At 39.1% G+C, this 104,379-nt stretch overlaps 2 protein-coding genes and 1 non-coding gene across 6 annotated transcripts; 2 read left to right on the top strand and 1 right to left on the bottom strand.

Moving 5' to 3' along the window:
* Positions 1 to 1,252: 1,252 nt before the first annotated feature.
* PARG (poly(ADP-ribose) glycohydrolase) lies at positions 1,253 to 82,978 on the bottom strand. Of its 3 annotated transcripts, none has more exons than XR_010610760.1 (18): positions 82,516 to 82,978; positions 79,362 to 79,428; positions 75,333 to 76,313; positions 72,921 to 73,104; positions 71,696 to 71,818; positions 70,280 to 70,363; positions 69,198 to 69,272; positions 51,926 to 52,018; positions 49,577 to 49,734; positions 40,731 to 40,810; positions 38,666 to 38,726; positions 37,922 to 37,997; positions 35,915 to 36,062; positions 29,895 to 29,973; positions 28,978 to 29,086; positions 25,560 to 25,665; positions 7,057 to 7,187; positions 1,268 to 1,338 (listed from the first exon to the last, which is right to left on the bottom strand). XR_010610760.1 is itself a non-coding variant. In XM_065670789.1 (18 exons), exons 1-18 carry the CDS (start codon positions 82,691 to 82,693, stop codon positions 18,429 to 18,431), a joined length of 2,898 nt encoding a protein of 965 aa, XP_065526861.1. In that variant the 5' UTR covers positions 82,694 to 82,977; the 3' UTR covers positions 15,158 to 18,428. The 3 variants fall into 3 exon arrangements, 2 of the variants coding, with proteins under 2 accessions (XP_065526863.1, XP_065526861.1); XM_065670789.1 differs by lacking the exons at positions 1,268 to 1,338; positions 7,057 to 7,187 and adding exons at positions 15,158 to 18,595; positions 19,331 to 19,459 and having other exon boundaries at positions 82,516 to 82,977; XM_065670791.1 differs by lacking the exon at positions 7,057 to 7,187 and having other exon boundaries at positions 1,253 to 1,338.
* A 59-nt stretch (positions 82,979 to 83,037) lies between these two features.
* Positions 83,038 to 101,141, top strand: TIMM23B (translocase of inner mitochondrial membrane 23 homolog B). 2 transcript variants are annotated; one of them, XM_065670793.1, is made up of 9 exons: positions 83,038 to 83,203; positions 83,691 to 83,749; positions 86,331 to 86,424; positions 86,640 to 86,724; positions 89,046 to 89,104; positions 91,675 to 91,785; positions 93,338 to 93,378; positions 94,575 to 94,579; positions 100,483 to 101,141. In XM_065670793.1, exons 1-9 carry the CDS (start codon positions 83,107 to 83,109, stop codon positions 100,697 to 100,699), a joined length of 768 nt encoding a protein of 255 aa, XP_065526865.1. In that variant the 5' UTR covers positions 83,038 to 83,106; the 3' UTR covers positions 100,700 to 101,141. The 2 variants fall into 2 exon arrangements, with proteins under 2 accessions (XP_065526865.1, XP_065526864.1); XM_065670792.1 differs by lacking the exons at positions 93,338 to 93,378; positions 94,575 to 94,579 and having other exon boundaries at positions 83,039 to 83,203; positions 100,483 to 100,689.
* LOC136012483 (small nucleolar RNA SNORA74) lies at positions 88,233 to 88,432 on the top strand. The gene has a single exon (XR_010611784.1). It is a non-coding gene; the product is annotated as a small nucleolar RNA SNORA74 (small nucleolar RNA).
* Positions 101,142 to 104,379: the final 3,238 nt, after the last annotated feature.

A 104,379-nucleotide genomic window follows, 5' to 3' on the forward strand; every position in this document is an offset into this window, starting at 1 on the left:
CCACAAGTGAAACAAGAGATTGATAGTCCTCCTTAGCCCGCCATCCTTCAATCCCTAGCATGATCCTCTTGGGCTTGTCCCCAACAGGCCCAGTTAAATCCCCTCCCCCCTTCATAACTAGTTTAAAGCCCTGTCAATAAGCCCTGCTAACTCCTGCCCCAAAACCCTTTTTCTTCTCTGGGACTGGTGCATCCCGCCTGTCACCAGCAAACCAGGTGTCCCATACAGCAGCCCGTGACTGAAAAACCCAAACCCCTGCCTTTGGCACCAGTCACGTAGCCATACATTAACCTGCAGAGTCTTCTTATACATCCCTTCACCCTCGCTTGCAACAGGTATGGAGGCAAACACCACTTGCGCTCCAGACCCTTTAACCAGCCGTCCCAGGGCCCTGAAGTCTCTCTTTATTGCCCTTACGTTCCTCGTAATAATTTTGTCACTGCCAACCTGAAAAACCAGCAGCGGATAGTAGTCAGACGGCTGCACCAGTTCAGAGAGTTTCTTTTTAACATCTCTAATCCGAGCCATTTCCAGCGGATTGTGAAGAAAACTGGTGATAGAAGCCAACACTTTTGCAACTGCAGAGTGAGGCATCGCAGGGACATGAGAGATTATCCCAGCCTTGAAGACAAGTGTGCTGCACCTTCCTCGTGTTAATGTTAAGGCATATAAAGATATGCTCCATCCCTGGCAGTGTTCAAGGCCAGGCTGGATGAAGCCTTGTATTGGATGGTTTAGTGGGAGGTGCTGCTGCCCATGGCAGGGGGGTTGGAACTAGATGATCATGAGGTCCTTTCCAACCCTAACTATTCTATGATTCTATGATTCTATCAGCGCAAAGAAAGTAATTGCACTTGATGTTAATGGCAAAGGGTAGCATTAAACCATACGTGTACATATAAAGTCCTTTGGTGATCCCTGCCCTGCAGTTTTCGTTAAAAATAGAATGTAAGTATAAACAAAAGCACCGGTCAAATGAATAGCTGTGAAGGGAACATGTAAGGAAAATGCGTCTGAAGGACAAATTGTTCACACAACTCCTTTACAGGGATGACTGGCAGTTTCAGAAAGGAGATGTAAAGCATTCCAAGGACACTCCCACTTTCTCTCCAAAATTCGTAAATAAAGTAGAATGTAAGTAGTAGACCTTGACAACATGATTGGAACTATGTTTGAGGCATTTTTGTCTGAGTGAGTTATCGCCTGAGGTGATGTGGCCAAATATAAAACACAAGACAATATAATTTCAAGTGTTCTTTGCTGGCAGAATTTTTATTTATGTCTTTAAAGTCTTCTTTTCTCCCGGATGTCTTCAAATTACAAATGTCTGTCCATTTTCTGTAATAATTCAGAGCACAACATATTTGTTATTTACCTGCTCTTAATCAAGTTACACAGTACATACAACCAAGGTCAATCGTCTAACAGACACGTATATTTCAGATAAATATTGACACCATCACATGAATACCAATGTTTGATAATTTCCTGGGTAAACAAAAAGGTATGAATAATGGGAAAATGGGCACACCTTGACAGGAAGGAGAAGTTATAATTTGGTTTGCACTGAGCATGTACTACAAAAATGAGTTTGGCAGGGCCAGGTGGGCAGAAGTGGGAAGCAAAAACCTTAGGAAGGAACACAGCGGGCCCCATCTGGGACTTCAGCTCCTAGTGGTCACACAGATTTTCATGAGGTTTATTGGTTATTGTAGCTATTGATGTAAGTAAAATTCATCTCTTCTAGACAGAAAAAAAAATAAATAAATAAACCACACCATAAAACCTCAACAGTAATACATAAATAAATCAAAAGCCCTATTATCATCTCAGCAGTTTCCCTAGCAGCTGTGCATCTTTGAGGAACTGCTAAATACTGCAAAGTGAAGGCGTGAATGGTTGTGTGTTAACATTTTTGGATACAGTATTTAGTGCAGGGAACAGACTACACAGACGGATGGCACTGGAAGCGCTGTGGGACAAGGAGGAGATGGCCAGGCAGGCTGGGGGAGCCCATTATCCCCCCCGCCCCCCAAATGAAGTGCGTGCTGAACCGGTTACTAGCAGCTAGCCAGATGCTGGTTGAGCCTTCTGGCAAGTGGTGAAATATTGTGAAATGATGCAGCTACTGAGTTTTAACCTTATTAGGAGCAGACAGAAGCCATCTTTAGAGCAATCATGTTATGCTGACTGAACATAAATTCAATTAAAAACTACAGTGAGGACAAGCAGACCTCCCCTCTTCTTCAGAGGGAAACCTACATGTCAAGTCTCACTTTGAATACCATTGCAGTGAACAGGGTAAATATGCTTCAATAGACACCAAGATGTTACAGTATGTTTTAAATCCTTATGCTGTTCCCTGAAGCCTTTGCCCAAATTCACAGAATTTATGTTTAGCTTTTTCACTTTGCTTTGCTTCCCTTCTCTTCTCACACAATGTGAATTTGTGTGCTTGAAACAGCAAAATTCTGGTTTATTGTGCTCTGGAGCAACTCCCAGTTCCCCAGCACTTATTTCAACTGGAATCCATCCTGTTCCTCTTACTGCTGCTGGCTTTTCTTCATTCAGTGTCTCATTGCCACCAGTCTGCACCTCCTGAGCCATACCTTCTGTGCACTCATCTGCTTGCTCTCCAGTGAGCCCCTGTGATGGACAGTCAGATATTTTCTCATTATTCTAATTTTAATTCTTACAATTTCCAATTTACCTACCCATTTGTCTGTCCATTTGTATGCTTACCTCTCCATCCCACCAACTAAAGGGAGATACATACACTGGCTTTGGTTCCTGTTGAACTATCACACTTTGAAACTGGCTGGAATGAAAATCCCTCAGTGGACTGAAAACTTAGAAAACTTGCAATTCATAGCAGACACAGAGCCAAGTTTTCCAGCTCCCTTAGCATCATTCTCATGCCAGCTTTGCACTGGAAAAGTGTTACAATGTTAGAGAAGTTTTGCACTGGATAAAATGTATAATGCTGGATAGTCACAACAGCACCCCTGAAATGGAAGTCAGATGTGAAATTGTCTACTGTACTGACAGACACACTGTCTCACCATGATTTAAATTTATCGTTATTGTCTCCAGCATGTTAGTGTGAATCTGACATACTTTGTTACTTATTTCTGCTTCTTATATATCTTATCTCAGGTGTCACTTAACAAAACTAGAACCAACCGGCTTGGACAAACCAAAGCATGTTTTAACAGAACTAGAACCAAACTATTTTTGGCAACACACCGTGGACCCACCAGTTGTTCCACAGTATGGCATTGCATGACTCTCTAATGCCTTACCCCTGTCTTCACTTGGGTTTGGGACATCGGTTTTCCTTGCCGGCTCAGCAGCTACTTGCAATCAGCATTGAGGTTCCTGTGGTTAATTGCTTCACACAACTGTCTCTCCAACACAGCATGACTGCTCAGTAGGCTTGTTTCTTCAAAGGGTAATGTCATAGGAGGTGGTCTGGGTACAGGATTACTCATTTAAGGACAATCTCATTAATAGCTTCCCCTCCTGAGACAGATACATTTATGTATTTTTGGCAACTCTTCATTGTTACTGGTAATGTAATTCCACTACAGACAAAGTTTACCAGAAGTTCTCTTAAGCCAAGCATAGAAAATCCATTTGGCTTTACTTTTCAATGTGTTTATTATACAAGAAAACTAGAAAGCAACATAGCTTCAAATCTAAAGTATCGCCTCTTCTTATGATACCTGGGAATAAAGGGTTAACATTGTGACTGCTTGCTTAAGCAGTCATTGTGCTTAGTGAAGCAGAACCGTAGGAGTCAAAGTTGCTAGAATGGTGAAGCAGAATTGTAGGAGTTACAGCTGCTAGGCAGAATTATAGTAGATAAGATTCATAACTTAACATTTAAGACATTCTTGTTTAAATTGTATCCATAGAAAGAAAAGGAACAAAAGATAACCAGAGTAACAAAATTTACAAGCTTGACAAGTTTCTGCTTTAAGATACCTAAAACTGGCTTGTACCGAACCTGAGGTTTGGATAGGAGCTGAAACCCTACTGAGTCTGTGTGAAAGCAAGAGGTTACTTGCGGTGATGAAGAGGAACTATAGGCCTTCATCCTCACGACCTCCTAACCACCACCACCAGGAGGCACTGCACAAGCGCATCAATGGGACGAATGCCAGAAAACTAATTATAATACTAGATGTGAATAGGTTTTGCATATGTATTAGGCGTGAAGCAATCTCATGTTTATATAATCATTATATGTAATATAAACAAACAGAGTGGCAAAGGAAAGGTGCACATGCTTTTGGAGGAGCAATCCCCCATGTCCCTCAGTGCTGAATAAAAGCATGCCTGCTTTACAACTTTAACGAGTTGTGGGGTCTATCCATGTATCACTTAAAGCAATTGCAAAATGGTAAAGCATCCTCAGACTTCGAGCCTACCAGTAAACACAGTGAATGTCCTGGGCTCTGATTTTGAGGATGAGACAATTTTAGCATTAAACAATTAAGATTGTTTAATTTTTTAAATTTGAGGCTTAAAACTTTAGAGCAGCCTAGACCAAACAGCTCCAACAAATGTTTAATTTAGTTTTCAGTGGAGAGGTTTTGAGGTTTTTGCTGCTTATCCTATGTAGACCTTTCAAGTAAGCGTTAAAAACTTTTTAAATCCCTCTAAAGAGTAGCAGAGTAACAGCACACTCTTCCAGTTGGAATTTGCACCAATTCCTTGTACAACATTTATCCCCCTTTTCTGCAACACTCTGTTGTGGTTTAAACCTATCCACACAGGTCGTCCACTCACCACCCCACCCCCCCGGCCCCCCCAGCTCCTAGAGGGATGGGGAGGAGAATCAAGAGAACGCAACTCCCACGGGTTGAGACAAGAACAGCCCAGCAACCAAGGTACACCATAAATCACCACTGCCACCACCAATGACAATACTGAAAAGAGAAAATAACAAGAGAATACGATACCACCGCCGAACGAGTTCGACCCCCCCGAAGACAGACCGTGCCCCTCCAGGTAACTCCCAGTTACCTCCCTGGGCATGACGTGCTGTGGTATGGAATACCTCCTTGGCCAGTTTGGGCCAGGTGTCCTATCTCTGCTTCCTCCCAGCCTCCCCTCGTCCCCAGCGGAGCATGAGACTCACAAAGTCCTTGGCCAGAATAAACATTACTTTACAACAACTAAAACCAATCGGTGTTATCAGCTCTCTGCCCAGGCTGGAAGTCAAAACACAGAGCTTGCACCAGCTACTGAGAAGGAGCAAAACGGCTCCTGGTAAACCCAGGACACCCTCTCAGTTGAAATACCCTGAAATTAACTTGGCAGGTACTCAGATTAACCCCTTCTGCTAAGCACAGGAGCTTTCCTGGGCAGGATATGTCACTTAAGTTGACCACAGCTGCTTTGACCCTTCCCCCCAGGAGCACTCTACCACTCCAGCAGCTCACATGGGAACACTAACCACAAATTCTGGCTTACCCCCCCCAGCCAGGGTGTTACAGCTCCAACCCAGCATCCTCTGCTGTCATCACATGCTATAGTCTCCCTGTACAGTATCCAGCATTCTGCCTGCTGTTAAACACCCTGCGCTGTCAATGCTCCACTTACATCCATTACTGTGAAAAGATATTAATTGTAAGCACACTTTTCAGCCTAGAGATCTTATCATGTTTTCAGGAGGAACCAAATTACTTTTAGCAGCAACTGACGACTGCTGACTGCTGCCAGGCAGCTCCTCTGAGAGATTCCTAATTCAAACTTCCCTGGGCTTGCTCCATGGCTTGGATTTTTATTCTAGTAGACATAGCTGCATTGAATGAGAATATGGGGATTTTTTGTAGCAGGATTTTTTGGGGATATCTGCTTTGAGCTGCTGTGTAGCCAGGGTAACAGTACTGCATTTTGTGGGGAACTTACTACACTTGCTAAAATGGCACATGCTCAGGCGTTGGCAGAAGGCTTGTTTGAAATAGCACAACACAGTTCATGCTGGTGTTCTCAGCAGTTGGCTCAAGTGGGTTCCAGCATCTGGGCATACTTCCATGGAGTAGCTACACAGCCATGTTCAGCACATTTTACTACTACTCCAGTCAACAGGTGAAATCATGACCCTGATGAATTAGCAGCAAATTCAGTGCTTTCAGTGCTTTCCACCAGTCTCTTTTATCTCCCTGGGGTTTTTTTGTCAATGGGTATCAGGCTTTTCCCCTTCCTCAGTTCTACATGGGAGAAGCATATTAATTACGTCTGACACCTCCTGCAGTAAAGTTTGTGTGGGGAGTCTTACTTGGGTTATTTCTACTCCCTTTCCTTGCTAAAGCCTTGGCTTTGTATGCCACAAGTTTCAGTGATATCCCTGACTTCCCAGGGCAAACTTCCCATGGTGAAGGAGACATAAAAACTGGTCCCAGTTTCACAGTTTCTTGTATTGGGCAGGTTAAACAAGGGGCAGCGAGGAAAGCCAACAGCATGCTGGGCTGTGCAAACAGAAGCACAGCCAGTAGCTGGGGAGAAGCAATGACTGCCCTTGCCTCAGTAGCAGGGGTAACAAGGGAGGAGGGGGGCAGAGGGGGTGTCAGACAAAAGACAGAAGCAGCAGAGTTGGGCTCTTCACAGTGCTGCATGGCAGGAGGATGAGAGACAGTGAAATAGTAGTTCCATCTAGATACAAGGAAAACACTTTTCTCTCAGGGGATAAACAAGTGCTGCAACAGGGACTCAGAAACAATGGTGGGTCATCCACCCTTCAAGACCCAACAAACAGAGCCCTGAACAGTTTGGTCTGATTCTAGTGTTGACCCTCCTTTGAACAGCAGCTGCCATGGGTGACCTCCAAGGTTCCTTCAAACCTGATTGAAGCATCTATGATTGCACCAACTTCACAACAGAAGTCATATCACATCGAGGGTTAAGCATGCAATCATTATTTGGTCAACAGGCAAACTCATATTGATAGTTTTACACAGACAGCATCTATCTTGGTTTTAATTATTCCCTGTTCTAAAATTTCAGGCTGTATTGCTTTGGAAAAGACAGTAGCTTAGATGTACATACTGTTTTATTGGATCACCAAAGATGTCTCCTCAACTGATTCTGGACAGCAGATGATTTTCAAGTGACTTTATTCTCCAAACTTGTTCCTGCATAGAATCAAAATGCACAAGCCCATTTGCCTGGCCACAGATCTGTTGGAGACAAACGGAGCTGAATGCAAATCAGGAAAACACAACTTCAACATCACTGTTCCACAGGTCTTTGCTAGCAAATTAGCCCACTACAACAATAAAAGCAACTCCAGGTGTAATTATTTCTCTGATATCTCACTGCATTGTTGTTAAAATCTCAGAGTAAACAAAGAACTACCACATACAAAAAGCAGCAAGTGAATCAATAAGAGAGGTAGGTTAGGGAGGAGCTCTGGCATACAACATTTCTTGTAGCTGCCAAATAATGAATTCATGTTGAAATTAGCCAGAGCACTGAACTTAATTCGTCCTAGCATTGTAATGGGAAGTTAGTATGCTGGCAGGAGAAACAGCAAAAGTTTTCCCACTATCACTGCAAAAAAGCCTGCCAGCATTTGGCACTGTTGACTGCCAACTGCCCTTCCCTTAACCAAGAGAGAATTTCAAAGGCTGTTTTTTCTATTTTACCAGTGGATTAGGAGAAAACTGCTAGAAAATTACTTTCAGTGTTTGCAGGAGATTCAAAAGAGAATCCTAACAGAAATAGAGAAACAGTCTTTTACTTTTGATAGCTTTCTTTTAGCTACACATAAAACACTGGTTGGTTTGTTGTTTTTTTTTCCTTTAGATTGCCCCTTTTGGTGAAAATAAAACATGAAAGTATCCTGACTTCATCACACTCAACTGGAAAATTATCCTCATCTCTTATTCTATACCACTGCCTGTGTTTTCTTCAGGAGGATCTATTTTGATTTTTAATGCTATTTGTCCTGATGAAGGCATGTGTAATTATCTTCCCACTTCTTTAAATTGGAAGAAAATAAATAAGGCAAGACAGTTCTCCCATCAGTTAAAGCTTCTAAGGTATCCAAGATCTGTGGCCCTCACTGGGAGCAGGGTTTGCTAATGAAGCTTTTGAAGCCACAGTAGAGGTGTCTGATTGTAATTGCTGAAAGGTGACTCTTGAAGAGGTTTATTTGCACTAATCAACACCATGTTGTGCCTCAAAGCTAGAGTTCCCTTAGATGCACTGTCCCTACTGAGTTATTCTGCAATAACTAAACAGGCTTTTCTGTTTACTTCTCTTCTGGCACCATATCTGTTTCTTAATGGCATCCTTTGAAGCTGCTCTCCAAACCTGTTGTACAGTTAAAACTTCGTAATTTCTTTCCAACACTTTCCTCTTGCAGCACCCAACCCCTTCTCCTCAGGTGCCTGAGCCAAAGGGACCTTCAGCAGAAGTGTTAATGTAAATTATGCGAGGGCTCAGGGGTGGGCTGTAAATATTGAATCTATCACATGCAGAGCAACAAACATTCCTTATGTTCCTGATGGTGACCATTCGAAAACTTTATATTCACAGTGCTGGATGCAGCTGGAAGTGTTAGGGAGTGATTCTTGTTCACAGCTGAAACAGCTCCACACTTCCCTTCATTTTTGTTACCTGTGTTTTACTGTACAATTTTTCTCCAGTAAAGTAGAAACATCGGAGCTGATGTAACTGATGTCTCGGTTACCAGGATTAGCGTACTGTTCATGCTTCATGTGGACTCCGGATCCTTTGGCAGCCACCATATCTCTGACTAGGTTCTCAGAAAAATAAAGGTGGTGGTGTAGGAAAAATGCCACATTCACCCCAAACATGGCCCTGGCCTGTTGTTCTGTGCTTGCATTATCAATGCAGAATACATTGTTCTGACTTTGCTCTCAATTCCTTCCAGACCAGGTCGATGTGCAGTTCAGGCTGTTACATTACACAGGTCCTCTCATTTTATGGAGTCTGCACCCATCAGTGCTGAGCTCAGAGTTGTGTTACTAACACAAGGCAGTTGTGGTGCTCAGCACACAGCACCATAATGGTGCCTGGCTCTCTGGTCTTCTCTGCAGTTACCAGTGGGTGCCTGGATGGTGCTTGTTTTACTAACATGAAAAGAGGATTGTTACAGCTTCATTTTAAGACATTTTGAGCTGTGTGCAGCCCTAGTCTGATTAACTGTAGTATCTCCTTCAATGTGCAGTAGACTACATGAAGAACAACATCATTAAGTGAAAGGCAGAAGCCATGGTGAAACAAGCTTGGATTGTAATGATGCTAGGTTTAGATTCTTAGTGCTATTGCTGTAGCAGCCCAAGGCAATTACAGACCTTTCCCACATAGACCCCTTCCCTGGATGCGCACACTTGCCTGTGGAAGGCTGGCACTGAAGCCAATTAAAGGAGGAAAAAAAAATAATCAAAACCTCCATAAAGGTTTGTGGAAAGTGAGAAGTAAATCCTACCTGTCATTTCTTATTCAGTCCAGCTAGCAAATCACGATCCACGCTCATTACCACCCTTGCACATTGTAGCAAGGGAAGGATCTAGCTCTGAAGAGCAAGGGTTGCATGTCACTTTGGGGACTGTGATTAGACCAAGTCTCAAGTAAATGAGTTTGAAGGTGACAGTTCAGTCAATACTCTAAAGCCACTAAGCGTAGATGGCACACACTGTCACCACGGGCACTCTGCGTACGATAGAGGCTTAGCAGGAGTAAGCCGGGAGGCTGAATTATGATTCCTCCTGCAGACAGGGTGAACATTTTGTGCCGAGGCTGAGATCATTGGCTAGACACCACAGAGGAGCCAAGAGGCAGCGAGGCCATCAGACCAGAACAGAGAGATAAAGCAAGCGTTTCAGTAAACAAAGAGGCTTTTGCAAAGAATTAACACCTTCTCAAGCACGGGACAAAGCACACAAGGGTTTCAGGAGCCGGGTCTGGGTTTGTGGCACTTGTGTGCTTTACCTTATTCTGTAAGGTAAAGGTGCTGCCTGTGTCTGCTGGACACCACTGAATGGGGACCTTCACGAACCCCTCACTGCATTCTCCCCCTCAGCACACTTCAGAGAATTTTCCCCACCTGAGGGTGTTCCAAATACTCATTTTTGGAAATGCTTTAAGACACAATCTACTAAATACAACATTAGGATACTTTGGCCATTGCTGCTTGTGTTATGTCTCAGCCCTAGAGAAATATTAAGGCCGCAGAAAATAGCTGGTGCCATTTGTTGTTTTCAAGACGCTGGTCATCACATTCCATACATTCCTGTGCATGCCATTCATTAAAACATTGGCCAAACCTTCCCCTGCTCCTTTAAGGATGCATTATTTTGGTCACAGATTAAACATTCTTCAGGGGTACGTACAGTTTTACACAGATCTGCCAGCAGTTTCTACTGGACTGTAGCAGAAACCAATCTCAAAGTAATTTATTAACATTTTGAGGCTATCTGAAGGTCACATGTAATCATAAGGCAGACAGAGGGGGTGCTTGCTTAAAGCAAACAGTAATTTGATTAGCCTTGAAACCCTTCAAGCTACTGGGGCCAAAAGCTTTCCAAGCAGACAAAAGCAGCTCCTGCTGCCTGTCAGGGTAACAAAACCCTTCCAAAACTCAGGTGCAGAAGGTGCAGAGTTGCAGCTGTCACACGAGTGACTGACAAATGACTTTAACACTTCAAAAACTTCAGTCAGTCAAAAGACGCTGAAGTCAGGTGAGTTTAGGAGGTACTTAGTCGGCATCAGAAATACCTAGTCCTCATGATTGCCTGCAATCAGTCAAGTTTCAGATCTGGAGCTTTCCCCTCACATCAGTTGCATTGTAAATTTAATCTGCTGTGTTCAGCTGTGAGTTTTTGTGTACGGGGAAGTGGTGGAATGGAGGGGGGGACCACAATCAATCAGTAGGTCTCTTTTTCATCATGAATGCCCAAGGAATTGTCATCACCAACAGTAAAGTCTAAATGCCACTTAGCTGAGCTTCACAATGTGTTACATACAGAGTTACATACCGCGTGTTCAGTCCTTGCCCACAAGTCACTGATTGATTTCACCCTTCTCCTCAAAACAAGAAGATTCTGATTTTGCACAGAATGTAAAATCAACGATCCCTTCGTTCCTGACCCACATTTGCCGCAGGGCAAGTAATTATGAATGAAAATACCACTTTGTTTATGAGTTCCAATTATGACAGAGATTAAGCTATGAAATTTGTACTCCTGGCACCTTATTAATGCTGCTCTGCTGTAAAATTCCTCAGGCAACGGGCAAAATAATGACTTACAACTGCAACAAGATAATTACCTTACAATGCAGGCATTTTGAAGATAGAGTTAGCTCTGGATTTGCAAATACAATGTTTTAGGACCTTATCCTTCTACATGAAAAGGTGTAAAACACAATTATCTTAATTTATTTCTATGACATTTTGGTTTACATCCGATCAATCCCTGGCACATTAAGGAAAATCTTGTCATTATTCAATAACGGGATTTAGCTATTCAAAGCTATTTTCTTAACCTTTAATTTTGAAAAGGTAAGTCTTCAAATATTAGCAAAATTAACTCGGTGCCGTGGTGAAACACTTTAATCTATAGAATATCTTTATTGCACCTGGTGTGCCAAGATGCTTTGATGAAAGACAGAAATAAGCAAATTCAGCACATCCCTTCAACTTGCAGCTGAAAGCCCAGTGCAGAGAAGCAATGTCCTCACTAACGTGAGGCCATGGCAGAAGGTCCTTCTGAAGCATTTCAAAGGCGTCATGATGACATAAACTACGTCTAAATCTGAAGTAGACACTCTCCAGCATTAATTAATTTGATTTAGTTTCTTCTGCTTTCAAATGGAAGTAAACAAAGCTTCTTCCTGCTCAGTGATAATCCACACTAATGCCATAGTTCAAGGTCAGGACCATTCCCAAATGTCCCTTTGTACGTAACACCTAATGTGGAAATAGCACAACAGATTAATCCAACAAATGATTTCCCTAATGAGTGGAGCAGGTCAAACTCCTGTAATGGGGAAAGATCTTTCTAGTCTATTTCATCCTTGTCAGTCCTGAAAAGCCAGTCCATGCCCAGTAGCCATTACAGAGCACATCCAGCTATGGTTTACAGAGGTTTAATTTCTCACATACTCCAGCTGTTGTTCCTAATGTAAATTACAGCTTACACAAAATCTAGGAAATGCTGTGCTTCCAGGCAAAAATAATGCCTGGAACCTTTAGCCAACGTCAGGTGTATTAGAAAAGTGATGACATAAGGATACATCTAAAGAAGCATTGTAATTTGTCGTAACTGGCTTCCTACAAAAACAGCCTTTGGAACTTCAGCATTTGCTGGGTCATCCCATGTAGGGATGGTAACTAAGCATTAATGTGTGTATGTTGTGCATCCACACTGGTGTGGCACTAGATTCCCTTTCTTGGTAACAGAACTCTAAACACAGACTTTAAATGCAAACCTGCTCCACCGTTTCTTTGCTCCCTTCCTATTTAGCGAATGCAGTTTTTATCTGTGCAGAATCTCACTTTGATATTACTGATTGCAAAAGGAAGCAGCTATAGTAGGTATAAGAATTCCAAGCTGTTGCAGAAGGCGCCTCTTTAAAGAACAACAAAACAAAGGCACCACTGAACTGGACCTTCCAAGTGAATATAACTGAGAACAGGTTAGACAAGAAGTGTCTGTGGAAAATCCTGTTCATGGTAGGCAGGTGGTTATCTGTACTACATGAATCCCCCAAAAGGAGATTTACACAAACCAACACTCGGGCAGAAAGAGGAGTTGGGGCCTTTCAGTAATTTTTTTACTTAAATTAGCATGTTTTTACCATTTTACACCCAGTGAAGAAATCCATTCATTGTATTCCATTGCTCTGAAAAATTGAACATCAGTCATTGCCTTAGATGCCCAAAAAGGAAATAAAAAAAAGGGTAACAAATACCCCATTTTAATATTACCGGTTCCATTTCCCATTAAAAAGAAGTCCAAACAAAACCCAAAAAACCAAACCCAAACAACAAAGCCCAAACCCGACCCACAAAAATGCAAAGAAAACCACAAATAAACCCCCAAACCCAAACCCCACCCCACCCCACCCCAAACCTGTCTTTTTCTTGTTGTTGTTGAGCAGATAAGCTGTGGAAAGGCTTTTCAGAGCAATCATTTTCCATCTGATGTAGAGAAGGGCTGAGGTGTGGGAACTGTGGACCCCAGGCCACCAGCAAGCACAGTCAGATGTAAAGACAGCACAGTCTCTCCATCAGGCGCAGGTTCTGCTGTCCTCTGGTAGATTTACAGCTGATTAACTACATATTAATGATCTGCACACCCTGTAGTGTGTGACAGCTTTAAGCTGCTGTAATATCAACTGGCCAGCAAGCAATGTAAAGTGTATGCATATCCACAAATATCATGACAGCGTATCACAGTGTTACCAAGAGGACTTGGAACATACCAGTGCTTCCTTTAACTGCGTACCAAGTGTCACTTCCCAGAAACATGTAATGTAACCCCAGCTGACAGCTCCATTAAGCAGAAATTGATGGTATTGCTGTAATGGAGTTATCAGTGACAGATACCTCCTGTACAGCTTCCAGGTCACACTCACTTAAGCAAAGATAAATGAGCATAAAACACTGTTAGCACAAAACAAGATCATAAATACTCAATTCTCAGTTAAAAACCCCAGCAACTCCAGACAGCTCTGGCATCTCGCAGTTGCCATGATTTTATGGATGTTGTCACCCTTGTCAAAAATGTATCACAAAATGGGTGAGACTTTTGCAGATTTAAAGAAAAAAAAAAAAAAACAACCCACAAAAAAGACCCCCAAAATGAACAAACAAACAAAAACCCCAAAACAAAACTAACCAAAAACCCCAAAGGAAGGAAAAACCCTCCCAAACCCAGTTATCCATCCAGAGCAAACACTGCATCACCCTACACTGGCTAATACATAAATACATTGGTGAACTTCATGGAGTTTATAACAGCTTTTGCTGTCCCAAGGTCTGACATCCATCTGTCCGTCCTGTCACAGAAAACTGCTTAGGCCAAGAGGATGTTAGGAACAAAAAAGTCGAAAGTTGTGAAATTCCACTGTCTGAGACTCCTCTATATCCGAGCACTGACACAGGTGGGAAGCCAATGGCTTGCAATTGAGAAAAATGGGAAGAGTCCCTGGGGAAGCAGCCCTTGCAATTGTGCTTTATCCCCAAGGAGTTATCTCCACAGGCTCCAGTGGCTTTTAAGAATTAATAAAGCATATTCCTGAGGATGTTTGCTGATTACAGTTAGACCAGTGACAGCCTGGGACCGGACAGACCAGCAGCAGCTTCCCCACCGCAGGGGCAGAGTGTGAGCACCCTCTGCTACCCCACCACCTGGGATTTACAAGCTCCAACACAAAGGGCATCAACCTTTCCCTACTCAGGCATCATACTACCAGAAGTCTGCCATCTCCAGATTATCCAGCACTCGGCCAAATGCTGCGTACAGAGAACGGTATCACTTTGGCCATTTACATGAGAGTTAAATCTTAACTCAGGAATGACAAACCATGCTTGAGCATGAGCAAAGACCCAGCATGCAGCAGTCAGAGACAGCATCACATCTAAACCCTTGAGAGCAATCAAAAATTGTATTTTATCCTCATTTCATGCAATACTAGAAAAAATTAGTTACTTACTCATTAAAACTTAAGATTTTTGAAAAACAGATCTAAATTTTCTCATTAAGGAGGATGTCAGTTTACAAACCATGCAAACATTTCTGCAGCATATTCATTATTTATGTATTTTGGAGGTTTTATTTGCTTTTAGTTATATTTCCTTCACTAAGTTCAAAGAATAATCAAACACTTCTCACCAAAAGCAAGTCAGAAAATAGCATTGAAATGTCTGCAAATGGCCATACACACGTGTGAAATCTCACACTCATGCCAGCACCCGTCCAATTTGCTGTGGTTACTTCCTCTTTCCATCACTACACAGATGGGAGTAACCACTAAAATACTGTACAGTAAGAGCAAAGTTAGCTATACATGTCAAAATTTACTGCTAGAAATCTCTGTAGTATTGTGCCATGTGCTTTCAAATGTGCTGGAATTTCTGCCCTGGGAAGTACATTACAAGACAATGCACACAGTATTGCTTCAGTCAGAATTTTTTAATCATATTCCTACAAAATCATGTAAACAGTAGCATACAGATCCAGAAAAATCAATATAATATAATGGTGCATAAACTGTAAGTTTAGAAGAACGTCAGGAACACTTGAACGGTTTATAAATTAATATATACAGTAATGGGTACTCATCATTAGATAAGAACACCTCAAAACTGAGGAATTTAGGTGCAAGAGCTGTTAAACTACAGAAGTGCTCCAACACCACACGTGACTATGACGCAACATTGCAATCTACATGACTGCCCGTTGTTCGTATTAAGCATTCAATTTGGCTACTAAAAAGTATAAAACAAAAGTTTTGGTAGGAATCTTATTTTTATTGGAAATCATATAGCAAACATCTCTAAAGTAATACAAAACCCAAGAAGGGGACTACTGCATAAACAGGTTTCTAGAAGAGTGGAACTGAAGCTCAGTGGGCTGCACAAAGAGATCTTCGGCATCTCCATTTCACACTACTTCAAATAAAGCACCAAAAGGCACCTCCAGCTAAAGAAAACATTTCAGGGAGTTTATAAACAGAGTGATAGGTGGAGGAAAAGAGATGCAGAACACATACTGGGCTGATGCAAAATTCCTGCTCCCACATGCAGCATTCTGGGCAGTTTAGCTCTTTATTGAATTAGAAAGTCATGAGAATATAACACTGTTGCTCATTTGTTAACTCCGGGCTATCCAGAGTTAATCCCCACTAAACCAAGAAAAATATAATCTTCAGCCTGTCTGTAATCAAAGTCATATTCAAAATGTTCTTACAACATTGCCCTTTACCAGATCAGGGACACAAAGCAGAATGCAGGATGTATCACTCTTACTCAGATGACACATCATACAGAAAATAAGTTCTTTTCCTTTTCTCCTGTCCATACAACCGTATTTCATGGGGGGAAGGAAGGGGGAATGTAAAGTAAGCCTATCCTAAAGAATGATCTCAAATAAAAGACAATCTTCCCCATCAGGTACCAGTGAAAATATAAGCTGCATGAAACATAGCATTATCCTGGAAACACTTGACACTGCAAAAACTCTCTTAACCAGATACCCTATAATATGATCTTCAGAGAATCTTTCCAAAGTTAACTATATTTTTCTGTTTCTAGAGCTGAAGTGCAATTTTATGCCATCTTATTTTGGGACATTTTTCATACCTGACCAATCTCAATGAAAATTAATATTGCATTAATAAAGATGTATTTATTTACAATAAAGAGGAGATCATACCCAGCCACTTCAGGCTTTTTGCTGTATTTCCTTCCAGTTGTTTCAGAAAAAATTCTGTTCACCTTTTCTGTAGGAAATCCTGAGTAGTATGGTGAAGGAGGTTTGGCAGATAGCACCAATTGTCCATCACTTGTCTTAATTAACAGGGTACATTTATCATCGGCAATGCCTCTAGAAGCACTATTGCAGCCGAACCTAAACGCTCAAAGAAGAGATTTTGACAAAACACTGTTATTCCTATTGCCAGAATCTGAGCCAACACTGGGACATCAGGAACAGAAGAAAAGATTTCAGCTAACTCTGAGGACACAAGTTGCAAGCACAGAAAAACGCCTGAAAAGGTAGCCCAAATCTTTTCCTTGTAATGGGGGGTGGAGAAAACTACAGCTGGCGGGAAGAATAGGAAGAAACCCTTGAACTGCTGTCACCTTCCAAGCAACATGCTTCCAAGCTGCTGCACAGCATTAATGCCAAGGTGCAGCACTCCAAAGGTATTTTATAAATGACCCAAACTCTTTGCTATTGCTTCCACCAGAGCAGCTCCAGCAGCAAGTGCTTTATGGTAGGCCAGACTGCCAACAGCTTCCAGTATTTCATTACCATGTTGTGTTTTAGGCTTGGAGAGGTTTTATCTGACATTAGCCAAAAGGATTTGCTGATACCAGAGGCTTAGCTCACTACACTTTCTGCTGCAGTTTTCACTTGTATTGCTAAACTTGTGATAGCAACTATGACAGACCAGAAACTCTAACACAGAAGAGGCTAAACTTAGCAATTTGAGCTTAAACTTAGACTGGGTTTAAACCATGAATAGACAAGTTTCATTGGATTGACTCCATACATAAACCTGGAGAAGTTTTATCACAGATGTATCTGCAGTTTTGTGTAAACTGTTAATGAACTACAGCCACACTAGTTTGGTATTCACAGAGATAATAACAGAACAGGTTTTATACATATTTTGCCTTCTCTTCATTGTTGTTATTCCCATGCCTAAAGACACAGGTGCAAACTCCTAACTCGTGTTTTTACCTGTTGCCTGCAGACTTTTCTCCAACTGATACGTAAGTGATTTCCATTTCCTCACTCAAGTTATCCCATAGGGACCTCATGCTCACATGTATGCACATTCCAATAAAGGAGAACTGATACGACAATATGAACACAACTAGCAGACCCTAATTCAAATGATATCACTAACAACAGTGAAGCTTGAGAAACTTCAAATATACTAACGTTGTCCAAGACCTTGTTCAATGTTGTAACAGATAGCACCAACAGAACGGTATTAAAGAGTTTCATGTGAAAACGTTTCTCTCTGCTTCTAACTTTGGTCACATTTCTCATTTTCCCACCCTCCCATACTTTGTTCTTTCTCTACTTCATGCTAACTTTTACACCTGGTTCAATAAAGACCATGCAGTTGTGAAATGCATTACAGCTCCTCCAGAATCTGTCGATTTTTAACCATTTACTAAAAAATTGGGTTAAACCCAGGACACTAAGTTATCAAAGAAAAAGAACAATGATGGCATTGTGGCAGTCTTAAGGAGGTTATCAAATTATGACAATTTTCAGTCAGAATGATCATTACAACACTTCTCTTTAACATCATCCCAAGAGTTACAAGGCTGGCTGTACTCCAGCACTAAGTTTACATGAGAAATCGAGTTACAAGTTCTGAAAAATAAAGGCAATGGAATACAGGTAAATCTTCTGAAGCTCTTCAGCAATCTCTTGACTGAAATACAAAAGTGTTCCAACATGTCTTGCTTAACAAGGTATAATGCAAACCAGATTTACCAAAGAAATCTTTTCTGTACACACATGAACAAGGTTTTCATGTATAAAACCACCAAAAAAAAATTTGTCTCTAAAAGGTGGGGGTTTTGTTTGAGTGTATACATAACTACAAATGCAGTCAATATATATTAAGCCAATTATACCCAGTAATTCACATGATATACCAGAGGGAGGAGATGAACAATATTCTGATCAAATTCAAGTATTTCAATCATCAAAGCACAACCCTTTTTTTTCATCATCATCATCAGTAGAATCTGCATAGGACTCAATGGTGTTGTATATAAAAGAGTAGAGCTTGACATCTGGTCCTGAAGTAGAACAATTTTTGCATTCTTCATTGTAATATCTCAGTAACAGCCTATAAATATCCCCTTTAAAATAAAAAGAAATAATTAAAAACCACTTAAGATCATGTCATACGAAGAATCTATGGTTGCAAATAAAGACCAGAAATGTATGGTCATGCTGAGATAGTGGCTTGGAACATCTCTTTAAATGAGCAGTGAAAGAGGAGGTAGACAACAGTGTAAAGGGAACATGACTGTTTCCAAGTTTGTTCAGAACACACGGTGGGCTCCTCAACTTTCTGCTGAGCTTTCTGCACAAGCTACCCAAACATTAGGCTTGCGTATGTATTACTGACAACATACTGCCAACTACCTAGCTTCGTGCTTCTGTCCCAGACATTTAACATTTACAGTGGGGCAACCGATACACCACTTTTCTTATAACACGTCTGACTGCATCTTGTGGGATCAAGCCAGAACCACTGTAAGACAAACCTGCATCAGGAATGCACAAGCACATTTTCCCTTTTTAAAGCATTCTGAGTTATGTTAAAAACTTTTGCAAACCTTCTGTCTATCATATATATTTCTAAATTCTGGACTGTAATTTCCCAGTGAATTAGAAGAGGATGCTGGAAGTCTTCTAACAGATCAACACTGTACAGCTGACCCTGAATCAGAAGAGTTCCCCACTCTGGAAACAGGTACAAATAAACCCATTTGCTTGTGTTCAGAACTTGATGACAATAATTCTTACTGGATAATTTCCATTTAGAGACAGTTAAGTCTCTTCACTGCATGAGATTTCTTTATGCTCACCAATAGTTTGGCCCTTCTCACAGAGAAAAGTGTGCATGCTGTAAATATCCCGCATCAGCTCCACATCTCCAAAGGTAAAATAGACTACATCACGTCCAGCCTCAGCAGCTGCCAGTATCTGTATTAAGGCTGAAACAGCAAAAAGATTACACACATGAATACAGGATAAAGCAATTTAGTGAAGGGAAAAAACACAGCCTGAAGTTTACAGCAAATAATCATACCACTCATCTCCAAATAAGTGCTGCAAGACAATTTGAACAATGGGTAGATAAGTATTAGTTCCACTTTTAAAACAAAGTAAAGAATACTGGGAACTGCGGCTCAGTGTGGAAGTACTCTGTGCTGGAGTCACTAGTAATAACCACCTTTACTTTCCAGATACACAATGTGTTTTAAGCTTTGGGGTTTGTTTTGGTCCATGCCTACCCCCAAGCAGCTTGCAGCCATTAACAGTCCAATAAACATGCAAGGCAGCACAAATGATCATCTCACATCCTGGTTTAAGCTGCTTGCATCAAGTCACCAATAGTGGGGTAAAAAGCATCCGTTAAGCACATCACAATTTCCATTCTTTGCCACCCTTCAGAAGGAAGGGTGCCAACCTTTCACTAGGTGAGCTACACAAAGCAGGACCTGACCCAACTTTTATCTCCTAAGATGAGACTTAAGGTTCTGCATCCTCTTACTGTGCAATTGAAGGTGTCCATTTTATCTATTATAGAAGTACACAGCATGGAATATGACAGCTCATTCCAACCTATAAAAAGTGAGTGGTGATGCCAGAAATACAATTCAGGTTATTTAACTTCCAGCTTTGTATAAAGCTTAGTGGACCAAGGTGCACCCCAAGTTACAGAATCAACGAGTTTAGAAAAGGCCTTTAAGATCATGAAGTCCAACCTTTATCCCAGGACTGCCAAGTCCACCACTAGGCCGTGTCACTGAGGGCCTCAATTACATGATCTCTGAACACTTCCAGGGACTGTGATTCTACCACTTCCCTGGGCAGCCTGTTCCAATGGCTGAGCACTCTCTCTGTGAAGAAATTTTTCCTAATATCCAACCTAAACCTCCCCTGGCAAAGCTTGAGGCTGTTACCTCTTGTCTTATCGCTTATTACTTGGGAGAAGAGATCAGCCACCTCTTCTCTCCATCCTCCTTTTCAGGTAGTTGTAGAGAGCGATAAGGTCCCCTGAGACTTCTCCAGACTAAACACCCACAGTTCCCTCAGCCATTCCTCAGAAGACTTGAGAAATCATCTGGAGTATTGATCAGTGGTCCAGCTGAGCTAATGACCCAGTGCAATTGGAGAAAGTGGCTCTGGTCCAGCTACATTTTCTCCCTTCTCACTCACTTCCTGACTTTTCTGCAGCTCTCAGGAGCTCATCAGAGCAAATTCCATTCTCCAATCTGGCAGAAAAGTTATATGACAAAAGGGTAAAAGCTAATTGTTTTCTGCTAGATTAGAATTGGCTGAGTGAATTGAGTTGCTCAGAGACAGAGCTGATGCAAGGGAGGGCACCAGATCATACAGTCAGGAACAGGGAAGGGGAGAAGAGAAACCAGGATTCTTTTAGGTGGCACCAAACTTAGAGGAGCACAGCTTTTTCACCAACCAGTACTGCGAGGCTGGAGTGTCACACATGCCATTAATCACACATTCATTTTGGGTAATGTTACCATGGTCTAAATAATGGAGCCCAGCAACGACTTAATCTATTGCTGTTTGCCTTATTTCAGAGCCTATGGGTGCAGTTCCGATATTAATTCTTTCCTTTTCTACCAAGTAGAGTTAATTAAAATGTGACTAATATTGTCTTTGTAAAGATCAATTTTAAATAAAAGTGTGTACGTACTGTATTACCACCTGCTAGTGGAAACTAAATACAATGCTGCTCATAGCTCAGCTCAAGAATATTTCACATTTTTTAAGAGACCTAATAAAATACTGCATTCTTTAATCAAACAACACTCTCGTAAACACATAGCTAAAATTATAAATTACATTATTCACATGTGACATTAATCTCAATCTGGGAATGATATTTTAATCAAACTACTGAAACAGCTGTGGATTTGGTAAAGCTTCAGTAGGTCAGCTTTGAAAGGGTCTAATTAACTAGCTTACATAGGGGAATGGAACCTAATGAATCTTATTCATTGCAAGCAAACAATGCAGCTTCACTTTACAGAAGATATTAAAAACATCCTCCTGTTTATTTTGAATTGCTGTAAATCTTATGAAACAAGGGTCAAAATTTTTGTCAAGAAGCAGGCTTCACAATCTTCTGCGCACCAACGATATATAACACCATGTGATATTTCCATGCTACTGAAAAAGAAAGGAGCATCACAGGAAGAGGTGTCTGGAGGAATTTGGGCCCTCTTGACCCTTGCACATAGCTGGTGTGATCATATTTAAGTCTTCTGGACTTGCACACCTGAAGACAGTACTCACATACTTTCTTCTACTACCCAGCTAGGGTGGTAGAAGCATAATACAAATCCCTCTGGGAACCCAACTATCCTTACAGGCCCTGAATGTTCAGTCCCTTTTATCCAGAGAAAAGGATGTTACCACCAGGGACTCCTGTACTGCAGTACTATTGCAGCAGTGTAGCCAAAGTCCAGAGGTTGGTGCAAGGAAAGCAGCACCAAAGACACAGCAGGGGCAAGCAGAGTAGAACTCCGCAAATGTGGGTTCAGCAATGCTACACTGGGTGAAACACCCAATACTCCTTGTGTCATCGCCTACTGGGTAAGTTCAGAACCGCAGCACTATCGTGGTAGCACCTCAACATCACACACATATGTGAGGCAAGATGCATGCCTTTCTCTCCTTCTACTCGTTTTATAGGGGTCTCTTAAAAGCTGATAGCAGTCCTCCTATTGAACTTTATTTTCTCGGATAAATAAAAACACCAGTTCAGCTAAAGAGCACTTTCTCACTATTGTTAGAAGTTAAATCTATGTATTTGTGAGATGTCTCATGAGATCATCTTAGCATTTTCAATAAAACAGCACTTTTCCAATCTTTAGACAGTTGCACAGAGCCCCTGCAACTAGTAATTGTTAAACTGCCCTCTGGTTTCCAAAAGCAAGACAAGATCTTCCAACTTCTCCCAATTATATAAATATACTTTTTAGTACCAAAAGTCTTAAGTTTATACTAAAAGTTTATCCCTAAGAGAGCTAGAACCTGGCTTGTTTACATACCACATACTCAATTTGTAAAGCCAGATTCTTTTTTTAACTCCTTTAAGACGACTTCAGTTTCTGCATCTTCTGTGACCTTGAGTGAAACCATATTTTATGCACAATCATGTTCCTTTAATTCACAACTAAAAAAAAAAGTGATAGAATATCATAATGCATCATGGCACTTATCCAATTACATTCAATTACATCAAATACTCAGGGGGTTCTGAAGTCTCAGAGATCCCAGATAGGACAAGGGTGTGTATTTAAGAACATTAAACGAAAAAGCAAGACTTTAAGCTACAAAAACTACTTTGTCACTGCAATACACTGTCAAGACTGAGTAGCCAACAAAAGCTATTTATTTGGGTTCGGTAAAACCATGATACCGATGATCTCTGTGATCCAAAATGATTATCAGAGTTTTCTCAGACGTATTTTGAAATGAAGAATTTATGACTCCCTATGAAGTGTAAAAGATTACTCTCCAGTGCAAGATATTTGTTTATAATGAAACGAAACCATTGAGAGAACTTGCAATCAGAATAACCCTATACACCATTAGGACTTATGACTGTGCAGGGGGGGATTTGTGAACTAGAAAAGACTCTGTTTATCACACATCAAATGCAACTCTATTCTAACAAAATGCACATGACAAACTACTGCACTTTTCTTGTAGCTCATAGTTTACACACAAAGAATGAAGCAATAGTAATTCCAGTCAGCATCAGTGCAGAGAAAAATATCACATACTAAACAACTATAGCTACATATCCCATAGCACATCAGTGTCATTTAATTCTCTTCATTGATTTTTCAGAGTCAACTAAGAAATAAAGCCTAGCTTACAAAAATAGTAACTTAAGTGCAAGTTAAACCAATGTCTGTGTTGTGGTTTAAACAGTCAGCCCTAAATCACGCAGTCAGTCTCTCATTCCCCCACCCTTTTTGCCTTCCCCCTGCTCCCGGAGGGACAGAGAGGAGAATCAAAAAGAATGCAACTCCTACGGGTTGAGGTAAGAACAGTTTAGTAACTAAGGTATAACACAAATCACCGCCGCTACCACCAATAATAACAGTGCTAAAGGAAATAACAAAGGAAGAGAATACAACTGCTCACCACCTGCTGACCGATAACTCACCCCCCCTCAGCCCGACAGAGCACCGACCGACTCCTAGTCCAACCCCCACAGTGTCCTAGCCCTTCCAGGTAACTCTCAGTTACATCCTGGGCATGACATGCTATGGTATGGAATACCTCTTTGGTCACTTTGGGTCAGGTGTCCTGTCACTGCTTCCTCCTGGCTTTCCCTCTTCCCTGGCAGAGCATGAGGCTCACAAAGTCCTTGGCCAGATCAAACATTTGAGCAGTAACTAAAAACATCGATGTTATTAGTGCTGTTCCCAGGCCGAAAGTCAAAACCACAGCACCGCACCAGCTACTAAGAAGGAGAAAAATGACTGCTACTGCTGAACCCAGGACAGTCTGTCTTTAAGGTCCACCAAAAGAACAGAAGACATAGATTTAGATGAATTTTTTGTAACAGCAGCAATGCTGTAACTTGCTGTTAAGTGTTAATTCTTGCAAACTTTGGGGGAAAAATTAAGGTTGACCCAAAACCAGAGGAAACGTTATATAAATGAAAGCTCAAACTAAAAACATAAAGTTAAAATAAAACTGAGGGAATATTCAAGTCTTTAAAATGCTCTTGTTCTGCCTGAAATCCACATTCAAGTTACGAAGCACCACATCTCACTATGTATGTCTTTGTCTACATTGAAGACTTTTCTTATGAGCTACCTCACCAAATGGACTCAGCTCTGGTGGTCTTACTCAGTATGCTTCAGTTTTGAGCTCTGACTAATGGGGAGAGGATGTAAAGCACTGCAGTGAGGAATGCCTACCATAAAAGTCACGTCAAGCATTGAACAAATAATGCCTTAGATCAGATGTTCCAGAAAGCATATATTTAAAAAAAAACCAAAACCAAAACCAAACACAGGGTATTACAGTTCAGATCCAAGAGGAGGATTTATGCAAATCAAGGCATTTATTAAACCTTCTTAACTATCATAATCATGTATGATTAGATCCTGCAGTAAATACTACTTTAGATATTGATGATCTGGACTTGGCAGACAATTTTATCTAATGGAAATCAGAAACCAACTGTCAGGAAATCAATGAGCATTAAGAAAAAAACAGATGCTCAATGAATAAAGCACATGAAGAAAGCAAACTAATGAAGCTGGCAGCCTGATGACTGTTTGTCTCAATGTAACTACCTAAAGCTGTTCAGAAAAGCAAATTTTAAATGCTCACCAAATATTTGAAAACAACAAACATGTAAATTTCTATTTATGACTGTATGAATCAGAATAACAATTTAAATGTCAGGATCCATCAGTTCTTGACTTGATGGGGAAAAGTCTCAGATGAAAGTTGGCATGTGATATCTGCTGCATTATAAATACTCCAATTAAAACCAAAAGAACATGAAGTGAGTGATATAGCAGGCATGTCAGGAAAGAAAGAAGCATGTCTGAGTGAATGGAAATTTCTCCAGCAAACAGTAATATATCAAGGAGAAAAACCAACCATTGTGCATTGCCAGCAAGTTTGTGAAGCCTTGCAAATTACCACATACTTTCAACAGCTTTGCAGAGATACAAATTTTAGGCATAATCTTAGACGATTGCTCCAGAAAGGTCAACTGATTTATAAGACTGAGAACTGCAATGAACATTTTCTTCTGTGAACTATTACTGCACATCCCTGCTTTTGAAGGTTTCTGTGCTACACATCCTTGTAAACCCAGCATTTCACTATCATGTACTTACCTCAAACTTTAAACTGAAAATAGCATATAAAAGCAGTGTGCATTTTTATTCAGGCCACATTAATCATGGCCTAAAGATAAAGCTAACAAACCAGTTCTATGGACAGCTTAACTATAAAAAAAAAAAAAAAAGGAATCAGAATCTTATTTGATTCATTTAGACATTAACTATTGCTAGAATTTACCTTTTAATCGGGAGTCCCCTCCAAAGGCACCACATCCCCAGTTTCCTGTGGCTATTGCGGAGAGATGTTGAGGTGGAACATTGGGTCGGAAGAAGCCGCAGTAGGCCTGCAGGCAGACAAGAGTCAGAAGATGAAGTTGACAGGCAATCTGGTGCCATATTCTCAAACAATAAGATGAAAACAAGTATTGTCTTCTAGCAATACCAAATTCAAACTGCTTCAATACCCCACTAGTCTTCCTTTAAATTTAAGGTAAACCACTCAAGAATTTACAGGAAGAAGAATTTTGCCTAATTTGAATCCAAACTAAAAATCAGATACATGTGCTGACTCCTAGGGATTTTATCACAGCTGTAGGAACCTTTTCAGGATAGCCAGAGCAAAGAGTAATTAACAGAAGATTGTACCACATTTGTTGCTTTTTGGCCCCTTTAGCATGCAACATGACAGCTGAACTGCTGTGTCCACTATTACATCAGTAATTTATTTTCTCAAAACTGAAAATAAAAGACAAAATGGCACCTCAGAGTTCAGGTCTAATGCAATAAATGAAGGCAGGGGGAAAAAGAAAAAAAGTGCGTAAGTCACTAAGAAACCTTGAGTAAAGGCAGCTGCTTCCATGTGTTGGAAAAAAAAAAAAAGGATAAATCTCTTTGGGAAGCTTTTCAACAGTACAAAAACATATTGAACAGGTACAATTGTCTGGTGGAACCCCCAGTTTCGCTCAATCTGATCTAAGCTGCAAATTCAGACTTTAGTTTGTCTTAATTTAGCAAGGTGCCATGATTCAGAATTTGCATAAGGAGCACTTACACGTCATCAGGATGCAGCCTCTTGAGCTCTTTCAGGTCAGAGCTATTAGTGTGTTTAAAGACCAAAGCACACTGGTATGAAAATAGTGGGCCAAGCAAGCTAGTTCTCTGGCTGTGTGGACAGTAATTCTTCAAACTCCATCTCCACTTCAGTGAGGGATGGACTGGTGTTGCAGTAAGATGCCACTTTCTTTTCATCTTTTACTTAGCAGGCTTGTATTTCTCAACTTGCCAGAACACAAAGAACAAAAACCTATCTCATCAGACACAATACTGAAGGTAGCAAACACTTGGAAGGACTTCAGCACCAATGAAGAAAAATAACCAAGTGCATGCTCCTGTATGATTTTTCATAGCAAATAAAGGATGAAGATAAAACTAATATAGAAAGAGACATTGCACCCATATTTTAAATAGGTTTCATCTAGGAATACAGGAATATGAAAGCTTACTGTATAGTTTTAAAGCAATTGCTTCCATATGGGAAGCAGAAGAGCTGTTCCTTTTGAACGACATGAATTAATTTGGTTTTAAGTTGTACACCATTTCAAATACGTGGTATCACAAATGATTTAGAAGTTGCACAATGATTACAATTTGTTTTCATATAAAACTGTTACATATAGTTCTCAGTTAACACTGTTTGAAACATACGCACAGCATAATTCTTAGGGAAGCATTTCTTGCCAAATATGAAGCTGTAGCTTTTTGTAATCAGTGACTATCAAAATAGGCTTAATGACATTTGTGAGTGGGTTGGCAAGCCCAACGATAAGTCAGTTGCTCCTTAGGATTTGGAAAATGGAATTTACAACTAGAAGAGTTATTGCTAGTGAGAGTCTTTATTAGGCAATAATCTCAAGGGGCTAACAAGGATGAAACAGTGACATCTCTTTCACATATATCTGCAAATCTTAATGATGAAGTCAGATACAATGACTTTATTTTTCTTATTCTGAACAGCTGACTTCAGCCAATATTAATCTTGTTTTCTGCTTATGGGTAAATCACACACAAGGTCAACCTCAGGCAGCTACCTTTTTGAGAAGACTAACCAAGAGTGAACACCTGGTTCTTTAAGATAAATGCATCTTATAAAGGAGAAATCATACAGGCTTATAAGAAAATACAAGCTGTAAGAAGAATCACTTTAAGTTGTTTCAATAATTTCCTAATGTCTAACAAAATAACAGACAAAAGAACCTCTGGACACCGAGCTGTGTATACTAATACATAATAGACTCGTATTTCAAAGCCTGTGTGCATATACTATGCTTACTGAGTCCTGATTTATTAAATCATAATAGAAAGAGTTAGCATCTTACTCCATCACCTTGTTTTCCCCCACAGGAAGATCTTAGGCTTAATACTAATTTTAAATTAAATGGAAAAACCCCACAATATGTTAAAAAATACTTGATTTGTTAAAATATTATAGGAACTCCAATAAATCTAATTAATTTTTTTGTCATAAACAGAGAATTAACTCAGGCTTAAAATTTTCTTTAAATACCAATCAGTCCTCATCAGACAACATCAGTCCAACCAACACACTATAATAAAGTTGCATGGATCTACCATAATTTATTTTAAAACTCCAACCCTAGTCAATAATATTGAAAAGTGTGGGCAGATCATAAATTCACTAGAGTAGGTAATTTTCATTTTGTACAAAGATATCACTGAAGTTTACAAAATTTATTTACTGTCTTTTTCAGGGCTAATTTCATTAACCAACCTTGAAGAAACAAGCTGATGAATGTTACTTTAGTCAAGGTTTTAAGACTAAATTAAATTAGCTCTTCAGCCCTGTACATCATTTCTGGAGGGGTGGGGAGAGATGAGCTTCCAGGTATATTCCCTTTCCTTCTGAGTATTCGCAAGACACTGCCTTATGTTTGATTTCAAATGCATCCTATACCCCCTATACTACAGAAAGCAGGAGACTTTAATAACAGTAGTATTGTGCTCATATATTTAACACCCTAGCTAACACAGAGGCCCACTGCATCCCCAAACACGGAAGCACACTACACAGACTTTATTGCTAGCATGTTCTGAACCCAAATATAAGCACACTAGTATAGTATAACTGTATAAGCATTCTTGTAATCAACTGCCCAATAAAAATAGCATTGCATTACTACATCATGCCACAGGCCCTTTACTACTTATGCCTTATCCTAGCCATGCAAGACCTTCATTCTGGTCTATAAGCTTTCTTTATAAACATACAAGAATTTACTTTGTGAACTGGAGATAGATACCAAGCATCTCTTGTTAGAAAATGAAATTTATGTGTGGGATAACAGTAAAGGCCTTGAAATCGTTGGCACAGGTTGAAAGACAAGGCCTCAGGCTACGAGCCAACAAAATGCATATCCAAATTTCATTTATATTTTAAAATACCCCTCTAAATAGCATAAGGGATACGAGTCATTCTGTTTGGCAAGTATCTGCTTTAACATTGGACAGCAAAACACTGAAGTACACCTTTTATAAGAGACAGCTAAGCAAGGGCTTCCTTAGCTGAAGATAACAATACCAAAGTATTTTAAGAGGTATTCCAAACATTAGACCGTAGGCCACTTAAAGTAGTTACTGGCCTTGTTGAGCTCTCTTCTAATTTTCTCTGGACCAAACTGATCAAGAAAACGTCTGAAGTGAAATGCATCTATCGCAACAATTTCAGTATAGCGTCGGTGCCATTCATCCCTAAAATTGAAGGAAGAAGAAAAGTGGATGACATTAGTTGTTTTATACTGGCCATATAATCATGATCCAAAATTAGCAATTCCCTGCAGAGCTTCTCTGTTAGAAGCAGCTGGAAAGGTGAGCTCATAACAGACAATGGGGCACTTTTAAAATTTGTGCGTAGGGAATGAAAACAGCATCAAAAATGAGACAGGTCTCTCTATAAATTTAGAAATACACTGGATAGACCTTAGGCATAAACATGAAACAAATCTAATCACACAGCACTATTTAATAAGTACGTAAGAGCACCACAAGGTCAAAGAAATGCACTTTAGCTCTCTCCTTCCAATACTTAAAAAAGAGTACATTGCATATGTTTCTATTCCAAATTAATAATTTTGTGTACACACTATAACAATACTGTCAGAGAAATAAACTCAAGATGTTAGAGCTTTCTATTCAAGTCTATGAGATTAGGTCTTATATTGCCACACATCAGCAGGCATCAGGTACTGCGGCACCTGAGGTATCACTGTCAAACTTCTTGGGACATTACAATCCATGGTTCAGTCAGTATCTTCCAAAAAGTTTGGATTAAATACATAAAACATGTTGATTTAAGAACTGACATATTGGCAGGTATCATTTATTAGCACTAATACCTCATTATTAATATGAGAACTTTCTTAGCTTGTTGGCTCTGAAGAGAGCAGGACCAAATAGTCAATTTCTCTATTAAGGCAAATGCTAGGAAATACTTAAAGCATCAATTTTTCAGACGTATAATATTTATTTCTTCACTTGAAATATTTACGTGGAACTCTACCTTGGGGTCTTATCTTCATGGCTTCTTGCCCACCGGTAAGTTTCTGCATAGCCGGTATACTCACTGTACTGCTCAGTACCTGAAAGAAATGATTTTCCATATTGCACACAAAATATGTACATTTTTTGCACTTGGCACATCTTTCACAGAAATCGCTGCATCTCCAGATGAAGTCACAGCTCTCAGAAGCAACAGAAAATGGAAAATTCATATCTACACCAAGAATACAAATTCTGCTTGTAACCAGTAAAAGCTACTTTTCCACAGAATATGTGTAGCATCCACCAAAGGACATTACAAGTGCAGATCTACATATGCTGTTCGGTATATAACAAGATTTTCAACTTTGCCACTCTCCAGTTCAATAGCTTCTCAATAAACTGCCTGTCATCTTTAAAGTTTTACTGGCTAGTATCTGGTTAACAGACTGTGAGACTTTGCACCACCAGCATTTTGCTTTTCTTTTTTTCAGGCTATTGCCTGTAAACACGATAATAAAATAGTTACCCTGCTATGGAAAGTGTGGCAACCCTACTTCATCACAATTTGGCAAACATCTGGGCTGACAGTTTAGGATGCACGAGAAGAAATATAAAGCGATTCAAAAGAGTATGTGGTGAATTATACATTTATACATTTTACTTTTCCAAGAAGTTTTATTTCCCTAACAAAATTACAATCCATAAGGCCAAAGAAAACCTGGTCAGAAACCAAGCAGATTTCCAACATACCAGTGCTACCCAGTTTGTTGACCTACAGTGCCCCTGAAAGTCCTACAGAAGGATAGGTAGGACTGCTAAGCTTCCTAGTATCTTTATCCAACACACCTCTTCCCCTTATTTTCATTTAATCAGCATGATTTCTGCACTATGGTTCCTGACATGAATTCTAAGATGTCACAGCTTAATGGCATTGAATGGACCAAAAGGCCACTGCTATCAGCTGCAACAGTTGGTACCAAGAAGCTACTTCTGTGAAAGCTCGAGGACCCATAAAACCATGGTCTGAAACATATGTGGCTTCCCCATGAAAAAATCCAGTGGAGTATTTTGGCAAGCATTAAGGGCCGTAAGGAAGTAGCTCATTAAGACCTACAGTCATTTCAGCTATTATGCTGTGCTATGCCATCTCCCTTTCAAAGGTTTATCCCAAGACCAAGAAGGAGGCATTTTAACTGACAGTAAGGATCATAACCTTTCTTGAAAGGCTGCCTTTTACCTCACTTTACCAAACTTGCTTCAAAACCTGGGGATGCACAAAGAAGAAATACTTCTAAAGCAATGCCACAGCAAAATCACAACTTTTCCCTCTGGGTTGAGCTTGCAACAGCTGAATTTCAAAAGTAGGGGACTGAAAAAAATATCCTGTTTGGAAAATTTCAACTCCCAGGTACAGTTTGACATAAGTTATAAACAATAACAGTGAGAACTGTTAAGCAACCCTTTAATCGCAAACAGTGATACCATCTACACATAGAAATGTAACAGAAAAATAGCATTTAGATGTCTAAGTTGACAGCACAAAACATCTGATTACTAAAACAAAGGTAATGCCAACTATTGCATATATCAGTGATAGCCTGAGAATACAAATGTTTCAATTTAAGTTTTTCAATCTCTAAATAAAAATAAAAGTTGAACAATCAGAAACATAAAACTATTCAATTTTAACCTCATCAGACAAGGGAATATGAATGTCTGCTTTCAGTAGTCTCAAGCATAGGAAACACAAGCTGTTAAAACCTGATTAAAATGATGCATATGCTTCAAGACATTTTCCCCATTTACCCAAATTCATTTTAACTGAAAAGACTTATCAGTGCTTCCTTAACTCATCTGCCCTACTACCCACTCATTAGCTATTTACATTTGTCAAGATAATTAACCATACTGAGGACACATGAATTCCACTCAAGGCTATTTTGAGAAGCTGCTATGTGAAATGAGTGGGATGGTAAAAGACTCCTCCTCAAGAATTCACTTCCTGTTACAAAATCAAAGTCCCCAAAATTGTGATGGCAGAATACACCTATATATTTACACACATCAATGTCCTCATACAAACAATAACTGTGAGCAGTTTAAATATTCGCAAGTCAGTCTTCTAATCAAATTGTAGGCTATCAACCTTCTGTAAGGCTGACATGCTTGGAAAAAGTGTTTGAACAAAGAGTAAGAAAAGACAGACTAGGAAAGTATGTGACTTTACTGAGAGCTCTCGTTACAGGACAACCTAGCAGAACTCCCAAATTTGAAAAGGAAGCATTTCCTTTGGTCTCTAGCATGTGGAAAGAAAAGATGTGATTATCAAGACATTGTAACAGGATAGATTAAATGACAGTCAAAGTATTAAGCTGACTTTATCAAGGTTCGTTGTTGTCATTAATTTTTATGGAAGTGCACTGGCTGACGACAAAAGCACCACAAAACAAGCAAATACACACACAAAATGTTTTAAATATATAAAAGTCAACAACATCACACAAACTCTAAACTCGTGTCCCAGAAACCCAAAGTTACTGAAAATCAATAGGTTTTCATAAGTGAAGCTCTGGAAATCTGTCAGACAAAACCAGTTACTTAACTGGCAGCACTTCTGCCTGTGAACTACTGGGATACTAAGTGCAGTTGCTGGGAAAACAGAAGCAGTACAGGATAAATTGGGTGTGTTAATGGTTCTGGTGAATCTTTTTTCTTCCCATAAAATAAAAGGGGTAAAAAAACCAAGCCAAAATTACAGCATAATAGCACAGTTCCATTAGAACTTTAAAAACAAGCTACAAGCCCTAAAAAAGCCTACCTAAAGTCAAAAGTAACATACATATCATTCAAAAATAACATCCTTTATGAAACTTATAATAGTTACAGCATCAGACAAACAGTGAAATTGCCACGTGTTAGTGCTTATGGGACCTCATCATCTAGAAAGAATTGCAACTGTTATTAAAAATAAATTTCTTGGACTCCGTAGTCTAGCTTTTCATTTGCATATGGCCTGTATGGCATCATAAAGTTCCCAGGGATTGGGAAAAATCCCACCATACTGCCCCTCTAGTATTTCTTAAGAAAGAGTAATTATGCCTGTGAAGAGGTAGTACCACTAGCACTCAATGAAAAAGAGTACATGTGAAAAGCACAATGGCAGTGACACTAATACAAAGGCACATTTACTGCAAAAAGTGAAGGGGAGGTCTTCTCTTCCTTTCAGTCAGTTCTTCTGATCCTTATCTTTCGTCACCACTAGTCTTCAGGCTTTCTCAAGACAGTGGCATGATCAGCCTGCTTGCATTGGGTTTGTGTGGTAAGGTTTTGGTAGCTGAGAGGGCTCCTATGAGAAGCTGCTAGATGCTTCCCCTGTGTCTGATAAAGCCAATGCCAGCCAGCTCCAAGACTGCCAAGTCTAAGCCCATGACCATCAGTGATGGTGGTAGCACCTCTGGGATAATGAACTTAAGAAGGGGGGGCGGAGAACCTGAACAACAGTGAGAATATGTGAGAGAAACAGCTCTGCAGATAGCAGGGTCAGTGAAGAAGGAGGGCAAAAGGTGCTCCAGGCACTGGACCAGATGCCCCTGCAGCCTGTGATGCAGCCCATGGCGAGGCAAGCTATGCCCCTGCAGCACATGTAGGTTAATAGAGGAGCAGATCTCCACCTGCACAGGGAGGCTCCCAAGAAAGAGGAGCAGGTGGATCCCCCAAGGAGGCTGTGACCCTGAGGGAAGCCACACTGCTAAATCCAGCTGAAAATCAGTTTTTCCCCTCTGAGTAAATTTTCAGTTGAACCAATTATCTGATCCCATTTACTGCACAGCTAATATGCTTAGAAGTCTCTGAAAATGCATTGCTGAGATGCAGTCAGGACTGGCTGTTGTTCAGTCTGTAGATTTAAAGCAAACATGGAACACAGCTTCATCTGCTCTCAGCACTGCCTGAGTAAACATGAAATCAAAGAGGAGGAGTGGAAAAAGAGAAGGAAAACTGAAAAAAAACTGAATGAAAAACACACTGACACTTATTCACAGCTCTACCAGAAATGCAGCCGTGGGAGTCTTTGGCATTGCTGCAAACATTTCTGTACACAGATGTCTGTGTTGAAGAACTCGACTGTTTGCATGACCAGTTCCATACTTATTATAGCAGTGATCTTAACCAGATACTGTGCAATCACAACAAATCTAATTTCTCTCCAATTTCTCAGACTCTTCTGCAAATTTAAGCTACATAGTTATATCCATTAGGCCACTGAATCAAGATGCATCACACAGAATGTAATTTATCAAGAGGATTGTGAGACACACAGTGGAGACCTGGCTAAGAACCAAGGTGGAAGAACTCCAGGGCTGAAACAAAAATGATGGAATGGCCATTTCCATTAGAGAAGAACACCACATCACAAATACTAATTGCAAAACACTGTAAAGTGCTGAAGAAAACTAAAAGAATATTGCTGCAGTGAAAAAACATCCTCACCTTTATTCCTTCATGTCAAATCATTGGGTTTTTTTTTCAGCGGAATGGAAGGTCTTTGAAAACATTCATTTAGTGTTCCCCCCAATCAGTTACTACAGAGAGTTATAACTGTTCTATGTTTTTACCCTCTCCCCAGAACAGCCTTACCCAGAAGATAATACTCCAACATATTAAACTTGTTATAGCATCATATGCAAAGTACACAACAGAAATCAGAGATGGCCATGAATTTTCTGACTAATTTACTAAAAGGTAATCACAAAAGCCAATTTATCGAAAAGTTTTCACAGAAAAAGCAAAACAGAGTGCAAAACCAAAATAAAACACTAAAAAAGATTACCAAGTATAAAACTGAAAACAAAAGATGTGCTGTCCAGAACAATCAATAGCTCAGAACAGAGTAAGATTTGCAAGATCCAAACTTCAATTCCTACTGTGCATGTGCGTGAGAGAAAGAAGTGCTTTGGAAGGACTCTTCCAAGAAATCTGTTCTAATAACTGCACAAATACCTGACTGCTGAGGTAGCTCATTTAACTAAATCCAACATTTTGACTACAGTAGACCAAAAAATATAAAATATAAATATTCTACTACAGTATTTGTCCAGAGGATCTCTCTGATCAAACACTTTTTTCGTTGTAGCTGTCCTTTAGAGTAAATAAACAAGTATTATAGCATCATTTCATTTTCCAGTTATGACAACTGCTCACTGTGTTCCCATGTATAGAACTGAGACACAGCATGACCTGGGCCTCTCCACCTCCTAATAGTGACATTTGGTGTTTTGGTGCTAGCTGCTTGATCCAACTGATGATAAAGCATTCCAAGTTCTACTACACAGGTGCAAACAAGATCAAAAACACTTTCAGCAAAGCATTGGACAGACAGCACAGCTCCATACACAGCCTCTCAACAACATACTGCAGGAGCCTTTAGGTTTTGATGTTGTAATTACAAACCCATAACTAACTTACAAGTAACAAACACATGGTTGTAACTTACAAAATCAAAATTTTTTAAGAGATTTCCTGACTTTGTACCCCTTTTAACGGACGCAAATTTTCTCCTTTTCCACTTTGTTTTTTTGTTAACCAGAAGGCTGTTCCTCTTCTCAGTTTTCAGTCCCACTGATCACATCAAATGTTACAAATTCCAGAGAGGAACAAAACCAACCCCACTTTAATGTTACAAAACATTACTTGCTAATAGCTGGGACCACCTAATGGCTGCTAATTGTGGCTTTTACCTGTATCACCCACGATATTCTTTAGCTAGGACTAAGGACCTCAAACACATTTATATAAGGTAAAAAAGTTCTGTCTGCTTGCTGTAATTTTGTTTGTTTTCTTCACAAAACATCTATAACAGCAGCCCTATGGTCTTAAGAGGTGGGGTGAAGAAGGAAGCTCTTTGTCAAATGAGTACTGACTTTGTTTCTTCCTTTTTTCTTTCTAAGATGTTTTTATTTAAACATTTTAAAGTTCAACTTGAGATATATTTTCTACATACAAAACCAGAGAACATGTGAAACGTTTTCTGCAAAGACTAACCTGTGATGATGAGGCATTCATTGTGATCCAAGACTTCAGTGATGAGCCTTGATACAATCAGTTCTGGGTTGATTAAGAAACGAATTTCTTCTTGTACTAGTCCTGCCCCAGTCACACCACCTCCAACAAAACGGTTTGCAAAATCAACCTAATAAAAATATATTCAGAAGGATTATGATATAAAGCAAACAGCATAAACCCCTTTCATTTACCAGAGTAAATGGTCCTGTACAAACTTCTGTAACTGTTGAATTCTGCTGCAATAACTTAAAAATACAAAACCTGATTAACAGCATTCCTTTTTGTCCCTTTCTACTTCTCAGAAAACTTAAACCAAGTGAGAAATCACACAGCAAAACAGTTTTGCATCTCAAATGCTCTGAATCCAGGTTCTGTGAGTTTTCTTTGAAGAGCACCCATTTAAGAATAAAACATTCAGTAAATGTGAAAGATGAAAAAAACAATTTACAGTACTCTTTCTGCATTTTCTGGACACTGAAGAACTATTAAGTTGTCCTTTCATAGCATTCTGCCCCAGCTGTCCATACTGGAGGATTTTTAGATTAGCATTGCCTCCATACCAGTTGTTCTGTAAAGAATCTCTTATCAATTCTTTGAATGCACTTGAACACGGCAAGTAATTTTGATCATTGAGGTTTCTGCTTGAAACAGAGCAGCTCTGGATTCTATTTTTTGCTGCAATAATACATATTTTGCAAATTACATTTTTAAATAGACAACATTCCTTTTAAGAGTTTGGCTTATACAAATTAAGTGGCCATATAAATCTAATTTTTAAGCCACATAATCTTTCACATGCTATTGGCTTCTTACTGGTTTTTATTTATATATCTTTTGAAAGCACATTTACAGGAGGGGAGCATAAGTTGCTGGAATGACATGAACATCTGTGTAGATTAAAAACCGATTCAGGAGTCAGAGTCTAAAGCCAGCCACTAAAAGCACAAGTAGTCCTGAATTCTATTCTGAAAATACCAACACATCTAAACAAGTTGTTTAACACTTGCTGAACTTGAGCAAAAAAGTAACATGAAAGCTACCCAGATGTTCAGTGCATCAGGATCCCAAATGCACTTCAACTGTGCTAAGTAGCCTCACCTTGGTCCCCCATCCTAACCCCTAGCTCATGGCTCCTGTAAAAACACACACCCTTGTCCTGCCCTGTCCTCTGCTGACTCCCACTTGCTGGTAAGATCCCTAGAACTGACCTTCTCTAGGACTGACCTGACTCATCACCTGGTTTTTGAATGATGACCATCAGCCTGTCAACAGGAACTGTTCTGTCACTGTCGCATCTGTTTGTCCCAGTCAGCCTACTGAGGCTGGGATCACTGGGAACTCCTGCACTGCATTCATAATCCTGCTCCCTCCTGGAGTAATAAGCATTCTTTGTCTGAGCACAGATACTTCTAGAAGGCAGACTTTTTTTTTTCCTCTTTATTTTTTCTGCTAGAAAAGCAAAACCTAAACAACTAAATGGAAAACTCAAATGTGTTCCTTTCCATAGATACAGACAGTACATCCTCCTTATGCATTTCTTTTGCTGACTTCCTCCCAGACCAAAACAGTGGTGCTGGCAGCAGCAATAAAATCTCTTGAACCACTGACCTGGTCACTGTCCAGGGCACCAGAATAATTCTTAAAAAATAAACTGAAACACTTGACAACTCATCAAGATCACAACCTGAAACTTATCTTGTCAATCTTTCATACTGCTTTGAACCAAAAGACCTGAAGCTGTCCAGAACTTGTGACTTTCTGTCAGCCTTTTCTGCAGCAGGTACATGTACAGATCTAGACAAGCTGGGGATTACTGACAGTACTAAGATTGCCCATGGAATTAATTTTGATGTTTCTTTTACACTGCATAACATTTTGTCATTTAAGTCAATTGAGGATAAAAAAAAATAACTTTCATTAAGCTGGCGTATTGTGAAAGTATGACAGAAACATGACAAAGCCATAGTTACTGTTATATGTGCTTACCTGTAGCATACCTTGTCCATTGCTTTCAATGGTGCCTTCATACGTGACATGCAATCGAGACAGTTTCTTCTGAGATCTATCAGAGAAAAAATATTGTACAGAAATGATTACAGAATCTCCACACAAAGACATCCATTCTAAACAAACCCATCCAAACCCAAACTTTTTACACATCTTAAACAAAAGTTGGTTTAAAAAAAAAAACAACCCTGATGGACTAAAGAAAATGCATCTGCCTTTCAGAAACAATTTGAAAAGGTTTAACATAGTCAATTGTTCAGTTTCTCTGCCTCTATCACCATAAAATACCAAATTTGAAATTAGAAATTCTGTTTTTTCACAAGTTTGTCCCATATTACCTTGATAACCAGCAAGAAAGCTGCAACACCTGTGTTTTCATGCTTATTATCACCCATACTTTACTATATTTCCTGTCATTTCTGAAATCGAGTCATCTCTCTTTTTTCCCATTCAAGCAACAGCACCAAAAATGTGCTGCTGTTTTAAAAATTCACTTAAGACTTGTGGACTTCACAGGCAAAAAAAAAAAATCATACTGAAAAACTCAGGACACTTGAGTTACTTGTGGCAGTTCAACTACTTTCCTCTGTACTTCTCTCTAAAACAATCTGTATGAAACATTGTTTTCTGTAGTACTTCCACGCCTGAATCAATACCATATGAATGGGATTCAGTTATCATTGACTTCAGAAATTTCCTATATTAACAAGATGTTTGACTTACCTTTCCCAGTCTGGAAACTCCTGGAGACACTGCCTTGTAAACGTCACCAATCCCGTAGGTTCTACAGGCAAACCAACCCCAGAGAAAAATAAGTATTAACTGCTGGAGCTTTCATCCTTAGATTATTTTAAGTGGTAAGCTTTTAAAATTACAATTAAGAACATTCTTGGCAGAAACAGAAAAGCTTAACTTTCCTCAAGAGTACTTTCCTCAAGAGTAGTTCTGCATCTTCCCCTGACAGCCCATGTTCAAATTGAAAACTAGTGGGAAGACCAAAATACTCATTTCTCTTTCCCCTTTGGAGTTTGAGCATTTTTTCTTTCTCCAGATCTAGAAAAAACCTACTACTTATATGATTTTTCACTTGTAAACACTGCTAGAAAGACTCAATAGTTGAAATATAACGTGCTGCCACTGAGTAAAAAAGAAACCATGAACCTTTATAGAGGCAGCTACTGTTCAGTGTGAACAGGCAACACAGAGTACTCAACCTATGGATGGATGAAGCAGCAGCTCATATTTCCAAGAAGTCTTATATGTCAATAAAGATGCAGTGTTAGTGGATTTCCAAATCAAGCCATTTTCAGCCCTAACAGGGTGCTAGTGGAATTCACTGTATCTCAGAGAAAAGAATCCTCCTTACATTCAATTACCATTTACCAAAAAAAAAGTTGCTTACAATAAAAAAAGCTGCAAAATTATTACAGCAATTTATAGAGCTAAATTACTCTAGTCTTACTAATTCCTTGGACAGAAAAGAACCAAGAAATGTGGTCTTTTAAAGTTATGATAAGGATTTTTAATTCAAGAAAAGAGCACTCAAGAATCTTATTAAAGTTATAATGTTAAGAAATCTAATACAATGGTTTTATAAAGCATGTTCCTAACAGATCTCATTTGCACAGGGGTCAGGGGCAGCTGCGTAAATTTAGTATTTGGTTTACATGAAAAATACTTATGACTTAAATATTAAGAAAAAGGTAGTACAATATCTCTCTTCTCAGTTCCACACATAGATCTATTTACTTTCTACTGCACAGATTTAGTTCTATCGACATTGCTGAAAGTTTGAAAGCTTAAATAGAATACAGCTGCATTTAATTTGTGGTGAATTAAAATGATGAACTGAAGATGGACTGAACCAAGTAAAGGGATTTTTATGTTTAATTGCTTAAATCTGTGTTTCTTTTAAAAGAAATCTTCCTGAGAGAATATAATGGTAATAGTGAAATAGTGACATGTAAAGAAAAAATTCTTAAAACAAAAAGGATATTTCTGCAGATGTGAAGTATGCTACTGCAGTAAAACCTCTTTCTCCCCCCAAAATACAATATATGAGCTCTGATACAGTTCTCAGAAAAATAAATTATCTCTGAAGGCTTATGCAGATGTTCAAACTCATGGTAACAACAGAAGGTAAAACTATGTACACCAAGGAAAATACGACACTAACTTTCAAAATGTTTTGCTATCACTTGTTTTATTTGAACTAGGCAAACTTCACAACAGCTTTGCTTTGGGACAATAGAAGAGAAAAAAACTGAAGTATCAACATAACTAGGGGAAATCCCTCAGAACTACAAACATTATAGTCAAAGGACTAAATGTGCATACTGCAGGAAATCTGAAGCTTGGTTCATAATCCTTAAGCCTGTGGTTTTAATGACTACATATAGTGCTAAGTTGCCTCTGCACTCTTACTCTGATGCTGTGCAGCAAGTAGTTGCATATATTACAGACATTAAACATACATTTATATTTACACATATATATACACACATTATATATGCATAAGGAGGGGTGAAAATACATCTGTATGTATTTTACACACACCCCCCATATATCTCAGAAAAAAAGTACAATAAGCTCTGTGCCACAGATTTAATTGTATGCATCATCTATATGAGAAGTGACATTAATATGGATATCAAAAGCAAGCTGGCTTTTGTTAGACACTTCCATTATAATGCTGCACAGCCATTTCTAAATGTAATGGGATTGAATTTTTCATGTATCTGCATTGTAGTAAAAAAAAAAAAAAAAAGAAAAAGAATAAAAAATATACTTTTTTCTGTGACTCTCCTAAAATAGCAGAAAAGGGTCTTAAGTTTCTCTGGCTTCCTTGGTGACCGTCCTTCAAACAATCTGAAAAAGAAATAAAAGCAATTAATTAGATTTCAGGGATATAATGCATATTAACTAGGCTACTTACTGCAATTTACATTGTTTAGCATTATGCATGTATTTCTATTAGCCTTGAATTTAAATACTCTGCTGTGGAAAGAACCCTCTAGACAGACCCTCTGTACCATGGGTCTTTAGGAGTAACAAGTTCATTCACTTGTTAAGTTTCTGACGAAGATGTTACATGAATGCCTGTATCACTCATACAGATTTCATAATATCAAAAAAAATGTAATTTCGACATGAACATCCAGGAAAGATACTATTTTTCATTTGCAACAGACTGGCTTGGATTAAAGTAAGTGACCAAGGGGTGAAGACATGTATGCTGAGTACTCCAACATCCAAATGCCTTACCCTACTTTCAGCTCAGTGAGTTGTGGAAAATTAATGCAAACATATTGCTTTCAAGAGATGCACTGTACCAGCAGTGCTCCTAAAGAAAAGAACCTACCCCCAACAGCAGTGGCTTCATCCACTGGGCTACTACCAGCATTCTAACATTCATTTATAAAAACCTAAGCATTAAAAAGAAGCATCTTTTTTTTAGCCATTAAGTGAATGCATTCTTTTAAGGTTAGCTGAAATACTTTCACTGCATCATCTATCCTCCAGCAACTGGAACACACATTACTTAATTTCCCTTCCAACAAAGTGACAAGGTATTGTTATTGGCAATACATAATAGAATTTATCTGGAAGGAAGAATAGCAGCAACTTCAGAAATAATATCCTTTGAGTAGGAAATTCACTAAAAGATGTCTAATACAGTGAAAGCCCTGAGGATGTAAGACTCCTCTGCAACAGTCTAAGTAAAGGAATGACACATTATTCATTTGTTTCCATGTACTGGAATGACAACCTGCCTTTAAAACCAGAATGCTGTCAGATGAACGTAGCTGTCAGCGAAGTGAACTAGAATTTTTTTCAGTATTTAAAAATTCCTATTAAGTATAGGCATTGAAGAGTTCAATTTCATCCAAAATCTATATTAAGTCACAGAAGCTAATTTTTATTAATAAGGTTTTATGAAAACTATTGTATTCTTTGAATACTCAATCAGGAGTTTAAAGCAGCAAACTTCAGACTTTGTCTATTTTAAATGGCCCAATATGTGAGTTCTATCAAGGGGTTGTGCTTGCGCCAATAATAAGTGGTTCATAAAATAAAGACTAGATATGTGTGTGTGTGCATGCATACACATGTGTGCAGGTCTTGCCTAAATGCACAAGTTAATGCTGACCTTTTATCTGAAAGTCTCATTTGGTGTAACTCCATTAAACTGGTTAATTTACCTATTAGCCCAGTCATGCTTTTACTAGTTTTTTGCCTCTTTACATCAAACTGAAATCTTGCTTATGTTACAAATTCTTGGGAGAGAGTTCTTCATGTCACAAAGGTGATACATGATTCTGCATAACTAGCAGACCAGGCAGAAGTCCAGAACTGGAAAAGCTATGCCTGAAATAAGTCAGATCATGCTAAAAGGCAATGGCAAGGCAGATGAAACAAAGTTAATGCATCACAACTGTTCATTAAAATGAACTCTCTCTGCCAAGTAGGGAATTTCAACTATTATTTTTTCACATATGAAGTATTCAGTATGGGCTTCTCTTTTGTTAAAGACTGTGATAACTACCTCTCTTCTTTCTCCCCTGGGATCAAAGCCAGAGTAATGCTGATTTGCTTCTGACAAAAGTCATTTACAGCAGATAAAATTTCCTCAAATACCTCACATAATTACCAGTGAAGAAAGATATCTGTGTTGTGTGTTTCTGTTCTAGCCCTATACAACTAGGCAAAAACCACAGGGCAGCACAGAACAACTTGAAAAGCTCTGGGTTCTGGCACAGGCACCCTTGCTGCAGAGGAATACTCCATACAATGGGGATAGAAGAATACCGTGGTGTTCAAAATTATCTGTATTTTGATCCAGTATCTATATGAAACCACTAACTACATGCATCAGATCTTATACAGCACTTAGCCCAAGAGCTCTCGTCACCTCCCTCTCCTGACAGCGTTTGCTTTTCTTCACTATGACCTAACACAAATTGTACTTCCTCTTCTGAAATCCACTGCTAAATACAGAAAAATATTTAAGAAAATTATTTATTTACTAAAACCAAAAATGTGCAACACCGGTTCTGCACCCATGTTTTAGGGCTGAATCCACCACAAGTTACGTTTGTCCAAAACCAAACACACTCATAAAAGGACCACCCTTTACAGCAGGTTGAAGACTCCAAGTCTTAGATGAACATGCTTGGATTTACTTCATATTTTCTGTGTTTAGACTTTTCCTTTCCAAGTGAGTTAGTGGCAAACTGAAGATGGTTATCTGCAAACATGCTTTTTATTATACATGTTTGAAAAATACAAAACTCTAGCATATTGCTTGCATATTTTCACATAACCAGACCAAGGAACTCAAAACAGCTGAAGTGGTTTAAAACATTAGGAGTCTGTCTTAAAGGCCAATCAGACCATTGAAAAATCCCCACAAATTAGCCTTAGACTCTCACAGTATTTTTTAAAGCTACTGATATTCATTCAGTTGAATTTGATCGCTTCGTAAGTTCTTTTAAATTTCCACAGAAAAATCATATCGCAAGGACATCAATGATTCAGAAGACTTTCATCAAGCTATACTAAAGTCAGAAGAAAAGCACAAGAGAAAAATCAAACACTTCCCCTTCAATACACGCAGGCAGCCAAGCTTCCTTAAGTGCAGCACAGAGTAACCAGTCATCTATGCAAATGCAACAGTAAAAGCTTAGGTGAGGATATAACATGACAAAGTTATGAATGTCTTAACCTTAAACCTTACTTCTGAAATAATCAATTAGACAACATGAGAAGCTTTATTTCTGAAGCAAATATCTCTATTTAGAAGAGCAAAGCTAGATGAAAGTATTACTAAGATAAAGAAAATTCTACTTCAAGCTCTGAGACATATATTCTAATAAAAAAAAAAAAAACAACAACCTACCACAGGAAAATGTAAATGGAAACCACATAATCAATTTCCTGACAGAATAACTCAAGGCCAAACCCCATTAATTCCAATTAAAGAACTCATCCAAATGAAATGCACTGTAAATCAAATGCATTGCACTGCAAGCCCACTTTCAGTCAAAATAATTGAAATATTACAGGCAACTGCATATGTAAGCTGTTTTGTTTTGTACAAGATGTTCCCATTGCCATGCAGCTAACTTCAATTTAGTAGATGCAGGAGCTAAGAAAGCTTGCAGGGCTCATCACCAAACACAGCTGCAAATTTATCTCTGGCTCTCTGGCTTCCCAGCCAGGGTAGCAGCAATGTTAATCAAATAAAAAACCTCTACAGAGATACACGCAAGGAATCGAGGAATCAAAGTCAGACTTCAAAACATAAGAAAGTACATATGTGAACAGTGTCAAACACAAAATAGATGGGGAAAACAATTTAAAAAATTCTCATCAACTGTCAGTAAATGCATTTTAAAAATGCAATCAATATTCTGGTTTTTGAAGTCTCATAGAATACAAATTCAAGACTGTCTTATTTTCAACCTACATTTCCACCTCAGAAAGCTGGAGGCAACAGCCCTGAAAAACCTGCTCCTAAATCCTCTGAGTGCTGAGGTAAGCAGCAAATTTGCAAAGTACTTCAAAGGCTGCATTTCCAATGACACAACATGAACATGATCTAATAACATCAAGAGCTACACAAAAGTGACCTTGGCATGCACACAGTTTACTGGGGAGAAGTTGAACCAGCTTAAGTAAATAGTTCCGAAATTCATTGGTTCTGATTAATGTATAATAAAAATACAGTAGTTTACTTGTAAAATTTAATTTCCAAGGAGCTACGCTGATCCCTTGACGTTACTTGAAGAACTGGCTCCAGTAATTTTTACAAGCAGAAGGAACCATTACCGTCATATGCTTTAAACTTCCAGTTAAATAATTTCATGCCGGTATTTCCATCCTCATTCTTTATCTTCCCATCCCCAGGCTGGGTTTCCTTTGAATGTTTTTTTTTTTTTTGCAAAGGATATAATCATGTCTTTACATTGAATTTGGAACCTATCACAAAACTCAGAAAACTGTCTATGTGGTAATAATATGCAAAAATTTGCAATATGGATTATACTTCAAAGAATATCTCCCATTCATAAATCCACAGCATTTCACGTGTTCTGTTTGCAAAAGTGTGAATACACAATTTTACACTTACAGTCTCTACAATTAACTATGTGTGCTTTTTCTTGACTACCACAGATATTAAAAAGTGTGTTTTTCTTTACTGCTATAGTTGATGATACACTTGTACGATTTCTTGTATTTATTTTCGTTCAAGAAAAACTTTTGGTGATTTAGGAGTCTTTCTTGATGAAATGACAAGATACTAACTCCAAGTACTCAGCACCAAAGAAAAGCAGTGTAAATGTTTTACCATGAGGACCTAAACCAAGAGACATCCTACAGCATGCTACAGCTACATTCTGGACTAAATTACTATTTTTACTAAACTAACAATAAAATATTCAGATTAAGTACAGGTTTAATCACTACAGCAAAGTCATTATACTAGACTCCTTAAGAATAGGATCCTTTTAAAGTTGTCTATTTAAAAACTATTTCATCGTTTATCACACACAAATGTTAAATTTTAAATTTTTCAGAATAAAGTACTCCATTCAAGGCTAGTTAGGAAATATAACCAAGTAAGGCATAACAGAAACAGGAGCAGTACCTGCAAACTCAGAAAATCTAGAACCACTCATCAGAGGAGCAATGCACCTCTCTGCCAAAACCAAGTTCTCTCAAAGTCATCAGACAATTTATTCCCCAAAGAATACTTATTAGTGCTGCAAAATTGATATCGTTTATGAAGAGACAATTGCATTACTCGTAAATTCGATTTCAATTCTCCCGCATAAACATACTATAGTTTGCCTATTTCCTTTCATATATTATACATGCCGTAAGAGACATATATCTTAACTAGTGGGGTTTTTTTTCCTCCCACCTCATTTCCAGTCACTTGAAATTGCTTTAAAGGTTTTTTAGACAAAGCAATTCAGTCCTAGTGGAATACTAGTGGTTACATACCAGAACATGCATTAATGCATGTGCCAAAAGAGCTACCATGCTTATGTCATCAGACATACTAACTTCAATTAAGACTTCAGTTGTTTTGATGGGAGCTATTATGGATGCATAGCATGCCCTGTTTAACTAGAGCAGTTTTTTGAAAAAGGCAACCAGAGGAGTTATTGTAACTTGACACAACAGCTAAGAATGGATCTGTAGCAGGTCAAAGTCACAGCAAAAGCAGAGCGAGTACTTGACAAACCCTTCCTTTTCAAAGGGAAAGTCAACCAGAACACTGACTCAAAACGGCAGATGAGAAGCTTTTTTCCTTTTACTTTACTTTCACATATAACAACCTAGGTAGCTTCCTAAATTACCAAATTCTGCAGTGTGAAGATAAAGGTCTGATAACTTGGTCAACAGGGACGGGAAGAAAAAATCTCCACAACGCAGTCTTGTGTGACAGTGGATAGCATCCATCCCAGCATCTTACAAAAAAATAAATGCAAGAAAGCATAGTTCAATCTTTTCTTTAACAAACTTCAAGAGGAAGATATTTTTTATGAAAGTGCTATAATAAACCACAAACTATTCACAAAGAAGATCAATTATGAACATCCCCCTAAGAAACTACCTTAAACTGTGCAACCAACATCGTAATTGTAAAGATGATCTCAGAAGAGCCAATGCAATTCGTGCTCAACATTCAACCACCATGCAACTTCCATGGTAAATTTATCAGTAAGAAGAATAAAATCACAAATCTCATTATTTCTTTCTTTTGTGATGTGATATTTCCGCATAAAGCTGTCCAATCTATTTCCATCTTGTATATCACAAATGTGCTTTTAAAAAGAATTAAACTCTTTAAATTTAGCTTGATACCTTGAACAGAAGCAGTATTTTATGCTATTTAGTATCACCTACTAGTATTCACACATAACAAAGCTCTCAAAGTTAAACTACAAATTCCATTTTATTAAGTAGATTTGAAATGAATTATATTATTAATGACTTAATCATAGTAGGCCCATCCTTGCCAAGTACAAAAGGGAACAATTCAATTAAATTACTCAGTATTTCATTATACACAGGTGACTTTCAGTCTGTAACGTGATGAACAATCAAAATAGACAGTTACTGTCAGAACATACTATTAAACTAAGTGCTTTAGTGTCAGACGAAGGATGCTCACTTTTCTTTTCCTCTCATCTGGCAAGACCAACTGGCAGGAGAGGAGAGGTAAAACATAGATTGTGTACATTAATACTAACTCATACAACAGCCTTCCTTCCAATCGGCTGCACTTATTAGCACATCCACAAGCATTCAACCAACCTGCTATCACCACTGTGGTAACAGCACCAAGCACTGGTGCACCAGAAAATGCTTAACAGAGGGAGAAGGAAAACAAGGAAAAAGGAAAAAAAAAAACCAAACAAACAAAGAACACCCAAAAATAAAATTAAAAGTAAATTCTCAATGTCTTGCACTGACTGTCTGTTGGTCTGTCAAACATATCCTACCAGTCCACCTCTTACCCACTGCCTGTCACACCATATATTATACTTTATTTATCTGCTTATTAGCAAATGCAAAATACATGGGGGGCAGGTGTGGGGATGTGGGGCAATGATTCTGGTCCTTAAGTGAAAAAAGCACTGAAAAACAAAACTAATTATATTAAAATCACCTAAATTGGAAAACACTGAAGAAGAGCCACTTTTAATCCTCAAGAACCAAAGGACATCAGCTTCCCTTCTGTTCTCCAGTTTGGCAACAATATTCTTGCACTTACATGAGTAAAAGTGGCTTTCTACACTATGGGACTAAGAGCTGAGCATTACCTCATCCATAATGCAAGAGGAAGGCCTGAAGGTTGTCTGCTGTATTACTCCTTTCAAATAACATTTTTGGAACTTCCTATGAGTGATAGCACTAGGAAGCCAAGTCAGAGAGCAAAGGAGCACTGACTGGAATAGGGCAAGAAGTCCTGTATATACTGGTCATTATTTAAGTCTATGACAGGAAACTATTTTCCTAACAATTTGCCAACACTTTTTTGTTTAAAAGTAGCCCAAAATAATATGCCCCAAGTTAATCACTAGTACTACACTGCATTATTGTGAATTTACATTGCTGTGCAATGTTCACAGAAGAGAATATGAATTTACTCCAGTGATTTAACAGCATTTTATTCCATAGTTGGCAAGAATTTAACTGTTCGATTTATAATATGCTTAAGTTACAACAAACATTGGTACCTTGAAGTACTTTTAAAAAAAAGCCATAACAAACAAACAAAAAAACCATAAAATTCAGCTAGAAGTGTGTAGCTGGTGCAGCCAAAGAGAACTCTTTCCAGAACTTTACTGTCCTCTTTCACTGCTTTGAACATAAATCATTTTTATACATTGATGGTACTTTTCACTTACTTGCTCTTATGGAAAAATATGCTGAATTGTATGGTACAGTAATGCCCACCCACATTTCTCTTCTGTAACCCACTGCACTACTGGAATAAAGACCAAGACAGTCACCCTGGTCTCTCTTCTGAAATACATAGCACAGAGAAACCTGTCCCAACCCTTAAAGACAGCAAGCACCAAAACTGTTGTTAGCACATGGGCATGCCTTACAATTTATTCCGGGAAGTTCTAGTCTAATACTGCTCTTATGACACACATATCAGAGTGTGCTAGATCACAGGTAACAGTATTTTTGTATATCATCTCAGTTTTCAGAGCATATACACTACATATGTTAACTGTGAGGAATAAGAAAAACTCTAAATCAATAATCAATTCCAAGCTCCAGCCTAATAAACTTCAGGTTGATCTATACAGACTTGTATGGATGTGCACAGAAGAAAAACTCTAATTTCCTATCTTCAAGTCCATGTGAACCATAATATTTCTGCAGCAGGAAATATCTTCATCCTCTTCCCCCATTTAAAATTGAAATAAGCATAGTTAAAAAATAAAAGACGTGAAGAAAAATTTCTGTAAGTTATGTAAGTTCTGTAGCACTGAGGAAAAAAGAGTAAGCATTTGTTTAGAAATCAGAGTATCTTTAATTAAATTCTTACTGTGTTCTTGAAACCTTTTTAGGTTAACTTATAGGAAAAGGACAAACTTATTTTAACATGCAGCTCTAACTGCTTTAAAACGACAAAGGATTGTATGGATGCTGAAGAAGGAAGTCTTATTGATCTGACTTAATGTGCAGATCTTGACTGCTGACACAAGAGGCACCAGAAACATGGCTGGGGAAGCACTGATATTGAATTTAAATATATATATAGAACACTTGAAGCACAATTAAATATCCCATTTGCAGATGAATAGCTTTTGAGGAGGTTGGGAATTTTTTCAGCCTAATTATGCCAGAGCAAGAACATGTCTGCACATGTGCATGCATGAAAAACAAAAATTTGGAATGCTAAGCATATCTTCCCTGTGCACAACATCCTTTCTTACTAAATTGCATAGTTTTCTTGTGACTTAGAAGCAAAAAGAAAGCAAGCAAACTACTGAAATTGCTGACAGAAACATGAAAGAAACAGTAAGTTTCTCCTCTAAATGATGACAATAATACTTTCATTGAAGGGTTATCAGCTTCATTTACTCCAGAGTGCCATACCTGTTGAAGTTAATGTCTGGATAACTAGAATATTCAGACTTCATCTTCGCATTGCGACGTGGAAAAGTACAGAAGAAAGCATTAGCTAGAAAACTAGCAATCTGTTCCTGTGACATTGTGATGGAGTGATTCATCTTTTGTTTCAGTAGAGGTATTGGCTACCAAAAAAAGAAGTGAGGGAGAGGGAGGGGCAGGACAGAAGGGAGGGAAGGAGAGAGAAAAATAGTTAGCTTACCTGTTTTTAAATGAAAAAACCAGGAGCACAAAATTACATTTGTTAAATTAGTGCAAGAGTAATTTAGGCCACGGGTGAACCCTTTAATCAGCAGCACCATTAAAGTCAAGAACAGTTTATTCAAGACAATTCAGGAAAAGCTTGCTTGACAAAGTGAAGATTTCTAATCAGTAACAAAATGAAAGACCAAGAAAACAGAACTTATCAAACAAAACCATGGGGAATAGAGAGGGGAAAATATAGATGAGGCATTGCAAATCTTGGGCAATCCTAAAACCTGAAGTAAAAGCCTACTTTCAATAGCTGTATACTTAAGAATCCTAAAGGAATGCTTTCAGCTACAATAACCATGCCTAATACTCTACAAAGAAATGCAGAAGTACGGCAGACCACCACTCTATGACTTGCTTTGAATTTTTTTTTTCCATCCTACTTGAAGAAATAACACTGACAATATTTGCAGAAAGTGCGTGATTATCTATTATTTTTATATGCAGTATGGACAAAAAGCTCAGCTTCACTTTGGTCTTCAATTAGAAGTTTTGCTGACTCTTGGCATTTGCAACTTAGAATCATAGAATAGTTAGGGTTGGAAAGGACCTCAAGATCACTCTAGTCAGGGTTTCTTTAATATAAAAAGAAACAAAGGATCGGGGGAACTAAAAAAAACAATCCCCTGAAGCGTTATACATCTTCCATTTTATCAGGCTTTAGCCTCTTGATATGGAATTTTTGCTCACCACTTCCATGGCATTTTACTTATTTTCAAAAATATACCATAATACAGGATGGGGGAGGGATATCAATCTGACTGCTGAGAAGACCAGTACCAGTTACGATAAAGCCACTTGACAGGAGAAAGAGAACAGAATTTTCACTTCTCCCAGTATTCTCAGCCATCACCATTTGCCTAGCTCCAGGAGAGCTGAGCAGCTAACATTTTAATCCTTTTAGTTGTGAATATAGAAATTGCTACTAATTTAGACTGTTGAATATACAGCCTTGTTTAATCCACAAAGCAAACAAGTTTTCCATCATTCTTATAACTACTACATTCACATTCACTGATTCTCATTCCATCATCTGGCTATTTAATTAATAAGCTCTATTGTGATGTCTGAAGGCACACAGCTAGAGGGGGGAAAAAAATCTAAGAAGCTTTCTAATATGTTCTACATGCCTATAAAAATGGAATATTTTGGACAGTGTGTTACACTGTAACAAATTTAGCTTTATGCCTAACCAAAAAAAATGAGTCCAACAATGTTCTTCCTAATTTTATACTGCCTAACAGTACATCATCTTTATAAAAGGAATTACTACATGAACTTGCAAGTCTTGTGCTTGACTGTGCAGCAGAAACTTTGTCGCTTTCTCAAAAATTTCCCCCATCAAGTGACTAGCAAAAGAATTTTAAAGAAATGTTCATACTGTTTGAAATTATATATCTATTGCAGGACTCCTGCAGCATAACAGTGTAAGGAGAGACTTTCCTTACCCCTGTCCAACAAAATCAATTAAAAAAAACTGTAACAAAGGAGCTTACAAATTTAAGTCCTTATCCTGCTAATGTGTTACCCAGCATACATAGTCACTTACTTGATCAGTCCTATTCACTTTTATCAGTTTTACTATCTACAGCACTGATTCTCATTACAATCATGAAGAATTAGTTAAGGTTTGTATGTGCACAAATATTGTGATGCTCCAACTAGGATAAAATATGAAGGCTTAATGAAAATACTGTCTTCTAGGATCAAAAAAAATCTAAAATGAAAAATTAGATGCTTTAAGATTATTTATTTCCGTTAACCGTCATCTTCAAATCTGAAAGGCTGCATAGTCATGTCATTTAAGAAAAGCAAGAAGCAACTTCAACATATAGGAAGTGTTACCAAAGTTCAGGCTAAAAATATGACAGTGAGATATATTTACATTCTATTACATCATTATAGATGTGCATTGTCCGTTCTGCTCCCTAGACCTCAGCTACGTTCAACACAACACCTCTAGCTTTTATTAAGAACATAACACAATCCTGGTGTTTTGACATTAGCCATTAGTTGCAGTTTGCAGAAAAGTGGTCTGCCACAGAGCTAGCTGTGTTTGCTTACCTGGGTGCAGATACTAGGGAGACAGAGCGCCAGCTTGACCATATCAGGAAGAATGGACTGAAACAAATGTTGAGCCTCTGCATCTTCAAGAACCTGTTAAAAATAAAGGGAGGGGGAGAAGGTTTTTACCTCAGAAATAACAAGTGCAAACAGTTTGTGAAATCAGGACCCATCCAAAAGAAATGAGAGAAAAAAATAGGTCCCATTAATTTCATGCAAATCTGTAGCATTTTTCATGGTAGTACCTCACTGCATTTTTACCTTGCAATAGTCTACTAACTGAAACACAGAAATAACTTTCACAGTTGCAGTTGAGAAAACAGGTCACCAAATGCCTTATAAAGTAACACTGATTAAGTTATCACTTGACTCTCCAAAGCAATGAACCAAATTCTCAATTTATAAAAATCACTACATACTGATAAAAGTATTGGAATGATTTACTCAACTTTCATACTCAGGTCATAGTCCAAGACAAGTACCTGGGACATTCTTCTGTTAATAACACATGAAACACTGCTGGGTCATATCAGTGGTCCACAGCACCAGGAAATGCTTTTTAAGAAGAGCATGCAAGCTATTTTGAGCACTTTTTACTGTCCATTCTCATCATGTTCTGTCAAGAATTATAGCCATTGGATTACATATGTTAAAGGCTGCAGCCTGTCTGGTCCCACATGCTGGAGTTGCAAACTCTTCAGACTCTCCCTGTAAGATAGCTGATCTCATGACTATTTTAGCAACCCCTCTTTACCTGCTCTAACATTCTTCCTGAGAAGGAAGCACCAGAATTGACAATGCTCAAAAAAAAAAAACAGGCACACCAATGTTTCAAAAGGCTTCTCAAAGCTTTTAAACTCAAGACCCAGTCATATCAAACTCTTCCTGTCCTATTCTCAATTCCCTTTCTGACACTGTCTGGCCCACTGCTGGTATGTTTGGCTGCCAAAGCATATCAGAGAAAACAAAGGCATTCAGAGAAAGTCCAAAATTTCTTCTGAGTTGCAACTGCCAGATCTGAGCTCAACATCACATACTCAGGGTTTAGATGAACTCGCATCCCCTTTCATATATCATACCCCTGTCTTTAAAAGGTACAAACGGTTCTTTTCAGTGGACAATGCTCTTCTAAGAAAAGCTAGGACAGTCACATGAATGGGAGGCTGTAAAAAGAAAAGTAACATAAAGCAGTGTCTTTGCAATATGCAAAGCAGCAACAAAGCATGCGATATCCTTCAAAGTCCCCATATCCTGACCAGTGAACAGGCTGAAGTAAACTCAAGGAGATAAATGCCCTTTCTCCATCTTCCTGTGCAGTGGCACATTTTTCCCCTGATCTAAGGATCCAGACATCAGATGTGACTGGCTGTTAAACTTGTCTGCTGTGTTTAAGGCAAAACGCAGAGAAAAAAGGAGGAAACAGAGAGGGAAAGGGAAAGAGAACACACTACTTGTACTACAGCTAAGGAACAGAAGGTCACAGGTCAGCCCTCTGCCTCCCTCTTTCCCCTGCATCCAGGGAATCAGCCTTTGAGACAACTACCTGCTACCCGTTTCTACATTAAAATTCTGAAATTGTGGCTTTAAAAGTACAGAATATTTTTCAAGTAAAACTGTTAGAAAATAATTGGATTTATTACCAATTTCACACAAAACCAGTAGCAGACAAAATGGATGAAATGGCATCAGGGTGTTATCAACCTTAGTCTCGTCAACACTTAAGACTAATTGTCACAGAAAGCAATCGTTTTAGTCATATAATCAAAGCTTTGTAATTCACACGTCAATGGAAAGTTTCACACAGACTTCAGAATGTAGAAACACACTGACGATTTTGTTGAGGAAAATACAGTGCCTCTGATTCAAAGCATACTGCTTCTCATAAACAAAGTATTTTGTTTGAAGACTAACAACTTCTAGTCTTCTAAGACCATTACAATAACTATAGAAGTATCTCTGCTCTACTCACTCCCATTCCAAGCGATATAAAGTGGTAACACTACTCAGGAAGTTAAAACACGAACAAATGCTCAAAGAACAAACAACTTATGATAGGGAAGGCGAGGGGGAAATAAAACAATCCCAAATACCTACACAGTTCCTTTCCATGCATTATGTATGCTGCTCGTGGAGACATACAAACCATGTTTTAATTTAAAGTTTTAAATTGAAACAAGAGCTTACAAAGAACAGCAAGCTTCGGAAACATCAAAATCATTTGGTATAATAGAGGAGGAATCCAAGTAATATAAAAATTATTACTGAAAGTAAACTGTCTTTTTTCAAGGTTAAGAAATTACCAAGATGCATTTCTCTTTCCTGTTGCTGGCTGCATATGCACCTACATATTTACACAGTATAAGTCACAAATTGAAAATTATGACCTAACCTTTAACATCATCTGCTCTAGCAGAAAACTCTGTTCTTAGGCACAATGATTTTAAGCACCATAAGGCAACAAAATGAGCTTTTAAAGGCTGGAAATTCAAATCTCAATACAGAAAATGAATATGTAAGTTAAATCTAATCAAAAGATGGCATTTAACCTCAGATGTCTACCAGGCTGTCAAATTCTGATATTCTCCCCCCTTCGGGTAACACTTTCTCTCTTTTAAAGCTGACATATAAATAGTGGCTGCTATGCTTTGCTGACTGCCACAGACTATACAGTATCACTTATCTGGTGACACATTATGGCACTGGACTTTGTCACAGCTGTCAAGACTTCAACCTTTTCTTTATGCTTCTTTGAAAACAATAGAATAATAGTATGAGACAATTTCTTCCCAAAACAGAAGCAGGGCCAGGAATTGCACAGCTCAGCTCTGATGCAGAATGCATAACTACAAAGGTCACTTGTTAAACAAAGGTCATTTCTTAAACTCTGAAACTCTACTTCTCCTTCTCCTTACCTTCCTGATGTTGTATCAGCATATACCCTCCTCTCTACATTACTTCTATGCATGATTTTTACTAGATATCCACTAATGAATCCTCAAAATTTGGAACTGCTAATGCCCTGAAGTGTTCTCACTTGACTTCAGACAGATTATTCTTACAGGGAAATGACAAATAAAGAGTGTTGGGTGCATGAAAATCTTAATACATTTTTCACAAGTCACTTAAAGGACCACACAACTTTAAGAAGATGACCACTATGAGTTCACAGACCTTGCCAAGAAACTCTTAACTATGATTGCTCTCTAATCAAACCACCAAACATCCCAAGCAACCTTTTTTTGACTACTCTCCAATTCAGGCAAAGGTTTCTTAAATATTGCAGAGAAGTACATCAACAGTTTTCTGCCTCAAACATAGTTTGTTTCTTCCTGGATATGTTGCAACTTCACAAAATAGCTGCTGCAGTACATAACTTAAGAACTTGGTGTTCAACTACAGGTGCTGTTTTTAAAACAAACAAAAACCCCTAAAGAAACAAATGAACCTTTCTCCATAATAAACTTTCTCCCTAAAAAAAATAATCCCTTGGGCAAGTATTCTGTCCTGTGCTTCCCATTTATGTCTTAAAGCTATAACCCATTATTGAACAGTAGGCCAGAAATACATAACCTTCCTTGCTTAAGGTTTCTGAAACAAAAACCTAAGTAACTTCAGTCATGGACATAAGCATGTAATCATAACTTACCCTTTCTGCCCATGGACTCTTTCTGTACAGGTAAAATTCCCATGAGGTTTCTATGAAAAAGAAACCAAAAACCCACCTGCAAACCCCTGGCTGCTTGGCCCTCATCCTCTTTTGACGACTAAACCAACACACCACCCCAGCTGGAGCTTTGTAAACCAACCACTGCATATTCTCAGCTATGCTCAGTGCAACACAGAGCCTGGTTTTATCTGTGACAGTCTTTTCAGACTTTGAAAGCAGCAAAAAAGAGCACTCAATCATGGAAAGTAAGAGGATTTCAGGACGTGGAGTGCTGACACCACACCTGTATCTGGCAGGCATTCCATGATGCAAATGCCAACCTGGAAGACCCTACCATAAGCACGAAGATTACCTGGTCACAGAATCAAATGAAGATTTATTAGAAGGGAACTCTCTTCAGGAAGCAGTGATTTGTACTGAGGTAAAATCCAGAGTACTTAGAGACACATTACATACTCTACTTGTTGCTGCTGAAAGAGCGATGTGGTGTTGTATCCCTCTCAAACACACACAACCATATTTTTCATCCACGTTCATTTGATAATTTCCCGAGATCCTTCAGCTTGCTAATGCTACAGGAAATTAACTTGGAGGGGGGAGACAGGGCAAGTCTTCCTCTGCATTAAGTCAGACTAGCCTACCAGAGACATACATTGATAGATGTTGTGCAGGGTGGGCGTTATGTGAAACAGAACTAGTCAAACCCCTTGTCAGTGGGCAACAAAGGCAGCTACCAGTTGCAACTCTTCTCCCTGAAAAAGCAGTAATATTCTAGTTAGTGTGAAGCTGTTACAACAAGCATCTCACTTTGAAGGCAATCTTCTAGTACAGGAATCTCTGTATTGATTTAGTAACATGCTTTAAACTGGCTACAATTTTTTTTAAAGGCTGTAAGTATACAAACAGGAGGAGAAGGGACTGGATTTTCATTCTTAAGATTTGTTTTATAACTTAAGGAATTCCACTATATTAAAAGGTTGTCAACTTTTGATAAAGGAAAATATTTTAAGCATCATAGCAATTATATTTTCAAACAACTGATCAGTTTCTCCTTTCCTTATTACATATACATGTCCTTTGCAGCTTCCTTCAGGATTTGAAATAAAAACAAACCCATACTGTTGACTTTATTCATAGTCCTGAAATCATGCAAAAAATTATCTAGGAATAAAATAAAAGCAGGGTTTATACCCCATAGGAAATGTATACAGAATCAGAGCTACAAAGCATGACTTGCCTTTTGCCAAAGAAATCATTCAGTGATTTCATCAGTACTTACACTGGAGCGACTGATTAAATGAACATGACTTAGGGCTCCAATTCATAATATGCAAATGATTCAGCGAGCTGTAGCAGAGGTAAGAGCTCTTGGCCAAACTTGCATTGCAATTTTGCAAAATGAACACTTCATACTGCAGCAAAGAGGCCTGACTAAACACAGCCATAAGTAATGTCCTCTTGTCACTATAAACCAGTCTTCCAAAATGTAATGAACGAGTATGCCCGACCATGCTAATAAGAAGGACCTGAGGTAGCACAGGGTGATAGTGATGGTAGAGAGTTTAAATCTAAACCTGACAGCTCATCAAACCAAACAAACTGCACATAGAGAACACAAATTTGGACAGCTCTATCTATCACATGGGAAGGTAGAGTCATCACACCAACAGGCAACCAGCGCGCTAAAATAGCGATGGCTTAATGCTTTCAATTTGTTTGGTTTTATTTCCCCATATTAACTTCTGCGGCAGGACAGGGACCAACTGAACCACATTCTTAAGGATAAAGGGGAACACCACTGTACTTCCTTCAGATTGTGTCTTACTCCTAATTCTAATGGATTTTGACCTTCTGACATTTTCCTTCCCAGCTGCCATAAGCCTCACGCAGTTTCTTGGTATTACTTTGTTTCGGTTTGTAAATGCTCTGTACCATCAGTTATAATACTGATCTGCCTTTCCAGTAATAGTTTTCCTAATTATTTTAATGTAAGATATCATACATGGTAATGGCTTCCTTAACCAATCAGACAAACTGCATAGCTTCTATGTATCCTATTCACAGTAAGTTCATTCTCATTTCTGGAATATTTTTCTTTTTCCTTCTCCACTGCCCCCAATTTGTCTCAAATTAAAAAAAAAAAAAATAAAAGAAAAAAAAAAAAGAAGAGTATTTGTGTACTTTTACAGGGCAGTTAAGATCCACCTGATAAACACTTCCAAGCTGAAAAACTGGATTGCAAATACAGTTGTAGCAATCAAGTCTGCAATTCAAAGAAAATAAAGATATGTGAACAAAATAATGCTATCCACATTCTCAAAGAGAAAGATTTGCTCAGTGACACATACATGGAATACATAGGTGGAACATGACATGAAGTCCAAGACAACTTGGAATGGTCTCCTGAAAAAACATAGGTCAGCTTTTGTAATTTTGCAGTTTTGGTGAGGATATCAGGGAAAGCAAGGAATTGGGGAAAAAAGTAAAAAATACACTTGAGAAACAAGTACAATAGGAACCTGGGTTTGAAGCACTAATTTCTTTCTAAAACCATTAACAATCATGTTCGACTCATAAGCATTTAAAATGCTGCTTAGCTTCATTCAGAAACAAAGGGACTGTGGCTCCTTTCCAAAAGGCTCCACTGTCAAATGAGATTTAAGAGTTCAATTGTGCTCTTGCACTATTATATAAGATATTGGTTCTTGTGCACTTTTGGATAATGTTAACAATTTTTATTTCCCACTTTTATTTTTTTCCTAGGGGATCCCACGGAAGAACCTCCCAGGCAGCCTGAAGCATCTCCCTCACTATTCCCCCCCAGCTAAAAGCTTCCTTTGAAAAGACACACAAAAACTTGAGCATATTTAAGCAATCACAATATGTGGGTGCTCCTTATTGCACTAGGTAATGTTGCCTTCATTTTCCTTTCCTCCCAGAGCAGCCTATATGCACTTGTTCTCCTGTCTCATAGAGGAGTTACATGCTTTTTGTATGCTATTTTGTGTACTGCTTGCACATGGTCTTGTCCAGATCCATTACTAGAACTCCTCAGTGCCCCAAAAAGCAATCAAGCCACTCTCTCTAACTTTTATGTCTTTTACCTTAAAGTAAACCAATTTCAGACTGCTCACCTGAACTCCCCTTCTTCCCCTAGCCCTTGTCATAAGTGCTTTTAAACATAACCCTAGAATCCTAAGAGCAGGTACTGCTGGGGGCGGGGGGGGCAGGGGGTGGGAGGGGGGAGAGGGGGACAGCCTAAACAAGTTATCAAGCAACTTCAAAAACTAATATATTTAAGCTAATACACCCCCAAAAAAATAACCCAAAACAAGCTTCACTAAGTCATACTCTCTACAAAGCCTTTTCTTCTCGACAAGGAGTAGATGAATTAAACACATTCTGCCACAACTATCACTGTACTTGATAGCTAGGCAGAGATACTAGGCTGCAGACCACTAACTTTTATGAATAAGTAAAACAGACTCTTTGTCAGAAAGTCAAATATTATACATATAAACAAGATTGAATTTAGAAGCAAAGCACAGGGTGGGAAGTGTGTGTTAGCTCCCATTGTATCAGGTTAATGAATGACCAGAACTGCAGGGAAGAATACTCTCATCTGCCTCTTTTAGTTTCCTTATAAAACTAAGTCAGCAGGAAACACACTTAGCTGTCAAATGCATCCCATTTCTTGAGCACTTGTGTGATTAGAAACCAAAGGAAGGATAAAGTAATCTTTGGAGGGAAGAAGAAAAAAGCCCATAATGCTGGATTATGCAGAGAAAGATCTTATTTGAGAAGAAGAATGCCTCTGACATTTATCAAAACCACAAACTGACACTTCAAAAGAAAAAAAGAAGACAGCTTACAAGCCAGAGGTTAATTCAATTTTGTTTAATTTTTCCCCCCATGAAGGTTCATTCACATCTTCTGCCAACCCAATTCTGGAATGATCTCTCTGGTGTATTGTCCCTGCAGGTTTCAAACTCCAGGTTTGTTCTCAAACTTTTCAACATTGTAAATAAAATGTGTGAGAAAAAAAATAAGTATGTCTATTTTTTCATCTCTTAATGGTTTTAGAAGCCAAGTTTATACTTCCAAGGTACTGGAAATCTAACCTCAGTCATTTTCACTACAAGTAAGTAAAATCTCAGTCCTCATACTCTACAGGCCACCAACAGGTTCTACCTGTACCCTCCTGCAAAGCAATTCTATCACAAATAGAAGCATCACAACCATTTCCAAAGCAGTGGCACAGTCCTGGAAAGAACAGTCAAATACTGCTTTCTAAATACTTTTTGAGTTACTCTTGGGAAGTACAACGTAGTGAAAAGGACAATGATGTTGTTTCTATACCAGGGCTGTAACAAGGATAAAAAGTATCTTTCATCTGACTGACACAAGCCGAGGCTGAAAATTACTCGTAGGTTCATTCAAAACTCTTAGCTCTCTAAACACAGTATGTGAAGGGGAGGGTAGGGGGAATAATATTAAATATTGCAATGATTTTGAAAACATCTGCCGTAGTGTAGTATTTGGCTATATCAGATAATTAACTTTTACATAACTTTATTCAACCGTTTCTGAAACCAGTAACATTGGCACTAAAAGCTTCATGAGACAACACAGCTATTGCCCTTTATGAAAACTTTTATTTTCTTAATCATTAAAATAAAAAACACCCAAAAAACAAGTCAAGCACAGGCAGAAGGGGGAAAAGAAGGATGAAAAGAAAACACAATAGCATTGTAATTTTCAACAAACCTATAGACTATTTTTTTGCTTGTCAGTTTCATAAACTCAAAATAAACAGTATCTTAAGAAAAAAATATTTTATTGGCCAAATAACACCCTGAGACCATTTCCAGGGTACATACTATGTCACCTTTGCCACTCTTTAAAGAATGCATGGTTCCTAATAACCAACTCTACAAGGAACCAACAGAAACAGTTTTTCAGATAAAAAAGCAGGAGAAAAATCAGGCATATACTTACAATACACTTCATTTATGCCTTCACAGTCATCCTAACGATGGCAATGCCTCTTTACAGCTTCCCTACTTCCATGGACACTTTATCAGAGCATCTCTTAAGATTTTTGACCATCAGAGTTTTCTTATTTTAACTTCTTAACTGCTCCAGACATACAAAAGAAATGGGAAAAAAAAATTCTAAAGGCACAAAGCAGGCAAGGGAAGTCCTACAACCAAAATGAGTTTCTCTCAGTCATTTGGTATAAATAGATGAGCACAGACAGATGATGATTTACACATAGCCCAATGGAAGCAAAGAAATCTGTTCATCATCCCCCTTGCCCACAAAACAAAAAGAAATAAGCAAATATTAGAAGATAGCTTCTAAAACCAGAACAATTATATTTAATATGGGGTTTTTCTTTCTTAAACAGGAATGTTCTCAATACAGTGAAGGAAAACTATGAAAGAGATCCTCAGAACGTATCTACATTATCTCAAAACACTTAAGATACAATGCAACTAAAACTCTGCACATAGTCTGTATAGATAGCCTTTGCCTGGTAATTCTGAGTCAACAGTCTGATGCAATAGCCATTGTGATGGTGCTTACAAAACACCACTTACAAGATACTCAGCTATTTTGCTGAGAAAGTACAGAAAACTACAAATAAGCCTGTAATTCAGCACTCAATGCCATTTTTCCTGTACAATGCTTAGCTTCTAATGTTTTGAATGTGTACAAGATGCATACTTCCCCCACCCCAGAAAAGTTCACATTTTGTTCAATACGGGGATAAATTCCTTTCTGCTACCGTGAAAAGAAAACCCTTCATGGCACACTCAAAAGACCTTTTCAGTTTAGATTTTTAAGAAGGTAATCTGATGCAATGAAAATTGTTTGAAAACATCTGGATTAAAATGAAATGCAGCAAGGAGCAATGGATAGGCTATTTTCAGCCTTGGGACATTTTGTTTCTTGCTTAAAAGCCTACATTTGTAGTGCTGACATCTCTGTACAACGCTCACTTCTGTTAGTACTGTCCAGACAATTATAAAAATGATTTATCAGAAACCCAGTCACCAGAACAATTTGGTACTTTAAAATTCCTTCTATTCCAGGATCACTGATTACAGCAATCATTTTTCAAGCAAGTCATTCAAACAACAAAACATACAGGAAAGACTGTCATGGCTCCTAAGACCTGCTAGGAAACAAGAGTGGGGTAAAACCTTATTAGAACATAAAATTCTCCCAAGCTATGCACAATACTTAACAGTAGCAGGTGTTTTTGAACAGTTCAGGCTTTTCCAAATGAGCGAAATCCTGGAGCTCAACCATATAAACGATCTAGACTATCCTACAGCCAAATCATCTTCAGATATTACATTTATAGTCTTTTAGATGAAAAAGGGAAAGAATAGTAAAAAATATTGAAGTATAATTTCCAGAGTTTTCCAGGTAATTTCCAAAATTTCTTAAGGTTATTAAGGTTTAATGTTATTAAATTAAGGTTATTAAGCTTAAAACCACACATACACGCTTAAAGGCTGTGTGGTCCTATGGCTGCTTGAAATTTTACAATTGGAGTATGTAGTTGAAAAGACAGTTCTTAATTTCATTCAAATCCACTCAGTGATCTCAAAACTTAACCAATCTTCTTGGAGAAGAAGCAGACATACTGCTAATATTTGCACATCTGATTTTTACGCTCAGTTCTCCAACATCTAATATGCTCCATCTTAAGTCAGTTACTTGCATCTGACACATTTTCTGAAAGTACCTAGTTCAGGCTAAATGTGCTGTTACACTATGTAGTAGCATACATTCAAGTGAGAAATACAGTTTGTAAAAAAATGCACTAAGCACATTCTGCAGGTATTACCCCAGGTCTCACTAGGTTTATGCCACAATTTAGCAATTCAGTAACACATTTGTTACATAGTCCAGTGAAATATAAGATTGTTCTTTAATTTAATTATTCCTAAGTGCAATGCACTGACTAACAGAAACAAGATTCATGGTAATATGCTTCACCACTCCTCACTTTAAGAACATTCTCCTATATTCTGGAATCTGTGCAGAATAACTGCAGTAGAAAAAGTAGTATCTTAGAAAGCATGTGCACATATCCGTATGAATATTGCTAGGCCAAAATTTAAATACTAAGGATTTGTACAATTGAAACATAGCTTCTCATACAACAATTAACTTCAATTTTTTTCCAGAAAAGGAAGCCAGACTTTTGGAAGAGCAAAACATCTGTAATAGAGATGCGTGATATTTATGGAAAATATAAAGTTGTGTTTATAAATGAACTTATTTACATATTTGTATTGCATATTATGTGAGTTTAGGCATTTCTAAATCAAATTTATAGATAATGTTAAAAAGATATTAAGTGAGGTTCTAGAAATTTACAGGTTGATACTTGCATGTAAAATCAGCCAGCAACAAGCCTTGCATCCTGACTGTTTTGGACTTCTAAAAGGACCTAGGATCCAGAAAGTATAATTGTCATGCAAGTTTTAACAGAAAGCAGGGAGAAATGAGACTTCTTTTCTAATCCTTTTCCAAAATTAATTACAGCTGTAATTGTAAGACAAACTTTAATAGCCCACATTCTATATCATGTAAAAGCAGAACTAAAGGGTGAAGAAAAATAGCAATATATTCCTTCAGCTTGACAACCGACCTTGTTTTCTTGCTACACAGCTTCTTATCAGATTCTAGGATAAGCTGCGATTTGTGCCATTAAAAAAAAAAAGAAAAAGCTAACACCCAGTTTTGAGGCTAAAATGAGTGAGCTCATGCTTGGCTGGAAAAAGAGGAAAAGGAGCACAGATAAAGTGGTCTGGTACATTCTTCCTTCATGCTGAAGGCTCTTCTCTGCAGTTCAGTATAGACAGCAGAGACACTGGTCTTTTTAAAGAGCATTATCACATTTCTTTCAACCTCTTAGAAAAATTCAAATTTAAGAGTTATAGAGCTTCTTTCATAAGAGAAAAGGGTTTCCTGAACGCTGAATTCATATAGGAATCAAGAGCAAATATGCAGATCCTGGTCATTAAATACATTGATTGGCTTCAAACAGTTTTCGCAACAGACAATAAGACCACAAGACATCCATAGACAGGCACTGCAGACACACCCATGCTTTTTCCTATAAAGCCAAATCTAACAGTTGGAAACTGGGCATTACACAGTGGAGAATGAGAGATTATCTTTGTAAAGATACCAGCAGCATATCCTACTTGCATCAAGTAGGCACCAAGATCTGCATAGCCTGGAAAAAGTACATTTTAAAAGGCGTAAGTATCTTCAAGTGAGGTTCAGCTAAAATACCAGTTACCATTACTATTTTGTCCTCCCAGAAGAGGTTAGTGTATAGATCCCCATGCCCTTCTGTCAGCAACATCTCCTGTTGGTACTCTGCCACAATGGGGCTTGCATGACAAGGCAACTTCTGCCTCTCATCTTCAACCCAGCAAAGTCATAAGAAGGTAAAAATGGACAAAAGTTCATGAAATCCCATCAATAAAAGATGCCTGGAAAAGTCTTAACAGCAAGTAAAACAAGTAATTAGGAGCACTTCCTTACAATGCTCTTTACTTGCAGTAATCCATTTCAGTACCAGAGTCCATCACAGTATCTGCGTAGATGTCACTGGGGTCTTTCTACCAGCAATTTCTCTAAATCCCTTCAAAACCTGATGTAAAGTCATAGCATCTTTTACATCCACTGAGAAGGAGTTCGACAGCCTTTTATTCAGTATCTAAATAAATACTTTTGTCTGGTTTTGAAACCCTTACCTGGCTAGAAACACCCATCTGATGTCCCCTAACTGTTGCACTAGACAAATGAATAGTCATTTTCTCTTCACCCTCTCCTACATTTATATTGGATTGCACTGTTATACTTGTCCTCACTTCTCTCTTAGCCAAGATCAAAAGATCAAACAATACTAGTTTATTGAATGTTCTTCATATGGAAACTATCACATACCTCTACACCATTCCTGATTCCTCTCATAGTGTCTTCTCCATTTCACAGACACAAGCTTCCCACCAGGATGTTCAAGCTCCAAGAGTTCAGACAAACATAAAAATAGTTATGGACACAATGTGAACATCTGCAAGATGTATTGTATCCATTTTTCAGATGACTCACATAAGCTCAGAGACAATCACTGCGTATGCCACACAAATTTACATAAACTCCAATCTTCAGTCTATGCTTAAGAGATCAAACTTATGTCTAAACTATTTGCTATTTCCAATACGTCAGTAATAACCAGAGATGACATGTCTTTTAATGATATGCCTCAGTACTGGATCTGATAATTTTCAGCACTTGATAGCACACAAACATAATTTCACCAAGTAGGTTTTTAAACACAGATATTAGGGGATTCTAAATGCCAGCAGTCCTTACATAATGAGTCCTTCTCTTTCTGCTTTGCATATACAAAAAAAAAAAAAAGCAGGAAGAGTGGCTAAAAAACAAATGACTGGATCTGATTCTTTCCTTTTACTGAAGCATGTCAGGAAAGCCTGTATAACTTAGCTTGCAAGTGAGAATTAAAAAGCATAGAGCATTGTTCTTGTTTTCTGATACTAGAATGATGTAATTGCTACAGTTCTTTCTCCAGGTTTCAAAGGAGTTGAGGAGACAACAGGAATTAAACCATATGAGCAATAAAAGCGCCTATTGTTTCATTGCCTGGATAGTTCCTTTCTGTCACTTTAAGTGTCTGTCTTACATATTTTTTTCAGTAATTTGTTACTAACTTAAATATTTGTGCTAAATCTCACAAGTTTCAGATGGGACCAAATAACTCTTCAAAACTGCTCTACTGTAAAGGGCAAGAACAAGTTGTGAGGCTGCTCACCAACTGGTTTACATCAAGAGAGCTCAGAATCTAATGGCAACACAGGTTTTATATCGTGAAGGTTCCTGAAGACACACAACATAAATCCTGATGACTTAGGTTCCTATATACTATGCAACTAAAGCTGAATTTAAAAGAAGGATCACCTTTAAAGAAAGTTACGCACTGCTTATACAATGTCATGTCATTTTCAGGTTTAAACACTCCTCTGCTCCTGAAAGAGCAAGACAGGTGCCAGCAATAAGGGGAAGAGTTCATGAAACAACATTAGCAAGAATTATGCTTAAGCTCTAAGAGACTTTAAAGCAATACCATAAACACAAAGCATGTCCAGACCAAGCAGGCGCAATCTAAAGCAGCAGACCATGTGACTGTCTTAAATGATAAAGCTCTACTTTTCCCTTTAAATAAAGTTGTTCTTGCAGCAGATTAGTCTAAGACATAAACCTTCAATGACCACACTAGACGCTATTTCATGCACTTGAAAAAAGCAAAAGAATTTTCCTGCCTAGAAGTGGAAAGGCAAATCTACGAGAAAGAAAAATAAATACTTCCACAGCACGTAGCACTATTGATCCAAAGCATGTAATACATTCCCAGCCTATTATAATTCACATAAATAAAGCTCATCTACAACACTTTGTGGATCTCAAGACAGCTCCATCCACAGCAGTTTCCTCACCATTCCTTTTCTGCTTGTTGTTTACTCTTTGCTGTCTGTCTTCTAGGTAAACTCTAGAGAAACAAACACAAGGATGACTTACAGGTGACAAGAATTTTGCAAGCAAGAAGAAAAATGTCAGCACTAACAATTTTCATCCACTAAGCAATGACTTGAATAAATCCTAAGCCTGTTTGCCAAACATAAGCAAACAGATGGCAAAACAAATCAATACAACAGAGTGGAAATTCTGCAGAGAACAACAAAACTGTCGGATGTCTCAAGCAAATAAACCAACAAGAGCTTTACATATGTTACTGATGGGTGCTATGAACTTAAAGAATTAAAAAACCTCTAAGCTTCCACATTTACTTCACTGTACAAATAAGAATTTTACTTCACTGGTTAACTGCTATCTTTTTAAAATAGTGCGAGGGCTCCCTCTCCTGACAACACTTCGAACAGCCTGTGTGTGTCAGGGTACATTTTGAAAATAGCTGACGGGAAATAGCTATCTTATATTCGAGCCAGGATTTTTTAAGAAAGCTGAAAGTGTTTTAATCTTAAAGGAAAACGAACTTCAATCCAAGAAACTGGTAATTATTATAAGAGGACTGCTTTTAATTTTATAAGTAGGATTTTAAATAATGCACATTTTGACTGTGCAACTTTGGGAGGAAACTGCCTAAAACAAGAAACACAGCCTAAAACAGACATGAAGGCATTTAACAGATTAATAAATAAGGTGAGCTCTGTACAGAATCAGAATTTAAAATAACAAATATTACTTTATAATTGACCAAGCACAGACCCATTGACCTACTGAAGTAATTATCTGAATACAGTAAACAAATCATTAAAATAGACACCATCAGACCCAGCTCCCTTTTAAATCAGACCACAGAATTCTTGGTTGAGAATGCACAGAAAGTCAATAGTACCCAAGAATATATACATAGATATTTGAGGATCATAAACTCCATAGTACTTGTGATTATTTCTCCCTTTGTTGAGCTGCTGCCCCTCCCTTTTGGGCTGATTACTCAAGCCAGCTTTTCTTTCAGCCAACCCTCTCAGTTTCTGCTGAGCAAACAATCTGAAACAGTTCCCCTGCTCCCTCAAAACCATAAGATAAACAAGAAAATACACAAGCCAGTTGTAAGCCATTAATTGTTAACTTCCAAACATAGTCACTTCAAAAGCCTCACTGCACTACAGCTAGTATATTTAGGTCATTTCCACAGAGGATCTCAGCTTTTCACTCAATAGCTGCTCACTTAAGCAGACTGTGAATAGTCTTTGATAGCAGATGCCTTGTTAATTTACAAAACTGGAAGAGTTCACATATCCCTTCATAATAGAAAAGATGTTTACATCTGTCTACAAAATGTATCCCCTCTGTATATTCTGTTCACTAAACTTAATATATTCGATAAAGCCAGGGTAAGATTTTGCTCCTGTGGTCTACAAGGAGCCATTGTCTTGTACTGCTTCACTGTTCCGTATTTAATATATATGGCTACATGTTTTTCAGCTTGGTCCAAAAATCAGTATCTTGAAACAGGTCTCTTCACTTCTTCTGGGAACCTCACAAATACATCACTATTGCCAGGTGACAGAAATTTCCTTTTGCCCCTCAGTGAAAGATTGATACCCAATACATAGTTGATTTCCCTGTCATTCTTCTCCTCTCTGGAAACAGCTGATATCATTTACTCTCCCTGGCTGATGATCTCTGAATCTAATCACCCATAGTTTCTGAACTCCCAGATGCATAATACAATCACATTAGGACAAGCTCAGTTGTGTTTGTAGCAATACAATGCAAATCTGGTACATTTCCGAGTCAGATTTTTAAATAGCGCCAGTACTTTAAAACATTCTAATAAATTAAATATGATTCTCTAGTAACAGTTTAACTGGGCAAGTTCATTTCAGTTAGTACAAGAGTTAACAGGAGCAAAGAGGCCAAATGTCCACAGCCTCTACCATCCAGCCATTGATTGCAGCCTGAAAAACAGACCCCCCCCACAAGGAGAGGAGGAAGCACTAAAATGGCAAGATGAGTGAATGCAGTAGCTCTCATAGCTAGTAAATATGATACTACTGGTATTTTTATAGGTACCTTCTGTCAGTAACAACACCGTGTTGCATGCAAAACAAAACTCATTCTTCAAAACAGTCCCTATACGTAATGGAAACAGGCAACACAAAAAGCAGTTCCTCTGATCACATGAATTAAAAAGACATCTGTTTTAAACACACCAACTAACAAAATTAATTTCAAACCAAATTTAGTTTTGCTGAACCTCAACACAGTTATACCTATCCCCACTTCTCTCTCAACCAATACAGTTTAGCAAGCCCCTCCTCCCAAGAAAACAAGCACACGTTTTAAAAGCACTTCTGAGCTGGTGGAATTAAAATACAACAATTTCTATTGCACCACACTAATCTCCCATACTGATTTAGTTAGCATAGTTTCTCGTCCTCAGTCAGGATGTACATTAATAGTAGTCCAACTTGTATTTATCACTTACTATTTGTTTTTCTTCTTTCAGGAAAGTAACATGAAGTCATGAAAACCACACCAACATTTCAAAGGCTCTAAAGTTGAAATTCATCATCTCAGTATACAGAAAAATTTTACTGCTAGACCAGCAAAACACAGACTATACACATACCACTGCAACACAAAAGTTGTTTAAAAAAAGGGAAAAAAGAGCAACACTTAAAAAAAAAAAACCAACCAAAAAACCAACCACACAAAAAAATAAACTGAAAATATTAATACAATTTCTTAGTAAGTCTGGTTTTCATAAAGGCATTTCTCACCTTGCCTTCAGTAACCTTAGGTGTTACTGAAGCACTCAAATTATCTGCTTAAGATTTAAAATTAATCCAGTTTATAAAGCTTAATTATCATTTCAACTGAAGTTACCAGCCAAATAACCATCCACATAGGTGACTGCAAAACCTTTACTCTTGAAAAGGGAAATAAAGCCAAAAGCATTGAGATGTATAAACAAAGCAGTCACTTTTATGTTTCTTCCTATTTCAAGTCAACTTGGTTTACCTTCTCACAGAAGTCGTTAAGAGCAGTGAAGTCCCATTTCTTGGAATAAGCTATGTTGTACCTCAGTATAGCCTCCTGGGGAAAGAGCATAACAAAATAAAGCTTAGACATACTCATTAAGAGAAAAAAACCGATTTTATGGAATTTCCTTTGTGAAGGAACAGTACCATCTAGTGGCTAAAACCTGTCACAGAGCCTACCAAAATCCATAGATCTGGATTAATACGGCGCAACTCCATAATGCTGAATCCTGTTATTTTAGATTTAGCATTGAATAAGCTTTATTCTACAGGTTTTTCCTCTTAGCACAAAACAAGACAAGGCATGCTTGGATCTGCCTACAACATACAACATAAATATTCCTCACCCTGTGCTCACAGTCTTTAAAAATACCAAAAAAGCATTCCTCAGCAATACGGCAGATGTTTTACCAGTTTAAGAGCTTAAAGAATTTAAACAACAAATTAAATAGGCCCTTTAGAATAACGATTACCCTAAAAAAAAAGTATTCATTTAAAGTTTATCTGTAGCTTCTGCATCCTCCTCCTTCCCTGCCTTTCAGGTACAATCTAAATTATTCTTCACAAAAAACATCATAGCAATTCTAAGCTGCTCCAAATCACAATTCATTAAAAGCCAATAAGAACCATAAGGGTTTTCAACAGAGCCTTAATCTCCCTGATTTATAGATTTTTGTCAGCAGCTTAAATTGCTGCAGTTTTAGTGATGTCAACAGTTAACGTTTCAGACTCTCGCACCTGTGCATCGCCCTACCATCTGGTTACAGAAAAATCCTACATGCTACGTCTACCACAAACTATTAGATATTGCTGGACAAACAGTTTTATGTAGATTTATAAAAGACAATTTGTTTTAAAAATAACTAATATATTCAGTGGTAACACTTGAGGCTCATTAAAACACTTAATTCATTACAGAATACCTGGACCAGCATGATATTTTTTTAATTCATTTTTGTAAGTGATTCAACAAACACGACTGAGCCAGAATCACTACTAGCACACAGAGAACCTGAATGTACTTGTATGTATATAGACTCAATTTCAAATTGACTAGCTTACCTTCAAATCATGCGAACAACTAAACTTGTTAAGTAAGGCAGTTTGGATTAGTTCCCATCGACTTCCAGCAGTTCTATCACCATTCTTTAAAACAAAAGCCCAAAACAAAGTCAGATGAAGTTATTCAAAACAGAAAGTCATATTTACTAATAATTATCTTCCCTGACAGTTTTTTTAAATAAAGTTTGCTTTATTTGTGAAGGTCTTTAAAAATAAACCACATTTTGAGTAACTGTAAAGAACTTCTGCAACTTCTAGTCCACTGCGTTTTACTTCCCTGAATTCCTTTCTAACTGAAGAAGTCAGAAATTTCATTAAGAGCCTTTCACATATGCAGCACTCTTCCTAATGCATTCTCAAGGACAAATAATGTTCTCTATATTCTTTGTGAAAAAAGTGGATTTTGCAGACAAGATCACAGTTATAAAATCTACAACTCAAAAATACAAACTGGACTTTGTAAAAACATAATAAAAATAAGGGCACAGATTATAAAAGCATATAGTTGTGGCTGACTCTTCTACCTACCCAAATTTAAGACTTGTATTTTCTGTGATATTTTTCCTCAACACAAGTCTTATTGCCCATTGCAAGCAATAATGACATTTCTTATTAGACTACCACAAGGGCAGAGACAACTCCTCCTGCTCAACTGGCAACAACAAAAATCTTACCAGCACTTTCTCTCTGAACCATCAACTAAATTCAATTTATACTGTATCTGTAAAATATGTAAATGAAAAGACAGAGTATTTCCTAGAGACTATAAATTTCTCTGTTCCAGATTCAAGTATCAATAATCATTATACAGCCTTTGCTATAGGACACACTACTGATTTTACTCACCACAGTGTAAAGTTTTTCACTTTGTATGTTTAAGTAAGCCTCAAGCAGTGACAAAAAATCCCACATCAACAAGCCACACAAAGCCAACTCTAAGCTCTCAACCACTGTTTTAGCAGAACAGCAGGTACACCTCACTATCAGCAATACCTGACAAAGTATTATAATCAAAATGTGGTTACAAATTCATTCACATCTGTTGGTATTCCAAATTGCGTCAAACACAATATATATATATAACATATAAATAGCATAGAAACATATATAGGGAGTATTAGTTTATACTCCAAGTATATATAAATATGTACATCATCAAATCAATGGCTGGGTAAAATAACTAGGAGAAAAAAAACCCAGAACAAACAAAGAACAATAACAAAATAACCACCACAAAGTCTTCTGCTCTGCCTGAAGCATTATAACCCAGAATCCAGCTTTTCAGACCAGGTATGTTCATCTACTTGATTTTCCAATTCTATACAGTTTGCCAACTGAACAAATGCAGTGAACTGAAAACTCACCTATATGTGAAAAAACTTCTTTGATTACACAACTGTAAATCCTTCATCTTACCTCATCCTCTACAGGGTAAAAATTCTGTTCTGAGCAGGGCATTTTAACATGTTTGTTGTCCCACAGATCTTTGTAGTGAGTTGGAAAAGGTTTAGGCACCTCTCCTTCCCTCAGAAGATCAACCTGCAACAAAGAAGGAGGGTCGGGGATAGCTCACGTCTGAAGTTTTTTAACAAAAGAAATAAAAAGTAAACAAAAACATATGTAGAAAAGCTCTCCTCTACAGTCATCCTTTCAGAAAAGGGGAAAGCTACAAACTGACCAGTTAGAAAATGTTACTCTTGTGTTACACTCGGTGAAAAGAATACCACCTTATCATTTGACTTCCTGAAACACACTGAAATAAAGGTAATATATGCAATTACTTTATGTCCAATTATCAGCTAGATTTCCTCAACTATGAATTTAAGTATCTACATAGTTTCATCCAAATATTTTCAAAATGTAGTTTAAAATACAACTATAGTCATGTGCAAAAATAACATTCTTTAGCCAACACTGAAGAGGATGAGAAATCCTTCTAAATATAGCAGTATTTCAAGTGTACTTCACAGAATATCAAAAATGTAAAAATAAATAACATTATGCTCTTACAGACTTAATCTGCTATACAGTCTTCCAGCAGCACAGATTCTCTCAAAGCTTGCATTTAAACTTATTGTGCTTTTCTTTTGTTTGGGATTTATCTGTGACTCCATAGGTTTCTGCTCACATGCTTTATTTCAACAATTATCTGCCTGCATACTACTCCAAAATATTAAAGTCAAATATATCAGATCTGATCTAAAATGTGGTGGTAAAATTAATAGAAAATCTTTCATTGTCTTTTTCATATCTCAAATGTCTTGAAAATTCCATGTATCTTGAACCCAAACCAGAACATTAAAATGAGAATGTAACATGACAATGTTGAAGACATATTTAAACTCCCACAGTTTACAACTCAGGCAAGGAAGTCCACACACGCTCATGCAAAAGAAAAATACTTGTCCCTAACAAGCCAGAGGCAGTGAAACCATAATTACATTTCTTCTGGATCTTAATATCCTAAATCTTGTGCATCAGAAAAGCCAGTTTTTAGGAAAATCAGCCAGTCTGCTTGCAAGGAATGGCATACATTGATTTCCACAACTTGCTAATACTACCAGACTAACATTTGGCATTTCATATTATTGAACAATTCAGTAAGAAATTTGATTTCAGATAATACACTGAATGATCGTACTCTGACGGTTACTGTATGATTGGCTGAGGGTCGCAGATGTGGCAGACGAGTCCCACACATAGGCATTCTTCTCATGTCTTCAATTGGTGTCCCAAACCATTTCTTATTAGTTGGAAGAGGAGGTGGCACATATTTAGGAGTCTTCCTTCCTGGCCTCTGGGGCTCGAATTCACACTTTTCTTTCCTGTTGTTAAATAAAGTATGTTGAAAATTTTTATTTCCACTGAAAAAAACATGGTAGGCAAACACACAAATTTCCATTCCAGAGTTATAACATTTTATTTGCTAGCCTTTGCTGTGACCCCAGACCAAAGCTTTACCTAGGGACAGGTGACAGACTCATTGGTCTGCATTTGTCAGGATACCCTCTGCAGCCCCTTTTCAACTGTTAGAAAACACACCTGCATACACAGATGCACATATTCCTTCTTCAAATTAAAAAAAACAAAACAAAACAGCCAACCAACAAAAAGAATTCCAACTTCTTAACCACTCTTTCTCACTAGGACTTTATTTTCACACCAGGCTTACGATACTTGCAAACTTGCAATAGAAGTGAAAAGCAATCGAAAAAACACTTGCAAAATTCAAATATATGCAAGAGCAGATGAAATAATCTAATCCTCTTTAATGATCAAAGGTATTTGGTATACCTGATGATATGGGGAAGAAAAATCTCAGTCTGCTGTATGTCTGATGTAATATACCACATTTCTCATGCAAGACGAAGCTCTCAGAGTAAAATGCAAAACAAGTTAAAAGCCTACACTTTGAGGTACTGTTTTGACCTCTAAATTCCCTTTAGCAAACTTACTCCACCCTTGGATAAAGACGTTGTCCAACCTGTTCGGTCTATGCATATACCAGTATCTTCAGGTGCAGACAATGCCTCCAACCTGGCCAAACACATGCAAATGGTGACACATAGCCTGACACTGGGTACAGGCCCAAGTGCTCATCTGACAGCCAAAGGACAATTTTGGCATAGCATTACTGATGACTGAAATGTGTTTGATACTCTACTGCTTCTTTCTCAACAAGTTAACATCTGAGATGCACTATTGCCTGATGTAGAGCTGGTCTAACAAAAACCAGGAGAAAAGCTTTAACATTTTCTAATTGCCCTCTTAAGCACTAGGCAGTACCACTATTTCATCTGGCACTGAGGTTTATAACCTTCACATAATCTTATTTTAGGCCCCAAAAAGGAAAACGATAATCTCTCTACAGCCTCATACTCTACCTTACTAATTATTCTGGAAAGCATTTCTAGGATTCCCATCTAGCTATACAGCAAAACTTTTGCACGAGTTTCCCTTCTCAAACATGACTTATCGTAACACAGTGTTCTACCACTGACAAATATAAGCCTCAACCTTTGCTGCTCTGCTACAACAGCAATTCATTTAAATTAGTGAAAAGACTAGGTAATTTTTTTTTTAACTTTATGACTCACTTTTCCGTACTTTTGTTAGCAAATTCTTCATCTGTTCATTTTTTCCTACGAACTACCTTTTTTGTTTTCCAACAACTCCACTATCAGCTTACTCATCTCTTAAGATTTCTCAAACGTGAGCTCCCACCATGAGTTAGCCATCCTCTGTTACTCTCTTCATTTCCTTGAACAGTATGGTTTGTGCTGCTCCTTGCATCCAGAAAGGATATCCCAGTAAAGATGTGCAAAACTGCTTTCTTGCCCTATTTTAGTTCTACTGAGACAACTGCATGTTGGAACTAGATGATCTTAACGTCCTTTCCAACCCTAACTAATCTATGGTTCTATAACACACACAGTTCACTTGTTTCTGCTTACTCCTTTACTGCTTATTCACTTCCTCAGCTCCCATTGAAATCTGAGCTGTTCAGAGCAGAGATTATCCTTTTGTCTTTGCACAACACCTAGCATGTGAAGTCTGGGTCATGCTCAGGGCTTCCATTTCCATTGCTGTTCATTTCACGTAGCACTGACGCTTTAACAAACTAGATTCAGTATTTTTGACAAATGAAACTTAAGAAAACACAAAGAAAACGTCAGTCTCCTCAGATATTCTGAATGAAGTAATGGATGCCAGAGCTACACTCCATTAAGCATTCCTGTACTATCATTCACTTTCAAATATTAAAAATCCCATGGTCTTAAATCACTTCTTTATTAAAAGAAAATAACTTCCTATAGTGTCTTTCATTCCCAATTTTAACAGATCTCTAATGATTAAAAAAGTAATAAAATGCACTGGACAAAGATACCCTTAAAAACAATACACAAGTACTCCCATTAAAAATAAGTTATTTCAAGCCTGCATCAAAGCTGTCTTTGCGTCTTAACATACATTTTGCAAAATGCTTTACACAATCCAGGCTCCAGATTCTGTAACGCGAAAAAAACAGATGAAGAGGCAGACAGAACACTACCTTTTCTCTTCAACTTTAGGTATCCTCATGAAGTGAGAGGTGATTTTGGAATCCCTCTTCACACTTTGCTTTGCACCTTTGAGTTCTGATGATGGAGCAGGAGAGATCCCAGGTGACTTTGCACGCAGACCATCCTCTTTACCAGAATTATCTATTTCCTCAAAACTTTCGCAGCCCTTGGCAGAAAAACGTGATTTTCTTGACTCCAGTTCAGCATCCCCATATTGAATTCTAAAAGATTTGTTTATGGATTTTGACATATTAATTTCCTCTCGATCATCAAGAAATGGACTGGTTTCTTCATCAGCCTCTGATCCATGACAGCTATTTTTGGAATTATCTACATCCATCGGTGACTCTGGTTCACTTTCTTTCTCAAAAGCAGGTGAATCCCCTGAACTGCTCTGACATTTGGTCAGTTTCCCAGGACCCCCAAGGTCAGATATACAAGCATCACAACCAGCATCTGAAAGTGGACTTTCTGGAACTACATCCCCTTCTTGTTCACCCGTTAAACCAACAGAATCGCAAGTCTTCAGCTTCTGTGAATTGCATGAAGACACTTGTCCATCTGTCTCAGCGTCTTTTGAAGAAAGTTTTGTATTTCCCATTTTCAAAGACCGGCCAGATGATGATTTCCTCTGAGTACAATTATCACTGTTCTCCTCACAGCCTCTCTGAGCCTGCTTGCCAGTTTTGTGCATCTGATCAATGTTGGCATTTCTAAAGAGGTCTCCAGACTGCATCCCCTTCACAGGCTCTGTGTCCAAGACTGGACCTTTGTCCTCAGCCTCCCAGCTATACATGCTGCCTGTTTGAGGCAAATTTACATGCTTTGCACCAACTTCCACAGATATTTTTGAATAATTTTGCTGACAAATATTCTCTAGCTTTTTCACATCATGCTCACAAAAGTTCTCTTTTTTAACGGAAGTCATCTTGGAATTTGCTTCAGTATTGTTACTAATTTTGCTGTGTAAGCTGTGAAAGACAAGTAAAAGAATTAAATGCCTTATCTCCAAATGGAATTCCTGTACATATACCTGTATTTTAAAGGAATTATTATAAACATACAATAAAAACGGCATAATTTTACTCATTATACTGTGTGAGCACTACGAGGATCAACAAGTTTTACTTCACTGGGGAATGCAGCTCAGTAACAACCTATTTCTACTTAAAAGCTCCAAAGGGTGATGAATCAGTTGCTTACCTTAGATATATGCTCCAGTGATTCCTTACCCTTATTTTAAAATCTAAACAGTATTACGCTATTATTTAGTTATTTTCTTTGGACAAAAAATTAGAAGTCAGGATAAAGTATTCCTTAGCCTTCATTTTAATCAACTAAATACAGTGAGCAAGGAAATCAATGGTTTTGTAACCATCCCCTCAGAGCTACAAATTCATCATTTAGAAGAGCAGGACACAGTAGTCCATAGCCTCAAACACGTCTTATTATTTCCTTATTTTAATAAGCTGCCCCTGACTTCAAAAATATTCATAATACAAAAGCATAAGAGCAAAATATATTAAGAAATTATGATAAAAATTACATGACATTAAATCAATTATTTTTTTAAGAAAAATAAGCTCGTTTGCCCTGTGCCATTTTACACAAAGAACGGAAATAAATGTGTCCTAATGGTTACACAGGGGAATGAAGTGAGTTTTGTATGAGCAGACAAAACTTTCCAAGACAACATTAGAAAGACATTTCATACCTGCTAATTTTTGTGTCAGTGTACTGATGAAAATACTTAGATGCCATATGAATATTAAAAACCCCTGACTAATCTTGGTGAATATATCACTTTGTCAATACCTTTTTCTGAATGTATTGTGACAACATTTTATATCGACAGTGCAAGTGAAGCATGCTAAAAACTCTGTATATCTGGTCACTGCCCAGATTCCCATATCTACTAGATAGGAAAATATGCAATTATTACACAATCCTAAATTCAGCAACTGAACATCTTACTAGATTCCTGAAGGCACTAATTGCCTCCCTGAATGATAACAGATTCTCTTCTAAAAGAGTGCTCTGGATAAAGAGATAGCATTCACAACTTTACCACTACAGAACAAAAAGAAAACAAACAGTAAAGGGGCTTGGAGCAAGAGATGATAGCTTAGAACTTCATCCACAGGAAGATTACTTAAAAACAAAACAATTTTAGAGGGGCTTATGTTATGCTAATTTAACTCCCCATGTATGCATATGTTACTGCACTGAAAATTCTGATGAACAAAAATTAAAGTTATGCTACTGCTGCCATCTCAGTAAGTGACTGTTTAACGGTATTTGACAACACCAAATATAACAGTGCTCAAATTCAAATGAACTGTAACCACCACGTCAAGGGAGGCGATTTTCCTTCTCTACTCCACTCTCATGAGACCCCACCTGGAATACTGCATCCAGATCTGGACCACAACAGGGACATGGGCTTGTCGGAGCGAGTCCAGAGGAGGGCCACAAAGATGTTCAGAGTGCAGGAGCACCTCCTCTATAGAGACAGGCTGAGAGAGTTAGGCTTGTTGAGCCTGGACAAGAGAAGGCTCTGGAGAGACTTTAGAGCAGCCTTCAATTTCCTGATGGAGGTCTAAGAGAAAGCTGAAGAGGCACTTTTTATAAGGACATGCAGTGACAGCACAGAGGGAACTGGCTTTAAATTAGAAGAAGACAGATTTTGATTAGCTATTAGGAAGGAATTCTTTCCTTTGAGGGTGGTGAGGTACAGGAACAGGTTGCCCAGAGAAGTTGTGAATGCCTCATCCCTGGAAGTGTTTGAGACCGGGTTGTATGGGGCTTTGAGCAGCCTGATCTAGTGGAAGGTGTCCCTGACCGTGGCAGGGGGGTTGGAACTAGATAATCTTTAAGGTCCCTCCCAACCCAAGCCAATCTGCTATTCTATGACAATTTAAAATTGTTGTTAACTTCAATAGAAAGGCACATTAAATGTTTACATGACTCACCTGCTACTTGAAATTGGCTAGGCTGTAATCTGTCAGCAAGGCTGAGGAGGGCATATAAAAGGAATACCCTATAGAGCATCTTAAAAAAATAATAAAACCAAAAACATTCCCTCCTTAAGCACCCTCCTAACATCTTTGCTTTTCTACAATCTGTAAGCTGGTACCTCAGCCCTGTGTACTTCTGTATTAATAATTATCATAAGTTTTCCCAGCTATTTTAGCACAGCTACAGATTTCAATTTCTACTTATTTACAAGCATCAGTGAAAAATAAACCAGTACATTTACAATTGTAATTACAGAAAAATATGTTACTCCTCTGCACCACATACTTAAACTCTTAGAAGTTTAATGCTACCTTGCAAATACTTTTCCCGATGGGCTACATGAGCAGAAGATACCAAATTTGACCTGGTGCTGTTCAACAGCAAAACTTTTATAACATCCTTCACAAAATAACCTGAAAACACATTTGAGCATCTGTAAATTCTGGTCCAAACTAAGTCAAGCTGCACATGCTTATACTACAATCACAGTCCAATGAGATGAACCAAAACAGACTTTTGTCTGTAAATTAACAACAGAACTGTGAGTTAAATACAGGAGCATCAGCCAAAATCTGTAATTGTTACTGTCCTACACTAAACAAAAATAAAAGCAGAATTGTTGACTAAAGGACACAGTCTGATATTACAGCTAACTGGTTGACTGTCATGGGATGCAGCAGTTGCCTTCCCTCACTACAGGTTCAAATCTTTTTCTTTGCAGAAGCAGCGGTATTTATTCACCTAAACAGTGATGTGCTTCAGGAAGCTAAGTTAACAATAAAGTTCTGGGGCTAGAGGGGAGGGATGGGTTACTAGTTAGCTCTTTGTAGTGAAACTCTGTTGGTTATTTATATTCAAGATGATGTGCCAAGGTAAGGAAAGCAGCAGAAATGGGGTCGCCTTTTTATTCAGTAGCTAGCTGTACCGACAACCTGCAATCTGAGTTCCCCACAGCCCACTCAAACAACACAACTTTTGCGTAGATACGCTGTTCATTTTACCTTTTGGACTCAGTTGTCTTGGGTCCTTTATTCTCCAACCAACTGGTAATTGTCCGTTGTTTACAAACTGAAAAACCACAGTTCACTACATTATTATTTGAAACATGATAAAACTGCAAAACAATTGCACATGAATAAGATAACTTGTACTTGATGAAGATAAAAACACCTCAAGTTCTCAGTAACATCTCTACTATAGGGAACATCAAGGCACTAACACTATTAAAACTACACGTGATGCAATACTTAATTCACATCAGTCAGCAGCTATAGCTTCTGTAATAATCTTTATAAAAGCCAGGCTTGGTGTGTGGTGGGGTTTTTTTAATCCAACATTTTTTTTTAATATGGTTAAAAAAACCAAAACAGTAACTAGTTTAAAGCAAAAAAAGACAAACTGAACTTTCCATCTCTCATTACCACCTTTAATTCTGCTGAATTTTGGAACGAAGAGACAACATGACATAGCTTAAACAAACAAAATACAACAACTAAGCATCTTAGAAGGACCAGCTGAGAACCTTATTTGTATGTAGCATACTGTGAAACATGGCGCTTAATATAAAGATTGTACACATTAGAAGCAACAAGTGTGAGAAAAGGACTTTCTTTTCCCTTTCATTCATAAACTTGTAAAGTGTATTAACATTTTCTCCCCTAAATAACAACAAAATGTGAAAGACACAACTTTCTCAGATTTACTGCCAATGACAGAGCTCCAGTGAATGTGATCAGTCTTATTTCTCTGATGTCACAGTTCAGATGTGCTCAATACAGCAGCAGCATCTTATTTAGAGACTTGGGAGAAAAAAAATCAAATCGGCTATTTCACAACTGGAAGGTAGTCTTCATTAGTATAAGAAAGGTTTTTTAGTTTTGGTGTTATTTAAAGGTAATTTTGAAAATTTGGCAACTAACTTTAGTTCCCTTTCCAAGAGAAATTATACACCTGCCACTGCTGACTGTGCAAGGTGTTTCCTCCCTGCTTTCAAATGGGTAAGGAAAATGGGTAACCCCCCTAACTGCAACAATAGTTTTGCAAAATTAAAAACCAGTATAGCAAATCCAACTATTTTTATTAACGGTCACTATGGAAAGACTCAGCACTTTACTGCAAATGGAGGTTATGTAACTTGCCGCATGGATAGCTTAGGCCATGGGCAACATCAGAGACATTGTTTCATAAATGCTCCTCTGCCATTCAAGGCCTTGAACCTTCCATAGCTGGTTATCAAGTATCCTCATCAACATTGCAGAATTTCTAAAATGAAAAAGTAATCAACAGAAAATGTTTAAATCGTTTGAAGTTCTTTTGAAGCTGCTCAAACTACAGCGCAGAACTGCCACCATGTGACTAGGTCACCAGGGCGTAATGCAAAGTGCATGTGGATTACAGGCACAAGGACACCTGTGCCATACTCAGCCATCCAAATTTTCAACGAACACTCAGCTTCATCCCACACAGACAAAAACAACAACTTGATGGATTTTTATGAAAACATCTTTATTTCTAAAGATTTACTAAAATTGAAGTCTATTAGTCTGTTTACCAAATTTAACCCCCTTCTATTTGAAGTGTTAACCCATATTGCCTAAAGAGGGAAGCAGCAGCCAGAAAAAAAGCGGAGACATGTTAAAACACAGGACAAATAAGTCTCTTCAAAGGTAGCTGACTATCTCTTCAGCTGTGAACTTGAAGGAATATTTGCTCATTAGCACAACAAAAAGGAATGATAGCAGCAGATGCAGAACAGAATTGAAATGGCTTTGGTCTGAATTTCAGCATCCAGCTAGCTATTTAAGCTCTATAACCAACACACATCACTTTTGTTTAATGCTACCAACACATCTTTTTGCTACAGGTAAGGTCACAAAAACCTATGGGGCAACAAAAAGACAACATCTGCTTACATTCAGAGTAAACAATAAACCCAGGCTCTGGCATTTTTTGGGTTTTTTTTTTTTTTTTTTTTAAGTAGTCTCTAAATTTCTATTCAAGATTCCCCAAATCATTCCCATATGACAAACCATTCCTCAGGAACTGCCACTGAGGAAAACAACTGAATTTTTAAAATATTCTTATTCCTCACTCTGTAGGAGTACATACCCTTTATGTGTAGATAACAACTTTACATTATTACCTATACAAAGTTGCACCTTCATTACAGGTTACTGAGGCTTAACACATCAACCAAAGACGACCATAGCAAATCTGGGTTTTTTTCCTCTCCCTCCCTGAATTCTTTTCTATTCCTGAAATAGGTACTGTATTGTGCATTAAAATATTATACTGACAAGATTAGCTCTAAATAAAAATAACTTGAGGAAGCCATGTGGAAACTTTCTACGCAGCACTGTTACACAGGAGGAGGAGCTCCACACGCCACCTGCAGCGCTCTAGGCCTGCAGCCACATGCTCATGTGGGTTCCGGTCCTTACCCTTAAGTTCTCCCTTCCGTGATAACCTGGCTGAACACCATTTCTCCTGCAGCAAGTACTTGTGCTCTCGCATACAAAACACACTACCTTTAGCAGCTCACACCTCACCTGGATGGTTTCGCTGTCACTGACAGTTTTTAAAGAATCAGGCACAAAGCCAGGATAACGTCCTGTACCCAAAGCCATCTCCAAAGGGAAGCAACGCGCACTGCCCCACACCATTGGGGTCGCGTACACGAGACACGCTGGCACCGGGAAGTCAAGTCAGAGACGATTCGAAGGCCAGCTCCGGCGAGGCTACCTGCACCGGCACAAACGGCCTCTCGCCATTAAACACTGCCCTCCCTCAAGCGTATCACGGGAGCAGAAGCACAACAGATGCAGTGAGCATCTAGGAAGCACACAGCGGCTCGGCAGAGCCCCACTAGACCCGGCCGCCTCCTCCCGCCGAGCCCCAGGCGCGACCGCGACTCACGCAGGCCTGACGAGGGCCGCCAAGCAAGGCTCTGGCCAAGCTGGGGCAAGTTCGGCACTGCCCAGGCTCTCCGGGCAGAGCCATCCCATCCCCCGGGCACATTGAAACCGCCCAAGCCGCTGCAGGGAAGGGAGACAGGCAGACACAGGCCTTCAGCGAGCCCCCTTTCGCGCCCAGCCACAGCGCTCGCCTGTCCGCTACCCCTGCTTCGGGGAGAGCGCAGCCCCGGCCACTACAAACCTTTGTTCCCCACGGCGGTGGCGGTACTGCCGCCGCAGAAGCTGCTGCCCCCGGGCCCCTCCTGGCGGGGACCGAGCTGCGGCGGCAGCGGCCGCTCTCCCTGGAAGCCGCCGCCGGGACTCGCAGTGCTCGACCGGGCTCTCTTCCGAGGGGGGTCAAGCCCGCAGCCCGCACTCATCCTCGGCGGGCCCGCCTCCGCCCGCCCAGCCCTCCTCAGCCGCGCGGGCCCGCCAGCGGCCGCCGGGACCAGGCGGCAGCCGCCCCCCGGGGACGGTGCGACGATGCGGCGGCAGCGGCTCTACTCCTCCGCATCCTCCGGCCCGCAGCACCGGGCTCGTCCCGCCGGCCAACCCCTCGGCGGGAGGCGCGGAAGAAACGGGGGGCCAGGACAGAACCGCGTCCAATGCCAGGGGCCGGCGGCTCTGCGGCCGCACGCAGCAAAATGGCTCCCCGCCCACCTCACCCCTCTCACCATGGCGACCACGCTCCACCCCCACCAGCGGACGGCGCGCGGGCCGGAAAGCAGCGCGGCGCGCTTTACGGCATCGCGCGGAGGTCGTTGGTGCGGCGGGCTCGAGGCCCCGCGGCGCCATGGAGGGCGGCAGCAACTCCAAGGGCACCGGCCTCGGGGGCCTCTTCGGCACCGGCGGGGTCGGGTACTCCAACGCCGACCTGGCCGGGGTGCCACGTGAGTACCGGCGGCAAAGGGGCGACCGGCGGGGCCTGCGGCAGCACCAGCCCTCGGCCCAGGTGGCGGGGCTAGGGCTGGGGAAGTGGGTGTCAGTATCCGCTTCCCGTCAGGGAGAAGGGCCTGGCGGCTCATGCCTGCGGGCCATGGGCTGGCGGCGCCTGGGCGAAAGGCCGGTGCGGCCGGGCGCGGGTCCTGAGGGGCCGCAGCGCTGGGAGGTGGAAGAGGCCGGGTTCGCCAGGGCCGGTCACGCGGCGGTGGCACCAGCTACAGAGGCGTTGTGTCCATCCCACCCCTGCTGCCTCTGTAGCACTGCCCGGCCAGCCGGGGAGTGTCCGTCGGTGCCCTATTTTAATCAGTTGTGCAACTTAACGGCAGAATTTTCACTGTTTCCCCGAGACACGATATCAGTCCCCCTTTAACTTACCGGATGTGAAATTTTTACTGGGGAAAGTGGTGGTAAAGTCTGTTGGTTTTTCTCTTTCAGTAACTGGAATGAGCCCTTTGTCCCCATATTTAAACTTGGACCCCAGATATCTAGTACAGGTGAGAAGGTGGCTTCTTTTATTGTTTTGAACTGTATTCCATTGTTTTTATGGCCATATGTGAAGACCTCGCTGTACTGTTGCATGCTGTGTACTGAAATCTTGAAGTGATGAACAGTTGAAAGGAATGATTTTCCCAGTATTGTTCCTAATAAAAGCTTGTGGTGCCATGGCCTCTGGAAGAAGAAGATCAGTTTTAATATAGAGGAAAAGTAAGACTTGTGTTAATATAAGCCTGCTGCTACTGAAAAACAGAGGTCTTCCTCCCTGTCCTGAGGCATACAGTCCCAACACACCCCTGTACAAGTTCTGGCATTTGTCACACGCTCCATTGAGCACCTTCAATCAGCACCAGCGTGCAGAAACTCCACTCACTTGATGGATTAGTTTTCTGTGCTGAGTTTGATCAGTTTACAGAGGTGTTCAGCCAAACCCCAGACCTTATATATGTCATCATGCACGCTGTCATCACAGCAGCAACAAATTTTGCATCACTTTCCTTATGTCATTTCCTGGCTGAAGGGAGAACATAATGAAGTAGAGCTTTCTGGTTTAGGCTGCACAATAATGCGTAGGGAATGTACCTCTGAACTGGATTTAGTAGTGGTTATCTGGCCTGCTTTTGTTGAGTAGTCAGAAAATGTTTAGTGATTATTTAGACCTCTTCCAAAAATACCCTCTCAGGTTGCCTTGTTTAGTTAGTACAGTACATCTGGGAACATGTTGGTGTTAAAAATGGTAAAACAGTTTTTAGAACAAACTGTGTGTACTACTACTTTGCGCTTGCTTTAAAACAAAGAAAGTATTGGCATTAGTGTTGTGAGTAACATATAAAACAGTTCCAAAAACACCTATTGGCGTAACACTAGAGGCTGCATTTTATGTTGCCACACCTCACTGCTCTTTATGTTTAGCACTAGCAAGTACCTTGAAATAAAAGAGAGTTACATTTAAATGTGAGGAGGAAATGTTTTTACTTGAACAAGTTGCCCACACAAGCTGCAGGGTCTCCATCCTTGGAAAAGCAAAAACCCCAGAGCAACCAGCACTTGCTGGCCCTGCTTTGCAGGAGGTTACACTACACAGTCTCCACAGGTCCCTTGAAATCTCAACTACTCCGTGATTCTGAAAACTCAAGAAAAAAGACGTAGCTAATATTTTAGAATCTCTGAGTGTTTAAAAATCAGTTTGTATGTGGAGGTGTGCGTAGAGAGCTGAGAGTCTCCTGTATTTAAAGACCATCTGTTTGCTTTCAGAATGCAGAGGGGAAGTCAGCCTTACTGTTGAGAGCCTTACATTTTGATCCTGGCCTTCCCATAACAGCAAATGGTACAATGCTACTCATGACTTTAAAACCCACTTTATTCGTTAGTCCATTGATGCAGGCACAAACTATTGTTTTCTGCAGTGCTTTTGTTACCTTTAGTAGATATGCATTATAAAATGGCATGCCAGCCTTTTTCAGAAAGTTGAAGGATGGGCTTCCTAGGTTGTTGTCTGTATAGAAACACAGAGGTTGCATACAGACAATGATTGCTTCATCTTGACTCTTTGATCAATAGGGAAAACTGTTTGAAGCTGGTAACTAGTGTACACATAGAATTTCTCCAAATAATTTGTGACAGGGAAGATAGAAACCACATTATAGGTTCAGTTTATTGATAAAGTAGAATTTTAGAAGTTGTATATTTTTTTTGTATTGCCATCCATGTTTAGTGCCAAGTATGGACTAAGAAACCCCTTAGAATGTAATTACTTGTACCTGCAGTTGTTGTCGTCATGTACCAGTTAAACTGGGGGTGAATAATACTAAGACTGGAAAGCATAGAAAGAGATCTTAACGCTTTAGCACGTTATCAGCACGTGTGCATCTTGTCAGTGTCTCATACCAAGAGTGCTTTGGCCCGCCTTATCCCTCCACAAATGCTAGTTCTCAGTCCTTGTCTCCAGCTTTTTAGAACAATTTGATTTAGGAGAACACAAGCCTGTCCCTGTGGGAGAAAGATAAGCAAGTAAAAACAATTACCAACCTCACATATTTCATGCCTGATCATTACCAGTATTGAATGTGTTCCTTGTTTTTTTCATGTCTTCAAAATAGGTCACTTAGCGCAGGGAAATACTTTTTCTGTACACAGGCAATTTTCCTTTAGTGTCATAATAGGAAACTTCAATGCATTACTGCATCAGCATAGGTTGCTCAGTGCTGCGTAATCAGGCAATGAACGTTTTTAGAGAGCATTGAGTTTTATGTTGCCTGCTGCAAGATGTAATAAATAATTAAGCAAATTATTAAAAAACAGTGAACATCTCACATATTTGGCTGCCTGAAATGTTATGAAATATGGGGGGGGGAAAACAGCTCTTAGGGGGTTTTTTTTAATTCTTTTTAAAGTATACGCATAGTTTATTCCATTCTCTGTAGAGAATGCTAGTATAGACAGCAGTTTTCCAGAAGCACTGATTGTATCTGTCCTTTCTTTAGTTCACTGTATGGAGTACAGAAAAAAAATTTATATGGCCTACATTCTGAGTCAGGTACACGTGGAAAATACAAAAGCTTTTGTTTTGTTTCCCCCTAGGATACAGATGAATTTATCTTGCCCACAGGAGCCAACAAAACTCGAGGCAGATTTGAGCTGGCCTTTTTTACCATTGGAGGATGTTGTATGACAGGTAGATTTGTGTTTCTCACTTTTCCCAGCTGCCTGGGTAACACCTGTACTATGCATGTACTACAGTAATTGATAAGATTGTAACCAGTTTGTTCTGCAATCTGGTCTTACATAAAGAGCTGCTTCAGTCTGTACACCTAAGTCTATTCTCAGTATTTGTTTCTAGTATTCTTTCTTTTCTTCTTAAAAAGTAGTAACTGGTATTATGCAAACTAGGAGCAGCATTTGGTGCACTGAACGGCTTGCGACTTGGCTTGAAGGAGACACAGAATATGGCGTGGTCAAAACCTAGAAATGTACAGTAAGTGTTCAATCTCCAAAAAATTACACCTATGTCGTTTCCTCCAGCTTGTATTTTTGTCTTTAGTGGGGACAAATGAGAATTAGTGTGTTCATCAAGTTAGGAAATGTTTTTAGTTATAATGATACTCAGTTCAAGCTTTTTGCTTTGCATTTGGTGACAATTGGTATTATCTGATTTACATGAAATATTTGAGAATGAATTACTTTGATTACTAGAAATTTACTTCAAAGTCAGACCAGTGGTTTGGTTGAAATATTCCCACGCCCAAAGTAGCACACTTTGCTTTGAGCTGTTTTTTGCTGTCACTTATCTGAGAGCAAGCTCACTCTTCTTTCCCAAACTTTTCAAAAGAGGAAGAGATTAAAATGCAGAAGCTGTGCCGGCCTGGGTTTGCATTAGGGATGACATTGGCGCGTGCTGCTGAGCAAGTGTTGAATGGCGGAAGTAGTTCTGGATTACAGCATCCATGGATGCCCATGGTATTCCCGTGGTTTTGGCTTACGTGATTGTTTGAAAGAATGCAGTTAAGATAGGAACCATTTTTGTTGTTGTTGGCAGTATGCTTCTTTTAGAATTATTAGTAGTTTAGACTTAACTATGAGAAAGCTTCAGTGCATGTGAAAACGACATAGGAAACTAGAGGAGTGGAATAACTGGGGAAAACCTTTTTCACTCCCACAAGATTTTGTAAAAAAGGAATTTTAGCGGAAGAATTTATCATTTCCTGGTATAGCTTGTACTGGCTCTACTCCTTTTAAAATTGTCTTTCTGTATTTGTCATTCCCTTCCTTACCTTCTCTAGAGCTATTAGAGATATTCCCAACCATATTTTTGACTCTTCCATAATGTTCCAGATGAACAGAATTGTATTTTACATACTCAGAATGAACCAAATCAGACAAACGCATGTTGTTAGTGCAACCATCGATGGGCCGAGCCCAGTAGGTGGCAGTCGCTGCACATGGTGCTGTTAGTCCTCACCCTTCAAGGGAAAAGGCTGTTGAAGGTCATCACCTTCAACTAGTGTATTAAGTTCCATGTTTTCCTAATCAGATGCAGGGAAAAGACTTTCCTAGGTAGATTTTCTTCAAATTTATCTTTAATGTACACAGATATTTTTTCTTTATTAATCTGAATTTTGCTGTTAATCCCATGTCATTGAATATTACAAAGTGTGTTATGGTTATTAAATCAATAATTAAATAAAACATTAAATCATGGTTATTATAATCAATATCAATTCAGAATTGATGTAAGGTTAACAAAATGGGGCTGGGGGTTATAATTAGGGGGAGGCTGTCTATTTGCTAGTCTCTTGGATTATTTTTTTTCTCTTGTTTTAAAGTGCTTTCCATTATTGTTTAGTACATTGCCTAACCATATTTGGTAATGGCCTATGTCTCCTAATGAAAATTATAAAAAAAGGCAAAATAGTGTAAAATGAATACAAATCAGAAAGAATGTGATGTGGGACACTTTTCATTGCTTTAGAAGATAAACTGAGCTCCAGTGGTAGTCAGCTGTCCAGGGCAGTATGCCTGTGATAGTGTTACACTGCTGGGAGATAAAGATCATTCATTTCTTCTTGCTGCTGTTGTCACCGTTCTGGAGACAGCTAATGCCAAAAAGAAGTGTTAATGTGCTTCCCTGAGAGTGCGCTAAAGGTTTGCTTTCCCTCTTTAGTGCTAGTCTGGAAGCATACATACAGAAATACTTAGTGTACTTTACCTTTTGTTGAGTGCTGAGTGTGACAAATGGAAGTGCAAAAGATTGCTACTTTCCTTCCCAACTTGCTTTAGTTCAGACTTGATTTTAATACGCATGCCATTTATTCAGGCATCACCGTGCTCCCTGACATTGGTCCTTGTATTGCTTGCACCTTCTAGAAGATCAGTCTAGCCTTCCTGGAAGTCTTCTACCAAGTGAGCATAAACGTACCAGTCATTCTCAGTCGCCATGTGCAGTAACCACATAAGGAGCATTTATCAGCTAGGGTTAGAAAGTAATTTGAAGGGAAGAGATTGGATTCTTGGTAAAGGGCAAGTTTGACTTGAGAGAAAGATTTTCATAAGGTTTGACAGAACAAAATTTTTGCTTCCATAATTGCCTTCATTGCTATTTGTAGTATGCATTATAGAGGAGATCATGTATGTAGTTACATGCTTTTCTTTACTGTTTTGTTTTGAAAGGCTTTTGGTTCATTATTCCAGTTTTATTAATCAAATGTGTAGTGTGGACACATTACACCTATCTTAAATACTGCCTCTATGTAAACACAGAGAGCTGAAAGTTTTAATTCCTTTTTAACTCCTTTATAGAATTCTAAATATGGTGACGCGGCAAGGAGCATTATGGGCTAACACTCTGGGATCTCTGGGTAAGTAAAGTCATGACTTTGTAGGAAAACAACTCAAAGATGTAACTGATGGGGAAGTTTATTCTCTAAATTTTCATTACAACATCCATCAGGAAAAGCTGCAGGTTTTTTTACTTGGGATGTGAAGGCATTTCAGTAGACATTGAAAAGGAAATAAAGGCTAAAACAGGATTTGAAATATTCATGGCTAAAAGCTTATAATTAACCCCCAAAATTTGTAGCATATTAAAACCAAAAACTCCAGCTATGGAATAACTGAAAATTATAGATAATGCTTACTTGTTAATAAATTGCAGTTAATTCACAACTTAAGGCAAAAAATATAATGGAATACTTCTGAAATAACTTCAATAATCTAAGAAGAGACTCAGTGGTTTTGTGAGCAACTGCCTGATGTCTGTTTCCAGTTAAAGCATCAATAAAATGTTCATCTGTAGAAGAAATGTGATAGTGACTACAGAGATTTATCCTTTTATGGTGTTGTATGTATTGTACCACCTACTTTAAATATAAGCATTGCTTATAACTAGTAGGGGTTGGAAAAAAAGAGTAAAGAAAATGAACAAAAGCTTGATGTATGAGAAAAACTTCTGTGAACCCAGGTTTGGGTGGGGACAGGAAATAGAAATCTCATCAGTTGCCTTAGAAAATCAACTTCAGATGATTTCATAAAAGTCAGTGCAGTGACTTAATGCCATAGAAAATACAAGCTTTTTGCCCACTCCACCTCCCCCTTCAATCTTAAAAGACCAAAGGGTGCTCAGTTAGTTACTTTGAATGGAGAAATCCAAAACTAGTGAAAATATTTTGAATGTTAATGATGGGACTCATTGCTCTACAACGTGGTTATAGAAGAGAAGCTAGCAATATTTAAAATGGATACTGCATCATGTTATAACCCAGTCTACACGTATTTGAATTTTGAGAAGTGCATCAAAACATAGGCTAAGTTGCATTTATTGCATTTTGTTTCAGTCTTATTTCTAAAGAGTAGATTAGCCTGCCGATTAACTCAGGCATCATCTTTTGGGGCATAAGAAAGAGGCCATGGTTAGAGATGGGATTCTGAACTACTGAGAGAATGGCACTTCTAGGAGGTGCATACTGCCTAGTGACTTTTATGATGGGATTGGTTTTTTCCTTTTCTTATTTTCTCTTCCACATCTAATCAAAACATAGCTGAAACCTGAGAGGCAGGCACACTACAGTTCAAGGTCCCGGGTTAAGTGACACATTAACAGTTTTTTCAGCTGTGTTTGAAGAAAGATTACTCAAGAAAATGTTTGTGCATTCCAGTAACAAATTGTTATTTTGCTTACAAAATATGGCCTCCTGTGTCATAGAGTTAAGCAGAACTTGATATTTTTGGGTTTGGTATAGCTCTGCCTTGTCGTAGCTACCAGAGAAGTTCCTTTGAAACAGCTGAAGTATTATTTTTCATCTTATTTCACTTGTACAGCATTTATATACCTCAGAAATTCCTTTTGTCACCACCAACAATTTGTGTCATTCACTTCCTGAATAGAGGTAGCAACATCTGAGTTAAACTGTTTTAAACAATGTTGACTTCAGCTTTTTCCTCCCCTCATCGTTACTGCTACATGCTACTAAGACAAGGTAAAATACCATTGCCTATGCCGAATGCAGAAAGATGCTATTCAGCTCACTGACATTAATACAGTTGCTTATGAAGGAGTTGCATGGTTTCCAGCAGACACAGAGATTTCTAATTTTTGGAGGACAAGTGATGAATTAAAGTGGCATAGTGTCTTTATCACTGTAAAACGATGACATACTCTACTGTTCCATGTCAGCATGAAATGAATATGAGGAGGGAGGATGGAGATGCCTTTACCCTTCCTCAAAACAATAGATTGTATATGCATTTATACTAAAAGCCCACACATTTCTAATTCTTTCAAGACAGTCCCCAAAGTTTTCCCAAAGCAAAAGGCCCTCTGGGGACAAAGTTTTCACATGTAAGCAGAAATGGAGTAGCTGTGAATGTCAAATACTAAGCAATTCAATAGTCATTTGGAGAAATGTGGCACATTGTACCCCAGCCCTTAATAACATGATCTGAGTGCTGCACTTAACTTATATTTCATCTCAGTCACGTGTGGGAAACTGTTTTCTCTGCTACCTAGAAAGTGGTGTCGAGTTTAGTTTCATGCCATCCACACAAGACAGTATAAAGCCTCCCAGTACAGAGTTTAACCCTCAAAATTTTCCAGATGAATTTGATCTAGTAAAATGGGCTTAAACTTCAGTCAGTGGTTTACATCACATATTTATCATGTCTTGAGGCAGTACTAGACAGCATGAAGAATGCTAGTTTATAACCGAACTACAGCTGGAGAAAGAAAAATTATCTGTAAGATAGAAATAGGTCTGGAAAAAAAACACCAAAGATGGGATTTTGCTGAGGGTTCCCCCCCCTTTAAATAAACAGAAATTCTGTGCTGCAGAAGCATGGGCTAAATAGTTACACCAAGCTTGGATTCTAAGCCTTGTGTCTGAGAGAATGAGAGATTCAGTTAACTTGAATGTAATATGTTTTTCTTTTCCAGCTCTACTTTATAGTGCATTTGGAGTCGTCATTGAAAAAACACGAGGTGCAGAAGATGACCTGAATACCATAGCTGCTGGAACCTTGACAGGAATGCTGTACAAAAGCACTGGTAGAGTAATTAAATGTTTCTAGTTTTCTTCTCTTGTACTTTTATCCTAGTTATTAGGATTCTCACTACTTTTACTAAATACTGTCCTGCTCTGAAAACTACAGTGTAAAAATGGTGCAGTAGGAACTAAGACCTATGAAGTTCAATGTCCCCTAACCCACACATGGTTTTTCACCAGCTAAGACCACTGAAGGAAAACATGCACTTAAAAAGTTCCAGCTGAATTAAATCGGATTCTTTCCAACTTGCACAGGACTAACAATCATGAGAGCCAGGTTATGTCTGTTACACATATAAGATGAATTAACATTCAGATATTTACTCAGATTTATAGTGAGATTGTATAAAATACATACCCAGCTCATGTTTTTTAAGTATAGCAGGAATAAACCCAATAGTTTCTCAAGTCCGTGAGTGGATGCAAGCAAATGGGAGCTAACTTCCAAAGTGAAATGGGGTAGGGAAGGAATACACAGAACACAGCTTGAATGCCTCAAGGTGAAACTTACTGCAGGTGATTCATGTGGTAGTACCAGAGCTGAAAACAAGCCCTACACACAGAGAAACTGATATATCTATAAAGTTATTACTTAACTGTTCATGAAACAGTTGTTGTGTGGTAGGACTCTAATCTTTGCATAGTGGTCAAAACTAACAATGTTATTTGAGAACAGCATGGATTTAAGGTTAGTTTGCTCATGCAAACTGAATTGTTGGCAGAAAAGGGGGCCTGAGTTTCTTCAGGGAAACACCTGTTAACACATATTCCAAGCTCAAGAGTTGGAGGGTTCATCTTTTTTAGAGGACTACTGGGTACCAGGGATTGACAACCACAGGAAAAAAATACGAGTTTTAAGTACCTTAATAAAGGTTTCGCTGGCTGATTCATTACTGAGGAGATAATTCTAGAATTAACCTATATACTTTTACATATTTAACTGAGCCTCAGTGTCTTGGAGGCTCAGTTAAATATGTGTTTCTGAAGGTCAGCTTTATATCTGGGCCAAAGCAGTTTGAGAAGTCTTATTTTCCTGCTGTCCTAGACTAATTGAAACCAAAAATAACTGGCCTGAGTAGCCTTCATAAATACTAGCTTGGGCACTTAGCCTTGCAAGAGCGTAGAGCTGTTATTTGGAATTTCACGAGTGATTGAAGAGGTTACCAGTGACATTTGGATAGGGTAGCAGCATAGAATCCTAGCATTTCCTACAGGAAGTTATTAAGAAGGAGAACTGCCATCTTGCACTCCAGCAGAAGCTTCCCCATTACCTCTCAGAAGTACAGAGCTGTCATTATGTGTAATTCTTTTTTTCCTGGCGCAGTGCAACCATGGATAACTACCCCAGTCACATGCACAGTCAGCTGACACCACAAAAATTTTTCTTTCCAAAGCACAGTGGGAACACTTTGTTTTGTACCATAGGATCTACTCAGCCAGTAGTAGTACTGATAAAGGTAAATGTAGTCAGTAGCTGTATTGTATTTCAAGTATGTGTCACGCATACGAACTGTAGTGCACAGAAACTCTAAACATGTTTTTTGCCATATGCAGGAAATTTGAGTGGCACAGTATACCTTAAAGGTCAAGGATTAGTAAGTGAACAAGATTATATTCACATCAGTTTGAGAATTTAATTCCAGTCTTTTTTTCCTTCCTTCTTTCATGCTCTGTCCTTCTTGCTGCTTCTCCCATGCTTCTTCTCCTGTCAATTTATGCCAGAATACCCTTCCTAATTTTGTATGGTAAAGCTTCCATCTAAGTATTGCCTTTATGCAGCATCAGTATGCATCTCTACCTAAGAAACTTTGAATATTTCAGCCGTATGCAAATGATCAGTTCACAATTGTGACATATCAGGATTGTAATAATTTTCTACGTTACATGGAATGTTGTGTTGGCATAGAAAAAGGAAAATTTGCACGCTGTCAGGGACACTTCTAAATCCCCACATTTTAGCATCAGCTGCAAACTCCCACAATCACGCCATTTCAAATCAAGCCTGTTCCGTAATCTACAAAGTTGGAGGCAGTGCTATTCAAACGCTCAGATTTCCTACCTCTATCATTCCTGTTTTGTAAAGAGATCAGGAATATATTTAAGAAGAAACTGTATAAAGTATGACAGGTTTTTTATTCTGACTTTATGGTTCATGTTTAAACGTAGCACTGATGGAAGAATCACATCAGCAGCCCTGTTGCTCTGAAAAATACCCTTGTGTACACCGCAAAGCCTAAACTGAATTTCTGAAACAAACTGTTAAGCCTTTGCTGAGGGGTGTGAATGAATGGAAAAAAGTAGTGGGAAAAATTTGAAGGCTGAGGTTTGTTGCCCCACACTGGTCCCAGTTTTCACAATTTATCCTTGTAGAAGTGTTATAGAATCATAGAATGGTTTGGGTTGGAAGGGACTTTAAAGATAATCTCATTCCAACCCACCAGCCATGGGCAGGGACACCTTCCACTAGACCACGTTGCTCAAAGCCCCATCCAACCTGGCCTTGCAATGATGTTAATCATTACCAAAATGCCAGCAGTCAAACAAAAAAAGGCTTTCTGAAATATGCATGTTCTAAAACCATTAGATTGTGAGCAGTTTTGTGCAAGGTTACTTAACACACAGCTTCTGTGTGAGAAGATAAAAGAGCATTAAAAGGTCTGCAGATGAAGACTGTGGAAGTTCAGCCTCCCTGTGTTCACTGGAAGAGGCTTTAATCACTATCAGTTCCCTATTGCAAGTGACTAAAGCAGTTAAGTCCCCAAGACCTCTGATAGTCCTCGAAATTAGTCAGATACTGTTAACTTGCCATTATAAGTCAAGTGTTACCTGGGATCTGTCTCAGTGTTCTGTATGGCTTAGGTTAACAGATTTTCAATTGCGTTTGAAAGTCAAACTGGTTTGAGGAGCCTTGGAACAGCATGCTAGCTGATTCCTTTGACCTAGTGATCTCTAGGTTTCACATTTATTGAAATGAAAGTTAAAATCAAGATTACTTACTAGATTTTAACCCAAACGTAGCAAAGCGAGTAAGTATTACTACACTAAACTTGCAACTTCATGGACACTGCATTTTGAATTCACAACTTAAACTGAATGTTCTGGGTAAAAGGTGAATGACAGGTGAAAGAAACACCTTTATGTTCCTTTGCCAGTGACATATGTAGTAGAAATGCTGTTGCAACTTAGTCCTGTTTGAGTTTTGCTAAAAGTCAGTCTGATATTCTGAGTCCACAAGGATGGCTTTTCTATTTAATAAGGTATTATTCTTTATTCTTTAATTTCAAGCGAAGGCTAAAATTAAGATCCGTTATGCTAGGTTTTTTCTGCCAAATGTTACAAAGCACAAATACTAATAGAACTTAAACAAATATTTAGTCCTCTTGCATGCGTTTTCAACCTTTTTTTCCTAAATCAAGCATCTTCATTTTGTTTTCTCATAACTGTATTAGTTTCTGAAAGTAGCAAGAAATGCACTTTTGTCACTAATATTCCCTGCCACCTTGAAAACATATATGGTTCCAGTCATCATGTCACAAAGGTAGAGCTGGCTGAGGATCTTGCGCTCCTTCTCAGGCATGCATGGTCGATCACTCAGGAAAAATACCCTCAGCTAGATGGGACTTTGACCTGACCCAGTTTGACAGCTATTAGTTTCTCACTGAAATTCCTGACAGAGAATTCAGTAAGCAAGGAGGTTATTTAACATTTCTTTCTTACCTGAGGGTTATACAGGTTATAGATACTCTTTCTCTGATAATTTTTGCCCCCTTGAGGTTAGGGAAAACAGGAACTAAAATACTGTGTTGGACAAACTAAATTAGTTTGATTACTGTACTTCTGTCAGTAGGAACTTGATACTAGGCAGAGCATCTCATGCCTTTTGCACAATAGATGTTACATAATTTGGTATAAAATAGTGTGGGCTGAAAAAGAAGGGAATTTCATAGCAGTAGCTGAAGGGAGTAGTTGTCATTTTAACCTCAGAACACAACCCTGAAAAGTCAATATGCTATGAATTAATTAAGGGCTAAATGGTTAATTGCTAGCAGTAAAGCATGGCCAGAGCTAAAGATCAGTTTTGTGACATTCAGTGGGTAAGAGTTCAGGGCAGTTGTGTTGGCTAAGTACTTCTTGGTCTTTAAAAGCCTCCTCCCTTGGGGCTCAATCTGTGTTTTTCTTTGGGCTACACAGTTGGTGTTTTTTTCTTGTTTCTTTTTAGTGGGGAGGGGGAAAAGGAAGCTTTTTGTAGACTTCTGTGGGTATGGCCCTGGGTTATCTTATTTTCCTGCATTATTTGGAGGAAAGGAAGTAAAGGATTTGCTTCTGAACTTTGATGTTCAGGGCTGTCAGGCGGTTTAGAAATTAAGAACCTCTATTCAAATCTGCTTTTAAGATAGATTGCTATCTTAAATAGTCTGTAAGACAATCAAATACAGACTATAAGTAGTCTGTAAGACTATTCATCAGATAGTGTTTAGTGACGGGATTTTGTTTCTGTCTGAAATAAGGGAGAAAGAAGGGCAAAGTATAAGCAGGTACTGCAGAGCTTAGTTACTGGAGGGCTAATGACTAAGAGTACATGTGGCCACTGAGAGCTGTGCTGCCTTCTGCCCAGCTCTACTAAGCAGAAACAGTGAACTAAGATCTCAGTGCTGCAGGGATTTGCAGGGTTCTTGCTGCCATGTACAGTAGCTGAAGCAGTCTCCTGTCAGTCAGATGCTGCTGCTTTCACTCAGAAGGCAGGCAATTTTAATAATGTTTGCAAAGTAAATCCAACAGCATTAATACTTCTACACTTGTAAATTAAATTGTGAATTCTTACTCGTTTTCTGATTTAGGCTTCACACCACAGTAATTACAAGAAATGTTCCCTGTTTCAGGCTTTGCTGTTGCTGTATTTTAACCGCAGTACTGTCTTAGCTGCAGCAGTATGAAAGTGGAATGTGCTTTTCTGGAATATATCTTAATTCCAGAAAGAGGCTCATCAGTTTCCTCAGTAATTTCTCTACCCACAGACTTTGTCCACACTTACAAGATTTCACAAGATGACCCCCTTGGAGCGGGAAGAGACTGTTCAAATTTTCTACTGACAAAGGACCACCCACAGATGTTGAAACAAAAGTTTGCCTGATGGTTCAGAGGGTCTGGTTAGCTACCGCTGTGCTTGAGTTTGGACCAAAACTGATGCTGCCTTGTACAAAATTCAAGACCTTTAAAATAAGCCCTGTTCTCGAAGCCCTAAATGGAAAGAAACTCTTTGCATTCTGGATAACAGAGAGAGATTGGAAGGCAGAAAACTAATCACAACTTGACTATTACATTTACTTCGTTTGGCATAAATATGTGGGCCTGGCCTGGGTTTTCAGTTAAGGTATTTCTGATGTTTGCTGTTGGATGGTTCTTGCTTTAAACATTCCAGGAGCTATCCCAGCATAGTGGAGTAACAAATTCTGAAACTGGAGACAGTAAGGCCTTAAATGTAAGGTTTTGCCCTCATGTTATGTGATACAGAGAATGGTTTTACCTGCTATACAAGTCAAATTCAGTGTTAGGAGTGGATCATGCCATGAAGAAATGCAAAGCTGCACTATTAGAATGCTGTGTCGTTGCACGGTGTACTCTGAAACGTATTTCAAATACATAGAAGAGGGCAATACTCTGTGGTGAAAAGGTGCAGCAGCTAAAACCAGGGAACTGAATTATCACTTAGAGAGCATCAGACATAGCTTTGGACTCCCATAGCAGTATTCAACTATTGTGCAAGTTACCTGAGCTCAAAAATACGTGCTTTCAGAAGTGTCTGTCAGGGAACTTTTAAGTTATCTTGCTCATACATGCAAGATTAGAGGCTTATGCCCATGTTTCTACCAGGGTTTGTCAAGGCAGACTCTGTATCAGAGGCTTGCAGGGAGTGATTGCAGAGGAGGGGTGGGAACACGTTCTATCATGCAAACACAGCTGGGGTGGGAGTGGAGAATTCTTAATTTACTTTTCTAACAAGGTAATCTTCTCAGAGGGTTTAACATTTTCTGCCCAGCAACTGGGCTGCATTCTGCAGTGCTTTACTGCTTGCCGCCTGCCACAGACCTGGAGCTATTTATTCAAGTGCAAATCGAACCAGTGAGGGAAAGAAAAAGTTTTTTCTTTCCCTTTTTTGTAATTACTCTGAGTGGTTCAGAAACCAGGTGCAACTGCTGCAGAACAAATTGCTGATAAAATTATGTAGCAGAAACAAAGCAGGAGGGAACCTGCTAAGAAACATTTCTTGTGTATTTTCCTCTCGGACTTTTTTGTAACCCAGTAAAGACCTATAGCAACTGCTTCTGCTCATGAAACAGACTTCACTGAAACATCTTCAGCAAGGTCCCCAAGTTGTCTGCAAGACATGCAGACTGCTTTTGGCCCTGTGGTTGACACTGTGTAAGTGGATAGGAGCTGCCATCCTGACCTGGCTGACCCCAGCGCATGAAAAATATTAACAACATTTTTGTGTTAGTAGCAGTACCTCTTAGTAGCACTGTGTCTTAAGTGTGCACGGGTGCTTAGCTGTGAAAATTAAAGATACATTTTTCATACAATCCTGACTTCACAGAGTCTGGAACCAGCCTTGATCAGCCTTCAGCCTACCTTTATTCCCTGGGAAGAATAGGATTTTAGCAGGAAAGAAGAAGAATTGAACTTGGGGGCTGAGGGAAGTCTACAGGAATAGTTGTACCTTTGTACTGCATTGCACCCTATGAGGATATCCCACATCTTGTGCATTTCCCTGTACACCATAATGGTTAGGACCCTCTGGGGGGTTCTTCCGCGACCAATTGCTTCTACATGTGAACAGCAAGAAGCTCAGTCTCCCTAATGTTTTATTCATTTTTCCCAAAAGTAACAAGGACTTAGTATTTTTACAGATTATCTCAAATACTTACACAAAGTATCCTTTGAACGTCACCTGTGGCTTTTTGCCAGAAGCTGCTTGCATGCAGTTAGCTCTGTGTACCCAGCTGCAACCCCTTCATGTGAAAAGCGTTTTATGCAACAAATTCAGGATGAGTTACCAAAAATAGAAGTCTGCATTTGCATTCCTAAATCCTTTAGGCAGGTAGGTGCATAAACAGTATGCCTTTTCTTAGAGCTGCTGAGTTCTCAACAGTTTGAGCAGTGAACTCAGGCTTATATCCAAAGAAACTCCTGAATCATCACAGCTGGTCTGGGAGTGAAATTTCTGGAGCTATGGCTACATGTGACTTGGTGTACCAAGTCCAACTTCTGCTATTGCTTCTGCAGCTGTTTGGTACCATTGCATGCCTGGGCAATGTGAGTGGGTTCAACAGCTCTGATGAAATCCGTTTAATCCTGCAGCACAGGTAGTGCAGTCTCAGTCTAGCTGACGCCAGCAGCTTCTTGCCCCACTAAAAGCCTAACTGCAGTTCTGTGAGACAACCTTATGACTCATAATGGAAAAAACAAATAATCACTGATTACTGAGATGTGTTTCTTTTCAAGTTTGAGGAACCTGAGTTCCAGTCGGCTTTCCCAGTAAAGCATGCAGGCTTTATCTGGCTGTAAGCGGAACATGGCCTTGTTCTATATACTGGACACATTATCTAACTTGCTTTGGCTAGGACTGATAAACATTGCAGAATCACACTGAAGTTTTCTTGGTTTTGAGGGTCATACTGTCGGGGTTCCTGTGCATTTATATGCATTCCGGGAGCTTTACCAAGGCACTCCTATTACTGAGTGATAGAGACATTTTGATGTTTAGGAATAGCAACAGTAGTCTCTACTTCTGCCCCTGCACACCACAGCTGCTGCTGGTGGAACGGAGTTGTGATGCCATCTGACTCCCAGCTCCAGCCAGATGCGCTGGCTGCTGGTAGTAGCCAAACTTGCCCTGTTTTACCTTCACAACTTGCCCAAGCTTTAAGTCTTGAGCAAGCAGAAAAAATAATAACTAAAAAACATCATCACCTGGGTGACTCAGTTTGTGCCATTGCAGGATGGTCATTTTGACTATTAATAGCAGCAAGAATAAAGGCAGGTGTTCAGTGAATGCCCCAGTAAATTCTTGCCCGTCGATCCCTTTCATCTACTTTTCTTTTTTTTCCCCCAAAAAAAGATTTTAAAATTACAAAGACACCAAAGCAGTGATAAGTTCTGTGTGAGGGCTCCCAAGAATCTCTGGAGCCCAGGGTCATGTCCATATCAGCTGCTGTTGTGTTCACTTATTCCCACCTGTCCCTTTCTCCTTCCCCCCAAATCCAGTTACTGTAACTGAGAACCACTGTTATTATTCCTCATCTGAAATACCAAATGGAGGAGTTCCTGAAGCAGGAAGAGATCATACCTATCTGTAAACACCTGTGCTGAGAACAGATGGAACAGAAAGTACGACTTGGGAAAAGCCACCTTTGCTTCAAGTGTTCTGCAGCAGTAGTGTTCTGAGGCAGTAGTGCTAACATAGTTAGAGAGGAGGTGATAACAGCAGAATTAGTGTCAGGATCAGGAATGACCTTTCTCAAGTCTGGAGGTAGGTTTGAGCTGGGGGGGTAGAATTAGCACAGGTACCCTTTCTGGAAAGTTACTCGAAAAACTGTTTCATTGAAGTGCCTCTACATTTGAACAGCTTCTAGGAAGCCACTATAGCTGACCATTCCCTCGGATGTAACTTTAATGGGTTTCAATCTGTGTTTCTTTTCCAGGTGGACTGCGTGGGATAGCACGAGGTGGTATTACAGGTCTGACACTGACTGGCCTCTACGCTCTCTACAACAACTGGGAGCACATGAAGAGCTCCATAGCTGGGCAGTCCCTCTGAGCAGGGCAGCCAGTGCAGGACAGAGGACATGCTTGCATAGTCACCAATCAAATCAGTTACAAGACCCGTCTGGTGCCCCTTCCTATTTTATTTACAATTAGTGTGAAACCGAAGGAAGCTATGCTGGGAAGAACCTGTTGACACCATGTAACTGGACTGGCCCTTTCCTTCCTGCCAGCCAGTTGCTGGAAAGGCAGCAATATTTCTTGGACCTGCAAGTGAACAGAGTGGCCACCGCAATAGTCTCCCTGACACACTCACCAGCTAGCCCTGGGCCAGAGCTACAAGGCATGCTCAAGTCCCATAGCTGTACTGCTGCGCTACCAGGTCTGGTTGCATGTGCTACCACGATAGCGCTGCATAATAAAGTTTGTGTCCATAGAGCTATTCACTGCAGTCTTTCAACATGCATTGCCCCAGCAGCTGGAGCCAGTAGGAGCCTTAAGTGGCAGCTGGCACAGGGCAAAGCCTGTTACTCTGCCAGCACAGGGTAAGCTGTAAAAAGGGACATAATCATTAATAAAAAGGGTGGTACTTGTGCAATACTGTTTCTATGCTTTGCTGTTCCTACTGCTGATAAGACAAATGTGCCTGATCAAGTGACTTTTGTTTACAGTTTTGTTTTGAAGGACCAGTGTGATAAAATCCTGGGGGAGTTAGTGGGCGAAGGGAAGCAAACTGTCAGGCTGATTGACTGTCTCCTGATGTGAGGTTTTGATGACGCATACCAGAGCTTGACTCCACTCCCTTATTTGCTCTAGTAAGTAAGGAGCTGGTTATTTCTAAGTGAGGTATCATTGCTGTTGTAGGAGAGCTGCCAGTGGATTATCAGAACACTTGGGTGCTCCAGGCTCTCAGAACTCATTTAGCCAAGAGTTAGATACAAAGCCATATAAAGACTCCTCTCTCATTCGCTGTTACAGGATTTTTAATTAGTGACAAGCTTTTTGCCCCAAATAATGTTTGTAGGTTATTGGCAAAATGAAGTCATGTGAACTTACACCTTCTCCAGTGTTAAAATACATATCAAACATTGTTTGCAGATAAACTATAGAATCATAGAATCATAGTATAGTTAGGGTTGGAAAGGACCTCAAGATCATCTAGTTCCAACCCCCCTGCCATGGGCAGGGACACCTCACACTAAACCATCCCACACAAGGCTTCATCCAACCTGGCCTTGAACACTGCCGGGGATGGAGCACTCACAACCTCCCTGGGCAACCGATTCCAGTGTCTCACCACCCTAACAGGAAAGAATTTCCTCCTTATATCCAATCTAAACTTCCCCTGTTTAAGTTTTAACCCGTTACCCCTTGTCCTGTCACTACAGTCCCTGACGAAGAGTCCCTCCCCAGCATCCCTATAGGCCCCCTTCAGATACTGGAAGGCTGCTATGAGGTCCCCACGCAGCCTTCTCGCAACAGTAAGTTGTGTATTAGTGCAGTGTATAATAGCTCATTCCTTTCACTTTTAAATAATTGAACAGCACGAAGGCAAGGTAAAGGAAAAAACAACAAGAAACTTGATGCTCAGTGGACAGCTTAATGCAAAACAAGAGTGAGTTCTGCCTAATGAAAGAGCTCTTGAGAACTACCTTGTAACCAACAAAATGAAAACAATAAAAAAAAGCAGCAGAGGCAAGGTGATAGCTCTTACCTTCCTCCAAAAAGAAGCACAGCCTTTTCAGGAGGAGACAGCTGTGGAGAAAAGCTTTTCTTATAGAGCAAGTGCTCTAGGAAATGAGCCTTCCCAGTTGAACTCAATTAGCTTCCCTTGGATACCAGGTCACAGCAGGTGCTTTATGCCACCGCTTAACTAGATGTAGCATAAAGAAAAAATGGGCCTTTTCTCACCCACTTTGTAAATGCTGTTTCTTGTTAAGCCATACCTTCCTCTGTGAACCGTGGGTTACTGTTGTGGTGGTAGAGCCAGACCTTCTAGCACACATCTTTCAAGGGCTGTACGACCAACATAGTGGTCCTCTACTCACAGAGTGCAGAAAGGAGAAATAGCCACCAGCTGTGCAGTGTTGTCACCTGGGACACTAGGAGGACATGTGCACTTTCTTCCTGAGCTGCTTCTCCCACATCAGCATCAGTGAGTTCCTTCCCACCCGTGACTTCATCACTGTTAATGCTCGTGCGTGCTTGACTCTGCTGGATGAAGGACTGATGGCTGCTTTGGGGGCTGATGGGCAGGGGTTGCCTTTTAAGTGTTAGGAACTTAGCAAAGGATCTTTTTAAGTTTTCCAGAAACTTTTTGAGGACTGAAACATAACCCAGGACTGAAACGTAACCCATAACATAATTCTCTTCAGACTGAAGGGGAAAACTGAAGCTTAACTAACGGTGGACAGGAGATCATGCAGGAACAAGCTTTTGTAAGTTCAAAGTTGCCGTGACCTTAAAGCTAGGCTGCCTCTTTAGGCAACTTAGCATGTTATCTGGTCTGCATTAATCTCAGATTTCCTGGAATTGCTTGCCTCAGGGGCAGAGCTGGGTGCATTTTGCTGAAATAGCTGTGTTTCTAGGGCTACTAGAAGCTTTGGTTCATGACCTGTTTGTATATGGAGTCATCTATAGCTTGAATTATGAATACAGCCAGCACAGAGGCAGCAGTGAGGGAGGTGAGTTGTCATGGAGTACAGAGAACAGCTTTATGATGTTCTGTGTTGAGACTTGCTGTGTTCACAATTTAATAGTGAACAGTTATATAAAGTTGTTACTTAAATCTGTGACCAAAAGTGTATTCAAGTTCAGTTGGAATAAAAGGAAGCAAAATCAGGTTGCAAGCAGGATTTGGTAAGCAAGTTTTAGTTCTGCAGTGCAGTATTACATGAATGTGAGCAAACAGCCTCAGCCACCTTGAAGAGCCATGCTTTGTCCTCTTGCAGTGCCAGTCATGGCCTCTAATTTTGCTGATGAAGCGAAGACATTTTTTCCATGCTGCGGCAGCAAGTGAGGGAGCCTGAGACAACAGCTATCATGAAAGCTTTTTGAACCTTGTAAAGCTGCTTGTGTGTAGTCTTTGGAACAGAGAAAACCAAACCACTTCCACCGTTCCCTGTCAGCAGGTGACCTCTTTTACAGCTGGGGAATATGTTGAAAAGTCACTAGCCATGTGATAGGAATCTCCAGCTTCCTCCATGAACCAGAAGCTGCTTCTCAAAACAAGAGACAAATGTATGTTGGGGCAGAAAAATGATCCAGTGTATCATAATTTGTGTTACCGCTGACCTAACCTGGGACTGAAAAGGAGAGGGAAAATCCTTTTTTATGCTTTAACACAAGGTTACTCTGTGCTTACTAACCTCTAGATAGGAAACCGTATGTTTCAAGTGGAGCGTTGTGTACTCTGTGGGCCTACACTGGTGAATGTCAGGCACTGCAAGGACACCAAAGGGTACCACAGCCCTTTGGTACTTTCATAGCATCATTATTACTTATCTTTTGTTCCCCTTGAGTGTCCTTTCCCCCTGTTTCCCCTCTCTGTCCTGTGAGAACAGCGCCTGACTTGCAACAGCAGGGTTAGGTGTGAGTTGACTGGTCTGGTGCCCTGCTCTATGTGGGCACTTGGGAGGGAAGAAGGCCTCTGCTGCCACTCATACCCTCCTGGCTCCTTTGTGTGTCTAACAGCAGAAATGGCAGTTTGCTTTCTTGACTTGGGGAGCTTCTACCAGTAACCCCATCAAGTGCTGGCCTTTCCCCCCTCTGCTGTCTGCAGGCTGAGCCCCCCCCATAATGCCTGTGGCAGATCTCAAGTGCAGGGGCATAACAGG

The sequence above is a fragment of the Lathamus discolor genome, chromosome 3, assembly GCF_037157495.1.
Source record: "Lathamus discolor isolate bLatDis1 chromosome 3, bLatDis1.hap1, whole genome shotgun sequence".
In the NCBI taxonomy this organism is placed as follows: domain Eukaryota; kingdom Metazoa; phylum Chordata; class Aves; order Psittaciformes; family Psittacidae; genus Lathamus; species Lathamus discolor.

Coding starts and splice junctions, on each gene's coding strand:
- PARG (XM_065670789.1), bottom strand. CDS start 82,693: ATGAGTGCGGGCTGCGGGCTTGACCCCCCTCGGAAGAGAGCCCGGTCG. Junction 52,019..69,197: donor TTAACGACTTCTGTGAGAAG/GTAAACCAAGTT, acceptor TATTTTTAACAG/GTTCTTGAAGATGCAGAGGC. Junction 49,735..51,925: donor TCCCTAGTATCTGCACCCAG/GTAAGCAAACAC, acceptor TTTTTTTGGTAG/CCAATACCTCTACTGAAACA.
- TIMM23B (XM_065670793.1), top strand. CDS start 83,107: ATGGAGGGCGGCAGCAACTCCAAGGGCACCGGCCTCGGGGGCCTCTTC. Junction 83,204..83,690: donor CGACCTGGCCGGGGTGCCAC/GTGAGTACCGGC, acceptor TTTCTCTTTCAG/TAACTGGAATGAGCCCTTTG. Junction 86,725..89,045: donor TCAAAACCTAGAAATGTACA/GTAAGTGTTCAA, acceptor ACTCCTTTATAG/AATTCTAAATATGGTGACGC.